This window comes from Podarcis melisellensis, assembly GCF_964234715.1.
Source record: "Podarcis melisellensis genome assembly, chromosome: 10".
NCBI classification, from domain to species: Eukaryota; Metazoa; Chordata; class Lepidosauria; order Squamata; family Lacertidae; genus Podarcis; species Podarcis melisellensis.
Window position 1 is genome coordinate 76,401,216 of NC_138542.1, and position 121,811 is coordinate 76,523,026.

The 121,811-nt window shown below is 52.5% G+C and overlaps 5 protein-coding genes across 16 annotated transcripts; 3 read left to right on the plus strand and 2 right to left on the minus strand.

Moving 5' to 3' along the window:
* Positions 1–2,216: 2,216 nt before the first annotated feature.
* SBF1 (SET binding factor 1) lies at positions 2,217–57,002 on the minus strand. 10 transcript variants are annotated; one of them, XM_081928778.1, is made up of 43 exons: positions 56,849–57,002; positions 23,419–23,504; positions 20,329–20,466; positions 20,041–20,166; positions 19,589–19,699; positions 18,965–18,988; positions 18,248–18,353; positions 17,982–18,114; positions 17,737–17,845; positions 17,255–17,368; positions 16,576–16,656; positions 15,990–16,103; positions 15,429–15,557; positions 15,212–15,310; positions 14,714–14,918; positions 14,160–14,272; positions 13,627–13,776; positions 13,461–13,529; positions 13,102–13,269; positions 12,751–13,013; positions 12,474–12,646; positions 12,289–12,362; positions 11,952–12,147; positions 11,653–11,789; positions 11,352–11,527; positions 10,432–10,574; positions 10,145–10,352; positions 8,888–9,084; positions 8,666–8,803; positions 8,096–8,182; positions 7,737–7,814; positions 7,202–7,386; positions 6,933–7,109; positions 6,156–6,257; positions 5,896–6,081; positions 5,314–5,440; positions 5,097–5,227; positions 4,711–4,944; positions 4,298–4,411; positions 3,987–4,204; positions 3,802–3,889; positions 3,587–3,718; positions 2,217–3,454 (listed from the first exon to the last, which is right to left on the minus strand). In XM_081928778.1, exons 1-43 carry the CDS (start codon positions 56,949–56,951, stop codon positions 3,356–3,358), a joined length of 5,841 nt encoding a protein of 1,946 aa, XP_081784904.1. In that variant the 5' UTR covers positions 56,952–57,002; the 3' UTR covers positions 2,217–3,355. The 10 variants fall into 10 exon arrangements, with proteins under 10 accessions (XP_081784904.1, XP_081784898.1, XP_081784905.1 ...); XM_081928772.1 differs by having other exon boundaries at positions 2,217–3,507; positions 3,543–3,718; XM_081928776.1 differs by having other exon boundaries at positions 3,416–3,511; positions 3,546–3,718.
* A 7,880-nt stretch (positions 57,003–64,882) lies between these two features.
* On the plus strand, positions 64,883–73,286 carry ADM2 (adrenomedullin 2; the record flags this gene model as incomplete). The annotated part of the gene is made up of 2 exons (XM_081929306.1): positions 64,883–65,397; positions 72,547–73,286. The coding sequence occupies 2 exons, from the start codon at positions 64,883–64,885 to the stop codon at positions 72,938–72,940; spliced, it is 909 nt and encodes a 302-aa protein (XP_081785432.1). The 3' UTR covers positions 72,941–73,286.
* Positions 73,287–74,901: 1,615 nt separating this feature from the next.
* Positions 74,902–86,078, plus strand: GCNA (germ cell nuclear acidic peptidase). Its single transcript, XM_081928785.1, has 10 exons — positions 74,902–74,979; positions 76,354–76,391; positions 77,525–77,585; positions 78,018–78,082; positions 78,721–79,158; positions 81,097–81,265; positions 81,988–82,129; positions 82,665–82,803; positions 83,684–83,888; positions 85,573–86,078. Exons 1-10 carry the CDS (start codon positions 74,924–74,926, stop codon positions 85,835–85,837), a joined length of 1,578 nt encoding a protein of 525 aa, XP_081784911.1. The 5' UTR covers positions 74,902–74,923; the 3' UTR covers positions 85,838–86,078.
* Positions 86,079–88,852: 2,774 nt separating this feature from the next.
* Positions 88,853–102,022, minus strand: LOC309379542 (coiled-coil domain-containing protein 166-like). The gene is made up of 2 exons (XM_081928786.1): positions 101,457–102,022; positions 88,853–90,113 (listed from the first exon to the last, which is right to left on the minus strand). The coding sequence occupies exon 2, from the start codon at positions 90,083–90,085 to the stop codon at positions 89,045–89,047; it is 1,041 nt and encodes a 346-aa protein (XP_081784912.1). The 5' UTR covers positions 90,086–90,113; positions 101,457–102,022; the 3' UTR covers positions 88,853–89,044.
* Positions 102,023–105,601: 3,579 nt separating this feature from the next.
* Positions 105,602–121,141, plus strand: LOC309379415 (uncharacterized protein). Of its 3 annotated transcripts, none has more exons than XM_081928523.1 (3): positions 105,602–105,692; positions 116,627–116,753; positions 117,766–121,141. In XM_081928523.1, the coding sequence occupies exons 2-3, from the start codon at positions 116,720–116,722 to the stop codon at positions 119,409–119,411; spliced, it is 1,680 nt and encodes a 559-aa protein (XP_081784649.1). In that variant the 5' UTR covers positions 105,602–105,692; positions 116,627–116,719; the 3' UTR covers positions 119,412–121,141. The 3 variants fall into 3 exon arrangements, with proteins under 3 accessions (XP_081784649.1, XP_081784651.1, XP_081784650.1); XM_081928525.1 differs by having other exon boundaries at positions 117,769–121,141; XM_081928524.1 differs by lacking the exon at positions 105,602–105,692 and adding an exon at positions 106,417–106,699.
* Positions 121,142–121,811: the final 670 nt, after the last annotated feature.

A 121,811-nucleotide genomic window follows, 5' to 3' on the forward strand; every position in this document is an offset into this window, starting at 1 on the left:
AATAAAGCATTCAAAAACCATTTTATAGAGTATTTAATTTATAAATACACAATTTTCTTGAGAAAGCAGTGTTAATTTATCACTTCTGGGCATAAGAGGAAGTCTCCATACGTGTAAGTTGCTACATTTTGACCCTTGACAGCTTCATTCAGAAACACGTGCATTTCCCTGCTTTGCTCTCTGGCCACTGGAGGGACTGTGGCACAATTGCTTTGTCAGCAGAGCTTTTGACAGCTTGACTGGCATTTGCAGAATGCGAGTCTCTACTGAAAGGGTCCTTTGCAGAGAGCTATGGATGCCTTTATGATAGCACACTTGTGAAACATGCGCAGCAGCCTCCCCTCCTCCTTGGCCATGTCTGCCTCCAGACCCAGAATGGGCCATGGCTGGAGGCACCAAGGGAAATGAGGGGCACCTGCCCAGCCGGGCTTGAGCCAGGCGTCTCTCCCAACCCCCAAAAAACTTCCTTTAGGAACTTGCTTCTTTTTCGGCCTTCCTTTTGCTGCTGCATCTGTGAATGGAGCTGTTTGAGAGACGCAGGAACTGTGATTCGACGTTTGTGTTCAAATGTGAGTCACGTCCACTCCAGCATCTCACAAATCCCACCCAGGACACCCACCTTCTCTCACAGGAAGGCTCAGTGCCTGAGCACCCACATCACCAGATGCTGCTGAATCGGGCTCAGTTCCAGGTGTAGGGGCACCATAAGCTGGTACCCCTCCTTTGCACACAGAGGCTTCCCCCAGCTCAGTCCCCAGGAGCCTCTTCGGCTGAAAGGGGAGGGTGGGAAGGCAGCAATGGAAAGACCCCCCTCCCCCAGCCACTACCAGGCAGAGTGGACAATACTGAGTCACATGTTTAGCCTGGAGAGACCAAGAGATGAGAGCAATCTCCATCTTCATGGGAAGATGGGAGGAAGCGCCAGAGGGAAGATCAGAAACCAAGGATTCAGGTGACAAGAAAGGAGATTCTGGCTAAAACAACAGGAAGAACTTATTTATACCCTATGTTTTTATCCTGACAAGGACTCAGTGGCTGCGTTAACAAAAGTGCAAACATCTGTTTGTGTATTAAATTTTGTTTAATACATATTTTAAATCTATTCATTGTATATTTACTTGTATAGATTCAATTAAATATATTATTTGTGCTGTTTAACTATATTGCAAACACTTTTATGAGATGGAAATTTAATTCCATCATGTGGCCCATGGGGTCAGTGTCCAGGTACCCTTGCAGTCCACTTGGTCTGAGAAGTTGGACCACCCTGGTCTATGTTATTCAGGGCTTTGGACACCAAGAGTGCAATAACTTGACCCGCTAGCAGATAGGAAGCCAGTGCCGGTCTCAGGTTGGTGGCGTTCTCATCACTGAGCAGCCACAGCATTCTGCCCCAGCTGAAGCATCTGGGTCAGGGCCAAGGGCAGCCCCATGCAGAGCAGGCAGCAGTAATCCAGTCCTGAGGTTAACAGCGCATGAACTATAGTGGTCAACTGTTATTAAGGAATGGCTGATAAAAAGCACGCCTTGCCACAGAGGCCACCTAAGCCATGACAATGAGTCAAGGACATAGCTGTTCCTTCAGGGCAGCCAAATGGCCTGTCTCCTGCATCCAAGCACCCCCCCAACCACAGTCCCACAAGCCTCTGTCCGCCAAGGCTTCAGTCTCAGCTGACCGGCTCTCATCCGGTCCAACTGTGTATCCAGGAACTGGTCCTGGTCTTTCCCAGCCTTTACTAAATCAGATGTAATGGGGAAACAGAGCTGGGCAGCACCAGCACACTGAGGACCCCTTCCCCCCCACACACACGCCTTACAGCTTCATCTAGGTGAGATGTTCCCTTTGAAAGCCTCTGAGAGAGAAAGCAGGTGAGGCAGGGTGGCCCTGGCACCTCTTTCCTGCTAAAGGTCCTCCATCCGGCAGTGCTGGCCAACTCAGTCCCCAAACCAGCCCTGACACCAGATGGAAATGAATCAAGATAATCCGTCTGCTCCAGAAACGCCTGAAGTTGCTCCACCACCTTAATCTAAACATGGAGTGTTGGCAACTGCGTCAGGCTTGGCAGCTTAAGGAGAAGCTCCAGCTTCTTTCAAGATAAGCAGGCAGCCCCCCGCCCTGCCACCCTGAACGCAACCAGTCCCCCCACTTGGCTGGCTTTCCTCTGCCAGGACAAGCCTCCTGCTCAAGTGCTGCATGAGACGCGCAACAATCAACATGTTGTGTATTTCTTTTTTATTATTAAATTCCATTAGTTTTTTTTCTCTCCATATATTTTTTTCCTCTAGGCACAATACAATACAAGAACTCTGCAGGTTTGACACAATGTACAGAAACTTCAGTAATCTACAACTGCTCAAGGAACTTACAAAACCCTCCGATGCACACCAGCCACAGCCTTTATTGTACAAATAAAAAAGGGGGGGAAGGCAAAGGGGCAGCTGGGGCTCCAGACTATGTACAACGCTTCGGGGACAGGATAGGGCGCCCCTTTGCCTTTGAAAATGTGGGGGACGGGGGCTGCCAGGCCAAACTGGAGCTCCAGGGGAAGGAGGCCCTGCCTGCTCTGGCAGGAAAGCAGGCTGCATGATCTGCTTTGGGGGGGGTCAGTGCAGGACACACAATTGGAGGGGCAGTTGCAGGTGCTGAGCTGCCCCCAGCAGCCAGACTCACAACCCTCTGCAAGGATGCCACAGAGGGAACCAAGAGCTGGGAGTGCAGCAAGACACTCGCCCCCCCGGTGGGGGGGGGGGAGCCTGGCCAACCCCCTTCTTCGCTTGGCGCTTCTCCCCAGGACAGAGTCCCTTTCTAACTGCAGCCTCAGCAGTACCAGGGGAGCTTGTGGTTTGCAAGGGGAGGCAAGGAGGGTCAGAATCCCTACCCCACCCCTCTGCCCCAAAGTCCCAGGGGCTCCAAGCCGGGACAGGGGCGCTGGAGGCCCTAACACTGTTTCTGCTCCTTCCCGCTGCTCCGACAGGTCACCAATCTCCCCACCGCTGCCTTCCCTGGCAGGGGGCACCCCTGGGCAGCCGGTGTGGGGCTAGGGGGGTGGAAGCAAGGCGGTTTGGCACATCTGCCACGCCTGTGGATGCTAATGGGGGAAAACTGACAGTGGCCAGACCCATCTGCTTGGGGGGCCCTGCTGACCACGTCACTCCCCCCAACCTGACCTGCCAGTGCATCTCTTAGGCAGAGGGAGCAGGCGGACCCCAACTCCCCTGCCAAGCAGTTGGATGGGGGTCCCAAGGGGGCCTCTACTCCGCGCCCCACAGCACCTCTTCCAGCCCTGCCCCATCCTGGTCCAGCCCTGGTGCCGGCTTCACTTGCGGAGGCTAGAAGGGCAGCCTCAGGGCAGCCTCAGGCGTCAGACAAGCAGCTCTGGATGCGGTCGATCCACTGCTGGGCCAGCTGCACATCCTGGGCGCAGAAATAGTAAACACGCTTCGTGGTCTTCACCTGCGAGGAGAGAAGGGTGAGCGCAAAGGTCTGCCTCTGGAACACCAGCCAGCCTTCCTCCCTCCCTGTGGGAGGAAGGGGCCAAAACGACTCCCCCCCCCCCTTGGGCAGCCATGGGGAGAAGCCACTCACGTCAAAGAAAGCCTTCTCCTCCACCATCTTGGGGGCCCCCATGGTGGGGGTGCCTGGTGTGATGGACTCCACCTCCGCCAGGTCAATGACGCCTTTGCACTCCAAGTCCAGGCGGCTGTCGTAATAGCGCAGCTGCAAGGAAGGAGAGCCGAAGGTCAGAGCCCCCCAGGAGAAGGCCCCCTCCCCATTCCCCTCGCCCGCCTGCAGCCACCCACCTGGTGCTTGGTTTTATCCAGCACAAACCAGCGAGGCTTCCAGGGCTTCATGAAGGCTCCTTTCTTGTACAGTGTCCCCTCGTAGGACCTGCGGAGGGCAGAGGGGTCAGCGGGGGAAGAGGGGCAAGCAGAGACCAAGACCCCCTGCCTCCCTCCGCCAGCCCCCCAACAGCCGGGTCCCGCACCGATTCTCGCTCTCCGCCGTCTGGAACTGGCTGTAGAGGGTGCTGGTGCTCCTGCGGCCCCCCTGCTTCCCGCTGGAGGGGGTGGAGGCGCTGCTGCTGTCGCTGTCCAGGCTCAGGTTGATGGTGGAGCTGCCGCGGCCGCTCTCCTGCAGGTAGACCCCGAAGGAGCGTCGCTGGTGTGACAGGCTGGAGGCCATCAGCAAGGAGCCAGCCGCCACCTGGGGGCAAAGGAAGCTCCTTCCGTCAGAGGAGGGCTCTGCGCAGGGTGGGCAAAGATCCCCAGCCCCAGCCCCCCAGCCCAGAGCCCTTACTCGGCCGCTGGGGTCCGCCTGCACCTCCGACCGCTGAGAGGCCTTTGCTTTGTCCCAGAGGTCCTTCCAGCGCTCAGGGACCTGCCCCAGCTCCATCTCCAGGTTCTGCAGCTCCTGCAAGAGACAGAGAAGGGGCAGTTGGGGGGGAAAGGTAAAAGGGGTTCCTACAGCCTCAAGAGCAGCAGGGAAAAATGGACGACAGCTGCATGTTCTCAAGTTCACCTCTACAGCCATAAAGACAGAAGACAAGATTCCCAGGGACTCCCAGCTTTGAGTCCAGGTGGCCAAGAAACGGCGCTGGCCGTGAAGGACCAAGAAGGGGAAGAGTCCAGAACCAAAGCAGCCCCAGTTGCCTAACTGCACCCCCCGCCCACGGCCCCCGCCTCTGCTTCTTGCCCAAGGCCCCCACTGACCTCCAGCAGCCGGGAGATGGCATCTGGCTCGGTGCGGCTGCGGTTGTCATAGCAGGGCCAGACGATCTTGCGCCGGCTCTGCGGGGTGCTGGTGTCTGGCTGGGCGGCCTCCTCCACGGGGTCCGCCTGGCTCTGCACCAGCTCCCAGTCGTAGGAGGGTCCTTCCGACAGGGTCTCCTGCGTGTAGTAGTCCCACACCTTCAGGTTTGAGACGTTGCTGTACGGGCGCAAAACCTAACGGAAGGAAAGAGCCGAGGAGTCACTGCCCCAAAGGCCACGCTTGGCACCCGCCAGTGGCACCCAAGGCAGGACCCCCAGCAGGGGCGGCTGGTGGGCCCCAGCACCCCCCAGCCAGGCCCCGCTGCCCCCGACCCACAGCTGCTCACCTCTCCGTCCTCCGGGGCATACATGTAGTTGAAGAAGGCCGGTGTCTTCTTGTTCAGCCGATCCAGGTAGTCCCAAATGGAGCGAAAGAGCTGGGGCCCCTTGCGCTCCCCTTTCTCTTCGTACAGCAGCCCTGCCAAGGAAGCACAGCCTTTGGTTCCTGCCACTGTCCCAGGGGCCACAAGGGTCCCCCCTCCCCGGGCCCCGGGGGCTCCTTACCCAGCTCCAGCCGCTCATAGTCGGAGTCCAGCAGGAAAGTGCGGAAGCGGCTGGAGACCGAGTGGTAGCTGAGGAACTTCAGGTAGTACTGGCTGAACTCAAACTCCATGGGGAACTGCAGGTGGATCTGTGGGGAGAGAGGCAGCAGGAGAGTGGGGAGGGGGCAGGAAGAGGCCACAGGGCCCCTCCTCCCAGGGGTTGCCCACTTGGAAGCATTTTGGGGCTGGGGCGGCCCTCCTCCCCCAGGGACAAGGAGGGCTGGGGCGGCCCTTCTCCCCCAGGGACAAGGAGGGCTGGGGCAGCCCTTCTCCCCCAGGGACAAGGAGGGCTGGGGCAGCCCTTCTCCCCCAGGGACAAGGAGGGCTGGGGCAGCCCTCCTCCCCCAGGGACAAGGAGGCCTGGGGCAGCCCTTCTCCCCCAGGGACAAGGAGGGCTGGGGCAGCCCTTCTCCCCCAGGGACAAGGAGGGCTGGGGCGGCCCTTCTCCCCCAGGGACAAGGAGGGCTGGGGCAGCCCTTCTCCCCCAGGGACAAGGAGGCCTGGGGCGGCCCTTCTCCCCCAGGGGCTTGGCTGCTCTCCTCACCTGATGCACACAGTCCAGGAACTGCAGGAAGATGGGCGTGAAGCCGCTGCTCTGGCTGGCCAAGGTCTGTGCCCCTCGGTGGCTGAAGCGGTGCCCAAAGGAGAGCCACTCCTTCTCCACCAGCAGCCGGAAGCCCTCCATGGTGCGGTAATAGGGGTCGGACAGGAGCTGCACCAGAGACACCACCTGGGGGGCAGAGGGGGGGTCAGGGCCGGCCTCCAGGGCAAGTGCTGGGGGCGGGGAGAGGGAAGGAGGCTGACCTGGGTGGTGATGTCCCAGCCGTCCTCCAGGCTGACCAGCACAGAGGAGCCCGTGTCCAGCAGCTCCACCACCAGCACAGAGATCTGCAGGATCTTGTGAATCTGTGGAGAAAAGCAGGATCCCAGAATGTGGCAGAGGCAGCACACCTGGAGCAAATGTTCAAAGGTGCACAGCAAGTGCCAACCTCCCCCTGACCTTCAATGGGACAAATCTCTCGCAAAAGCTCCTGCAGACCCACCTCAGAAACCCCAGAGCCTTCCTGGCAGCTGCAGGCTGAAACGCCACACTCCGCTTGTGGAACACCCGCTGGGAAATGTATACCTTCCACATACCTTTCTCTTGACCTTTTTTTGGGGGGGGGGTCCTTTTAATTTGCTGCTCTTTTAACAATTTTACTAAACTCCTGAACTTGCTAAGCCACTCCAGTTCTGACTCACAGGAAACCTGGAACCTGCCCCCTGCCTGCCCGGCCAAGGCGAGGGGCTTCTGGGCTGCGGACGGACAACGTGGTTCCTGTGACGGAAACGAGACTGGGCAGCCAGGGCCTTCTTGCAGCTCCAGGGCCTGGTGACCGGAACGCGGAGTTTCTACCTGCCAAATCTTTGCTGACCTCAGAAACGGATGGACGAGCAGCGAGGACTTTGTTCCTTATCTGGCGAATCTCAAAGGCCTCCCCCCCCCCAAGTCCTCCTCTGCCTTGACCTCTCTGGAGTCTTTGGGACCAGGAGGCCGGAGGGAAGAGCCTCCCTCCCTCGAGCGTCTGCCTGGCCACTGACCTGGATCAGCCACTCAGACTCCTCCAGGGAGCGCAAGTAGGTCTGGCCGGGCTCGGCGGAGGGGCTGCCTGGCACACAGGCCTTCATCAGCTTCTTGAAGCTGGTCTTGACTTGCCGGGCATCAAAGACCTCGATGGGCACCACCTCCCAGTGCTGCAAAGGGTCCGGCTTCACGCCCTGGATGGGAGCAAGAGACGCCATCAGGAAGGGGCCCCACAGCCCCCCTTCCCAGCCGCTGCCCCTCTGATGGGCGCCCAAGAGAACCGTACCCGGAGCTGGGACTTGTCTCCGATGATGTAGAGGGAGGCGCGATGCTGGCGCAGGAAGCTGGCCTCGGAGGGGGACCCGTTGGCTTGCGTGCTCAGCAGCTCCTTGCCGGCCAGGCGGGAGCCGACCTCCATGTTGAGAGCATAGCTGCTCATGCGCCCGCTGGCGCGGATGCTGCCCCACTTGCCTGCAAGGGAGGGGGTGTCAGGTGGCGCCCGAGACTTCGCTCTCTCTTGCAGGCTGACCCTAGAGCCTGCTGCCCCTCCCAGCCGGAGCTCTAGGCCAGGGGAAGACGGCCCCAGCCACACCCACCCAGGGTGGGCTGCACTGGAGACGGGCGCAGCGCCCCGGCCGGCCCGTCCTTACCTAGGAGGGGCCGAGAGGCAGGCCAAGCCAGGCGGAAGAGCATGCTGTGAGGCTGCGGAAGGGTTAGCACAGAGGGTGGGTTAGACTGCCTGCCTGCCTATGGAGTGGGCATCAGTGGGGCGAGTTAGCAGTGTGAATGCCACGTCCCTGAGGTTAGTGCCCGTACAGTACCTCGGGGGGAGAGGTGTCCCTTTGATGCCAGGCTCTTGGGGCTGGAGAGGGTAATGAGCCTACCTCTGTGACCTAGGGCTGAGAGAGGACAGGACGGAGAGGCATCTCAGCGAGGCGGGGGAGGAAGAGAGGCAGCAGCGATGGATGGCAGACGGATGTTTGTCCCCCACGGAGAGGGCAAGACAGATGGGCAGGCAAAATGGAGGGAGGCAGCCAGAGGCGGCGGCTGTGAGCAACAGCCCTGGGGTGACCAGGCCCCCTTCCGTCCGCTGGCTGCCTGGAGAAGGCCCAGCCCAGCCCCCCCGGAGCCAGACGGCCCTTCTGTGGCTACTCTACGGGGGCCGCACGCAGCATCTCACCTCCGCGGCTAAGCGGCCCTTCGTCCTTCCCTCCCATCACCTGCTTCATAAGAGATCCCAGCTTGGGCTGCCGCTTCTCAGAAGAATCTGTAGCACCAACAGAAGGTGGACGTTCCACACCCAGGGAAAGCAAGCCAGCCCCGGAGCTGCAAGGCCTCTTCTCTCCCTGGGGAGTCCCCACCCAAAATCCGACGGGACGGGGGGCACTGGCCCCTCCCACAACGTGCCCAATGGCCTCTCCCAGCTCAGCCGGAATTCAGCTCTGGCCTGTCCTGAGGCTGATGCTCCCAGCAGAGCCAAGGGCTGCTTGGCTCCAGAGGGCCGGTTGGGGCTCTTCTCTCCAGGATGGCTCAGACAGACGACAAATGAAGATGGCAAGGGCCCTTGCTGTTCCACCAGCAAGGATGGTGTGGAGGCGACACAACAGCTGCACATGGACAAGACTCACCTGGGCCTGTGGCCCCATGGCCTGGTGGTCGAGGGGAAGCGCTCTCCCGCCCTGCACGCCCAGGACCCCACCTGCCGCGGCTGCCTCTGAGCCCAGGGCAGCCCCCTCCCCCAGGCCCTCACCTGCGCTGCTCATGTGGGCCGAGGTGAAGCCACTGAGCGTGTTGCGGCCGCCGCTGTCGGCGTAGTGAGGCATGGAGTTGATGACGGCCTGCAGGTACTTCTCTTGCTCCAGGCTGGTGGAGTCGGCCTGAGAGGGGCCTGCAAGGAGCAGCAGGGAAGGGTCACCCTCAGGGCCTCCTCGGGAGGAGGGAGGCCAGGCGGGGAGGGGGGAGGCAGCTGTACCTGTGGCAGGAGCGTTCTGGGACTTGAAGAGGCCCGCCACGCCCTTCCCATGCAGCCCGCCGGAGCGCAGGAGGACCGCCTTGGTGCGCGAGTTCCGCCAGCAGACCACCGGGAAGCGGTTCTGGCGGTAGCAGCGCGAGATCCGCTGGATGGCGTTGTCTTGGATGCTCTGTGGGACAATGAGCAGCCCAGGGTAGCTGCAGGGAGGAGAGAGAGGGACGGACGGACGGAAGGAAGGAAGGAAGGAAGGACGTTATTATTATTAAGTATTATTTTAGAGAGGAAGAGGGGCTGCTGCAGTCCACCGAAACACTTCTGTGCCACCTCCTGGGTGGTGATCTCCCAATGGAGACGCTTTGGGTCAGGACCCCCTGTCCCAGAAGGCGCCGTGCTGCCATTTCAAGAGGCAAAACGGCATCTGCAGCCCCACTTCCCCCCACAGTTGAGAGAAGGCCAGGAAATGGTGGTGCAGAGGAAGAGGAAACAGGGCCTGGGCAGAGAAGGCCTGTTCCCTGGTCACCATCACGTAGCCTCTGGATTGGGGCCTCAGAGTGCAGTCAGAGGGATCAGGCAGGTGGCCAGAGAGCCTTTCATTCCAGGCAAGGGAGGCCCAGCAGAGCCCAGCCCCCAAGGCAGGACCAGAGCCAACCTTTTCCAGACCCACCCACCCCTTTTTATGATTGTGCACTGCAAAAACCCCAGCTAGAGACCCAGAGAGCCTGGGCTGCGCTCAAGTCCCCCTGCCCAAGAAGGGGGGGAAGGGAGGGGGCAGAGCAGCCCCAGCTGGAGGAAGAACAGACATGGACAGACACACCCCTTGGCATCCAGTCTGTGAATCCCCCTTGCCAGAACTTGCCCAACTTGTTCCTTGAGCTGACAGATGGACGGACTGTGGGCGACTGAGTAGCGCAAGGAGCCCTGTCCGTCAGTCCGTCCATCGCCCACCATCTTGGCTGCAGGACCTTGACAGGGAGGCTGAAGGAGGAGTGTGCAGGCCCCTCTTCTAGCCAAGTGGCCCACTGCCCTCCTCCGGCCTGCCAACGCCAGGCTACCAAGGGGGGTGGGGGTGGCCCAGAGACGCTGCTCCTCAACTCCTCCTGATCCCGTGGCCAGACTCTGAATCCCAGGTCTCCCCCCAGCTGCCTTCTGGGGAGCCTTGCCTGCCGTGTCCGGCAAGGACCCCCCATGGAGACCCCCCTGTGCCCTGCCTACGTTCTGGGTGTCCCCCTCCCCCCCCCGCCAGGTGTCCTGGCTCACCTGCGGCAGATGGCGTACATGCGGTTGACGGTGGAGATGCGGAAGGGCTCGTTCTTGGAGCGGGTCAGGCTGTTGCTCAGCGTCCCCAGGCCCAGGCGCTGGTAGTCCCGGCAACAGGCGCGCTCCACCAGGTGGCTCATGGTCATCTTGTCCGAGGGCCGGATGGTGGTGGACGGGGTCAAGGTGCTGCGGTCCACGTCTTCGGACACTGCAGGCAGCCAGGCAGGGTTGGGCAAAGCTCAGGAAGAGGACCCCCCTCCCCACCCCCAGGCAAGGGCCGTCCGTACCTGAGATCTCGTCCTCGTTGTCCTCCAGGAAGTGCTGCTGGTTTCCCCGGGCCTCCCAGGGAGGCGGCGTGTACTTCTTGCGTGTCACATACTGGCGGCCGATCGTCCTCTTGGCATTCTTCACCAGGTTCCTGGAGATGGTCCTAAGGCAGGAAGAGGGTGAGAGCAGCCAGTGAGCTCAAGTGCAGGCTTGGCGGGGGTGCAAGAGAAACCCCTTCAGAGCCTCCCCCCACCCCTGGCCCAGCCGGCAGCACCAGCAGCAGGAGAAGAGCAAAGCGGAAGGTGGGGCAGCTGTGGGTGAGGGGCAAGGAGACAGGAGAGGGTGAAGAGGCCAGGAGAAAGGGCAGTGCAGCCCCAGCAGGCAAGGTGGGTAGCTGGGTGTGGCAGACGGAAGCTGCTCCTTTCAGTCCTAAGCAGGCCCTGGAACAGCAGCCAGCCAGCGCAGGCTGGGGAGAGCCACATGGGGGCAATGTCCACCGGACCCTCTACCACCTTCGGAGAAGCAGAAGCCAAAAAGGTTCCCCCAAGAGTTGGAGAGGACGGGGGTTGGCTGTGTGGTGGTGGCAGCAGCAACAGCAGGGAGGGAGGGAGGGGCCTCTGGGGGGCCAGCTGCAGCCCCTGCTCAGTGCCCTGCTGCCTCCTCCTGCGGCTCAGGGGCCCCACATGCCCCTAGGAAACAACAGCCACCAGCAGAGCTTGCAGTATTTCTGCCCCCAGCTGAGCGCTGGTCACTAAAAAGGAGGCAGTGTTCATCCCAGAGACCAGCAAGACCCTCGCATGGACTGCAGGCAGGAGCTGGGACTGGCCAGCTCTCACCAGACACAGCCTGAAGCCAAGAGGCCCTATAGGGAGTGCCATCCAGCCCCACCAAGTCTCCCTCCCCCAACCCTGAGCCGTGCTCCTTGGGCTTCTGCTCGCACCTGAGTGACGGGTTCTTCTCCTTGACTTTGGGCTGCAGGGCTGCCTTGCTCAGGTGGCCCATGGTGAAGGCAAAGGTGTCGGAGGCCTGCTGGGGGTAGCGCAGCTTATTGAGATGCTTCCGGAAGGTCTCTGCGCTCTCAGACGCCACCTCCTCATCAAAGGCAATGCGCAGCAACTGTGGGGCAAGGCAAGGCGGGGTCAGGGCTGGCGGAACTGGGCCAATCTGACCCCGGCTCAGAGCACGGCTGCCCTCCTCTGGGGAGGGGTCCCAGGTGCCTCCCCCCACCCCCAAGGGCTCACCTGGAATGTGCAGGAGCGCAGCTGGAGCTGAGCGCAGCCCTCCGTGATGAACTGGTCCGCCTGGGCCTGGACCGTGATCTTCTCCTCTTTGGTCAGGGAAGCGACGGGGAAGGAGCGGACCACCACCTGCTCCCCGACTGGGGAGGAGCCGAGAAAGAGGCAACGTCAGCCCAGGGGGCTCCAACACAGCTGGGCGGCTCTGCTGCCAGAAGGGAGCCCAGCAAGGCCCCCAAGGAGGAGGAGGAGCAGAGAGAGCTCCCGCCCTCCCCAGAATAATATCCCGCCTGTCCGGCTCTCACCTAGTGGATCTGTCGGGGTGCCCTTGAAGATGACGCGGTAGGTGGTGAGGAAAATGGCCCCTTCGGCTGGAAGCAGGGGGGGTCCCCCCACAGCCCCCCCAGATGCCTCTTCCCTGCCGTCCGGCATGAGGTAGACGCGCAGCCCCTCCATCACGCTCTCTTCGCCCATCAGCAGGCTGGGCCGGAGCAGCTTGGGCTGCAAGAAGCCAAGGGGAAGCGGGGATGGAGTCAGGGCTGGGCAGACGGACTGGGAAGGGGTCCCCCTGCTCCTGAGTGGAACAGCCCCATCCCACACTTCCTTCTCGCTCTGGACCCCCACGGGGGGGACAACCCTCACCTTCTGTATTGGGGGGAGCCGCTTGCTTTCCCTCTGCACGGCCTCCAGGGTCTCAATGTGCATCTGGACAATGTCTGGGGAGAGGGAGGAGGGAGGTCACAGGCGGAAGAGAGAGGAGACCCCGCGATGCCGCCTCCCCCCGCTGGCCACCCTCAGCTCCCGAGGGTGGGGGGCAGAGCACCTACCGGGGATCATGACATGCAGCCCCTTGAGGTGCTCGTTGGTGACGCCACTCTCAGTGCAGACCTTGTCCACAAAGCGGTTGATGAAGCGCACCACGTAGTTGGCCACGTCGGAGCTCTCTGCGTCCTCAAAGCCGCTCTCCGTGTCGTAGCTGTCGGCCACGCTTCCTGCGATGCTGGCGAGGCAGAAGGGAGGCTGAGCTCCTCCGGGGCCAGGACCGCTCTCCCCACGGCCGGGACGCCCCCTTTCCCCCTCCTGCTGCCCCCCTCGGCAGGCTACCTGTTGGTGATGAAGCTGTTGCTGACGCTCTCGGCATCGCCCAGGCCGGAGCCGCGCAGGAGCCGGTTCTTGCTGGTGTCGAGGGGCAGGAGCAGGTAGCTCATGCGGTTGGCGTAGTGAATGGCCTGGCTGAAGACCGTGCTCTCCTCCTTCTGGATCAGCTCCTGCTGCTTCTCCCGGCTCACGGTGGGCCACAGGCGACATTGCTCGGCCGCAATCTCCAGGGCCGACTTCTGCTCTTGCGGCGGCCCTTCCGCACTTGCCTAGGACCAGGAAAAGCATTGTCCACAGCATGCGGGCACATCCCCCCCCCCCGCCCCAAGCCCCCTCGCCCCCGGCTTCTTTCCTAACCTTCTCCACGTGGTTCTCCCCCTCGTCCTCAATCCCCTCCAGGTACAGAGCCCGGATGTGGTTCTGCACGTCAGAGTAGAACATGGCCTCCCAGAACTGGATGTTGGTCCACACCAGGTGCTCCTGCACACAGCTGTAGGCAAACTGGGTGATCCCTGGGCTCAGTTTCTGGGGTGGGAAGAAGAGGAGGCACCCTGCGTAAAGGCCACAAGCTCTCCGCCATGCCCAGGGGGGAACCAATGCCGGCCTCACCAGCCCAGCCACCTCCATGTTGGGCCAGCCTGCCCCCCCCCCCGATGCCATCTGGACCCGAGGGAGCCCTCTCCCCACCAGGCCCTGCGCACCCCAGGGCTACTCACGCGGCAGAAGGCAGTCACCAAGGGCAAGAGGGCAGCCGCCACCCCGTGTTCGTCTGAAGCGCTGCAGTCCTGAGGCAGACAGGAGGGGAAGTCAGCATGGGACCCCAGAGAGTCCAGAGCCTGAGCCCCCCAGACACGGCCGCTCCCTTCCTGGGCCCCAGCCCACCTGCAAGCAGCAGTTCATCATGCGGACGATGAAGTCAAACTGCTGGTGGTCCAGCACAGCCCGGTTCTGCTGCACGTGGAGGTTCAGCTCTTGGGTCAGGCAGTGGCGGGCAGCCCGGCTCTTCATGGCACGGAGGACGGCCGGGAGGAGCTGCAAGGCGGCAAGAGCAGCGCTGAGGTGGGGGCCCAAAGGGGCAAAGCCAGCCCACCCTGCGCTGCCCGGGGAGCTTCTGAACACACACAGTACCAATCCCCCCAGAGCAAGGCTCCAAATCATCCATACAAGAAAGCCGAGAGACGGAGAGGGAGGGGCTGGCTTTTCATTTCCCAACAACTGCAAGGGGAGGCCTGGCAGCACACAGAGGCGCCCAAGGGAAACCTGCCAGTCAGTGGAGAAGCAGCAGCGGCAACTTCTTTGCCTCCAAACAATCTCCAATGTAAGTGGGCAGAAGAAGACGGCCAGAAGAGCTGGATTCTGCCTCCTCGGCAGTCCCCTCTTGGGGGACAGGGGCTGAAAGGCTCCCAGGAGCTCACCTTCTTGGCCTCCAGCATCTTGCTCTCAAAGACGTAGGAGATGCAGTTCCTGACCACCTCCAGCCGGCGGGCGCTGTTGGCCAAGATGATGCCATTGCGGTCCATGATGGCCCCTGGGGGGAGAAGGAAGATGCTCATCAGGCCAAGAGGAGACGCTGGACCCTTCCCTGCTGCATCTTGGACACACCCTGCACGGGGGGGCAGGAAGAGGAGCCTCCGCAGGACAACAGACAGCACCACAGTGCTCTGCAAGGCTCAGGGAGGGAAGAAGAGGGCAGCAGGGTGGGGCCCAGAGCGCAGGCCTATTAGGCTGCCATGTCCTCCTCCGGGGATCACAAGCACGGGTCCTTTGGGAGCCCTGGCCGAAGATGCTCCAAGTCAGAGACACAGGGAGAACCCCCAGGGCGCCCAGAGAGAGGGTCCGCTGGCACTGCTGCTCCTGACCGCTCTCCAAGGAGCAGACAAGCGTGTCCAGGGACCCACGCGACCCACAAGACTTCCCTGCCCACAGCACCACCTAGAGGCAGGGGCCAGACTCTGCGCGCTCCACATACCCAGGGGGGGCCCAGACGGCACCATGCACTTCTTCTCTGCCTTGACTAAGGGGGGAGCCGTTTGCAGCTTGGCTGTTGCCTGGTCAACGATCCACTGGATGGTGCCCTCATCCAGGCGAGGAAAAGGCCGCTGGTGCAGGCGCAGGTGGCAGCCTTCCGTGGGCTTCTGCACTTTGTGCATCGTCACGGCAGGATACGGGTTCTCCTGGGCAAGCCAAGCCAGGGAGGGGGGTAAGCAAGGAGGCTCGGAAGGAGGCCCTGCCTCCCGGGCTCAACCGCAGAGCCTCCATCCAGCCCGGCTGGAGGGCAGGGAGCAGCAGCAGAGCCCTGCTCAGCTGCCGTGGGGGAGAAGAGGGGCTGCTGGATGGGGCAGGAAGGGATTTCCACAAAGTCTGTGGTGCCAGCTGACCCCCGCCCCCTGCTCCGCCGTGTGCCAGGATGAAGGAACAGAATTACCCCAAGCTGGGGGCATCATCCGCACCCACAAGACCCACGTACGTTTTTGTACAGGTGCTCTGCCAGTTCCTTGATGTGGCGCAGCACCCTGGCCCGGCTCCCTTCGTCTGCCTGCATCCGCTTCGCCTCATTGGCCACCAGCTAAGAGAGAGGAAGGGCGGGGGGAGAGGGGGACGGGGTGACTGGACCACCCCGCAGGCCCAGGCCTTGTGGCCCCGGAGGGCCTGGGGGGAGATCTCCTCCAGCTGCCACTCCTCACCTCGTCAAACAGGTCAATGTCTCGGTAGGGGGGCCCCCTCTCCGTCACAAAGCCAGCGAAGGCCATGCCCTCCAGTACCTTGGGGAGGAAGTCGTCTTCCACCAGCCCCCTCTGTCCCAGGAAGGCTGCCTAGACCGAGGGAGAGGAAGAGGCACTTGTGGGTCTTGCGGAGGAATCGCTTGCTAGGAAGCATCTCAAAGCTGCTTCACAATGCAATCAAAACACAGGCAGAACAGCTGCACATCTCAAAAGCCATTTCAAATCCAGGAGAGACACTGACTGAAAGAGGATCTTCCAAAAGGCAACAGGGATGGTCTGCAGAGCAGGCCGGCGCTGGTCCACACTCCGGAAAGACAAGGTTTGCCAGCCTGGCGTGCAGAGCGGGGGGAGCAGCGGCGTCCTGAAGGCGGCTCCTGCTCTCTGTGGGCCCTCGCAAAGAGACCCCTGCGCCACTGGGCTTCTGTGACTCGTCTTTGGTTTTAAGCTGTTCTTCATGTTGTGCAACCCGCCCCAGAAGCTGAACCCCCCATCACAACCCTCCTCCGCCCTCGCCTTGGCTACCTTGTGAAAGCGAATGACTGGCTCCGGGTGGATGCGGATGATGTGCAGGCACCAGCGGTAGCCCTGGAGCAGCTGTGCAAATAAGCGAAGGAAGACGGCCCGGATCTCCTTGTCCTGCAGCCCAAGACGGAGGAAGGGGAAAGGGTCAAGCGGGGAGAGATGGATGAGGAGGGTGGCTCCTGCCAGAGGACGGGGGGGTGGGCTCTGCAGCACCCACTGTTGCCCTCCAAAAAGGGTGCTCACGCCTTCCCCTGGCTGGCTGTGCCCTGTGGGGCAGTGAAGGGGCTCTGCAGGCCCCACCCATAAGAACACAAGAAGAGCCTGCTGCTGCTGCTGCTGCTGCTGCTGGATCCAGCCAAGGGCCCATCTAGTCCAGCCTCCTGTTTCAAAGTGGCTGACCAGAACCCTCAGAGGGAGTCTGCCTTTTTCACCGCTGCTGCACACACTCTCAATTGGCTATCATGGCTCTGTGGGCGCTGATTGCCAGCTCCAGTGCTCTCTGTGCCTTGAGGCCATTGGGAACTTCTCTGAGGAGGAGTCAGGCCAAGTCAGGTGCCCCCCCCCCCCAGCAGCCTGCACCACTTACCTGCATCTTGAGGGAGGATGCAGAGACGGTGGGCGATGGGGGGAAGGCCAGGTCTGCAATCTCCAACTCTGGGTCCAAGACCTGCACAGAGGAACAAGGGCAAGGATGCCCCGCTCAGCCTTCAGTCACACACCCCTCCTCCCCCTGGGCCCCACTTGCAAGCCCAAGAGCAGAATCACTCCTTCTCTCTCTCCCTATTACTTGGAGAATCAGTTTGCAGGCTTCATGACAGACGGTCATCTCTCATGGATGCTTGACCCTCGGGGTCCTTTACAACTCTATGATTCTGCGTAAATCATACAGACACACCCCGTTTTTACAAATAATGTGGGGGGAGCTTCTCTCCTCCAAAACACCCCTCCATGGAGAAAACCAGAAGGGTTCCACTTTACCTTCCCCCCCCCCCCAGCAACCAGAGTCTCACTTTTCCATTCCATTATTTATCATTAATAATATTCACTGCATGAGCCTCCACTCAGATGGCGAGTTCATTCCCTGATGAGTCCTTGGCCTCTTGGCCTGTTGGGGTCAGGATGCAGCCCCCCTGCAGCACCAAACGCCACTTGGCAGTGCCAGATTCCCACATGACCACCCCCCCGCCTGCCTCCTGGCCATGGAACCCAAGGCGGAGGGTCTTGAGGCCTCTTGTGAGGCGCAGGAGCCAAGGGGCGGCCCTCACCATGGACAGGGCTTCGCGCGTCTGATGGAGAAGCGGCTCAGGCAGCAGAGAGATATGGATGCACTCGGGGACAGTCACCGTTCCACCATCCAGGTCAGCGATGATCACATCCAGCTGGGAAAAGTTAGAGAGCAATGGCAGAGTTCACAAGGGGCAAAGAGGGAAAGGCTGCCGAGAGACCCCTTTGGCCCCAGCCCAGCTCCCTCCCCCCCCCCCGGGGGGAACCGGGAGGGAGGAGCTGGGGGTCTGAGGGGGCTCCTTCGGGAGGAGAATCCGTTTCCGACACGCAAGACAAACCCACCTGTCACCCCAGGAGAGGAAACTCTCTATGAGCGAGGGGGGAGAGAGAAGGGGAAGTTCCCAAGAGAAGAACGGGGAGTGGGATGACACCCCTGCTCCTGAAAATGCCCCCTGGCAAGCCTGGCCTCCACTTCCCCCCAGTCCTCCTTCCCCCCTTCCCTCTGCTGAGCTCAGGGACTCACCAGCTCCTGTGTCTCTGCCTGGAAGATGGAGCTCACGCCAATTATGAAAGGGGTTGGCGTGGTGAGGACCTCCAAGAGCTGGGCGGGCAGGATGGGCACGTACGTGAAGCTGGAACCAAGAAAGCACCAATGCAGGCCGGCAGACATGGCAACGAAAGGCACCCCTCTCCAGGGAGCGCCCTCCCCCACCCTCCTTGCAGGTGAGCCAGCACCTGCTCCTGGCGCCCGCAGCTCCCTTCACTCACCTGTACTTGAGGGGGAAGAGGAGGGCCAGCAGGGCCCGGCAGGCGTCCGTCAGCCTCTGGTAACTGCTGGAGAGAAAGAGGATCTTGTGCTCTGTGAGGGCCGCGCAGAAGAGGCACAGCACGTTGGTGATCCCTGGAAGGGAGGGAAGGAAGGAGTTGGAGAGGCCCCTCCCAGCTGGGCCAGCCCTGCGCCCAAGGCCCAGCCAGAGCCCCACCACTCTCCAGAGACATGGATGCCCTCCCAAGTGGCCGGAGGAGGGTCTCACCGAGCTGTCGGAAGAGCAGGGCCACGCTGCAGTTGCTGATGGGAAGGGAATCGTTGATGGGCGTCTGAATCACCTGCCTGTCGCCTGCGCCCAGAGAGATTGTCCTCTGGAAGAGACAAACACAATCCCCCGCGGTCAGTCAGGGATGGCCCAGCAGAAGACCTGGGCTCCAGAAGGCAGACTGGCAGGAAGCCCCCCCAAAACACCCCTTCCCCAAGGGGGGCACATGGGGAAGGGAGCTGCCTGCCTCCAGGGCCAACTGCAGGCCCGCTGCCAGGAAGGGGCTCTCAAAGCCTGGGCTGAAGAGCACTTGCACCAAGGAGACAGTGAGAAAGAGAGACGGACAGAGAGACACAGAGAAGATGACAGGCAGATGGTGGCACATATGTCCAGGCACTGCAGAAGGACCTTGTCAGCCTACATGTGACGCAGGTGCTGGGCTGTGGACTCAGCATTCAAGGCTGGCCTATGAAGCCTCCCCCCCCCGAGGCAGGACCCTTGCTCTTCTCCCCTCCTTTTCTGTTCTCTCTCAGTTCCTGCCCCCCCCCCACTCGTAGGCACTGCCCCACACCAAGGGCCACAGAGAGCTGTGCGCTGATCTTTCCAGAGAGGGACACACTGAAGCAGCACCACCTCAGCCCCTAAAACGCCGCCTCCTCCTCCTCCTCCTCCTCCCACAGAAGGAGGCAGCCCCGAGGAGAGAAAAGTTGTGCATACCGCTCCTTCGTCCTCCGTGTCAGGCTGAGATAGAGACAGACAGAAACAGCACAGAAAATTAGAAACACGGTGCAGCAGACGGACAGGCGGGCAGCGGGCGGGCAGACAGGCAGACAGGCAGACGAGAGGGAGAGGCAGCACGCCAAGCGGGACACAGAAGCCAAGAGCACAAGGGGGCACCCCACAAGAGAGCCAGCTTGGAGCAGGATCCACAAAGCCAGAACCAGCCTCCCAGCATGCTGCCAGCTGTGCAAGCTCTCCCTGCCCACAGGGCGCCTGGCAAGCTGTGATCAGAAGAGGTCTCAGCCCCCCTGCCAGGGAGAGGGCTGAGGGCCTGGGAAGAGCTCAGCCAGCCAGCCCCATGGAGCTGCTTGAAAGGCACTGCCCCTCTCCAGCCAGGTCTCTTTCGCCTGATCACTCCCTGCGATGCAGAAGCAGCAGGACGGAGCACCAAGCAGAGAGGAGGCTCCACCATCCTGGGCAGCCCAAGCAAGCGAGGGAGCGCTACCTAACCTCCCCTTGGAGCTCAGCAGTGCTGGAGGGGCCTGGCGGGACCAGCTCCCAGGCACTCACAGGGCTCCATCTTGCCTAGAGGAAATGCCAGGGGGGGCATCAGGAACCCACCTGGGCACCTCCTGTGATGGGGATGGTGCAGGTCAGGAGGCTCCCGATGACAGTCTCCAGGGAGGTGTTCAGTCCGTCCACAAAGATGGTGTAAACCAGCCCCAGGCAGTTCTGCAGGTGAAACAGGATAAGTTGGCATTCTGGTGGGTCATTGGCCAGGGACAAAAGCAAGAAGAGACCTGCTCAAAATAGGGAACCCCCCCCCTCCCATCAGAGCTTCAGCCCCAAGGCAGAAGAAGGGCCAGGAGGCAGCTTCACCTTCTGTGCCGTTTAGGAGCAGAGCTATAAAGACAGCAAAGAAATGGCGGCTCCACATGGAAGGACTCCGAATGGCCGGCCCTTCTCATCAGTTGCTCCTGGCCGGCCATTGGGGGAGCAGAGGGCTTGGCCCATGGTGGAGTCCCCCAGGCAGAGGCTTCCCTGCCCTCCAATGCTCCCCCCCCCAACCTTACCCGGAAGACTTCTGCGTGGTCCAAGCGGGAGACGAGCACCAAACTCTTAGGGGCGAAGAGCTGGGCTGGCTGGATGAGGGCGGCCACCTCCCCCTCCTCCTCCTCATTCCTAAGGTGGTTCTGCAGCTGGCAGGAGAGAAAGGGGTCAGGCAGTCCGGCTGGCTGAGGGCAGCCGCCTGCACGAGGCTGGTGCCACTGCCCATCACGCTTTGTGGGGCTCGTCCTCGGAGGCAGGTCTGCCCTATGAGCGCTACAAAGACCCAAGGAAGCCCGCGGCCCGCCTCTTACCTGGCTGCTCTCAACCGCCTCCCAGAAGGTGAAGCAGGCACAGTAATGCCGCTCCGAGTTGATGTCGGTCAGGACAGCAATGAAGAAGGTCGGGGGGTTTCTCTCACTGAAGAGCTGCCACCCGCTGGGCTGGCAAAACTGCAAGAGCAAAGGCAAGGAGGCAGCTGAGCAGGCCTCTCTTCCCAGCGCAGGGGGGGTGGTTTCAGGATGCCCCATCCCTGCTGGAGCCCCAGACCCCTGGTCCCCAACCAAGCAGAGCCCCCTGGAGCCAAGAGGCAGAGGAGAAGCCAGCCTGCGCCCTTTGTTCACCTTCAGAGGCAGGATGCAAACTCCGTGGCCCCTGGCCAGAGGTTCTCCATTTCCCGTACAGGCCTTGCAGAGGGTGGGGCAGGGGTGTCCCCTAAACACGGTACTTACTCACAAGGAAGCTCCCGAAGCAACTCTGAAAAAGGCTCTGAGGGGTTTGCCCACAGACAGGCAAGCCCAGATTCCCAGGAGGACTTCCACCCCAGAAAGCTCTTTCTGTCTGCCCCACTCCTGGGTTAGGCCAACGCCAGGCGTCCTCAGCTGGCTGTGACACCCGACCGGCCGGCCCCACCCTCTGGGGCACATTGCAGGTGCAACAGGCACCAGCCCATATCTGCCCATCCCCTTCCAAGCCTGGCCCAAGACGGCAAATCCACCCCCCCCCCACCGTGCTGCCTCCAGCAACCCCTCCCTCCTCCCTGTCTTCCCTCCATCAGGGCAGCAACAGAAATAAACGGTACCCAGCAGAGTATTGTGGAAGGCAAACGGTCCCAGGCCCCTTGGCACAGAGCATTCAGGGCTGGAGATGCAGCCACAAAGGCTTCCTGAGTTCAGCCAAGCCGCAGAGAGTGTTTCCCGTGTCCCCTCTTGCCAATGCCCACAGCCAGCAGGGAGGGGCAGCCAGAGAAAGGAAGGGCTTGAGGCGAACGGCCTCGGGGTGGAAGACTGGCAAACGTGGAAGAGCACGGTGGCCATGGGAGCTCAGAGGAGCCAGCCTACAAGTTGGCATCCAAGAAATAAGACTCAGGAAGAGCTGCCCTAGTTCAGCAGCTGGGACAGAATCCTTATGATTTAACTGTCACTAAAATGCAAACATTGTGGACACAAATACTGTGGTAGCTTGAGTTACAAACTTAATTTGTAATTCGTAACCCGAAACCGTCACCACGCCACCAGCGCGTGATTTCCCTTCTCATCCTGGTGCAAAGTTCGCAACCCGAGGTACTACTTCTGGGTTAGTGGAGTTTGTAACCTGAAGTGTTTGTGACCCGAAGCGTTTGTAACCCGAGGTACCACCATACAGAGAGCTGCTACATGTCACGGGTGGTGGAGAAAAATGTGAAAGCCTTCTGTTGGTGTTTAAAGTACAGAAAATGTTGTTGGTAAGGAAGAGAAGGAATAATCCACAAAGAGGCCTAACCAAATCCAGCTGGCAAGACAACAGGTGGTGACAAAGAGCTCCCTGCTCTGAAAGTGAATGAAGTGATAATGGGGCTTTTTGGTTTGTTATGGTTAGCACAAAGCCAAAAGGTGTGGAGGAAGCCTGCCTGTCTCTCTGAGGGAGAACTCCGCTTCCGTTCCCTCATATATGTGAATCAACTGGAGCAAGAAAAGATTTCAGCTTAAAGGAAGAGGGAAGCGTAATCTCCTTCTGATCTGTAACCTTTCCGCAGCCACTCAGTCCTAGCATTGCTTCCCATCTCCTTAATTTTCAAAACTTTATTTCAAAACTCAGTTCTAACATTTCAAACTATTAGCTTGAACTGCAAGAGACTAAATATAAAGATGAAGTAATGGGCTAACGTCAACCATTTATGAAATGTCACTCCATTTTCTGCACCCTGAAGGAGGTGGCTTGAAATCTGCCAGCAAAACTGACGTCCCCAGGCAGGGATGGCCACCAACTTGGAAAGCTTTAAAGGAGGATTAGACAAATTCATTGAAGAGGAGAGGGCTACCAAAAGCTACTCGCCTCAATGGCTATGCTGTGCCCTCCAGTCAGAGGAAGGAATGGTTCTGAACACCAGTTGCTAGAAACTGAGGGGGGGGGAATGCTCTTGGGCTCAGCTCCCGGCCTACCTGCCGTCACAGGTGACACCAGGTGTGGGTCAGGAACTGATGTGGCTAAAAAGGCTTAAGGTATGCTGGAGCCAAGTGCACTCCCACTGCCAGTCACCCAGTGGGCAGAGGGAACTGCAGTATGAAGTGATTCGCATTGGAACTGCTGTTAAAACAGAGCTTTGCCATTCCAGTTCAAGACAAAACACTTTCTGCTCCAGAAGGAGTGGTGCAGTGGTCAAATAAACCTTCAGGTAGGACTAGATATGTGAGCAGCAGAAACAACAACTAGGTTATAAACTGAAAGTGGTTGATGTAAGAAGATATGCAGCATAACTAGGAACAACTAGGAAACCACAGAGGGATGGAACGGGGAGTTTTGAGATAAGAGATACCGTACTTTTCCGAGTATAAGATTAGGTTTTTTATTGAAATATTATGTCTAAATTTGGGGGTCGTCTTATACATGGGTCCTGTCCAGGGGGGACATGTGATTGTTTGATGGCGCGAGCCAGAGATGGTCTGGAGCGTGTTATTGGTGTCTGACGCAAGGGTTGCTGTTGACTGGATGTTGCTGCAGCAATTGGGCGAGGAATAGGCTGCTTCTGCTGGCGAGGGGACAGACGTTAGGAGGCGGTTGTGACGCGTGCGAGTGCTAGCGTCAGGCAGGAGGTTGAGTGATTATTGGCATCCCCCCCCTTAAAAAAAGCTCCACAACCCCTTTTTCTTCATTTTTAATCCCCCAAAACAGTCTTATACATGAGGGCATGTTATACACAGCAAAGTACGGTAGAATATCTGTAAGTTGTGAATATCAAATTCTGGAAAATGCATAAATAATAATAAAAATAAATAAAAAGGAAGCTGCAGCCCACCAACCCCGGTGCCGACCGCTTCTCCTGTTTCCCTTAAACCCACTGTATGCCGTGAGATGGGGAGGACAGAGCTGAGATCTGGGAATGCCAGACTCTGGGGTCTGCAGCCGCCCTCAGCCCCCCTACTCACCAGTTCAATGCCCTGGGGGAAAGGGTTGTCCTCCCAGTCCTTCTCTGGAAAGCGCTGCAGGATCTGCCCCTGGCCATCTCCACTCCCTGCAAACGAGGAGGCAAACAAGAAGCTTCAGACATGAGCGGGACCAGAGCACGCAAGAAGCTGTTGGGTCCAAGAGGGGCTCCTGGCCCTAGAACCAGAGAGCACAGCAGACACGGCTCTGACCAATAGGTTTTCCCTGGCCTCTCCCTTCTTCACTCCTGGTGCAACCACCCTCAACATGAAAGAAGACAAGGAAGGAGGGAGACAAGGCCCTAACTGATGGGCAAGAAACCAAATTCCACCACTGATGCTGCCTCCCCCTTACTCTTAAGTAGGCAGACCATAAAAAGCCTGTAAACTCAGTCAGGAGTCTGGATCAGCAGAGGGCAGCTCAGGAGCCCCCTCTGCCCTGACGTCACCTGGCTCCCTTGAACACGGCAAGGCTGGTGAGACAAGACCTCGGGAAGAGCTTCCCAAACTTTTCATGTCGGTGACACACTTTTTAGACATGCGTCATTTCATGACACAACAATTCAGTTTTACTATCAAATCAGAGGTTAATCTAACCCCTTTTCAGCCCCAGGAGCAGCCCCAGGGAGCGTTCGCACAACACACCTACACACTGCAACCGACACACTAACGTGTCACACGACACACAGCTTGTAAAACTCTGGCCTAGGGAAAACACTGCCACCCCCAAAGACAAATTCAGTTGCTTGCCACACACACTTCCTCCACAGAGGTGGAAAAAGACACACCGGGGTAAAGTTCAAAAAACACAGGAAAATCACCATGAATACTGCGTTTGTCTCTCTGGACTCAGCTTTACAGCTGCAAATAAAACGGTTTAAGTGTGTTGTAAAGTGCAATAAACAAATGTGACACTAGATAGTGATGGTGAGCTATAGCTAGTTCAATATATTTTTCAAAACATTATTTAAAAAAGCATTTTCACAGTTTTTTATAAGTGTGTACATTCCACCTCTGTCACCCTCAAACCTCCTTCTACTGCTCACTCCCGCTCTCTAGATTTCCATAATTTAGAAACGCCAGCTTCTTCATTATTTTATACTATAATGACTTGAGAACCCCACAGACATGGGTTGTAAAATCTACACCAGCCTCCTGAATACCCAAACCTATTTCCCATTTCTGTCCCCTTTCAGATCCTGCCTTTCCCGGTTCTCAGGCTGTTGCCACCCAGGCAACCTTTAAAGAAATAGTTGTCTTCATGCTCAACAGTGCCAGTTCCTTGGAATATGATCCCTCTTTAATTAGCTGCTTTAGCTCTCAAACCGACCCTTTGAAATTGAAATTCTGGCCTTGCTTTCCATGCTTCATCCCTCCTAACAGCTCATCACTAACCAGCACCAACTGGGACATCGCTGGCAGAAGGCAGTGCAGGGGGAGGGGCACGGCTGGAGGGTCTTGCACAAGTCACAACTCAGAGGAAGCACATCCCAGGATTAGCCGGGCCATCCCACCAGCTGTGGCACTCAAGGCCCAGATTTTGTCAGGGAAACTTCCTGTCCCCTCTAATTACACACCAGACTCGGGGACAGGAACCTGCACAGCAGCAAATCCAGCTGCGTTCTCAAATATCCACTGAAGATAACTTCAGTTGTTGCTTGGGTTTGGGATGCCAAGGCCAAGGGCTGCCTGATGCCAAGGCCAGCAACAGATGGGCAGCTGGGCTTGGGACCTGCAGGGTGTCTCCCTCTGCAGGACTATTTTGGGCCCTCCTCTTCCCACCAGCCGCCCACAGCTCTATTTCAAGGACTAAGCAAGCCAAGAGATGCTACTTATAGGCTCTCCTGGTCCAAAGGGGAAAGACACCGCAAGCAGGAATAAACAGAGACCTCTCCAACCACTGGCTGGCGAGGACTCACAGCCTGGAGGCTCCCAGTTTCCAGTGTGGTCCTGTGTGTCTGCTGAGCAGAGTCAGGCCTGGCAACGATGGCCAGCAATGCCTACTTGTAGAAAAGGCTGCACATACTTCACACTTTCTTCAGATACCTGCATTGTGCTCAAATTCCAGAAGAGGCAGCCCAGTTCTGTGGCAGCAAACACACCAGGTTTTTGGTTTGTTTTGTTTTGCTTTGCTTTATTAAATTTCTATACCACCCTTCATCACAGGGCAGTGACACAAAAATACATGCCCTAGCAACAAACAAAAACAATGCCCTCCCCTACAGTTTGAGGTATTAGGGACCTGAGCTTCATAGGTCAAAAACAGCACTAATTGGCAGCCAGTGCAGTCAGGCCAGGATCCATGTCATAGGCTCAACCCATCTTGTCCCCGTGAGCAACCTGGTCACCAAATTCTGCACCAGCTGAAGTTTCCAAACTGTATTCAGACACCGCAGCATCTATAACATGTTGCATTAATCTGGTCTAAAGGTTACCAGAGCATAGACAAAAGTTCAGCTAACCCTGTCCAGACAGGGATGCAGCTGGTCCACCAGCCAAAGGGAACAGAAAGATCCCCAAGCAACATGGCCGCTCCTTCAGAGGGAGCGTAACCCCATCAAGAGCAGGCAACCTCCCATCCAACTGGTCCAGGGAACCATCCACCAGCAGCCTCCATCGGATGTGGACTGAGCTTCCGTTCAGTGGCTCTCATCCAGTCCGGTCCCAAGGCAAGACAATGGTCCAGCATTTCCCCTGCCACGTCTGCAGTTGTAAAGGAGAAGCCAAGCTATGTTTATTGCTGACAACATACTCTAAAACTCCAGATGACCCCACTCAGCGGTTTCATGTAGATGTTAAACAGCACAGGAGATAAAATCGAATCAGGGGGGAACCCCACATTGAAGGCTCCATGGGGCTAAAGAATATTCCCCAAGCATCACCTTCTGGAAATGGCTGTTCAAGTAGGACTGGAACCACCATAAAGCAGTGCCACCCACTCCTAACTCGGAAAACTGCTCCAGAAGGATATCATGATCAAGGGACTCAAAAGCCACTGAGAGACTGAGAAGAATCAACACATTCCCCCCATCTCTCTCCCAACAGAGCTCATCACACAGGGTGAGCAAAGCAGTTTCTGTGCCAAAACCCCAACTGAAAAGGATCGGCAACCACCTGCTCAATAACTTGCCCAAGAAAGGGAGATTAGCAACTGGCAGGTAAGTACTTTGGTTTTCCAAATCCAGGGAGGGATTCTTGAGAAGTGGTTTCACCGCCGCCTTCTTCAAGCAAGCAGGGACCACCCCCTCTCACAAGGGGCATCAATGACCTCCGCAGCCCAAACAGTTGCCCCCACCCTGCTAGTTTTTATTGGTCAAGAGGGGCAAGGGGTCGCCCTGACTGATCCAAGCAGCTAAGGAGACCCACAGAAATTGATGCTAGTAACAGAAACCTAACTTCAATAGGTTTACTATAAAAAGAACTAGAACACAATACATCCTACAGTGCCTTAAAGACCAGCTTAGTGTGGAAAGAGCCGACTTTCATTAGGCAGCTGGCATTCTTCATGATCAATGATGTCACAACAAGCTGACTGAAAAGGCAGTAAAATGTCAAATGTGGCTCAGCTAAGGAGGCAAGTGTAAAGTGATGTACATTGGAGCAAAATAATGCCTACCTCACATACAGTGGTGCCTCGCAAGACGAAATTAATTCGTTCCGCAAGTCTCTTCGTCTTGCGAGTTTTTCGTCTTGCGATGCACGGTTTTCCATAGGAATGCATTGAAAATCAATTAATGCGTTCCTATGGAAACCGCCTTCCCCCGACCTCTTCTGGCGGGCGGCATTTTAAAATCGCCCAGGACAGCGGAGGATTTAAAAGCCCCTGGGGGACTTCCGGAGGCGGCGCAAAACGGCAATGGCGGTCCTCTTTACTCAGTGAAGAGGGGCTCCGCGAAAAAGGGTCGTCCGCTACGGCGAAGCGGAGACCCATTTAGATAAACCGCAGGCAGAGCGAGCCTGTGGCCGTGGGACTCGGCGGGTGCCAGAAGCCCCCCCAGAAGCGAGGAAGGGACCTCGTAAGAGGCTCCGGATCGTGAACGGGGGAGCGGCGCTGTGAGTTCATCGCTCTTTTCGCGGAAGTGAAGCCGCGCTGCTGTTGTTGATGAGCGCCGACCTTTCTTCTTGAAAAACATCGAAATTGGCTGCAATCTACCCGTGAGTAAGGGGTACCAAAGAACTGATTAAGGATTAATTTAAATTTGTCTATTTCGGCTGAAAACGGGAGGCGAGTAACAGGAAGTCCGCCTTCCGGTCCTGCTAATCAGAGCAAAGCAAAAGAACCCGATGCGGGCCGAAGCGCTAAAAAGAGACTTTGAAAGAAGTAAGAAGGGGCATTAATAGACTGTGTGTTTCTAGAAATTGAAAAGAGTGAAGAAGTAAATTTTTTGGTTCATTGTGTTAGAGAATCCTCCTCCTACTGTGAAGAGATGTGGAATTGAAGGGGATAACCGAGTTATTGGACTGCCAGTGTTGTAAAGGAGTACTGTCAGGCTGCTGAAACTTTTTTCTTAACATAAACTGTTGCATTGATGGATACACTATCGCTTTAATACTGTCATTGAAACCTCTCCGTTACCTCGTGGCACTAATTTGAAACAGAACTTTCTGAAAGCCTCCTTTCTGAACTTGGGGACTTCAGTTGAAATAGGAGCTTTGATGGTGGAAAAGAAACTTTCTTTCCTATGAAAACCCCCCCTAGTGGATTTGCGGAGGCATTGAGGTCTGGGAACTGTATCCTATTGGGATTTTTTGTGGTTTAATTGTTTATACTCTGGGCTTGCCTTTCTCATGGATTGAAAGACTATTTGACCTTGAACAGCAGCTGGGGAATGAGTGGCCCAGCGAAAACAAGAGCAGCTAAAGCTAAGGAAGCTTTAGCTGAGGAAGCTAAAGAAAAGAAAAAAGATAAGAGAGCTGGGCAGCTTGTCCAAACAACCTTGATTCATCATCGTAGATCCTCGGTGCCAACTGTGCTGACGGCGCAGGAGGAAGAAGTTGAAACGCCTGCTACAGAAGAAATGGCAGCTGGAGGAACTGATCCAGTCTTGAAACAAATTTTGGAACAACTGGCACTTCTGAATAAGAAGGTGGACGATCAGTCATCTAAAATTGATAGAGCTACATCTACTATCAGCAAGTTAACAGATCAGGTTTCGCAGCACACTCAGGCTATTGAGAAACTGCAAGGAGCTACGGCGGAGAACTACAAACTAGCTGCGGAAGCCAATCAAAAAGCTGAGCAAGCGTGCAAGAAGGTGGAAGAGATCAAAGGGGAAGTAAGACCTTTGAAAAGACAGGTAGGAGAACAGCAAGCCTACCTGTCAATGGTGGAACTGAAAAGTAAGGAATGTAATCTTAGGCTGAGGGCTGTCCCAGAGTTGGAACAGGGCAACCTAGAGAAATTCTTGACGGAGTTGTTTTCTAAATTTTGGGGGGTTGAAGAAGATAAAGATTTCAGGATTGTGACGGCCTTCAGACTGGGAAGATCGGTTAAGAAAGATAAGTCCAGAGACTGTTTGGTTTGTTTGAGAACAAGAGAGGAAAGAGACAAGATATTAGGCCAACATTTTAAAAAATCCCTGGAAGTTGAAGGCAAAAGGGCAGAAATTTATAGAGACATTCCTAAATATTTGTTGGACCTTAGAGCCACATACACAGACTTGGCCAAATTGTTAAGATACAACGCAATCCCTTATAGGTGGGAATTTCCTCAAGGTCTGTCATTCACCTATAGAGGAAAGAAGGTAAGAATTAAAACACCAGAAGACCACCAGAAGTTCCTACACGACAACGAGGAGGACCTCCAAAAGAGAGCTGCAGATTCCTGGCCTCCACCACCGGGATTACCACCAGGATCCATACCATCTGGAGGCGGCCCGGCACCACAGCTTCCGGAAAAGGATGACAAATTAGATACCCAACTGTGATACCCAAGAAGTAGGCCGGGATGTCTCTACAGCTTCTTAGTTGGAATATAAATGGCGGGAATTCTCCAGAAAAACGCAGAAAAGTATTTCATATTTTGAAAAAAGAACAATTGGACATTATTTGCCTGCAAGAAACGCATGTGACAAGACTCCACAGAAAAGTGTTAATCAATAAAAGGTTAGGCCAAGAATTTATTTCATCGGATAAAGTTAAGAAAAGAGGAGTGGTGATTTATGCAAAGGAGAACTTGTCCCCAAAATTTGTATTTAAAGATGAACAGGGCAGAATTTTGGCAATTGAAATCCAGACACAAGGAGAAAAGTTTTTAATTCTAGGAATCTACGCCCCAAATGATGGAAAATCGGAATTTTTTAAGAAGCTGCACGAGATTATGCTGGACTATATGGACTATAACAACATTATCATGTTGGGAGATATGAACGGTGTCGCCTCAGTGAATATGGATAAGTCACAAAGTGCTAATATAACGAAAGATGGCAGACTACCAAAAACCTTTTTTGAAATGACTGACAATTTGGATTTGATTGACATATGGAGGATCAAGAACCCTCTAGGGAAAGAAGGAACTTTTTTTTCTGAGGCTCATATGACATGGACGCGAATCGACCAAATATGGATAACTAGAGGGCTGGCACCTAAGACCAGAAAAGTGGAAATCTGCCCAAAAGCCTGCTCCGACCACAACGCCTTGAGAATGGAATTGAGACTAAATACAACCGGATCGTTCAGATGGAGAATGAATGACGCTTTGTTAAGAGATCAGGAGATTGTTAAGAAGGCCCAAAAAGTTTTAAAGGACTATTTTGAAATAAACTTAAAGACAAATGTGGAAAAAAGAATAATCTGGGACGCAAGCAAAGCAGTTATAAGAGGGTTTCTAATACAACAGAACACGATTAAAAAAAGACTCTGGAATGAAAAGAAGGAGAAGATCTTGGAGAAAATAAGAGAAGGAGAGAGAAAACTGAGATCCAGGCCTAAATCAAAGGAAGTATTGAGAGAAGTGAAGTTTTTCCAGGCACAATATTCGAAACTGATAAATCAAGAGGTGGAATGGAAAATTAAACAAATGAAACAAAGATCCTTTGAATCTGCTAACAAATGTGGAAAATTGTTGGCTTGGCAGTTGAAAAAGAGACAAAAACTTAACACAGTTACAAATCTAGAGATTGAAGGGAGAATGGTTCAGAAACCCGACGAAATTAGAAAGTCCTTCCAGAGATATTTCAAAGAACTTTATTCTCAAAGGCCACAAAAAAGCTCAGAGGTGGACCAATTTGTTATAACTAATGGATTACAAAAAATACCCCAGGAAATGAGAGCAATCCTGAACTGTAATATTACAACTCAAGAAATTGAATGCGCCATTCAGAACCTTCAACTGGGCAAATCTCCGGGACCTGATGGGCTTACTTCCAAATATTATAAGGTACTGAAGGATTCATTGATACAACCATTGCTGGAAGTTTGCAACCAGATTATGGAGGGGAGGAAGGCACCGGAAACGTGGAAAGAAGCTTTCATCACGTTGATCCCAAAACTAGAATCTGAAAAAACTCAACTTAAAAACTACCGTCCTATCTCACTCCTAAATGTGGATTACAAAATTTTTGCGGACATTTTGGCAAGTAGGTTTAAGAAAGTCTTAAATGAAGTGATTCATAAGGACCAAGCAGGCTTTCTCCCTGGTAGGCATTTATTTGACAACACAAGAAACATCATTGACATTTTGGAGTTTTTACAGATTAATTCAAACACAAGAGCGGTGTTGATTTTTATTGATGCGGAGAAGGCCTTTGACAACATTTCTTGGCTGTTTATGAAGAAAAATTTGGAAAGGATGGGAGTAGGGCGGGGGTTTGAAAATGGAATAGAAGCAATTTATTCAGAACAAAAAGCTAAATTGATAGTAAACAACGTGGTGACAGAGGAGTTCAAAATTGAAAAAGGGACACGACAGGGGTGCCCTCTATCTCCTCTGTTGTTTATTTCAGTCCTGGAGGTGCTATTGAACATGATTAGAAATGACCGGTTGACACAGGGAATTGTGGTCGGAGAGAAACAATATAAACTGAAAGCTTTTGCAGATGACTTGGTATTAACATTACAGGAGCCAGCCTCTAGTACTAAAAGAGCGTTAGAATTAATTTCTGACTTTGGTCGGGTGGCGGGATTCAAGCTGAATAAACAAAAAACTAAAGTTTTAGCAAAAAACTTGACAACTACTGAAATAGAGGAGTTCAGAAAAGAAACAGAACTAAATGTGGTCAAAAAAGTAAAGTACCTAGGGGTCCATTTGACCTCCAAAAATTTGAATTTATTTAAGGACAACTATGAGAAATGTTGGTCAGAGATCAAAAGAGATCTGGAAATATGGTCAAGATTAAAACTTTCCTTGCTGGGCAGAATAGCTGCTATAAAGATGAATGTATTGCCGAAAATGCTATTTTTGTTTCAGGCCCTCCAGATCGTGGATAAGGTGGAATGTTTTGGAAAATGGCAGAGGGATTTATCTAAATTTGTCTGGCAGGGCAAAAAGCCCCGAATAAAGTTTAAAATACTAACAGATGCGAAAGAAAGAGGGGGGTTTGCCCTGCCGGACTTGAGGTTATATTATGAAGCTGCAGCCCTCTGCTGGTTGAAGGATTGGATTTTATTGGAGAACACCGATGTCCTTGACCTGGAGGGATTTGATAATGCTTTTGGGTGGCATGCATATTTGTGGTATGACAAGGTTAAAGTTCATAAATTGTTCAAAAACCATATTGTCAGAAGGGCAATTTTCATGGTCTGGTCAAAATATAAAGACTTATTGGAGAGTAAAACTCCGAGGTGGCTCTCACCGATGGAGGCCAAAGCACGTAAAAGACTCAATATGGAGGCCCACTGGCCTAAATATTGGGAAATAATTGAAAAAATTGGAGATAAATGGAGGTTACAGAGTATGGAAAAGTTAAAAAACAAGGTGCGAGATTGGTTGCATTATGCTCAAATCCAGGAAGTTTTTAAAGCAGACAAAAAAGTGGGTTTTCAGGAGGAAAAATCGAAACTAGAAACAGAGTTGCTTGAGCCAAAATCTAAGCTAATTTCGAGAATGTATAACTTGCTGCTTAAATGGAACACACAGGATGAGATTGTCAAATCCTCTATGATAAAGTGGGCACAGGACTTGGGGCATAACATTATGTTTGAAGACTGGGAAAGGTTATGGAATACCGGAATGAAATTCACGGCATGTACTGCCTTGAAGGAAAACATTATGAAAATGATATACCGGTGGTACATGACCCCAGTCAAGCTTGCAAAGATATATCACCTGTCCGATAATAAATGTTGGAAATGTAAGGAAGAGGAAGGGACATTTTTACACCTCTGGTGGACCTGCCCGAAAGTGAAGGCCTTCTGGGAAATGATACATAATGAACTAAAAAAGGTGCTGAGATTCACCTTACCTAAGAAACCGGAGGCCTTCCTTCTGGGCATGGTAGACCAGAGGATGGTCAAGAAAGATAGAACTTTCTTTATGTACGCTACTACAGCAGCGAGGATTTTGTTGGCAAAGCACTGGAAGACACAAAATCTACCCACATTGGAAGAATGGCAGACGCAGCTGATGGACTATATGGAGTTGGCTGAAATGACTGGCAGAATTCGAGACTCGGGAGAAGAAGAAACGGAGGAAGTTTGGGAAAATTTTAAGGACTATTTGAAAAAGCATTATAAGTTGTATGAATGTTAAAAAATGCTCCTTGCTAGGAAGGTATAGCTTCAGTATCGGCAAATTTCTGAATTGATAAATAAGACACTATAAGACAGAAGTGAGATAATGAAATATTTTTATTGTGTGGAAATTAAAAATTAATGCAATTGTACTGAAATGTTTACATCAGATAACACGATAAAATGGAAGATATATTGCTATGTATAAAATAAGTTAACAAATTGCTGAGGTTTTGGTTACACAGGGAATGCAGTGCTCGGGAGATGGGGGGAGTCCATTGGATCTATGGAAGTATGTATTTGAAAGTGGAAATTTGTTTATTAAAAACCTAATAAAATATTAAAAAAAAAATAAATAAATAAAAGCCCCTGGGAAGGCAGGCAGGGGGGACAAAGACTTTTGCCCCCCCCCCGCCTGCCTTCAGAAAAGGTCCAGGACAGGCGCGGACCTCTCCGCAAGGAGCGCGCTCCTTGCGGAGAGTTGCAAGCGCGCCCAGGCTTTCCCGCCCCGCCGCCGGGCTTCGGGACATCGTTCCGATGCCGGGCGGCGGGGGGGAGGCTTTCCCGCCCCGCCGCCGGGCTTCGGGACATGGTTCCGATGCCAGGCGGCGGGGGGAGGCTTTCTCGCCCCGTCGCCCGGCATCGGGACATGGTTCCGATGCCAGGCGGCGGGGGGAGGCTTTCTCGCCCCGTCGCCCGGCATCGGGACATGGTTCCGATGCCAGGCGGCGGGGGGAGGCTTTCTCGCCCCGTCGCCCGGCATCGGGACATGGTTCCGATGCCGGGCGGCGGGGGGAGGCTTTCTCGCCCCGTCGCCCGGCATCGGGACGATGCCCCGAAGCCGGGCGGCGGGGGGAGGCGGAGAGTTGCAAGCGCGCCCAGGCTTTCCCGCCCCGCCGCCGGGCTTCGGGACATCGTTCCGATGCCGGGCGGCGGGGGGGAGGCTTTCTCGCCCCGTCGCCCGGCATCGGGACATCGTTCCGATGCCAGGCGGCGGGGGGAGGCTTTCTCGCCCTGTCGCCCGGCATCGGGACATGGTTCCGATGCCAGGCGGCGGGGGGAGGCTTTCTCGCCCCGTCGCCCGGCATCGGGACATGGTTCCGATGCCAGGTGGCGGGGGGAGGCTTTCTCGCCCCGTCGCCCGGCATCGGGACGATGCCCCGAAGCCGGGCGGCGGGGGGAGGCGTTCCCGCCCGGCCGCCCGGCATCGGGACGATGCCCCGAAGCCGGGCGGCGGGGGGAGGCTTTCCCGCCCCGCCGCCCGGCTTCGGGACATGGTTCCGATGCCAGGCGGCGGGGGGAGGCTTTCTCGCCCCGTCGCCCGGCATCGGGACATGGTTCCGATGCCGGGCGGCGGGGGGAGGCTTTCTCGCCCCGTCGCCCGGCATCGGGACGATGCCCCGAAGCCGGGCGGCGGGGGGAGGCTTTCCCGCCCCGTCGCCCGGCATCGGGACATGGTTCCGATGCCAGGCGGCGGGGGGAGGCTTTCTCGCCCCGTCGCCCGGCATCGGGACGATGCCCCGAAGCCGGGCGGCGGGGGGAGGCGTTCCTGCCCGGCCGCCCGGCATCGGGACGATGCCCCGAAGCCGGGCGGTCGGGGGAGGCTTTCCCGCCCCGCCGCCCGGCTTCGGGACATGGTTCCGATGCCAGGCGGCGGGGGGAGGCTTTCTCGCCCCGTCGCCCGGCATCGGGACATGGTTCCGATGCCAGACGGCGGGGGGAGGCTTTCTCGCCCCGTCGCCCGGCATCGGGACGATGCCCCGAAGCCGGGCGGCGGGGGGAGGCTTTCCCGCCCCGTCGCCCGGCATCGGGACATGGTTCCGATGCCAGGCGGCGGGGGGAGGCTTTCTCGCCCCGTCGCCCGGCATCGGGACATGGTTCCGATGCCAGGCGGCGGGGGGAGGCTTTCTCGCCCCGTCGCCCGGCATCGGGACATGGTTCCGATGCCGGGCGGCGGGGGGAGGCTTTCTCGCCCCGTCGCCCGGCATCGGGACGATGCCCCGAAGCCGGGCGGCGGGGGGAGGCGTTCCTGCCCGGCCGCCCGGCATCGGGACGATGCCCCGAAGCCGGGCGGCGGGGGGAGGCTTTCCCGCCCCGCCGCCCGGCTTCGGGACATGGTTCCGATGCCAGGCGGCGGGGGGAGGCTTTCTCGCCCCGTCGCCCGGCATCGGGACATGGTTCCGATGCCAGGCGGCGGGGGGAGGCTTTCCCGCCCCGTCGCCCGGCATCGGGACATGGTTCCGATGCCAGGCGGCGGGGGGAGGCTTTCTCGCCCCGTCGCCCGGCATCGGGACATGGTTCCGATGCCAGGCGGCGGGGGGAGGCTTTCTCGCCCCGTCGCCCGGCATCGGGACGATGACCCCGAAGCCGGGCGGCGGGGGGAGGCGTTCCTGCCCGGCCGCCCGGCATCGGGACGATGCCCCGAAACCGGGCGGCGGGGGGAGGCTTTCCCGCCCCGCCGCCCGGCTTCGGGACATGCTTCCGATGCCAGGCGGCGGGGGGAGGCTTTCTCGCCCCGTCGCCCGGCATCGGGACATGGTTCCGATGCCGGGCGGCGGGGGGAGGCTTTCTTGCCCCGTCGCCCGGCATCGGGACGATGCCCCGAAGCCGGGCGGCGGGGGGAGGCTTTCCCGCCCCGTCGCCCGGCATCGGGACATGGTTCCGATGCCAGGCGGCGGGGGGAGGCTTTCTCGCCCCGTCGCCCGGCATCGGGACGATGCCCCGAAGCCGGGCGGCGGGGGGAGGCGTTCCTGCCCGGCCTCCCGGCATCGGGACGATGCCCCGAAGCCGGGCGGTGGGGGGAGGCTTTCCCGCCCCGCCGCCCGGCTTCGGGACATGGTTCCGATGCCAGGCGGCGGGGGGAGGCTTTCTCGCCCCGTCGCCCGGCATCGGGACATGGTTCCGATGCCAGACGGCGGGGGGAGGCTTTCTCGCCCCGTCGCCCGGCATCGGGACGATGCCCCGAAGCCGGGCGGCGGGGGGAGGCTTTCCCGCCCCGTCGCCCGGCATCGGGACATGGTTCCGATGCCAGGCGGCGGGGGGAGGCTTTCTCGCCCCGTCGCCCGGCATCGGGACGATGCCCCGAAGCCGGGCGGCGGGGGGAGGCTTTCTCGCCCCGTCGCCCGGCATCGGGACATGGTTCCGATGCCAGGCGGCGGGGGGAGGCGTTCCTGCCCCGCCGCCCGGCATCGGGACGATGCCCCGATGCCGGGCGGCGGGGGGAGCCTTCAAAAGCCGTCCGGGGGCTTTTAAATCGCCCCGGACAGTCCCGGGGCGATTTAAAAGCCCCCGGTTAGGCAGGCAGGGGGGGCAAAGACTTTTGCCCCCCGCCCGCCTTGGGAAGAGGTCCAGGACCTCTTCCCAAGGCGGGCGGGGGGGCAAAAGTCTTTGCCCCCCCTGCCTGCCTTCAAAAGCCGTCCGGGATAGCGGGAAGCGCTTCCCTGCTATCCCGGTCCGCTTTTAAAATGCTGGCGGTGGGGAGCAAAGCCTTTCGCCCCCGCCGGCCTTCCTGGACCTCTTCTGAAGTCCGGAGGGGGGAAAAAGGCTTTGCTCCCCACCGCCAGCATTTAAAAAAAGGTCCCCGAGATTTCCCTATGGGCTTTCGTCTTGCGATGCAAGCCCATAGGGAAAATCGTCTAGCGAAGCGTCGCAAAACCCGAAAAACCCTTTCGTCTTGCGGGTTTTTCGTCTTGCGAGGCATTCGTCTTGCGGGGCACCACTGTATTCTGATGGAGGCTGAGCTGACAAAATAAAACGTGGGGGTTTTGGTGGATAACTCAACAAATTGGATAGGAAGGTGTTTTTCTAGCTCTCATCATATGAGAACCCAGCGGGGCCACCCAGTGAAGCTGAACCTGGCAAGATGCAGGGCAAGGAAAAGGGAAGGAGTTCTTTACAGACCTAAACTATGGACTTGGTTACCACAAGATGTAGCAATGACCACCAACTCGGATGGCTTTCCAAGGGGTGAACCAATTCATGTGTCTGGATCAGGCCACCAAAGGCTTCCAATCGTGATGGCTCTGCATTTCTTCCAGCACCAGAGGCAGGAAGGAGGCCTCTGAACACAGTCGCGGGGGGCTGTGAGCAGGTCCTGCTTGGGGGCTTCCAGGGTCTCGGCCACTGTGAGAACTGGATGTTGGGCTGGGTGGGCCTTTGGTTTCAGCCAGCAGCCAGGCTTTGCCCATGCAGCAGAAAGGCCGAGGCACCAAGGGGGCCTTGGGGGGCTCAATGGATGTGTTGCCAGTAGCAACTGGCCTGGCCGACCCCAACCTGGCCCATAGAGGAGTGGGCCAGATCCAGTTCTCAGCCACTTGGCACACAGCACAGTTGTTGTTGTTCTTCATCTCCCATAGGCAGGCTATTATTTTGAAGGTCCGTTCCATCGCTCAGCAAGGAGGGAACAGGGTGCACATTGTCTCCGCTGCTGACACTGGTTGCGCTGGTTAGGAGGGGCACTGAAATGCTCTTACTACCAGGCCATTAGGCCTCAGATGTGCATTTGCATACTGGGATGTTGGGCTGGGCAGGGAAAGAGAGGAATTGTGTCTGAGGTTTCACTGCAGGCACCTCCTCCAGAAGCCCAGCGGAGAGGAAACAACACACTTGCGCCTGCCAGCCTCTTTGGGGAAGCCCTCCCTCCCCAGAGCCAGGATGTGGACTGTCCTGCATAGCTGTCCATCGTGCTTAAAGGAAATTTATTGGGAAGGATAATAACAATAAAATATTACTATCACTATGACTATTATTAATTACAGTAGAACCTCTACTTACAACTGCCTCCACTCGCGGATATTCCAAGTTGTGACCGTGGCAAACACAGAAGTAACCGACAGGTTTGCCATCATTCACGCATGCGCAGAAGCGGGCAATCACCGCCCGCGCCTGCGCAGAAGGGCGCCTCTCCCAGCAACCCGTTTCACCATAAGGACGGACCTCCGGAACAGATTGTGGTCATTTGTGTTTTTTTTTAAGATATTTATTAGAATTTTCAATATTAATACAATACAAATCAAAAAACAAAAAAGGAAAAAAACAAAAATACAAAAATAAAAATAATTAAAAACACACAAATTTTCCATAACTTATTTTCCTTTAACTTACTTCCCAGACCTCCTCATACCTCCCTTTTTTGTATTAAAATTCAAATTGTTAGTTCAGCAAACCCTTATCAATAAGCTTTAACCTACTTCTAAACCTTTTTTCCATATTTTCTTAAAACATTACAGCTGGAAACCACTTAATTTCTATCCGACATTGTTCTAACATTCATTGATTTTGCAATATTTCTGTAAATAGTCCTTGAATTTCTTCCAATCTTCTTCCGCCGACTCTTCTCCCTGGTCTCGGATTCTGCCAGTCATTTCTGCCAATCCCATATAGTCCATCACCTTCATCTGCCATTCTTCCAGAGTGGGTAGATCCTGTGTCTTCCAGTACTTTGCAATGAGTATTCTTGCTGCTGTTGTAGCATACATAAAGAAAGTTCTATCCTTCTTTAGCACCAATTGGCCAACCATGCCCAGGAGAAAGGCCTCTGGTTTCTTCAGGAAGGTATATTTAAATACCTTTTTCATTTCATTATATATCATTTCATGTGGTCGTTAGTAGAGGTTCCACTGTACTTGTACACTGCCCATCTGACTGGGTTGCCCCTGCCATGCTGGGTGATTTACAACAGAATATAAAACACGATACATCAGACATTAAGAGTCCCAATACAGATGTCTACAGAACGTAGTATAATTGGTTATCTCTTTGACATCTGGTGGGAGGGCATTCCACAGGGCGGGTGCCACCACCGAGAAGGCCCTTTGCCTGCTTCCCTGTAACCTCACTTCTCACAATGAGGGAACCGCTAGAAGACCCTCGGAGCTGGACCTCCGTGTCCGGGCAGAACGATGGGGGTGGAGACGCTCCTTCAAACATACAGGGCCAAAGCCATTTAGAGATTCAAAGGTCAGCAGAAACACTTTGAATTGTGCTAGGAAACGTACTGGAAGCCGATGTAGGATATCTTTTAGGGCCAGTGTTATTATGGTCCAGGCAGCCACTCCCAATGACTAGTCTGGCAGCTGCATTCTGGATTAATTGTAGTTGCCAAGTCACCTTCAAAGGATTCTACCGTTCTATTATTTGATGTTAAAGCATTAATTTGTATTTACTTACTTATAACAATAAGATAATATTGCAAAACTCAACAACAAATCTTTTCCATAAACATTTCCACACACAGATACAAAACATGAAACTACAAGCACATTATAAGCTTAATATACATATACATATGGATGCTTGAGTTGAGATTCCTGCATTGCAGGGGGGGCTGGACTAGATGACCTTCAGGGTCCCTTCCAACTCTACGATTCTGTGATTCTACATACATAGGTAAAGGTACCCCTGCCTGTACGGACCAGTCGTGACCGACTCTGGGGTTGCGCGCCCATCTCGCTTAAGAGGCCGGGGGCCAGCGCTGTCCGAAAACACTTCCGGGTCACATGGCCAGCGGGACGAAGCTGCTCTGGCAAGCCTGCACCAGCGCAGCACACGGAAACGCCGTTTACCTTCCCGCTATAAAGCGGTACCTATTTATCTACTTGCACTTAAGGGTGCTTTCAAACTGCGAGGTGGGCAGGAGCTGGGACCGAAAGACGGGAGCTCACCCCGCTGCGGGGATTCGAGCCGCTGACCATACGATCGGCAAGTCCTAGGCACTGAGGTTTTACCCACACCGCCACCCGCGTCCCATCTACATACATATGCCAATATAAAAACTATCCTACTAACTAACTCTCACAGTCCAGAGTTTAAACTCTTATACCCTTAATGACACCCTTCTACATATGGAACTTGTGCGCTTTGAGGAGCATGAAGATGCAGTTACACATGTGTACAGTTTGACTATGGTTGGGCCCACACCTACACGTCATGGGCATCTTGAAATGGCTGCAGAGTGTTTATTCCACTGACCAGATCTGCTGTGAAGGCAGCACATGCTATTTGTGGGCACAACTGTGGCTCCTGCGATGTGAGGCATCCCTGTGGCTCCTGCGATGGAGTGTGGCTTCTGGGGAAAGCCTTGCACCACTTTGGCAGATGCACAGGGGAAGACGGTAAGTCAGATGTCGTGAGGGCCTGGCTTGCTGTGGGGTTGATTCTGCTGTGCAGTGTGTGCCCACTTAGGAGAAGTTAAAATTTGCAAGTCAAACTGGCACTAAAGGTCATTTATCTCAATACTATCTCAATACTCCAAACACTCACTTAAAAATCACTTCAAACAGATCACTTTGCGCACACAGAAAACTATCTTACACAAATATGACACTTATTGGGTTATTTATTGTTCATTTGATTTCCTACCCACCTTTCACCCCAAGATCCCAGCTAGGTTATAACATTATTATTATTATTATTATTATTATTATTATTACAGTAGAACTTCAGTTTTCAAATGTAATCCATTCTGGAAGTCTGTTCGACTTCCGGAACGTTCGGAAACTGAGGATCAAAGGGCTGTCAGCAAGTTCAATGGGGGAAATTGAGAAGTGCGCCTCAGAAGCCATTCGACTTCCAAAGTATGTTCGAAAATGGAAGCATTCACTTCCGGGTTTTCAGCATTCAGCTTCTGAAACGTTTGGCAGCCGAGATGTTAAAAAAACAAGGTTTGACTGTATTTAAGTTCTCAGGGTGGTGCACAGAACAAAATCAAAATATAAAACCACAAGATACAGTGGTGCCCCGCAAGACGAATGCCTCGCAAGACGAAAAACCCGCAAGACGAAAGGGTTTTTCGGGTTTTGCGACGTTTCGCTAGACGATTTTCCCTATGGGCTTGCATCGCAAGACGAAAGCCCATAGGGAAATCTCGGGGACCTTTTTTTAAATGCTGGCGGTGGGGAGCAAAGCCTTTTTCCCCCCTCCGGACTTCAGAAGAGGTCCAGGAAGGCCGGCGGGGGCGAAAGGCTTTGCTCCCCACCGCCAGCATTTTAAAAGCGGTCCGGGATAGCAGGGAAGCGCTTCCCGCTATCCCGGACGGCTTTTGAAGGCAGGCAGGGGGGGCAAAGACTTTTGCCCCCCCGCCCGCCTTGGGAAGAGGTCCTGGACCTCTTCCCAAGGCGGGCGGGGGGCAAAAGTCTTTGCCCCCCCTGCCTGCCTAACCGGGGGCTTTTAAATCGCCCCGGGACTGTCCGGGGCGATTTAAAAGCCCCCGGACGGCTTTTGAAGCCTCCCCCCGCCGCCCGGCATCGGAACGATGTCCCGAAGCCCGGCGGCGGGGCGGGAAAGCCTGGGCGCGCTTGCAACTCTCCGCAAGGAGCGCGCTCCTTGCGGAGAGGTCCGCGCCTGTCCTGGACCTTTTCTGAAGGCAGGCGGGGGGGGGGCAAAAGTCTTTGTCCCCCCTGCCTGCCTTCCCAGGGGCTTTTAAATCGCCCCGGACAGCGGAGAAGTCCTCCGCTGTCCCGGGCGATTTTAAAATGCCGCCCGCCAGAAGAGGTCGGGGGAAGGCGGTTTCCATAGGAACGCATTAATTGATTTTCAATGCATTCCTATGGAAAACCGTGCATCGCAAGACGAAAAACTCGCAAGACGAAGAGACTTGCGGAACGAATTAATTTCGTCTTGCGAGGCACCACTGTATTTGAAAATCATATTCCATGATTCTCTGATTTGGCATTTTTCGAGAATTGTGTCTGGGAAGTTGTGCAGAAGTGACACAGATTTCCTGTTCTTTCCACCACCTGGGTATGTTCCTCATACTGGATCAGGCTGGCTGCCAGGGCCAGGAGGAGGGTAGGTGGGAATTCTGAGCTGAATAAAGCTCACATCACTGGCTGGGTCTACTGCCAAGCAGCTGCCACAAACAGCCCCCCCACCCCATATATTGTCCAGTCACTTTGCCAAAGGCTGATAAGGGCTCGGTGCCACATGCCCCAGCAGGAAAGCATGCTGTGATCTGAGCACAAGCCTCCCCTCTCTGGCACACTCTTCCCACAGGAGAAGCATGCCCCAAAAGTGCTATGTTCAAATGTTTCTCCCCAGCCTTTCAAAAATGAGTCCATTTTATTTCTACAGTCTTATTCTTGTAGGTTTTTTGCTTTAATATCCTGTTCTGTGTTATTTATATGTTCAGTTTCTGTACTCTGCTAGTGTATTTTCTGAACGCGAAACGTTTTCTAAAATGAAGATAGCAGATCTTGGTGCCAGATGTTTTATGGTGGCAGATGTTTGACAGGTGGGTGTGGTTTGCCAAAAAGGGTCAGAGGTTTCCCACTGCTCTTCTAGAGAACTTCCTGCAGGGCCCGGGCACTGGTGCAACTCAGCTTCCTCTCTGAAGACACACATGCAAAAGGCTGCAACGTCCACGGAGAAATCTCACCAGCCAAACAGCTTCAGCCTGCACAGTTCAAGCGAAGGCTGAGCAGAGCTCTCAGCCTAGGAAGGGGGAGACTCAAGAGGGAACCCAGTCGTACTCATAACCCACCATGACAAGAGAGCTGGTTGCAAAACGCTCTGAAGCACACGGCCTGCTTCAGTCTCTCTGGGTGCTGGAAATCTAAACAGGCCCTGACACAAACAGAGGCTGAAATGACACCAACCGCCTCCACTCACAGCTCCCAAGGAGGCCAGATGATGCAAAGCAAGCCACAGCCTCTGCCAATCCAGGGTAGGCAAGGAGTCCATTTCTCTCCATCTGCCCAACTTTGGACAGCTTTGAGAGAGGAAATGTGGCTCACGCAGCTCCCACCACCCTGACAGCCTCCTACCACCGACTCAACAGCGCAGGGGAGGTAAAAGGCAACACAAGAAGCTGCCTTATGCCAAGTCAGACCACTGGTCCATCTAGCTCAGTCGTGTCTACACGGACTGGCAGCAGCTCTTTGGGATTTCAGACAGGCATTATCTTCCAGTCCTGCTGTGAGATGCTGGAGACTGAACCTGGGACATTCTGCAAGCAAAGCAGATGCTCTGTCCCTGAGCTGCAGCCCTTCCTCACTCTAGCATGACCCTCTTGGTGCAGGACCAACACAAAACACACGAGGAGGGCCTTCGCTGTGTAGCAACAAGGAGTGGCCCTGATTTCACAGTTCATAGGCTAACTAACACCAAGGCCACATCTAAGCAACACATCTAGCATAGCATTGTGTGAATGAGCCACACGGAGTGTCAGGCCCCCTCCTTCCCTCATGTGCCTCTACTCCTGCGTCTTGCTAACCATGGTCTGTTGTATCATCCAGCCTGATAAACTGTGGTTAACATTAACTATGGTTAGTTTAACCAGGCATGACCAAACTTGGCCCTCCAGCTGTTTTGGGGCTACAATTCCCATCATCCCTGACCACTGGTCCTGTTAGCTAGGGATGATGGGACCTCGGACCTCGGCATTCTTGACCCCCGGATTGTCTGACCATGTGAATTGAAACAATGGTTCTGCAATTCTCCTTGAGGCATCCTTGCCTGGAGACAGGAGCTCATAGCCTAAAGTAAGTCTATGAGTCTATGGTAAGTCTAGTAATTTGGTTACTAATCTGGCCAACTCCCAAGAGACTGCGATCTACTCAGAGTTAAAAACTGGCAGAGATCTACCCTCTTTTTTGGGGTTCAGGTCAAAGTTTTAGGGAGGAGGAAAGCCCTATTTTTGGTGGGTGCAGGGCTAAAATGTTGAGCTTTTTTTTTAGGGGAGCCAAAGTTGTTGAGCTTCTTTGGGGGCAGCCAGTGATCTACTGGTGATCTACCTGTTGGACGTGCCTGCTATATACTATGCAACCCAGTTACCTCCCTCCTTTGAGTTACTCCTCTCTTATTTATTCTCTTGTAAGACGCAGCACGCACACACACACAATCTTTAAATAAGTGACTTAAGGACCAGGAAACATAGCAGACACCCATCACGTGGGCTAGCAGTCAACTTTGCCACCAGCTCAGCCCAACAAGACAACAAGAAGAATCCACTGGCAGAATACGAATCAATCTGGCTTACCTGACCCAACAAGCGCTCCCACCCCCTCACAAATGCAACAAACCCCACTGCAGACAACCACAGACAACCTGCCCCTAAATACCTCTCACTACCAATGAAATGTGATAAACAAAAAGAGAACCTACCCAGTTGTTGCTGACACAAAACCCCACAAGGACACTATGCAAAAGAATGTAAGCCTCCCCACCCCCTCCTCTCCCCCCTTCTTCCCCAACCTTATATGTACCCAACAATAAAGTCTCACAACAAATGAAACTGATTTGTAAGACAGACTATACAACCTGAAAAAAGAGAGAAGGCATGTACTTTTGTAAACCAAGAAAATCTTTAATAAAAATAATTTTTAAAGAAACACAAACTTTGCCACTGGTCCTTCTGCCAGCTCAATATGCAACTGACCCTGGAGCCCTCCCATCCCAGCAGCACCGCCCTCCCCAGCTGTGATCTTCGGGCCCCCAAGTGATGCAGCTGGGCTGAACGTGCTGCAACTCTCCAAGATGCTAAACAGATCAGAGGGGGAGCTCCTGCCAGAGAAAGCGCTGGAGACTCAGGCCTTCCAGGCTCTCCGAAGCTCACGTAACACAATAGAAAGATGGAACAACCCTGCAGCTGGGGACCATGAACTGCTTTCCTTCCACCCCCACAGCATCCATTCAGGTCTCACAGAGCCTGCAGGATCAGTTTTCTAAGCAGAGTATAGAGCAGGGCCCTGTATATATGGCCCTCCAGGCCTCTCCATCTGGCCCTCAGGGCTGTCCACAAGTCATTCTCCCTCCCACAAGCTCTACCCTTCTGGAGTGATTTTGCCTGGCGGGAAAAGGTCTAACTCTCATTGCCTGGAAAGAGGTTGGAGATACAAATGGTGTGTTCGGCAGTGTGGAAACCTCCACCTTTTGCACGGCCAGAATGCAACCTCCTGTTCCAAGGTCAGAGTCACACATCCACTGCTCTGCTCCCTTCTGGCCCCACCCACGGCAGCACTCCGAAGATGGCCCAGAATGGCCTGTGGATTTTGTGAACCTAAAAAGGGTTCCCCATCCCAGTATGGACAAGCCCCTTTCTCTCATGTGCACATTACTGTGAAGACCCTTGTCAAAATCACTGTGCAAGTGAGGAAGTGGGCCACAATTTCACCTCTTCAAACTTCCCTGAATGCAGACACGGGGAGGGGGTATTCTGTTGGCACACAGGTTTGCCAGGAAGCTCACCACAACATCCTCCTAAAGCGCCGGCCTTCACCTCATGGATCCCCTTACTGTGACATGGGAACCTCCCTTATACCAAGTGAGGCTCCTGGTCCAATGAGACTGACTGGCAGGAAGGAAGCCTTTCCCAGCCTGAGCTGACTGAGACTGTACCTGGGGCCTTTTGCATGCAACGCAAGTGCTCTCCCACTAAGATCCTTCCCTTCACTGGGGTGGTGCAGATATTTTCTAGTATTTTTTCCCAAGAGCAGATGCACGGGCAGAGGGAGAAAGAATAAAAACAGGCACCTGTGGTCAAGAGGGGGTCCTGCCTTACCAGTTGAGGTTAAAGGCGGGCGCCAAGTCTGAAAAAGTTGACAACTAATTCCTGAACCTGCAACCAAACCCCTTTTTGCATCCAGACCTTCCAAAATGCAGCACTTGAGATCCCAAGTGAGTCACAATTACCGCAGCCCAGGGAGGTACGAAATGTTGCTTCTATATAAGGAAGAAACTGATGCGCCAAGCCTGCCTCAAAAACCATTCAGCTTCCTGATCGTCCTGCTCCCCGCTAGACGGCAAGGCAGCGCCAGGCAAGCAGCACAGCAAGACTGACACCAGCTCAGCCCCCAGCTGCTCTCGAGGCAAAGGAATGAGGGGCCGCCCAGAGCAGCACCACTCCTGAGGCTGCAGGTCGACCAGGAAGCACAAGAGAAAACAAGGTCCTGAAAGAAGCTCCCTTCACCAGGTTTAGGCTTCACAGATTGAAAACAGCTTGGCGGGAGGGGGGGGGGCAAAGAGACTCCATAGGTAACCTAAGCCCAGTGGCAGAACAGAAGGTCCTGGTTCAATCCCTGACAGCAGCTCCAAGCAGGCTGGGAAAGAAAGAAAACCAGGAGCCTGGAACCCTGGAGAGCCAGTCCAGTCAGTGCAGCAAATACTAGACCAGTGGTTTCGTATCAGGCTGCCTCCTAAGCTCAGCCCAAGAGAGAGGCCTCCAGGAGGAAGGAGCTGCCCACTGCTCATTGCTGGCTTTCTGCACCAAATCACGGAGGAGATGGTGGTGGTGGTGATGATGCAGGAGCAGTGTTGAAAATTCCCCAATTGCGACCACAGGGAGATCTCTGGGTGCCGGGCTGGCAACTGGCACCTCCATCTGGTTGGCCCCTCCGGATTTCTTAAGCAGGGAAGCATTTATATCCCGCCTTTTTCTCCAAGGAAGACATGGTTCCCTCGCTCCTGGGTGAACCTACCTCACAGGGTTGCTGTAAGGATGAAGAGGCCGTGACTGGCCCAGAGTCACCCAGTCAGCTTCATGGCTGGATGTGGATTTGAACTCTGATCTCCCAGGTCCTAATCAAACACTTTAACCACCACACTGGCTTCCTGGAGTACTTCTGCTCAGTGTCAGAAACTCAGCTACATAAGCTAGATGCCTAATGGCTCCTTAGGCCAAGGTTTCAGGCACCAAAATGGGTGGCTCTAATGCCTTATTTTTCATATGATGGACTGACTGATTGGTTATTAGTTAAAGATCTAGCTACTTCAGAGGACAACCTTGAGCTAGCTTAAGAGCTTTGAGAACTGAAAGAAGAAAAGTCACACAATCCAGGGACAATCTGCACATATACTGGCCTATTCTGGCTTCTTTTTCTTAATGGTGACTGCTCCTGCTCAGGCTGCACAGACGAAAAAAGCATTTTGGTTCCAGAAATTCATTCAGATTGTGCAGATAAAATATAGCTGATAGAATTCTGCAGGATAGGATATTAGCATGTGAAAACAGTCTAGAATCCAATGATCCACAGACAGGCACCTCTAGATGGTGGAGATGTCAGGCACCACAAGTGGTTGAAAGCCAGTGCAAAACGTGCCTGGAGCCTGGCTGATTCCAAACACTGCTTCTGCTATGGGGCAGCTACTGTATATAAATTAAGTAGATAAATACAAGCAAAAGTCAGAGGAGGATCTGAAATATTTTCCTTGAAGCTTGAATTTGTTTAATTCTGGATTGTATTGTTTGGGGTTTTAATGTGTTGTAAACCGCTTTGAGATTTTCTTATAGAAACGGAATGAAAACTACTACTATTACTACTACTAAATCCCACTTGGGGGAGAGAATGGCGCCTAGGCCTTCGATTGCGGTGACGGCAACCGAGGTTCAAGGTGCCATTTGGCAACTAGCTTATAGATCTGAGTTTCTAACACAGGGTATAAGGAAGCCAAATCCCCGTCCAGCTGGAAGCACCACACCTCCCTTAGGGAGGGGCTGCTACTAGGAAATGGTGTTGCGACCACAAGGAGCAACCAGGTTGCTGATGCAGATGAGCCAGCCTCAGGGACAGAGGCAGCCAGGACTTCCAAGTTGTCATCTACGTCATGACCCAATCCTGTTCTGTCTACACTTTTGTGTGTGTGTGTGTGTTACTCAGATGGCAAACCAACCATCAGAGCTAGAGTACAGCCATCACAAAATCACATTGCACACAGTGGCCGCCTGCAATGTGAGCGGCTGCTTCTTTCCGCACTAGCAGAGGGCCTAGCATGAAAAGCAACCATTACACCAGTGGCTGCAAAAATAGAAGGATCAAGATCAGAATTGCTGTATTTGGATTATATAGGAGATTATGTGCAGGATTTAGGAATAATTATCTCTGAACGATCAGAACACGGGAAGTCACCCAATTTGTTTAATTTGGAATGTATAATTGGCTTTATAAATTGTATTATGATTTGGCATGATTTGATACTGTAATAATGTGGCCCATATTTGAGTGTTATTAATGAAAAATTAATAAAAATCAAATTTAAAAAGAAAAGAAAAGCAACTTAACCCAGACAAGAGCATTCCAAAGAAGAGACTCTGCCAGCTGTAAACCTCAGGACTCAGAGGGAGACAGACCACTTTCCCAGTCCAAGATCACCTGCCCCCCCCATCCTCAGCTAACAGCATTCCCCCCTAATCTGGACTGGATTCCTGTTTCTCACCCATGCCCCGCCTCCCACGGCTCCCAGATCATTCAGGGTTTCCACTACTCCTCAGGAAGATACAGTACAATACAATACGATATCTTTATTGTCATTGTCCCATACAGAACAATGAAAGTGAAAAATCTACATAAGGCATTCAGAAACCCCTAAAATCTCTGAAACCCCATTTTATAATACAGTACAATATACTATAGAGACTCCTTATACTGCGTTTAGAACCAGAATTGCATTTGGGTAGAAACTGTTTCTCAGGCAGCTAGTCCTGGTCTTTTTAACCCTATACCTTCATCCCGAAGGCATAAGCTGAAAGAGATCATTTCCGGGGTGCGTACTATCCTGCGCTATCTCTGCAGCTTAGTTATGGCACCTGACACCAATCAGCAAGTGCAGAAGGAGGTGGAAATGTGCAGCATGCCATAAGCAAATGCCCATCACCACCTTCTGGGACCTGCCCTCCAAGAACAGCTGAAGCCACCACAACACAGCGCCTCCTGGACCCATCCTTGCAAGGCATCCCAGCAAGGTATCTATGGTGAGCCCCAGGACATCCCGCAGGGCCATATTCAGGAGCATCAGAAGAGATGGAGTCAGAGGACTCTTGATGCCCAGGGAAAGGGCACACAGAGGTCCAGGGTCAGGGAGGCTAACCCGGCCTCTGTTTACCAAAGGGCCAAGTGCATGAGTGCTGAGCAGAGCAGCACTGTCCACTGGGCAAGGATTCCTGCTAATACAACCCAAAATGACATTGAACTTGTGTATTATCCTAGAATCCTAGAATAGCAGAGTTGGAAGGGTCCCTGAGGGTCATCTAGTCCAACCCCTGCAATGCAGGAATCTCAGCTCAAGCATCCGTGACAGAAGGCCATCCACAGAACCGTAGAGTCAGCAGGGCACCCAAGAATTGGCAGAGAGCAGGACACTGGGAGGAGGGAAGCCCAGGCCACCTCCTGACTGTGTGGCACAGGGAGAATTGCCCATAAAGGCTGCTTGTGATTCAGGCCATGGAGGCTGCAGCTGCAAGCGCCGAGGCAGCAGGCAGGCAGGCAGGCAGGCAGGCAGAGAGCACTGGCCTGTGGTCCACCAGCTTATGAAAGCCATTTTGGAATGTTTAAGTGCTTCCCCCAAGGGTCTGCTGGCAACCCCACACTGGATCCACCTCATCCCAGAACTTGGGAAATGTCGCACTTCATGGGAACCACTGATCAGCACCAGATCTCAGACTAACTCTCTGTGGAGCCCTCCAGACCCTTCTCTGCCTGCTGCAAGCCGATCCTTCTGCTCCGCTCTTCCAGAACACTCAGACCAGGCACCTGGCCAGACAACCCCTCCCCTGCCCTTCCCCATGGACACACCCTGGGCTTATGAGCCATGCCCAGTCCCTCCACTGTGAATGGCCAGCAAGCTCTTGCTGCGGAATGGGCAACTGGCTGCACATCTGGCGACCAAGCGGGTTCCAGAGAGCTGAGGCTCCCAGGCAGTCAGGCTAGCGTGGTCTCTAGCCCTGTAAGGAACACACAGGCAGGACATTTTTCTCCAAATGCTCATATTGAACACATTTGACTAAGAAACTCCCACACAGTGGAGGCCAAACCTCAACCACAAGGCAGCTCTTCCAAAGAGAGACGTGGCTGCTTTGGCCCAGCTCCATTCAATGTACAAAAGCCCGCTCTGAGTCAGAGCAACACTGAGGCCTCCCCCACCCCACCCCTTGGAGGTCTACTGCCCGGATGCCCCCAGGGGAAGCTTCCCTGTGCCCCTTTGCCTGGTGCAGAACAGCCACACATCCAGGCATCTGCACAAGAGGTGGCCTGATGCCCAATGCTCCGGCCCCTGGGACAAGTGGGGGCCGCCAATTCATTGGGGCGGGAAGCAAGCTCTGTCTGCCAGGGCCCCATCAAGAAGTTGCTTGATTAGCCAACAAGGAGGAAAAACGGGAAGTGTGTGTCCCCTATCAACATCCCCTATTATCTTGCCTGGGCCGGATCAGTCCCACGGGGATCCCTCCATGGGCCGGATTGTGAGTGCGCGCACCTGTGATTTCCAGCACTGCAGAAGCGAGTCCCCGTGCCATGCTGTGCCAGTTTAGCGCAGCGCATGAGCAGGCAGCTCAGTTCGGGGCGGCTCAGGGGCCGGTCAAATGACCTCTGCAGGCCGCTTCTGGCCCATGGGCCTTAGGTTGCTGACCCTTGATCTAGTTACTATCAGAAACACATACCATAGAACAGTTGCCATCTTAAAGGCTGCCCTGCCCCATGAAATAAAGCCCTCCTACGTACCAGGCTGTGGATTACAAGCGTAATGTGATGTGATGCGAAGTGTACTTGGAAAAAGCACTGGACGAAAGCCTTGGGAAAAGCTGCAGGAGTCGAAATTGCCAGAGCTGGCAAGCTCATGGATGCTACAGTAAAGGGCAGGGTGGCCAAGGAGGAAGAACCAAAGGGACAGGAGGCAGGTGGCTTCCAGGAGCTACTCTTGTTATTTTCCCTCAGACCAGGAAAGTGGGGGAGTTTGGATAAATGCCGCGGGAACATTATGGGCAGAGAACAGAACATGCTGCAGAAAGCAATTTGGTGGAAGAGGGGATCAGAAGGCAGGGATGAAGGGGTGGCTGCGGGCAGGAATAATGCCAGCAAGCCCACCACCACACGAGGGAGAGAGTCTGGGCGGAAGACTTGGCCTGGCGCTCCATAGGCTGGTTTCACCAAAGCCTCTGGCTAAGGCAGCTGCTAATTCCTTGAGGCTCACACCCCCAAACACAGGCAAAGGGCATGAGCCCTCCACAGCAAAAGGCTCACTGATGTCAACTGCAAGAGTCATTCACATATTTTAAAAGGGTAGCATCAGGGCAGTTATGAATAAACAAGTACAGTTTTGTAAAAAGAAAAAAAACCTAACAATTTTATTTAAATTGTATACTTCCAATAATAGGGACGCGGGTGGCGTTGTGGGTTAAACCACAGAGCCTGGGACTTGCAGATCAGAAGGTCGGCGGTTGAAATCCCGCAACGGGGTGAGCTCCCGTTGCTCAGTCCCTGCTCCTGCCCACCTAGCAGTTCGAAAGCACATCAAAAGTGCAAGTAGATAAACAGGTACCACTCCAGCAGGAAGGTAAACAGCGTTTCCGTGCGCTGCTCTGGTTCGCCAGAAGCGGCTTAGTCCTGCTGGCCACATGACCTGGAAGCTGTACGCCGGCTCCCTCAGCCAATAAAGCGAGATGAGCGCCGCAACCCCAGAGTCGGTCACGACTGAACCTAATGGTCAGGGGCCCCTTTACCTTTTACTTCCAATGATATTAAGCGTCTCTAAAAATAACTAGTTTTGAAATTAACTCTGAACACAAGTATGTACGGTAAATGTCTACAATCACAGAACCGTCGAGTTGGATGGGATCCCAAGGCTCATCTAGTCCAACCCCTTGCAGTGCAGGAATCTCAGCTAAAGCACCCATGACAGACGGCCACCCAACTTCTGCTTAAAAACCTCCAAGGAAGAGGAGTCCCCCACCTCCTAAGGGAGACCATGCCACGGCCAAACAGCTCCTACTGTCCCAGTGCTTTCTGGTGTTCACTTGGAATCGCCTTTCTTGCAACTTGAATCCATTGGTTTTGGTCCTCCCCTCCAGAATATTCAAAAACAAGCTTGTTCCACCTTCCATATGACAGCCCTCGAGATATTTGAAAATGGCTATCATATCTCCTCTCACGTCTCCCCTTTTCCAGGCTAAACATACCCAACTCCATCAACTGTTCCTCCTAAGGCAGCTTCCAGACCCTCCACTGCACACATTCCAGATTGTCAATATGCTTCTTAAATTGTGGTGCCCAGAACTGGACACAGTAGTACTCCAGGTGTGGTCTGACTAAGGCAGAATAGAGAGGTACTATTACTTCCCTTGATCTGTCCACTAGACTTCTGTTGATGCAGCCTAGAATTGTTTTAGCTTTTTTTCGCTGCTGCATCACACACTGTTGACTCGTGTTAAGCTGGTGGTCCACTAAGATCCCTAGGTCCTTTTCACACATACTACTGGCAAGCCACGTGTCCCCCATGTTACATTTGTGCAGTTGGTTCTTCCTGTCTAAGTACAGCAGCCTACTGAAATTCAAGTTTTCCAATCTGTTACGGTCATCGTGAATCCTGATTCTGTCTTCTGCCCCTCCCTGTTTGGTGTCATCTGCAAATATGAGTATCACCTCAATTCCTTCATCCAAAACCTTTGCAATCACTGGGATAGAAAAGTTAGGAGGCAAATGGCTTCCGGGACCTGGTTTATGGGCACCAAAACAGAATGTCTAGTCACCTCTGCGGGGGTCAGCAACACTTTTTATTTATTATTTTGATAAGTATGAATTAATATGCAATTCACATAAGTAACACATTGTTAATATCACATTTTCAGCAGAAATTGTTAAAACATGCTTAAGTTGGTGTTGAAAAATATTGGCACCATACTTTCCGTTTTCAAAACACTCTACGCTTTATTTTAAAACTCCATAACATATAGTCTATCCTTAACATATACTTCGAGCCTTCAAAGCACATACATTTCACTAATCTTTGAGTGTCAACCAGGTGCAAAAAAACGGCACCTGGACTTTTGGAGGTGCTCTTAAATGGAGAACCTTTAGATGCAAAATGCACCTGGCGCCCTGCTAATTCCGAACTCTGCTTACCACAACAGGCCCAGGAAAGAAGCCTTTGGCACCCAACTTGTCACTTTTCCCAGGATGAGGAGGAATCATTAGTGACCACTCTTTGGCTTTGGGCAGGCAACCAGCAACAGTTACTTCATCCAGCCCAGATTTTACCAGCTTCGCCACAAGAATATCATAGGGGATTTTGTCAAAAGCCTTACTGAAATCGAGATACACTACACCCATTTCCCTGATCCACCAAGCTTGCAACTCCATCAAAAAATAATGAGACTGGTTTGGCATAACTGGTTTTTTGAGAGACCCATGTTGAGTAATCACAGCATCCTTTTCTAGGTGCTCACAGACCATCTTCTTAATAATCTGTTCCAGAAACTTTCTCAATATCAATGTCAAGCTCACCAGTCAGTAGTTACCTGGATCTTCTCCCCCCCCCCTTTTTGAAGATGAGGACATCTGCCTGCCTCCAGTCTACAGGACCTCACCTGTTTTCCAAGAATTCTCAAAGATTATAGACCAGGGGTCAGCAACCTTTTTCAGCCGTGGGCCGGTCCACCATCCCTCAGACCATGTGGTGGGCTGGACTATATTGGGGGGAGGCAACAAATTCCTATGCCCCACAAATAACCCAGAGGTGCATTTTAAATAAAAGCACACGCTCTACTCATGTAAAAACACCAGTCAGGCCCCACAAATAACCCAGAGATGCATTTTAAATAAAAGGGCACATTCTACTCATGTAGAATCATAGAATCATAGAGTTGGAAGAGACCACAAGGGCCATCGAGTCCAACCCCCTGCCAAGCAGGAAACACCATGTAAAAACACGCTGATTCCCGGACCGTCCGCAGGCCAGATTGAGAAGGCGATTGGGCCACATCCAGCCCATGGGCCTTAGGTTGCCTACCCCTGTTATAGACAGATGCTCTAAGATTACATCCACAAGATCACATCTACTCTAGGGCTGGGCGATATCTGGTTTTCAATAACATGATATATTGCCAGCTAAACATTGTGATATCTCGATATACCATGATGTCTGAAATAAGGCTAGAGCTTATAATAATCTGGAAAAATATTGGGGGGGGGATCTAAATTTGATGTGTATAATTAAATGAAAATTTACTCAAGTGATAGCATGCTTAACTAAACCATTAAAGATTTCTGGAGAATATATTGCTGTTCTGTTAAGGGCTTTATATACTCATAAAGGTAAAGGTAAAGGTACCCCTGCCCGTACGGGCCAGTCTTGCCAGACTCTGGGGTTGTGCGCCCATCTCACTCAAGAGGCCAGGGGCCAGTGCTGTCCGAAGACACTTCCGGGTCACGTGGCCAGCGTGATATCGCTGCTCTGGCAAGCCAGAGCTGCACACGGAAACGCCGTTTACCTTCCCACTAGAAAGCGGTCCCTATTTATCTACTTGCACCCAGGGGTGCTTTCGAACTGCTAGGTTGGCAGGCGCTGGGACCGAGCAACGGGAGCGCACCCCGCCGCGAGGATTCGAACCGCCGACCTTTCGATCAGCAAGCCCTAGGCGCTGAGGCTTTTACCCACAGCGCCACTATACTCATAGTAACACCTTTAACTTGGCCCCGTAACAAATTAGAAACTGGTGTAGATTAGTGTTAGAAAGCCAGGCAGACAATTTAGGTGCCACATGGCGCCTGAAAACTGGGTTACTGATGGTCATCCAACCTCTTCTTAAAAACCTCCAAGGAAGGAGAGTTTACCATCTACCAAGGGAATCCTTACCACTGTCAAATAGCTCTTACTGTCAGAAAGTTCTTCCTGTTGTTTAGTCAGAATCTCCTTTCCTGTCACTTGAAGCCATTCACTTGGATCCTGCCACCTCCAGAGGAGGAGAAAATCTGCTGCCTCCATCTTCCATGTACGTCCCATCAGATACTGGAAGGTGGCTACTCTATCTCCTCTCAGTCTCCTCTTTTCCATACCCAGCTCCCTCAACCGTTCCTCGTAAGGGAGGGGATCGGCCATACGGCCAGGGTCAAGGAGCCCCATCATCAAGGTGCAGCCACTGAGCAGCAGGCCCCCTCCCAGGCGGGACCCAGAGATGGGCTCCCTCCTGATCTCACGGAGAAGGCAGGCCCCCAATTGTTCCCAAACCTCAGCCGCACAATTCTTTAAAAGTAATGGCCAATGTGCTGAATTGTGACTAAAAGCAGATCGGCAAACGCTTGAACTGTCCGTCTCCTACAAATGAATCCATTTCCATAGAATCTGTTTATCTAAGTAAAAAAAAATGGAGGCAAAAAGAGGAAACTTTCTGAAGTCAAGCATCACAAACATGCCATGCCATGTGCAAACTGGCAGCCAAACAGCACACACATCTACCGCATCCCTCTCTTTCCTGCCAGTGAGTACCAGCTCTTATTTCTGGACAGCCTTCAGTGAGTGATCTTGCAGCAAGTCCTTGCGTGGGTACCAAGAGACAAACAGAAATCCTTGATTTCACAATTGCTCCCCTTTCTTAACACATATCTATAGAGCAAAACACACGTGGGCTGCATGAGTAATTTTTGTCCCATCTGCTGGATTGAGGCTGGAGTGGCTTATGCTATGGAGAATTTGAATGGGTTTTATTTACGTGGGCTTTTTTGTAATACTGATTTCAAAATAAATGGCCAACTTTATAGAAGTGACTCTGGATAATACTCCTAGATGTTATAAAGGCTCCACAGAATTATAGACTTGGAAGGGACCCCCAGTGATCATCTACAATCCCCTCCAAAGCAGGAATCACAGCTGAATAATGTACTTAATAACTACTATTTAATTGTCATAGCAACTGTCTAAGAAACATATGAACTGCAATTGATTGCAACAGATTGACTTAAATATTTCCTTGGAAGCTTCCAGAGGAAGCTGGGAGAAGACTGAAACATCAAGTTTTAGCTAGAATATAGCCTGCTAAAGAAATGTGCTGCAATGAATGGCCCCCTCCAAGGCCCTTCTCTCTGAATTCCAGACTCTTTACCTGAAGCATCCCTGAAAGATGTCGATTCAGTCTTTCCTTGAATACCTCCAAAAAGAAGCTGTCAAACATCACTGTGCCACAGAAAGACGGAAGAGCACGGAAACCCGTTTCCTTCGGTATGAAACAGGCCGTGGGAGGAGACTGTTGCCCAAAATAACCCAACAAAACCCCCCCTCCGTCTAACTCTCAAGGCAATTTCAGCAACAGAACCCTAAATGCGAAAAGCCCGCAATGTATTCTAGAGGCGGAAATAGGCCAAGAGACCCTGAAAGACAGGGCGAGAGGCCCAGAAAGACAGGGCGAGAGGCCAGGAAGACAGGGCGAGAGGCCCAGGGCCACCAAGAGGAGGGGAGCCCGAGAGAGAGAAGCAGCAGGTTCCCCTGCTCGACATGCAGAGACCTGCCTTTCTCGGGCCAGCATCTACCTGATGACTCAGGTACCAGGAAGCAGAAGAAGAGATGCAGCCCCTTTGCCAGAAGGGCTCCACCATCCCTGCCCCAGCATCTCCCCCCCGGCGCTCAGCCCCTTCCCATCCAAACCCGCAGCCCCACCTCCCGCCCCAAACCCGCCAGACATCCGCGCAGCGCACCGGGAGCTGCTCGGGGGGACCTCTCACGTGATCTGCATCCGGCGCAGCCTCCCACGTGGGCGATGCACCTGCCAAGCTCGGGTTCTCACGTGCACCTGCGGGCAGCTGCCGCCCCGGGGGGGCCCCGTCCGGCGGGCCGAGCAACCCAACCCCCCGGCCCGAGGCGGGCAGCCGGCTTGCCTTCACTGGCAGGAGAGGGCGGCGAGGAGGTGCCGGGCCTGCCGCTTCCGTGCCCCGGCCCTTCCGCCCCCGCCCGGCGGCCCCCGCCCGGCCTCTCCAGGTCCCGCCCGGGCCTCCCCGCCGGTCTTGGGGGGCGCCTGGCGGGCCGGGCCCGGTCTGCTCCGCGGGGCCTGGCTCCCTCCCCCCCCCCGACTCACCGCGCTTCCCGTGCGCGAAGGCCACCACCACGAAGTAGTCGGCCAGGCGGGCCATGGCGAGGCGCGCGAGGGCGGCGTGGGGCGCGAGGGCGCCGGGGCTCATCCCCGCCCGGCCGCGCCGCCTCCCGCTGCCGCCGCCGCCTCCTCAGACGCCGCCGCCGCCATCTTGCCTGGGCGGCGGGATGCGACCCAGCCCGGGCCGCCCCAGCAGGCGCCGGCGCCCGACAGCCAATGCGCGGGGCCCGGCGGCCGGGGAGGCTGCCCATTGGCCCTCCGCGGGGCCGGAGCCCGCCCCTTCCTTCCTCCGCCCGCCAGGGGCGGGGCCTCGCCGCCCGCCCTCCCGTCCGCCCCCGGGTCCCTCCGCCGCCGGCTCTCTGGAGACGGGGCCTCCGACGGAAGGTCCGCGGGGTCTCTCTGCCCGCCCCCTTCCCTCCCGGAGCCTGCGCCCTCTCGCTCGAGCAGGGCCGGATTGAGGTTGGATGCGGCCCTCAGCTCCTGAAGGGAATGGGGCCCTTTCTATGTCCAGCTGTCCTTTGTCAACAAGAAATTGCCGCTGTTTTTTGGGTTCAATATATGCTAGATGGTCACTGATGGACCTCATAGGTATCTCAAGCCATTTGCACCTTACAAAATATGTACATCACAGCAGCCTACACAACATGGAGGTTTGATTTTATTTGTTTTTTATCTTCTATTTTGGAAATGTATGTCCAGTTTTATTTTTTCCTTTACATTTTTTGGGGGGCCCCAAGAGAGTGGGGCCCTAACAAGAGCTTGATTAGCTTATACGTAAATCCGGCACTGGCTGTGGCCAAAGCAGCTTACAGCAAACACCCAAACGTAGAAATACACAGCATTGGAAAATGCAAAATACAGAACGCGCCAATAAATTAAAAAATGACAAAAGACTACAATTTGGCTATCAAGGAATTACGTATATAAACAACCTAGGCTTAAGTGCAGGAATACTTTGCTTCATGAACACAGCTGGGCACATTCCTAAGTCCTCACCGTGGCACTTTAAAATGGGCCTTTTCACGAAGTTGTCAGGAACATGAGAAGAGCCTGGCTGCTGGATCAGGCCCAACGGAGCCCATCTAGTCCAGCATCCCATTCTCACAAGGCCAACCAGATGCCCAATGGGGAATCCAGCAGCAGCAGCAGCAGCAGCAACTCTCCCCTCCTGCCGTTTCCAGCTCCTTGTGACCAGAAGCCCGGCTGCCTCTGACTGGGGAGGCAGAGTGTGGCCCTCGGGACCAGTAGCCATTTGAGAGCCAGGATTAGGACAGATGTTTCAGACTTCCCAAGGACCCACCAATTCAGAGGCCCCCAAGAGGGCTTGGCGGTTGGGCTTGAAGTGACCTATTCAGCTGCACAAGTTCTGTAGCCTCGCAGGCCCCCCCCCCGGCCCTCTGGCCTTTCTGCTGGTCTGTCTCCTGTTGGGCACCTGGATGGGCACATCCCCCAGGGCCCCCCCTCCCCAGAAAGTTAGCCTTCAACCTTGTACATAATGAAATTAAATGAGATCAGAAGTGCCTGGGGAAGCCCAGTGTTGGCCTGGGCGAGGGGCATAAAGCTCAACTTACCTTTCCTTCCGAGTGTTACTCTAGAACGCTTTGTCCTAAAATCCTCTCTGATTTGCAAAAGAGACTTAACCTTTGCATGCAGTAGGGCAAGAAGTCCAGGATCAATACAAAGGACCACATGCAAAAGTGTTAGCAGAGGGTGAGGAATACTAAATGTGTGTTGACACTACGAGGCTTTCACTGTGTCTCTTTTCCACAGTGCAACATATGCAAGGTGAAAGGCTAAAACCATGTGTTTCTACGGAACTTGGCCTTTGCTTCGAGCTGAGGGTCTCCGTTTTTGCCAGCCGCCTTCTGGAGCCTGGATCACTTTCAGATCCCTTCCTGGAGGGTGACCTGCCAGATTTAGAAGAAGGAAGGGCAGGCGAGATCGAGCTCCCAGCCTCTCCGCTTCTGCCAACACTGAGTCAGCCACTGTTCCTTGATGCCTCCCAGTGCTGTCGGCTGAAGGGTTAGGAGGCAGGTGACCTGGCTGCAAATCCTCCTTGCATTCTGCACACAATCCAACTGGAAGAGAACCAGCTGCCAGACAAAAGAAAGTCTTGAGAGATTGGCGACGCCTGCTCATTTCTACGAGATTCCCCTGGGAGACGGAGAGGCTTAGACTAGTCAGGGGGAGGGGAGGGCAGGTGCTCTGGGGGGCGGCTGTCAGTCTGGAGTCCTGGACGCATCTGCTTCACAGAAAACCTCACAGACTTCAGGATGCTGACTCCCAGGTGAGGCACCTTCAACTCTTGGACTCAGTGTCAGCCTAGGTTAGGAGAAGCTTACTAAAATGGGTCGCCGCTTATATACTCAAACAAACAAACAAACAAACCATAACAGCCGCAGGCAGTTTTGGCAGCACGCCAACAGCAAAAAGATCATCATCAGCCTGGGGGGAAATGTAAGTTTTTACCTGACACCAAAAAGATGTCAGTGTCAGTGCCAGGTGGCCCTCCTGGGGGGGGGAGAGCATCAAACAGGCAGGAGGCGTGGCCAAGAAGGCCCTTCTCCTTCAATAATAATAATAATAATAATAATAATAATAATAATAATAATAATAATAATAATAGTTTGTTATTTATACCCCACCCATCTGGCTGGGTTTCCCCAACCACTCTGGGCAGCTTCCAACAAAATATTAAAAATGCAAGGAGTGGGGCGTCAGCTGAAGATTTAGGCACCCAGATACATTCATCTCTGGAGAGGCATTCCAGAAGGTATCGGGTCCTGAGCCATAAGAGCACTTTGGGCTGGGCTTGGAAGGGCCAGGCAGCCAGTGCAGCTTTAACCGAATGTGGGCACTAGCGGATCTGATCCAGTAAGGCAGTTCCAATGCAGCTTGTCAGATGCTACCAATCCCAGAATCTGGATGGTACAAATATGAGTCAGCCTCTTCCAAACATGAAAGCTGGCAACTGGGGTGCCCTGTCTGGTATTAAGAGGAAGATTATCCTTTGGCAACAGCTGCAAGATGATTAAGACACGGAGCGAGTGCCAGGATAATTACATTTGGGGGCCGCGGTGTCAACAACAGTTAAGAAACACAGTGAAACACAAGGTATACATGTTGCTTCCTCTCCACATCCTATGGACACGGCCACATCTAGTCCCACCAGATGCCAGGAAAACGTTCTCCTTCTGCAGACCACTTGCCAGAACAGGGCCTGGGCTGAGGGTGACCATACTTGCATCTGGGCCTGGAGGGTGCAGAGAAGCTGGACGGGAAAGCAAGCCCTACTTGGTTGGCCAGATGAGGGCCAAAGGACAGGGACCTCCCAGCATTTATTCATCCCAGGCCTGTCCAGTCCAGACTAGGCTTCACGCTGCCTCCCAGACACGGGAGCCGGCAGTGGGTTTTCTGCAGGGAAAGGCCTCATAAGCTGGACTCAGCACCACACAGCCCCAGAGAGCTCACATGCTTCTCTCCCAGCTCAAACCATGGGAATTGCTGCTGGCGTGTTGCCAAAGAAGGTTCAAGCCCCCCTTGACTTGGAGAAACAAAGCCTCTCTCTGCTTTGGGTCAGAATTAGTGAGCGAGATGGCTAGGGGAAAGGCCTGAAGCATCACTCTCTGGTCATGGGCTGGCCCCGTCCTCCTGGCACCCCTGCATCCCCTTCTGCCCAAGGAGTTCTGCCTTCCCCCCACCTGCCCCCTGGGACCCACGGCAGACCTTTCCTGGCTAACCTTCCCACCCCATAGGCAGATGGATGTCTCCTGCATTGCATGAGGGAGATGGGCTGCACCTTCTGGTGGCTTCTCCCATCTGGAGTCTTGTGCAAGGGAAACTGATGTTTCATCTTCCTTGCAAAAGGACACCTATCACTCGGCCTTCATCCTCTTCCTCCTGCACCGCAAGCATCCACCTTCAAGGAACTGAAAGCCAAGGTGGAGGTGTGTTTGGCTGGCTTGTTGTCAGCAAACTTGCTTGCAGTCTGCTCCAGTGTGGCCCATGGTCTGTCTAGCCTGTGACCCCAGTTCAGCCACAAGCCTGGACCTCACAAGTCCATTCATTTAGAAAAAGCAAACACATTATTTGGCGATTCAGAAGAAGTGAAACTTGTGGAGTAGAGCCTGCCTTCCTGCAATTTTGCTGCTTGCATGAAACAATACAGAAACTTGGGGGGGGGTCCTTTTATTGGCCCCTGAGTCTGTGAGTCATGGAATTGGCCCAGGTTTCCTATATCAGCAGGGGAAATTGTGGGTTATTGTTTCTAAAGATTTCCAGGCTTTGGGGCAGCACTGTGCATAAGCCTTGCTGTCTAAAAGGTTCAGGCTGCATTCCTCATCACACCTCTTGCTCCTGCTCTGGGTGAGGGCAGCTGCAATGCCCTCTCTTGACTGGAGAGTACTATACACTTGAACAGGGGCAGGTGCTGGGGGTGGGGCCCCTCTGCCAATGAGACGCTTCCTTGGCAAATCCTCCCTCCCTCAGGTATTCAGAGTCCCTCCAATCCAGAGCAGAGTCTGAGAAAGCAATTTGGCTGACCAGGACAGCTTTCAGGAGCCCAGACTGAACTCCTGCCACCTGCTCGTTCAGAAGGCTCACGATGCCAGCCAGGCTCAGGTCCCTGGTCTGTGGGTGCCAGGCAGCCTCCGCCTCTAGAAATGGGCCTCAGGGCCAGAGACCTCCTGGGCTTTGCTTGCTGCCTGTCTGACCCTGGCATTACCTGCATGGACCCCCCAAACACACACACACTGGAAGCCAGCTCTAGCCGCACTTTCAAGTCGAGACACTGACACACACCCCGCTTCACCAGTGGGGGCTCTGGGTGTCCAGGTGGTGGAAGAAGCACCCACCCACGGATGCCCACAGCACCAGCTCTCCCTTCTCTTGGAGACTGTGACTGCCCTTGCTGCCATGGGCACAGCTGGGGGGCAGGGAGGGGCAGCTGGCCCCCTAAATCAAGTAAATACTATAGTAATACTATGTTGTTGTTTAGTCGTTTAGTCGTGTCCGACTCTTCGTGACCCCCTGGACCAGAGAACGTCAGGCACCTCTGTCCTCCACTGCCTCCCGCAGTTTGGTCCAACTCATGCTGGTAGCTTTGAGAACACTGTCCCACCATCTCATCCTCTGCCGTCCCCTTCTCCTTGTGCCCTCCATCTTTCCCAACATCAGGGTCATTTCCAGGGAGTCTTCTCTTCTCATGAGGTGGCCAAAGTACTGGAGCCTCAGCTTCACAATCTGTCCTTCCAGTGAGCACTTAGGGTTGATTTCCTTCAGTATGGAGAGGTTTGATCTTCTTGCAGTCCATGGGACTCTCAAGAGTCTCCTCCAGCACCAGAATTCAAAAGCATCCATTCTTCGGCGATCAGCCTTCTTTATGGTCCAGCTCTCACTTCCATACATCACTACTGGGAAAACCATAGCTTTAACTATACAAACCTTTGTTGGCAAGGTGATGTCTCTACTTCTCAAGATGCTGTCTAGGCCTGTCATAATACTATACTATACAATAAAAATACTAACCAATCAATTATGTCACAGATGCCTCAGTTCTGCTCCCCCCCCCAACATAAAGCCTGCCACCCCAATCTACATCCTGGCTCTGCCCCTGCTTGGTCCTTCTGCTTTTAACTCTAAAGCACCAACCGTGTCCTATAGAAGGACAACACACAGCGAGGTCCCTGCCCCAGGAGCCTTACAGTTCAAAGACATTCTGCATTGCAGGGGATTGGACTGCATGACCCTTGAGGTCCCTTCCAACTCTACAGTTCTATGATTCTACGATCCAGTCTTGCTCCGGGATCATCTCCTGCACGTCTGGGTGTCAGGAGCCCTCCCCAGCCTAAGGAATGCACACGGGAGACAGGTGACTATTGTCAAAGCTGACACAGCAGTTTCCACTGCCCTGAATCCCCACACAAACCAGCCTTGTGTCCAGGCAGCTATACCTCACTCTGTGGAGCAGATGATGATGATGAGGAGGATGCCAACCATCTGACTGGGTTATCCCCGCCACTCTTGTCGGCTTCCCACAAATTTCCTTGACATCTTTCATTGGCGGCAGCAGGAAGCCATTCCCCCTCCACCTCCTTATTTATCTTCCCCCACTTCTGCCTGCCTGGAAGCTGCAGAGGCAAAGGGGGAAACTGTCTTCTTAAGGGTGGTTTAAATAACAGAAGCCACAAGATGCCCCTCCACTAGATTCTCCCCACAAAGGCAGGATTATTACCTTCTTGACCACAGAGTGTCAAAATGTCCTCCTTTTTCCTTCTGTTGGTTTCTGGTTCTCCTTGATTTCTCTTTCCCACAGAAAGGAAGAGAGAAAAGAGTCTGAACCTGGACAAAAAGGCAGAAGAAATGAGATGGTTTAGCCCAGTGGTTCCCAGAGTGGTTGGTACCACCCCCTGGGATTCCCCAAGGGGGTGCCAGGGGGTGATGGGGGGCTGGAGGTATAAATGACCATCAGGCTTTGAGAAGCATCTATCACTGGATCAAGTTCATCAATTTTGTCAAATTAATTAAACTACGTAACTTTAATTGGATTTTGAATAAATGTGCAATTAACTGCTACTGTTTTGAGTTCTGTTGTGCTGTTCTCTTCCTTAGTGGGTCATGGAAACCGCTATTCTGAATATTGCTTTTTGTAGGACAGGGTAGGGGGCACCAGGAATAGGTTTATGGAACCAGGGGCCGGGTGGCTGGAAAATGTCTAGGAACTGCTGGTTCCAGCCTTCCGATGGTGAGTCTGCTGAGTCTTGCGGACAGTTGCTTCCCTCCCACCCCCACCTCCTGGCTTCTCATCCTAATTCCTCGGGGGGGGGGATTTAACATCCTGGGACTCAGCAACCCCATCCCAGTCCTTGGCCCTGAGTGTGGCCAGACAGGGAGTGAGGGCAGTATTGTTGTTGTTGTTAATGCTGCCCCATTCTGTGTATGGCACCTGCTCACCTCTCCCCAATGGAGGAGGGGATGGAGTTGACCTCCTTGGCAAGAATCCTGCCCTGGCTCTGCCAGTTCCCAGGGGTCATTCTGCGCACAAGCAGAGCTCCTGTTAACCTAATTTTGGAGATCCTCTTAAAGATAACTCTGGATCCCTGGATTGAGCTGCTGAGAGGACACTTAGCTGAGAAGCCTCCCAAGTGGTATTAAAATGGAGAGGTCACGAATTGCAAAGAAATCATTTTTTAAAATGCTGATGTGACCAGAAGAACGAAGCTAGTTTTCATTTGCAAAGTAGAAAATACACAGAACCAAGCCAGAAGGCGGGGCGGGGGGGGGGACTGGATTTGACCGGGCCCGGGGCTGGATCTTCAGCCCCCGCATCCTCGGCAGCCCCTCAGACAGGAGGGCCAGGACCCATTTCATCTTTGCCAGCTGCTTCACCGTGACGCAAGCCCTGCTTTGGGAGGGGGGGTCAGCTGCGCCCCCTTTCCCTTGCGCGATCTCCCCACCAGTTAGCTAATCCAAAGCGCCAGCAAGACTCCCAACCCGCCCCACCCGGACATCCCTTGGAAACAGGGCCTCAGGTGTGGGGCAGGCGGGCAGGCAGGCAGGCAGGCAGGCAGGTGTGCTTTGCGGAGACGGGGACCAGTCCAAAGGGCAGGCCTGGCCACTAAGTGGGGTGGGGAGCGGGCGCCTCCCTGCCTGCGCAGAGGGGCTACCAGCGAGGATGGGGGGGGGGCTCTTGGGGAAGAAATGAGCCGCGCAGACCCCCCCCCCCCCGGCCAGGAGTCCCTCGGCTGCGGCTTGTCTCTTCGGACGAGGCGACCAAATCCCTGGCCAGCCCTGGAGTCCAGGCGCCCTCTAGTGGGCGGCGCGGGCCCTGCAGGCAGGAACCCGAAGGCGCCCTCGACGGGGGATTCTCCCCGGTTTCTCCGACTCCCCTCGTCCCGCGGCGGGGAGGGGGTCGTCAGCGCAGAGAGAGCAAGGGCGGCCCGTGGGAGCTTGGGGGAGGTGTGACCCCGGACGGCCATCCCGTTCTCCCGGGCCGCCCCAGCCAGTCAGTGGCGGTCTTGGATGCCCCGCCCCGTCGCGGAAGGAGCCTCCAGAGGCTTGGCCAGCCCGGGCAGCGCCCAGGGGCCGGGAGGCTGGTATTTAAGCCGCGTCGGACGGCGCGGGGAGGCAGTTTACTGCTGGAGCTGCTGCGAGTCATATATCCTGGAGGCGCCCGGAGCCGGAGCCGTCCAGGAGAGCCAGCGCGCCGTCCAGCTCACCGTCGAGGATTCCCGGGAAACTCTCGCGGCTCCGAAGGACCGGGCAGCCCGAGCTCCACCAGCCAGAATTGCACCCGACGACGGCACCGGAGCCAAGTGGCTCCCGTGCGAGGTAGCGCCCCCCACCGGGTCCTCGCGCCCTGAAGCCCTCTCCGCCGCCCCCCGCGCCGCCATGAAGCGCCAGCTGCGCCGGGAGCCCGCTTGCATCAGCCGCTGTCGCCTCCTCCTCCTCCCGCTCCTCCCGCTGCTCCTTCACCTGCCGGGCGCCGAGTCCGCCTCGCCCGCCCCATCGGGGCGCATCTCGCCGCTGTCGCCCAGGTGAGTCCCCGTCCGCCCGTCGGAGAACTCTCCTCCTGCTCCGTCTCCTCCAGGGAGGGCGAAGGTCGGCAGCCGTGGGGTGGGGGTGGGGTGGGTGCCTGAAATGGGGCCGGAGGTGACCAGGAGCCCTGCCTCGACAGAGGCCCGCCTGCTCACCCCCATTTCATGTCCCCTTGCAGAGAGTGGGGTGGGGCGTGTGGGGAGCCGCTGAGCTGTCAACGTTTCCCTTTTCTTGCGAGGAATCCTATTCAGAATAAGGGAAATTCCCTTAAGAAAAGGGAAACGTTGACAGCTACGCCCCTCCCTCGCCCCTGCCAGCTGGGGCGGAATCCCTCTTTGCCCTTCTGGAGGGGCGTGCAGTCCAGTGGAAGGGAGTTCCAGGGACCGGCCCCAGAACCCGGCTCCTTTCTCAAGCAGAGGCGCGACCCCCGCCATGGCCGAACGTGTCCGGGAGCCGCGCGGTGGAGCGCCTTGCACGGGGCAGGGAGTTGGGGGGGGCTCCAGGAGTCACTCTTGGGAGAATTGGATCGCGCCGGTTGGGACCACCTAAAGAAAGACCCTTTGCTCGCCCCCCCCACCCCTTGCATTCCGCACAGCAGCCCGGAGCTCTCGCCTAAAATGGGGGTGGTGGTCGGGATACCCCCAAATATGCTCAGATGGGAAGGAAATAATCCCCTTCCCCTGGATTTTGGGGGCTGCGCTTCTGCCCTGGGCTGAAATGGGGGTGCCAGCCTGCCACCCACTTCAGCCCTGCGAGGATCTCCTTTCAAGCTCTGCGACAGCAGAGGGAGGCAAACCTCCGCTAGGCGGTTGTAACAGCCCTGAGACCATACAAATTTAATAAATCACCATCTCCAGAAAACACTCAAGGAGCAGATGAGATAGAAGCCTTGATAAAGCAGCAGTAACCATCCTCGAACCCTGGAACTGGGGAGTTGGAAGGGTCCCGAGGGTCAACCCCTCGCAATGCAGGAATCCTGCCCACAGCCATCCCTAGGTGGGCTTGAACCACTAACCTTCTGGTTAAAACAAAAAAAATTCCTTCCTGTAGCACCTTAAAGACCAACTAAGTTAGTTCTTGGTATGAGCTTTCGTGTGCATGCACACTTCTTCAGATACACAGAATTTTTTTTGTTTTGACTATGGCAGACCAACACGGCTACCTATCCGTAACCTTCTGGTTAACACCCAGACGCACTGGCCCATTGCGCCATGATGAAGACGTCCTCTCTGTCACCCAAGCAGGAGGATGTGTCCCCTTTAGCAAGGAGTTGAACCAGTGCAGAGCTCCCATTCGTGAAAAGGTTTGGCAAAGGAAGTTCTCTAATAGCCACACAAACGCAGAGCGCACATACAAGCAGGGACATGCACACACTTGCCAAGGGGTTCAGTTGACCATGAAGCAGTATATAAATGTTGTTAAATAAATTCTATATACAGTTGAATATGTTGCCTGGGAAAATGCCTGCCTGCTAGGAGAGAGGGCAGCTCAAGGAAGCAAGCCAAGCTAGATACTGATTGGGATACCTCTCTGTGAAAAGGGGGTGGGTGCGCAAACCAGACTTATGCAGGGAGGGGGCACATGACAGAGAAAATGGGTTTGGGTGAGCTGGGCCTTAACACAAGTACAGGAGAGAGAGAGAGAAAGAGAGAAAGAGAGAATATTGATCTCTGCTGTGAGGAAATCGATCCCTGCTGTGAGTGTCTGGGTCCTCAGAAGTTGCTGACTGCACAGCTGGCAACTGTGTGGGGGCATGTGAGTGTGGCATGACTTGGCACCCTTGGGTGCTTCAATTGCAAGCACCTGGGCAGTTAAAGAGCATTTCTGTCAGCCAGGCCGGGAGCAGCTGAGTGGGTGAGGGTTCAGGCCGAAGGGGTGGATGTCTGGCTCGTCACCTGACCATTGGATGGCTGGGGGGAAGTGAACCTGAACCAGAGTTGCCCCTGAGCCAAGGCAGCGGAAGGGCAGGCAGGGGTTCAACGGGCATCACTTGGGCTCAGCAGAGCTTGGAGCAGGAGGGCTGGGCATGCTCCTGGCTGCGCTGTGGACTAGAGCTGTTGGCTCTCCCGCTGGCCAGTGGGCAGGCTGCCAGTCCCTGCGGAGAAAGATGGAGGGTTTTCGGCCAAGGACTGGTGAGTCTCCCCAAGGCTCTTCTGCTGCTGTTGAAAATACAGCTCCAGGCAGTGTGTTGACACAGTGGGGGGTGGGGAGACCCTGCAGACCTTTGACCACTGCAGCCCACGAGTTCTGCTCAGAGGATGGGGGTAGGGGGCAAGGCATTGGGGGGGCTGGCTTCTGTGTCTTGCTCCCTCATCTGTCTGTGGGCATCCAGCTGTTTGCTTGGGACCAGCGCTGGGCAGTATGCCAGCATCTTCTCTGGTCCCTCTAGCCCCTGCTCCAGTGCTAAAGGGGGTGAGCAGCAGATGGGAGCCCAGCTGAACCATTCCTCCCCTCAGCCATGCAGCACCTGGGAGCCTGGAGATGGAAAAGCAAGCAAGGCTTCCATGAAGGCGGGTGGAACAGCTCCCTAAGCAAGAGAAGACCGTGGTCCCCACAAGCACCTCCTGCCTCCTGCTGTGTTTACCCAGCATTCAGCTGTGATGCAACTGTTGTCTTTGGTTTCGGCCCTCAATGGCAGAGCAGAGGGTGCTTCCCGTGCAAAGGATGGGGAATGAATTACAGTCCCACCTGCCCTTCCTCCAGGGAGACCCACATCATCCCAACAGTCCTGTGAAACAGAACAGCCTAAGGGAGAGAGACTGGTTCAGGGTCAGCACAGCCAAGCAGAGATTGGAGTCTTCCCAGCTGAAAGACAAACTTTTATTGAGGCACCCACTGTGAAGTGCAAATTATGATTTTTGGCTTAGGTTTGTGGCTCCCCTACAGGCTTCCGGCTGCTGCATCAGCTCCTGCGGCATTTTTCCTATTCAAGCTAATGGCAAGAGATGCTGCTTTGCCTGCACCCCATCCAGGGATGGCAGGAAATGCTCATTTGTGGCAGATGGAATCTGCCCAGAGTACCAGGGCATTTCCATCAAGGCTGATTCAAGGCTAAGCAACAAGGAAGTACTGGGCAGAGGGCAGATGAGAGAGTAGGAACTGCAATGAGCAAAGCAGGGGGACATCTCAGGCAGCGGAGACATTTCACACCTGGGAGGATGGTGTCAGGAGGGTTAACGCCCAGGATGAGTGGAAGGGCTGCAGAGGACGGGTAGTTGGCAGACAGGCTTGTTTGAGCAGAGTATTTATATCACCCCACTTTGCCACACAGGATGGCTTACAGTATAGGTGTTTTTTTAAAATCCAAAACAATTACCAAAGTCATGGTCAGCAGTTTAAAAATCATATTTGGTTGTGACTAAAACAAGGAATGAATCACCCCTCTCTCCGTGTGTGTGCGTATGTGTGGGGGGGGGGGTAAGGAAGGTATGGATGTTTATGTCTGGAGGTGGGCAAATGTTGTCTGTCTTCAAAAGGGAAGAGGGGAGTGTCTCCAAAAACTACTGAATGGTCAATACAAGATAAGTAAGAGGTCAGTCTGTGGCCATCTAGAAAATCTTTCTTCTTCTTCGGTGATCACTCGTAGCCGTGTAAGATGGTCTTCCTTAAACACGGTTTTAACAATGAGTCTGAAAGTGACTGTGGAGACTAATTCTGGATCCACATGTCCCCTGTTCCAGTGGGGACATTGGTTTCCGGGCGGGATGACTAGGAGCCAGAATGGGTTGATCAACTGTATGGCTTGCAAGACCAACCTTCCCTCCTGTCATTTAGTCTAGAGTGACTAGTCTAGTTGCTTTTCTTGTTGACAAGTAGGTAAAATAGAGGCTGGACAACACTCCTTTGTGGTGGATCTAAAACTGGCTGAGCAGCTGTGTCCACTGAGTGTCTACTGAGTGCCCACGATGAGTGTCTCTGTGTCGGCCGGCTGGGAGGTCTTGAGCTGAGTGCCGAGGGACACTGCCCTGCTCAGCATTCCTTTAGATTACTTGGAGTCTGGAGGATGCTGATGCCAAGCTGGGAAAGGGATGAGGACCTCAGAAAACAAGAGTGCAGGTTCAAAAGATCTTGACAGGCTGGAAGACTGGGCTGAAACCAAGAGAATGAAAACCTACAGTGATAAATGTAGAGTCCTGCATGTAGGTGCAAAGTAGGGACGGCTCTTGGGCTCTCAAATTTCAGTGGTGCAACAATAAAATTTGGTGCCCCCGTCTCTCCCTCTCCATTCTACATCATTGTTGCGGTGCCCCCTGTGGCACCAACACCCAGTGGGGCAGAACCAGTTGCGCTACCCTAAAACCGCCTCTGTGCAAAGAATCAGAGTCACAAGTATAGGATGGGGAAACCAAGGGTGCAGAAACGATCTCGGGGTCTTAGTGGCTCCCAAAGCGAAGAGAAGCCGGTTGTGTGATGTGCAGGCTCAAAAAGCTGATGCAATCCTAGGCTGCATTTGCAGAAGCAAACATCTCTCTCTCTCTCTCTCACACACACACACACGCCCCACAGGCCAGAGGACCAAGGCCTCTGCAGAGCCAGGCAGTCATCACACCCAGCTGCAGCTGGGCCAGGCGCCCTCACTTGCGAAGGGGAGAGGCAGCTCCTCCTGTCCTGTTACCTGAAACTGTGGTGACGGTTTGGAGAGAGGCTGTTGAACCTGGCCTGTGTGTGGGCTACGGGCCTTTGATGCAGCTGGCCTCCGCTCCCTCCTTGCGCCTGCCTGCCAAGCGTACGTGTCCTGTGGCAGGTACAGCTCCCTTGCCTTGCCTGCGCTCCTCCCCGCCTCCCGCCCTGCTCCTTCCCTCTGGCCATCTCCCAGTCTCTCCCGCCTCCTCCCCTCCTCCAGACCAGTTCCTCTTCCCTGGTGGAAGGAAGCTGGCATCCTTCTCCATGCCCCAACCTGACACATGCTCTCTCCTCATTCATTCTCTCCCCCCGCCCCGTCCCGCTTCTCAAATGGAAAAGGTGGCTCAGCAGGTTGCGTCAGGGCTAGGCCTCACATAGTTTCTCTTGTGGTCTGGAAGAGACGGTTGCCGCCACCCAGAGAGACGTGCTGGCCGTGATGCCTCTCCAGGCAGCCAAGGCAGAGGGGCCTGGCCTCACGGGTGACCAAACAGAGGCCTTCCAAGGTCCTCAAGGAGGGACTGCTGGGGTTAGAGGGAGCTTCTGGGCTCGGCTCGCGAGTCTCTTCACGGCTGGTGCAGAGCATGGCCCTCAAGAGATGACCCCCCCTTGCTGTGTCCTGCCACAGAGGTGGGGGGCTGCCCTTCCTGGAACCACCGTACAGGAAGCAGCTTCTTCCTATGAGGATGGCCAGGCAGGCAGGTCTGCCTCTGCTCAGTTACAAAGGCCAAGAGCAGAGCTTTTAACAAGCATCTGACAAAAGCCAAAGCCAAGGTTGAAGTCTACCAGTTTCAAGCAATTAAATGTTGCTTCATTTAAATGTGTAAAATATTCCTTCTGCCCCAGCTGACGTCTTGCCACATTGATCTGAGCAGGGCCATAGTTCAGGGACAGAGCACCCGCTCCACATGCAATCCGCAAAGGCACAAGGGCTGCGCATGGACCTTGCCTGAAACCCTGGTGAGCTGCTGCCAGTCAGTGCGGACAGTACTGAACCAGATGGAGCAGAGCTCTGACTTGGAATTCGGTAGCTTCCAAGGTTCCCAACAGGACGTGGGCAGGGGGACCTGTCCCTGGATTGGGTGGGAGCTCATCTCCCCACCCAAAAGGGGGCTCTGCCCCTGCTTCTCCTCTCCCACGATCTCATTCAGGATCTGGGACCCCCACAGAGAGGATTGGGGGGGGAGCCCTTTAAAAAGCGGCTTCCTATTACAGCAATTAATTCTGAGAGAAAACCCAAATACAGAAGTTTTTAAATGGGAGTGAGTGGAAGAGCCACAGTTGTCTCCGAGAATGGCAACCATCTCCAATGGCCTGGGAGGCTGACATGTCTATTGGCCATAAAAGGACACAGCAGGGAGAAGGGGACACAAGTCACAGCTATACAAGTATACACACACACACACACACGTGCCCATAGTCCCACACTCTGCACAAGCTCCACATACAAAGACCAAGTCATATTTTCTGACTCCCAGGACCAGACCTCACAGGTGTTTCTCCAAGAAGGATCCCCAAGACTGGGGTCCTGTGCCTGAATCCTTGAGAGCGAGTCACACTGAGCAAAGTGGACTTTAGGAGGGAATAGTCTGGTTTTCTTGTCTATGACACTGGAGGCAAAAGGGTCTTTCTCAGGCAGCCCACTCTCAAAAAGTGCATGTCCCAAACTACCTTATTCCTGCTGCTGTTAGGCTGGGGGGGGGGGGAATCCCCAGGCAGAGCCCTGAAACTCAGGGGCGTTGTGGAGATGGAGATTCCTTTGGGCTATAGGAAAGTTCACCTGGGGTGCGAGGCTTGCCCTTCTTTGACCCTGTCTCACATGTCCAGTGCCAACCTGATGCACCTGACGGGAGGCTCTGGCAGTGGGGTCTTCCTTGCTGACTTTCAGGGCTAGCCAGGTCCTGGAGATGCCCATGTGCGCCTCCAGGTGAGCATCTGACAAGCGGTTTAGGGGTTGGAAGGCAGCCAGGAGTACTGTGAATTGGGCCTGGCACCACAGTGGCAACCCACAGGTTTCTCTCCCCGAGAGGCTGCGCTGTACACCCACCCAAATATGCTGACCCAGATCTGCAGCCTCCCCCACAGAGCCCTCTTCTTGAGTCAGGCTGGGCCTTTGTCTGTGCTTTTTCTGCTCTGACAGGCCTCACTCTCACCCTGCCTGGACCATCCCATGGAGAGGCAGACTCACCTGTGACGAGTGCACCTCCTCCATGAGAAAGAATTGTGAGCGCAGTTTCTGGGCAAGGGCAGCCAAGCTGTTTCAAGCAACATTCCATGAGCCAACCTTGTGAGGGCACATGCCGGCTCTGGGCCTGGGCAGTGCAGAAGTAGGTGTGGCCCCTGCACCCCCAGGGACCACACAGGCAGGTGGGAGGAAGGCGGCTTTGATCCCCCTATAAACAGGCTGTGGCTGCTCCGTGAGCCCGGCTCCTGCAAGTATTTGTGCTCCTGCTCCAACATGCCTCTTTCCCTTCTGCTGCCAGCGGAGGGCGAGGGCTCATGGCACCTCTTCCATCCTCTCGTTGCAGGAAGCCCTGGGCCAGAAGCCACCCACCAGCCTGGCTGCAGAAGAGGCCGAGGACAGAAGAGCTTTTGGACAAGACGGTCAGAATGTGGCCGGCCTGGAAGCCTCCCGTGGCGACGCCAAGAAGCCGGCTCCACCTCTCCGTCCTCCCCAGGCGCAGACTGGATCCCCAGCAGCCTGGCAGCCCCCCCCAGCACCGGCTCCCGTGGACTCCAGCCCCCCGTCCAAAGCGCCAGGCAGCCCCCCGCCTGCACCGTGCGCAGCTGATGCGTGTCGGCTGTGCCCTGGGCACCTGCCAAGTGCAGAACCTGAGCCATCGGCTCTGGCTTCTGAAGGGCCAGTTGGGACTTCAGGAGTCAGCCCCCATGAACCCCAGCAGCCCCCACAGCTATGGGTGAGGGAAGCAACGGACTCCAGGACCTCCTGGAGGGTCTCCTGCCTTCCCCTGGCACATGTCTGAGCAGCTGCCCTGGCCTCTCTGGCAGTCTGGACGGGGGTGTCTGCACTGAAGGGAATCCCCCCTGCTGGAGGGGGCCGTGAAGAAGCAACCAGGGCCCAAGCCCTGACCAGAGCTGGCCGAGGGGTGTCTTAGCCATCTGATGGAAAGGAGCAAAGCAGCCGTCCCAGACCCCCTTGCAGGAGAGGCGGGTGCATAGGAGGGCTGGAAGGACTGTGCACAATACACCAAACACAAATCCCACACTTGCACTTGTTATGGAAAATAATAAACATCTAAGTGATGGTCTTTCTTTTGCCAAGAGTTTTCCTATGCATTTGGGGGGGGGGCTGAGGCCATGCCCATTTCTACGAAGAAGTACCCCTCACAGTAAAAAGAAATGCCAGACTCCCCTCCCCTCCGGGTGTCCCTTGAGACTCGAGAAAGGCTTCTTGCGGCTCGGCAGGGACAAGCAGTCAGACCAAGAGCCAAACACCCATCGAAGCAAACTGAAGGATGTGAGAGCAAGACAGCCTAGACCACCTTCCCTTTCCTTTATTTATTTATGCAATGTATTTCTATGTTGCTCTGCCATAAAACAAGGTGGTGTGCAGCAAAAAAATGCAAACCATTTTAAAATGTGGGAGTTCCCGTGGGGGGGGGGCACAGACAGGGCCGGATTGATGCTGCCCTCAGCTCCTGAAGGGAATGGGGCCCTTTCTATGTCCAGCTGTTCTTTGTCAACAACAAATTGCCGCTGTTTTTTGTGTTGAATATATGCTATATGGTCATTGATGGCTCTAACAGGCATCTCAGGCCATTTGCACGTTACCAGGCTACCAGTCCATGCAGAATGGAGGCACCCTATATATAGGTAAAGGTAAAGGGACCCCTGACCGTTAGGTCCAGTTGTGGATGACTGCAGCGCTCATCTCGCTTTACTGGCCGAGGGAGCCAGTGTTTGTCCCCAGCTTCCAGGTCACGTGGCCAGCAGCACTAAGCCGCTTCTGGCGAACCAGAGCAGCGCACGGAAATGCCATTTACCTTCTTGCCACAGTGGTACCTATTTATCTACTTGCACTTTGTGCTTTCAAACTGCTAGGTTCTCAGGAGGTGAGCTCACTCCGTTGCAGGGATTTGAACCGCCGACCTTCTGATTGGCATGCCTTAGGCTCAGTTGTTTAGACCCAAGTGCCACCTGCGTTCCTACCCTGTATCTAGAAAGGAGCAAAGCAGTGATATTTGAGGGAGCAGGCTAGCAGGCGGGACCCATGACTTGCATCATAGGAGCCGACACAACACAAAACACTGTTGCTGGATGTAGCTTTTATTTTATTGGTTTTTTTATCTTGTATTTTGGAAATGTACACCCGGTTTCCTCCCCGTTTTGGGGGGGGGGTCCCCAGGAGAGTGGGGCCTAAGCTAGAGCCTGTTGAGCTTAGACGTAACCCCCCCCCCCGGGGAGCAGGCTCTGGGCGGGGGTCCCGCCTGTCCGTCCGCGGGGGAAGGGGAGAACTTTCTCTGGAGATCTCCTCCCGGAAGGGCCCCCCTTTCCGACCCCCCTCGCCCCTTCTCAGGAGCGGCGAGGGAGAAGCCCCGCCCCGAGGGCCCCCCGAGGGCATCTAGCCAGAGCTCCCAGGGCCCGGCGGGCCACGAGCTGCAGCGCTGCCTCCCAGGACGACGCGCGGCCTCTCCGCCCGGTCCCCGGAGCGCCTCCTTCGGCTCGGCCTGGGGGGGACCGGAAGGAGCCCGGGGGCGACGGGACCGAGACTCCGGAAGTGCGTCATCCCCGCGCGCCCAGGCGGGAAATTCAAAGCGGAGGCGGCGAGAGCGGCGCGCACGAGGCTCCCTCCCCCCCCCCCCGGAGCCGGGCGCGGAGAGCCGGCGCTGCCTTCCCTGGAAGACCCTCCCGCCTTGCTCGCCTCCGTCTCTCTCGCCCGGCGCGATGGCGCGGCGAGGGGTCTCCGCCGAAGAAGCCCGGCGGCCGGGGAGGAGCGCGGCGTAAGTAGCCCCGGAGCGCGAGGCCCCTTTCAAGCGGGGCGGCTTCCTCCGCTTGCCGCCTTTGCCGGGTGGACAGCCAGAGAGGTCGGCCCCTTCGGCAGAATGGAAATATGGGGGGCGGGGGGGGGGGGAGACAGGCCTCTGCGTGGCTCAGGAGAAATGCCAAAGTAATCAAGAAAAGTCCTTAGAAGCAAGTAATCAACAGCACTGAAAGGGTTAAGCACATTTATAGCACAGATTAACTAAAAAAAAATAATCACATTTATTATGTTATTTGAATGTTCTTTTGGAGATATTGCCCAAATTCCATTGCCTGCGTTAGCCTGGGGTGTCTTATTTTATGTTGCAACAACCCAATAAAAAGTAGAAAAAGAAATTGAAACATAATGACGTCTATGTGTTTTAACGCCTTTTTCTGCCTTTAAATCTTTTAAGTAAATAGTGCTCAGTGGTATGAAGACATCTATAGATGCTCTTCTGAAGGGAACTGGAATTGTGGATAAAACATGGTTGCCAACCCTGGAAACAACCCTGAAGTAATTTCACTCTCATTCTTGCCTTTCCGTGTTGAAGATGAACACCTGGAACGCGAGAAGAGCTGCTACTCCAGGCCAAAGGGCCCACCTGGTTTAGCAACCCTCTTCTCCCAGTGGCCCCCCAGATGCCCCAATGGTGAAAGCCCCAGGGCAGAACCCAGGAGCCCTCTCCCCATTGGTGATTCCCAGCAACTGGTATTCGGAAGCATCACTGCTCCCACATTGGAGGCAGAGCATCATCATTGTGGCTCATAGCCATCAATAGCCCTCCCCTGCTCCATGAATTTGTCTAATCCTCTTTTAAAGCCATCTAGGCTGGTGGCCATCACTGCTCCTGTGGCAAGGAGTTCCAGAGTTTAACTCTGTGCTGCATGAAGAAGTGCTTTCCTGAATCTTCCAATATTCAGCTTCCTCGGAGGGCCCAGAGTCCTGGGGTTGTGAGAGAGGGAGAAGAACCTTCCTTTGCCCCCTTTCTCCAGGCCATGCATGATGCTGTATACTTCCGTTTCCACGCTTGGTGTTTCCTTCATCTGGCTGTAAATTCAAACAGAGCCTTTTGACTTCCAGCACAGACGGGCAGCAGCACTGAGTTCTGAGGCCGCACCGAACATGCAGGCTCTGTGAGACTCGCTCTCAGTGCTGTGGAGAGAGTCATCCACCAGAGCACTTCATAGTGAACCAATTGAAAACCATCCTAAATTGGAAATGTCAGAATATTGTGTGCTCCCAGCCATACGCCACCGCAGTGAAGACTTTTGATCAAAGCTGCTTTCTGTGCATTTAGAATATGGCTGTTCAATGGGTAGCCACTTTCCTTTTACTGTTGTCTGCTTTTCAGCTCATCGAGTTCAGGCAGCGATGACGAGTTTGAAAACTGTAAGTAAAAGCTAATTTTCTCAGTGGGTCTAAAGATAAGTTATAACACAAAAAACCTCAGAAAAAGTTACTTGTGCAGAAAAGAGAAGAAGAGGAGTTTGGATTTGATATCCCGCTTTATCACTACCCTAAGGAGTCTCAAAGCGGCTCACAATCTCCTTTCCCTTTCTCCCCCACAACAAACACTCTGTGAGGTGAGTGGGGCTGAGAGACTTCAGAGAAGTGAAGCCTGGAGAAGGAGTTACCCTCTTTCTCCAGGTTGCACCAACCCAGAAACTTTTTCCTATGTACTGATAGATTCCCTTTCCATTACGCTTTTGCTCTCAACTAAAATTGGTTCTTCTGTTGCCTTTGGGGTTAACCTGGTCCCCAGCTTTATTGGGGTGCAGGGAGCCTTGTGTTTTCTTCAGACTGCTGCACTGTCAGCATCTCTTCTCACCCACCGAAAAGCATTTCTTCCCTCGACAGTCGGTCCTGTTTCTGCCATGGACCAGAGTCTCTTGGCCAAAGGTTTCTTCTGTTCTGTTCCGCAGCTTCTGGGGTGAAGCCCTTTGCCAGGCAGGCAGATTCCCTTTCCCTTGAGCTCCGCAACAGATGCCACCCGCATATAGATGCCACCTAACATTGAAACGCAGCGCAACCTCTGAGTAGGACTTGGTGGGATGCCACCCCAGCACCTCAGGAGGGCAGGCTCTGTGTGTAGCATCAGGTTGGGGGGGGGCTCAGCAGCAACCTGCCCCCTGCTTCTGACTAATTGTGGGTCAATGGATGGGAGGAGGAGCCTCTCTGTAAAGGCGAGTGAGCCTGACAGTTTACCCTGTGACTCGTCTCTGGTGGGTCTTCCTGGGTGCCCCAGAGCCCTGCTTAAAAACACCGTACATAAACAGCCAGAAGAATGCCAAAATCAGATTTCTTCAGCGGACCGTTCAGCCTCTCCCTTGAGGTCTTTCTGCTGGGAGCAGCTTCAGGCTGGCATCTGAGCCCCTTGAATGTGGACCCAGTTTGGCCCTTCATCCCTGGTTTCATTTCAACGCTGGCTAGTTTTGGAAGCTGCCACCTTTGTGGGCTTTAGAAGAAGAGATTGCAGGAAACAAAAAAGTGACATTTCTCCCCCTTTCATGGTTTTGACTTAGTTTTATCTCGAATGAAGACCCCCAGACCTGCAACATGCTGCGTTCCAAGGACACAGAGCAGGTGGGTTCTGCCAAAGGGGGGAGGGCTGGGTTGGGTTTTTTCAAACGGTGAATTGGAAATTGTTTCAGCTGCCTTAAAGTGAGTAGAGCTCTGACTTGGCATGTTTATTTGAATTACATAAGCCCACAACTTATACATCTTTAACTTGTGTGTGTCCAGATTCATGCCCTTGGCATAAATAAATAAATAAATAAGGTAGGTAGGTAGGTAGAGAGGAGGTGGGCATCCGGGAAAAAAGACTTTGGCAACCCCACCCACCACTGAGCCCACCATGTGTTTGGACTACACAAGATTTTGTCTTCAGGCATGATCCTGGAATGCAACCCTTTTGTAAGTTGTGGGCTTACTGTCTATTTCACAAGCAAGAGCAAAGACTTGTTCTGCATCCTTGTTTGCCTTCTGACGCTGCTGCCTTTGTCTCTTGTGTCCCAGATTGGACGATTCCAAAGATGATTTCTTCAGTTACCTCACAAGCAAATATGGATCTGGCAAAAAAGGCGAGTGATAATGGAAAGACCCAGCTGCCAGTTGGAGGAGGCTGGGTGAGCTGTCCTGGTCCAAGGCAGGTCAAAATGGCCTGTCCCCCCCCCCAGGCTGCGTTTTGCCATCTCAGCTGGGCTGATGCAGCCCACGCAAGAAACCTGCTCCCTCCCTGGGGACCCTGCGGAGCTCTGAACCTGGGGAGCAGTTGGTGGTCTCCTTTCACCCCACAGGAGTGCAGGAATTTGGGCCTCATGTCGGGGCGATACGAGATGGTTGGGGCACTCACCTTGCTGTGATTTTATTTGCATGCCACCCTTCCACAGTTCAAACCACGCTCAAGGCAGCTTACAACATAAAAAAGTATGTGACTCCAACACAACCAAAGTAGTCATAAACGATACATAGAACTTTAGAAAATACAAAACCAAACTGACCAGTTTCCACATAAATCACAACAAGATCTGAAATAAGGATCCCCCCCCCCCAAAAGCAGCCACAACCTCCTGCCCAAACTAAAAGACCCAAGCAACACCCCAGCCCAAGAGCCTTCAGAGCTGAGTTGGTGCACTCTCAGGTTCTCTAAATGCAATGATTGATCTGCCCAGTTTGACTCCCAAGAAGGGCCTGTGAAATGTTTTTTGCTGCCTTGCAGGGCCGCGGTCTGCTGAGGCGCAAGAGGTGCCTGGGACGCCTGGAAAGGGGGCTGCTCCCTCTGCCTCGTTTCTGCCTCCCCTTGTGTTCAGTGAGACCGACAGCGACGATGACGACGACGACTCCGTCTTTGCCAAAGGCACCCCAGGGAACCCCCAGCAGCCCAGACGAGCGTGCCAGGCCCCAGAGTGGACCTGGAGGAGCTTGCAACGCCCTGTCGCTCGCAGGGGCAGCCCCGACTCTCCCTTGCGCGAGGGGGAAAGGAGTTGCTGCACGGATCAGTCTGGAGGCACCGCCCAGAGCCAGGAGCCGAGAGCAAGTGCTGTGCTGGGATCCGACACCTCCGACGACGAGATGGACAGCCTCCTGGTGCGCCTGAAGCAGAAGATGGTCCTTTCTGCAAGGAAGGCAGCAGCAGCAGACCCCAGGGGCACCGCCGGTAAGAGGCAGCTCTGCTCCCCCTGGGAGAGCCTTGGGCCAGGAGGGGTAGGAGGAGGGGGCTTCCAGGGTCCTCCCACCCCCAAACCCCGTGGCCACAATTCAGAGATCACTGTAGATTTGGCCCTCAGTTTGGTTGGGGGAAAGAAAGTGGGGAAGTGTTTTGTTCAGTCGTAATGTTATTTTTCAAAAGAGATTTCCTGGACTGTTGGGGAAAGGCTGGGCCCCCTCGGTCTTGGGCAGGAGAGTGAAGCCAGGCCGGGTCCTCAGCACCCACTTAACACCTTTTGGGGGTGCAGGGCAAAGGGGGAGATTTCCTGAAACTGCAGCCGTAGGACCTTATTTGCCTTGTAGAAAGTGGGAGCTTGAGGGGAAAGGGAGGCAGCCAAGAAGCTTCATTTCTGTACGAGGGAGAAGAGCGAGAGCCTGCTAGACTGGACTCCCCTCCCTCAAAGGTACCGGCTGCATCCCCTGCTGCTTGGGGCAGGTGTCCACAGGTGGCGGGTTGCACATCTCTTTGCCTGCAAGGCTCTCCGTACTGGAGCCGTGAATAAGTGTCCTCCATGAGTACATTCTCCCTGAGCTTGAAAACAATCTGCAGGACTATTCCCCTCACCCCAGTCCTCTTCACACTGTCTTATCATTAGAAATATCCTCATTTTAAGTAATGTTAGCACAGTCCTGGTCCTGAGGACTGTTGGCTTCAGAAGTGTGTGGAAACGGGGAACTGGCTGATGTTCATTGGACTGGTGAATTGGGTCAGAAGAGGTTGGGTTTGCCAGAGGGCCCTGATAAAGCGCCGTATGGTGTGGGGGATGTGGGAATGTTCAGAGAGACAGGAGAGGATATATTGTTTAATTATATCCTTCCCAACATGTGTTAACAAATTCTATAATTTAGCAGAGTAAGATTCCCCTTTTAAACTTACACAGCGGATAGGTTTGCCAGGCTTGTATAAGCCTCTAAAATAAGTTTCCTGGTAAGTCCCCTTTTATCCCCTCTTAAAAGAATAGACACAACATAGTCTTATATAAAAGTTTACTCACACATCCTGTTCGCAGATGGATCTCAGAAGGCAGACTTAAGTTACAAAATATATACACTTGGAATCTATCCCATGAGGAGATAGTTCCCTTGTCCTCTCTTGGCTGGAAGAGAGCATCTCAGGAAGGAGATGTTGCTTCTTTGAGGAATGGAGTCAGAGAGAGAGATGGCTGCCTCCCCTGTGCTATGTTGTTACCTGCACAGGTGAGGTCATAGAATCATAGAGTTGGAAGAGACCACCTCTAGCCACATGTAGAGGAAGTTTGTCCCAGCCCAGGAGGAAACAGGCTGGTCCAGAACCCCCTTTTTATTTCCACTCTAGGAATGTTGTATTTAACATCTCTGTGTTTCACACCCCACAGGGGACGTGGCTGGGCTGAGTGTCCAGGAGAGTTGTCTTCCTCCGCCTCCCGCAAGGGTGCAAGTCCTCTGGCTCACCTGAAGGGGTCAGGGCAGGCAGAAGTGCTGCTTCTGCTTTGCACAAGGTCTTCGCTGACCCTCTTGCGGGATATGGGGGTGGCCATGGGCTCAGCTAGCGCTAGAGGGGGCTAAGACAAGCTTAGGGAGCCCAGTCAGGCCTGTCGAAGCAGGTCTTGCTCACGAGGGCTGAGCAGAACCTGCCAGAGGAGAAGCCAGCCCGGCTGGATCGCGGGTGTCAGGAGTGAGCAGCAGAGAAGGGCTAGGAAGTGTTTTGGTTCTGCACGAGGGGCAGGCACTTGAGACGGGGTAGCTGGGCCAGGTGGGCCTTTGCTTGGACCCTGCAGATGTTTTACGCTGCCAGACACTTGATTGGTGAGCAGAAAGGGCTTGTGAAGCTGTTTGGCCATGTGCTTTGCCCTGGCTTCCACTTGGCGCCTTGTCTGCCTGTGCTGAACCTTTGGCTTGTGATTGGTAGAGAGAAGAAATGTCCCGCCTCCCCTTGGAAGCGCCCGCCCAGCTGTGAAGAGCGAGAGCGCCCTTCCCACGCGGCCCAGATCGCCTCTTCCGGCCACGCCGATCTCTGTGCGAGCTCCGAGGAGCAAGGTGCTCGGTGACATCACCCCGTCCCACCAGACACAGATGAGGTGAGCTTGTCTTCTGCTCGTGCCTCTGCTCCCAGCTTTGAACTCTGGCAAAGCAGCTGGCCCAGGCCTGAAGTGGCAAGCCTGGAAGAACCAGCAAGCCCAGCCCCTCCTTCCTGAGAGCATGCCCTCTGCCTTCCATTCCTCTTGGCAGCCTGCAGACTGGGGTGCACGTTCTGGATCCGGACCCCAGTGTCAGTGGCTTCCACACAGGAGCTGCAGAAAAATGTGGTTGCTCGAGGCAGCTATGGACTCAGAAAGGTTGGCAACCTCTGGACTAGTCCCTGGTGAGTCTAGTCCATGGACGGAACCTGGGCTGCCCTTTCCTTCCTGAAGGAGCGTCTCCACCCCCATCGTTCAGCCCGGACACTGAGATCCAGCGCCGAGGGCCTTCTGGTGGTTCCCTCACTGCGAGAAGCCAAGTTACAGGGAACCAGGCAGAAGGCCTTCTCGGTAGTGGCGCCCACCCTGTGGAACGCCCTCCCACCAGATGTCAAAGAGAACAATAACTACCAAACTTTTAGAAGACATCTCAAGGCGGCCCTGTTCAGGGAAGTTTTTAATATGTAACGCTGTATTGTTTTTAACACTTGATTGGGAGCCGCCCAGAGTGGCTGGGGAAACTCAGCCAGATGGGCGGGGTATAAATAATTTATTATTATTATTATTATTATTATTATTATTATTATTATTATTATTCCTCTCATGGGTCTTTGCCTCCTCAGGAGTTCCTGCCAGGTGCAGGGCTGCTTCTTGCAAGAGCTGTCGGACCCAGAATCCCAGCACTCTAAGCATTTCCGGAGAAGGAAGGGGGAGCTGGCCCAGAGCCTCTATGATTTCTACAACCGTTCCGTGTTTGAGAAAAAGGTACAGAGCTGGAATGGGGTTGTATCTGCTCCTAGCGGGTGGGCTGCGGGGTCTGGCTTCTGCTCGTGGCTGCTGACCCCTCGTCTCTCCTCCTATGGATCCTGTGGCCTCTTGAGAGGGTTTGGGAAAGGAGGCAGAAGGGCAGCAGCAGCAGCAGCGAGAGGTTCCTTGCCTGCTGTATGAGCTGCCTCTGGACTCTTGCCTGGATTCCTGCATCAGCAAAGCTGAAGCAAAGAGTCACGCGGTTGTGTGGGGGCTGTGCTAAAGTAATGCTGGACCTCTCTGCAGGCTCCCCACTTTGAAAGCAAAGAGAAGACCGAGAGGAAGATTGTCTGGTCTCTGCTCCTCCGCAGAGCCAAGCTGCACAAAGAGGGCTTTGCCCTGGGGAGTCAGTGACACAGGGAGTGTTGTGAAAGGCTGGCCAGCCGGCCGGGCTCCCCTTGTCTCTGGCCAGCCTGGCCCTCAGCTCAGAAGTCAGGAGTGCAGCTCCAGGACCGGGTAGGAGCTAAGCTGCTTATCCCCCCTGTCCTTTCAGTTGCCAGAGAATATGGAGATTGTCTGGAACAAAAAGATGCGGAAAACTGCCGGGTGCTGCGTGAGTGGCCAGCTGAAGGGCCCCGAGGGGCAGCGCTATGCCCGGATAATGCTGTCGGAGAAAGTCTGTGACTCTGCAGGCAAGTGGGGGGAGGGGGTCTTCCTGGGGTCCTGAGGCTCTGCACAGATTCAGAAAGGAGCTTTGAGGTTGAAGAAGTAGAGGGGAGACTGGTGGTATTATTTTTATTTCCTTGCATCCAAATCCCACCTTTCTTCCACCCTGGAGCCCGTGTGTGTGTGTGTGTGTGTGTGTGTGTGTCTATGTGGCTCCCCGGCTGTCACCCATCCAGGCACTGATCAGGCTCAGATGTGCTTGATTTCAGTAAGGGTGGGGCCTTATCCCAGGCCACATCCTGCTCCTCACCACAGTAGAAGACGTGTCTGGATTCCTGGCTTGGGGCATTATCCCAAGCATTCCTCTTTGTAAACTCTAGTTTAGCGTTAATGCCATGCTGTAAATCAAGACACCAGGGGTCACAATGTATTAACAGACCTTGACCAAGCGTGGCAGATGCAGCCTGTCTTCCCTTGCCCTTCTGGTTCTCTGGTCTCCTGGATAGGCCTGTTCAAGGAAGGGCAGGGCAAGGGAAGAAGAGTCACTCAAGGTGTGGGAAGGTGGTGAGTGGGGCTAGGCGATATATTGATATATCATCCAAAACCGGTTTGAAGTCCATTTTGTGATATTGGTTTCATAATTCTTGATCTGACTATATATCGCAAATCATGTGTTATGCAAAAATTATGATGCGGGGAAAACTGTGAAGCCAGCCAATGCCTCTCCATAGCTCCATCCTTATTTCAGGCGTTGTGATACGTCACTATATTGTGGTTTAGCTGGTGATATATTGTGATGCTGAAAGCCAGCGATGGCCCAGACCTGCCGGTGAGCCTGGTGCATGTGCGCCAGCGCATCAACTGGAATCACGTCTCCTTGCTCCATGACTCTCCTGTCTTGCGCAGATCGACTTCGGGACACTCTGATCCACGAACTATGCCACGCAGCTGCCTGGCTGATCCACGGGGTCCGAGACGGCCACGGCCGGTTTTGGCGCTTGTATGCGAAGAAGTCGGCTGTGGTCCACCCAGAGCTCCCAGTGGTGTCACGATGCCACAACTATGAGATCAAGTACAAGTTCACCTACGAGTGCTGCCGGTGCAAAAACACGTGAGTGAGGATCGGGGCCTGTTCCTGGTGAGGCATTTGAGCCCCGGTGTGCGTTGGGTGACTAACCCCGATTCCGGCTCAGCTATTGCAGCTAGTCCTGAGCGAGACCCATATCCTGTTCTAAGAGAGTCTCTGCATCTGCCAGTGACTCTAAGAATCTCCAGTCTTCCAGGGCCCTGATCCTGTAAGCCCTAATGGTCTTGTGGGCTAACCCCACAGAAGGTGTCAGACCCAACCCATTCTGCCCCCTGCACTTCAGCTTTTGGAATGAAGTATGGAAGATATCCAGATATATTGGATTTTGCAGTCAGTGCTTGTGAGGGAAGTGGGAGTGTGGGGCTGCCGTCTGGCCCCCAGGAAGAGCCTTCTTCCCTCTTGAGCTCTGCCCTGCTCAGCCCTTGAGTTCCACATCAGCTTGGTCAAGGGGAGCGAGGGCTTGAGAGCTGAAGGAGAGCCCTGTGGCTGCTGGCTCAGGCCAAGGGGCCCTTCTAGTCCACCCTCCTCATCCTGCAGAAGCCAGCCCAGATGCCCCCCAGGGAAGCCCCCACGCAGCAGAAAGTGGAGGGGGAAAGCTCTTCTCCCTCTCGTAACTCTAGAACCCGTGGACATCCAAGGACATGGGAAGATTCAGGACAGGCACATAGTTTGTGGAATTCATTCCCACAAGAAGTAATGGCAGCCACTACCCTGAGTGGGTGGCTTCCAAGGAGGATAAGTCAAATACATGGAGACTAAAAGCTCTGTTCTCCCTCCCCTGTCGGAGGCAGTAAATTCTTCGTTGGGAATCACAAGTGGGGAGATTAGCTGCTGCTGCTGCTGCTGTGCTCAGGTCCTGCTTCTGGGACCTGGTGGGCCCCTGGTTGGCCACTGAGGAGAACAGGATGCGCCCCTTTGGCCAGATCCCGCAGGCTCATCTGACATTCAGTACAAGGTGAACCAAAGCCCATCCTCACCAGATGCCTAACTTAAAGACTCTGCCTCAAGTGCCAGGCTAAAGTGCCCAGTGAGGAGGGCATGGGCACCTCATAGAATCATAGACCTCCCAGGACGGGAGTCATTGTAGCAAAATAAAAGGGGGGCCAGAACCCCAAAAGTCCTTCTCCCTCGCTCATCTAAACCCAAGGCCAGAGCTTGGCCCGGATGACGGTCTCCCTAATACTCTGCAGGAGGAGTAACATCATCTGGGGATCCTGCAGGAGGACAGGAGATAAGCACATATCATGGTGGCTGCAGAATTTGTCTTCCTGGGAATCATCGGGGAGATTCTCGGCCTCAAGGTTGAAAGCAGCCTGCTGAGTCCTGCTGTCTTGGACACAACTGGGTGGCAACTGGTCCAGGGACCAGTTTGGAATTGGCTCCCTCTTTGGGGCCTCCCTACCCAGAGAAACTAGCCAGGCCTCCTCACAGCTCCAGGGGAATAGTTGGCCTTGCTCTTTCAAGAAGGGCTTCTGTTGCCCAACCACTGAATGTGTCCAGACGGGCTTATGTGTGCCTGCCTTGGGCTCTGATCTGCAGGATCTTTCCATGTGTGTGGGGGGCTTCCAGCTGGGCATCAGGAGTGCTGGCCATGCGGCCTCTTGCTGAATCCAGCTGCCAGTTAGTGGGTGTTGCTTGCGGCCGCCTCCTGCGCCCGCCCGGCCGCCTGCTGCTCCCTCAGGCCGCCTCCTGTGTTTTTGCTTTCCAGGATCGGGCGCCACTCCAAGTCTCTGGACACCCAGCGCTATGTCTGTGCCCTTTGCAAGGGGCAGTTTGTGCTGTGCCAGCCCACGCGCAAGGACGGCACACCAGCGAAAGCACCGCTCACACCGTTTGCAAAGTTTGTGAAAGAAAACTACGGCTCTGCTAAGCACTCGCAGAAGGGGCTGAGCCACGGAGACGTCATGAAGAAGCTCAGTGCAGATTTTGCTGCGCAAGTTTCTCTCGCCCCACAAGCGACTCTCCCACACTAGCAAAGGCTTGGGCAGCCGCTCCAGATTCCTTGCTGTACGTTGGGGATGCTTTCCTTCCCAAGAAGCAGCCAGGTGGTGCTGGGGCCACCTCCCCAGGAACTGCCGAGTCTTTTCTTCCCTTCTCCCCCCACTCCAAATGTTTTTTACAATCCTTGCGTGTCTGGTCTCATTTGCCCAGGCGATTAAATCAGTTTGGTAACACATTGAGTTATGAATAAAGTAAACTATGTGTGTTTCCTGAGTATTGTTTTCTTCCTAATTGCGCTTTTGAGCGCAGATGAATCCCTAGAATTCTATGAATGATCTCACACCTGCTGCAGCTGGCCTTCTGCCGCCTGTTGCATCTCACGGGGTGGGGGCGTGTCTGGAGGGCCTGACCACTCCTGTGATAGGTGCCAGGGGCACACCTGTGGTGCAAAAGCCATTTCATGATCAGGGAGGTAAGCTCTAGCCAGTAGGTCATCATATGCCCCTCCCCACATGAGCACGATGTCCCTGTCACCCACCCCATCTGAGAAATACTTTCTTACTTGGTCATGCTGCTTTGAGAACGAGCCTGGAGCAGGCCAGTGCTACCTAAATCAGCCAAGAAACAAACGCTGCCACCTGAGATTGGGCTGGGAAGTGGGGCTCTGTGCTTTGTGCTATGGTGGCTTTGAGGTTGAATCCTGACAAGACAGAAGTACTGTTTTTGGGGGACAGGAGGCGGGCGGATGTGGAGGACTCCCTGGTCCTGAATGGCGTAACTGCCCCTGAAGGGCCAGGTGCGCAGCCTGGGAGTCATTTTGGACTCACAGCTGTCCATGGAGGCACAGGTCAATTCTGTGTCCAGGGCAGCTGTTTACCAGCTCCACCTGGTACGCAGGCTGAGACCCTCCCTGCCCGCAGACTGCCTTGCCAGAGTAGTGCATGCTCTGGTTATCTCCCGCTTGGGCCACTGCAATGCGCTCTACGTGGGGATACCTTTGAAGGTGACCCGGAAACTACAACTAATCCAGAATGCGGCAGCTAGACTGGTGACTGGGAGCAGCCGCCAAGCCCACATAACACCGGTTTTGAAATACCTACATTGGCTTTTAGTAGGTTTCCAAGCACAATTCAAAGTGTTGGTGCTGACCTTTAAAGCCCTAAATGGCCTCCACCCAGTATACCTGAAGGAGCGTCTTCACCCCCATCGTTCTGCCCGGACACTGAGATGCAGCGTCGAGGGCCTTCTGGTGGTTCCCTCACTGCAAGAAGCCAAGTTACAGGGAAGCAGGCAGAAGGCCTCGGTAGTGGCACCCATCCTGCGGAACGCCCTCCCACCAGATGTCAAAGAACAATAACTACCAAACTTTTAGAAGACATCTGAAGGCAGCCCTCTTTAGGGAAGCTTTTAATGTTTGATGTATTATGGTATTTTAATATTTGGTTAGAAGCTGCCCAGAGTGGCAGGGGAAGCCCAGCCAGATGGGCAGGGTATAAATAATAAATTATTATTATTATAGTGGCTTCGGGGTGGGATGTGGGATGTGGGGATCCTGGCTCCCAATGCAGTAGAGATGCAGTGCCAGAATCTCACCACTCTGCTTGTAGCTCCTTGTTTGGGCAATCTATGTAGGAAGATAATCACATACTTGCAGCTAAGGTGTCTTTGATTCAGAAAGAATAAGGAGCTGAGGGGAAGGCCTTTCAGACTGGGAACCGGGTGTGGGATGGGCCAAGAGCTCTGCTGTGCCCAAAGGTAGCCTCAGGAGGGAACTTTTCTTCAGGACAGCAGCAGGGGGAGGAAGGATTTAAATGTGAATGGACAGCTGCACAAACAGCCTTCCCAGAATGCTCACCCTGCCTTGTTTAACCACCAGCTTCTCTGAAACTGATTTCGCTGGATGAATTGGCCAAATTGTCTGGCACCAAGGAGAACAATGGCACGGATCCTGGCCCTTCATGTCTGGTGTGAGTGGTGCCCACTGGTGTGTGTTCTGGGTGACAACTTCCTTCTGGAGTCCCTTTGGCTGCTGCTTCCCAGTGAACCTTTGGAGCCCACAAACCAGGGGAAGCGGAGCTGTGGTGTCAGATCCACCAGCCTGTGGGATGTAAACACTGGGAGCAGTCAAGTACAACATTCCTTGTTTTGCTAGAGTGGACATGCAAGGGGATGTTTGGTCCAGCTAGTCAAACTTCCTGTTCCTCCTGGCCTGGAGCATCCTTCCTTGCATGGGACTAGTGGGTGGGCGTGACCTTTCCAGACCTGGTCAAAGGCCAAGGCATGCTGCCTCTCTCTCTCTTTTCCATCTTCCTTTCGTCCTGCGAACTTCCTGACTCACCTGGACTGGACTGCTGCCAGCCGGAAGTCTCCCAGGTCATCTCCCATATGGGGTAAAACTCTACATGTTTGTAACTTTAAGCCTAAAGCCTGCCTTCAGGGATCATACTCTGCCTGATCATGCGTAAAACTACTTTATGTTACTTATGAATAAGACTGTTGTGTCTTTATTCTTTTAGGAGGGATCAAAGGGATCTTACCAGGAGTGATAGAACATATCTCAATCTGGGCAAGCCAGATTGAATTGTTTATTGTCTTAAGAGGCTCACATGGGTCTGCAACCAGCTTTCTGCTGCGTAAGAAGGAGAATGCACTCTGCTGTGTAAAGAGACTTGCCAGTGCTAGCCAATGCTCAGGGGTGAAGGGACCAACCATACCTGCAGCATCACAGGTTCCCCACCCCTTCCACTAATGTAAGTTTGTGCTACTAATGCACTTAACCACAAAGACTCCCTGGCCATTGCCCAGAGAAGGCAGCAGCCTGTGTTGTCCAATGCTTTGCAGTTTCTGCCTCCTGAAGTGGGCAAGGACTATTGCCCGAGGGCTGGTGGGTGGCAGCAGGCTGCCACGAGAGCCTATGAGAGGATGCAGGTGTTGCTACTGGCTGTGATGCCGATGGGCTTGCCTGGGAGTAAGCAGAGGCGCAGCAGCCTCTTCCTCCCGCTTGACCAGAGACCCCATAAGAGGACAGGAAGCTGTCCAGCACTGACGCACATCCACACACATCCTTTTAATTAGGGGGGCGGGGTTGGTCCATGTTTCCTGCCACCTCTGATACGAAGCGAAGAGCAGAGTGCATGAGCTGCTGCAGTCTCCAATCCCCAAACAGCTTGTTGCTGTCTCTGGGTCAGGATTTCTGCCTCCGCATTTAGAAGTCTACTCTCAGGCCTCCTCACCTTTGCTCACACGCCTGGAAACCACTTGCTCTCGTAAGACTGCTGGCTGCTTGTGGGCATCGCTTGCTGCTTGCTGCTGCTCTTGGGGCTCCAGAGTGGTGGCAAACCTTCGGCAGCTGCTGCCTGAGCATCCCTCTTTGCGGGCCCTTGAGCGCTCGCGCCCCGAGAGGATTTTTGTGGGCTCTTGGGAGGCTGGCTACTGGGAGTGGGGCCAATCTTCTGAGCCGCCTGTTGCTGGAGCCAGCGGCGCATGTGTGCCAGGCCCTGCCCATAGTGGAGCTCCCGCAGGAGCTGCTCCTTCTGCTCTCTCAGCTGCTGCCGGAAGGCTTTCAGGCCTTTAGCTCGCTGGATGAGGCCGAGGAGCTCCTTGCGCAGCCGCCTGTTCTCCTCCTTCACTCGGTTGGTGTGCTGGATGAGGCTGCGCACGGCTTCCTTCTCGGCCTTCTTGGCCAGGGCCTGGACCTTCTGCTCCGCTTGCACCTCGTACTCCGCCTTCTGGTGCAGGTACTTGCTCTTGAGCAAGCGCATTTCCTCCGAGTGCCGGATCTTCATGGCCAGCAGCTCCTTCTCCAGCTCCCGGATGCGGATGAGCTGCTCGGACTGCAGCTCCTTGAAGGGCTTGAGCTCCTCAACCTCCTTGGTCATGAGGGAGAACTTGGTCTCCATCTCAATCAGCTGGCTCCTCATCTCTGTCTCCTTGTCTGTGTACTGGGAGGTCAGCTCCTCCTTCTGCTTCAGGACACTGGTGAGGTCAAAGAGGTTCTGCTCATTGAGGGTGGTGATGGCGTCCTGGCACCGGGCAGCGCGCCTGTTCAGGTAGCTCAGGTAGGCCTTGCTGTTCTGCCGGATCTCCTGCGCTTCCTTGTCCAGGAACTCGTTCCTGCTCTGGAACTGGTCCACCCACTGCGTGTAGGTGTGGATGTGCTCTGCCAGGATGAGGGACTCCTTCTTCAGGGACTGCTCTTGCTCCGTCAAGAGCGGCCCAGTCGTGCTCTGGCTCTTGGCGATGCTCTTCCGAGCTTTGGACTTGGTCTTCTTTGTCGCCATGCTGGGGCAGGGGCTGCCCTCTCAGGCACTGGCAAAAGAGAAATGCAGTGGGATTTTATTTTAAATGTTTTGGTACCACGTTCTGAGGTCCTGAAGTCCTCAGTCAATTTTCTAAAAGCAGCAACATACAAACAGTCAGTTTCAATACAAATGGAACTTTTATGAGCCATCATTTGAACTGTGGATGATATTTTGGATCTGCACTGAACCAGCACCATTACCCATGTGTCACGGACTGGTTGGACACAAAGGAATAGTGGGAGGAACCAGTTGGGGAACCACCAAGGGAGGAAGGCTCAGAGTCGGCGGCTTGGTGGTGAGATGCCAATGAGTGGTCGGAGGGTGAAGAGGGAGCAGACTGGGAGGAGGAGGAGGTGGCAGAAGCAGAAGAGGTGCCGGGGTTTAGTGAGCAGGGGGGAGGGGTCTGTGGCAGAGGGAAGTCTAGAATCAGAATCAGAAGCGTAAGCAGGAGAGTGGGCTGAGGGAGGCCAAGAGGCAGAGATGAGTCAGGCTGGTGAAGAAACACAAGTGTCTTCCACGCACACACACCCTGCTGTGACAAGATTTCCTCCTCCCTAGTCTCCCAGGATCAGGAGAGGCATGAAGCAAGAGGAGTATAGGCAGAAACGCAGGTGCCGTCTCAGATTGCTTGGGAAGGACCTGGCAGAGGAAGGCCCTTAGCTGTGGGAAGGTGGGGACCTTCAGGCTCCACAACTGCCTCATAAGGATCAGACCTACCAAGGAAGACTTGCTGTGCTCTTTAGGCTTGGCCCTCCTGTGCAGATCCTTTTTTTTTTCTAATCAAGAGTTAACTTCACCTGCTCTGCTCTGTGTGATTTACTGCTTGCTGGCTCCCTCCTGACATCACATGAGAACGGACAGAAGCATTTGAGGCATGTATAAAAAGAGTTGAAGAGAGAGGGAACTGGGTGCCCCCCCCCCGAAGCTTTCCATGAGCAAGGGGCTGTTGGCCAGATACGGGGCTGGAGGGGGAGCTGCTCCATAGCACTCAGTCCATAAGGATGTAGTCAGCATATCTCTTTCTTGAGTTGAGAACTTGAAAAATGCAGCTATGCCAGAATGCATGATCTGAGAGATTTTGTTCTGGGCATCTCAGAAGCTAGCTCAGAACCTGATTAGGGCTTTGTGCTGAAGCTTCTTCAATTAATTGGGTTTTCACTGTGCATTATGTTAACTTAAAATTTATTAAAATACAATGAAAAAGGGATGGGGCAAAAGGTAAATGCCGTCTATTGAGTCTTTGGGACAGAGAAGCTAAGGGATTTCCCTGTTGTTTCTCAGGCTGCGACATCCTTAATTATATCAAAAGACACTTTCACCAGTGGTCATTGTGAGGATCTTGGTTCTTGGCTTTTGTGAGTATAAGAAACTGCTAATCCACCTAAGACAATTTCCCAGATGTTTCCTTTCAATACACAAACACCCGAAGACTCCCATTTATGCTGGACTCCCTTTTCAGACAGAAATCTTTCAAAGTTATTAGAGGTAAATTCATCTCCTCTTTTTGATTGCACTCCAGCTATCTTTGCATCATATTTTGCTTTCACCCAGTTTACAAAATTCTCAAACCTCTATTTAGCTTCTCCTTTAACAAATAAACGAACCCAAAATGCAAGAAATTGTCAACAGTTGTAAGATTAAATTTAGCTCCTTACAGAGTTTCCTGGAATGGATTTGCTCAATCTATATGCAGACGTTCTAGAACTCGCTTAGGATTTCTTTCACATTTTGTGTTAATTGGAGCTGTTGTTGATTTACACTTCCTCAGCAATTACAGAGTCTACCTTTACAATGTCGGCAGAGAAACACCATTTTTTCCTCTGTAATTTTCTTTCTCTATCTGTAGATTTGTAATCCAAATGTTTCCCGAGGCAATTTCTTTTAAGGTGATTTTCTGATCCACAGTTGTAGCACCTACAAATTCCATAAACTTTTTCAACGTGTTGTCACTCTTTCTTTCTTCTACATTCACTTCTTTATCTTGGCTTGTTGAAACAGCTCTCTGCCATCTTTCCTTGCTCCTGTCTTCTTTCTCACTTTGAAATTCTTTAAAGTAGTCCTACTTTTGCAGTTCTTTGAAATTCTTTAAAGTAGTCCTTCTTTTGCAGTTAACAGCCCTCTAACAGTCAGTAATTGGCTGTCTTCCAGATCAGTAATTATTGTGACTCTTGCTCTCTCCTCTCTGTGAAGCCATTCAGGAGAAGGTAAAGGAAAAATGGTAAAGGACCCCAGACGGTTAAGTCCAGTCAAAGGCGATAATGGGTTTGCGGTGCTCATCTCGCTTTCAAACTGAGGAAGCTGGCGTTTGTCCACAGACAGCTTTCCAGGACTAAATGCTTCTGGAGCAACGATACACCGTGACAGAAACCAGAGCGCATGGAAACACTGTTTACCTTTCCACTGGAGTGGTACCTATTTATCTACTTGCACTTTTTTTGGGGTGTACTTTTGAACTGCTAGGTTGGCAGAAGCATGGGGAGAGCAACAGGAGCTCACCCCGTTAAGTGAATTTGAACCGCCAACCTTTTGATCAGCAAGCCCAAGAGGTTTAGATCGCAGCACCACCCACTCCCTTCTCAGGAGAAGAAGGGTCTGAAGGTGGGTCATTAATACAGGGTCCAATAAACCTTCTCTCCAGAGCAGTATCTCCATCTTGACACACCAACTGGCATAATTATTTTCTGTTAGTTTCTCCATACTCAGAGACACAGACATTGTGAAACTTGCTTGCTCCCTTCCTGCAGTTAAACGTTCTGCAGCTTCCACAACCACTTAGCCACATAGGATTCACAGACCCCCGTTTGCCTTGGGTTATCTGCAAAATCTTCCTTGACTGTGATGACTTCAGATTGCTGGTTTCCAAAGTGTGGGATTGACTTCAAGAATTCGCTTGTTGCTCTCTAGCGCCATCTGCTGGCCATAACCTTTGTTGGTTGTGCTGAAGTAACCACTTCTCACAGAAGCTGAGGAAGATGAGTTCTTAATTCAGATGTTACGGAAGGGGGGGGGCATGTCTTCTTCACCTTCTTCTTCGCTACAATATATCAATTTATTTCCAATTGTCAATGTCAAAAGGGACTAAAATCTATAAAATTCATAGAAAATCAGCGTGCCAGTTTGCTCAATTACCCTAGGACTCCATCACATTTCCCCTGTCCAGCATAATCCCTCAAGCAAGGTGTCAAGACCCTAATCCTTTCAAATTGCTCTGATCAGCCTTTCCTCCAGACAATGTCAGGTGGCAGACTATGCATATTTGGGACTATTGTTTTCTCATCCCCAGGAAGTGTTTATCTGTGCATATCTCCAGCTCTGCATATTCCCCCCCTCCCTCCTCCTCATGTTAATCCGGTGTAGCTCTGCATATTCCCCCCTCCCTCCTCCATATGTTAATCTGTGTAACCCAACCTCCCTTTAATATATTCATGATGTAATCTGTGTAACCAAACCTCTCTTTAATGTATTCATGACGTGTTTTGCACTGTATTCTGGGACATGGAGTTTCAAAAACTCATGTCACCCCTTTCTCACTGTTCAATCTCGTCTTGAACCTGTTGGCCAATAAACTTGGATCTTCTGCAGTTTGCTCCTGTCTCCGGCTGAGCTCATTTTCCTCCGCGGGGACCCACGGACTGAGTCCGATGAGCTGGGTGGCAGAGCAGCCTCGCACCCAGATTTTTGCCGTAACAGTTGGCTGCCCAATGTGGGGCATGCGGTTCTCCCGCGTTGCTGACCGGGGGCCCCGAAATCTTCAGCCGGCACCAGGCCATTTTGCCTGGGAAGATCCTTTGGACCCCCGGCCATCTTCCGGGCGGTAATCGAAAGCCCCAGGAGTTCAGCCGGGGAGCAAAGAGGGATCCAGCCGGCTTACTCATCAATCCCGGGATCATCATGGAAAACACGTGAGTATAAGGAAAAGGAAAAACCCAGTGCACTGGTGGGAAAGGGGTGGAAATCTCCTGGCAACTGAATTCTCTGCCCTCCTCTCTATCGCTCCTTCTCACCTGTCTCTTGGTCCAATTGGTGAGAGAGACCGTGGACTGCTGTTCGACCCGAAAGGGGGGTTCTGAGCTCTATCTCTTTCTCTAAAACCTCTCCAGCCAGCTGCACCAATTGGGAGTCCGAAAGTAAGACGGAGAGACCCGACTTGAAAAACAGCCGACTCTCCGCAACGGACGTCCCAGTTGAAAGCAAGGGGTTGGAATTCTTCTTCCGAACTTCCCGAGCGTCCTCACCGAGGGGGCAGGAAGGGGTCTGGCTTTCTATCCAATCCCAGCCGCACTGGTCGGTGCCACGTAACACGTGTATTGTGCGTGAGCCCGCTTCCAAAAGCAAGGGGGATTTTCGGTTCGAAACTCTATCCAGGGATCACCCGATCTGGCACCGCACGGCGCGGGCGTTCAGTAGGGCCCCTTTTCCTGAGATTGACGATAGGTAGGAGGTTGCCAGGAGGGATAGCCCATGAGGAATTGGGCGGGATCGGCAGAGTGGAAAAGGACCCCAGGTTATTGACTAAGGAAATAGGAAGGAATACCGGATAGCTAGAGCTCTTTAAAAACCCTCTAAGGAAGTTGCCAAGCGACTAAAGACCCCTCTTTACTATAAATCCCGTATTAAGTATATCAATCTCCTAGATATACCAATCCTTACCGCCCTTTCTCTTCCCTCTTTCTGTCTAGACACGCGTAAAACATAAAATGGGTACCCAGGCTTCCAAACGCGAGTGGGCTCACTCTGGGAGGAAGGCTTCTAGAAAGCCATCTCAGTCTCAGAAGGACCCTGACTCTCCTCTCCAATTTGTCATCACGTATTGGAAGACGATTCCTGGCCACAAATTATTATCGAAGCAAAATTAGAGAACCTCTGTTCTGAAATCTGGCCCGCCAGCACCGCCTCCGCCAAGCCCGAATTGCGTTGGCCGGCTGGTTAACTGGTGGTGTTTGAAGAGGCAAGGAGGCTCTTAAAACCATGTGGGACCTTCCTACTAATTTCACTTAATGAAGCTATAGGAAGCAGCCCAACTCCTTGCAATAACCAACTAAAGGATGAGAGTATATATGTTTACATGTTGTCTGTTATGTGTGTTGTGTGTTAATACATATATGAGAATATGTGTGTTTACATGTTGTCTGTTATGTGTGTTGTCTGTTCCTTCTGTCTCTGACAGACTGCCTTTCTTAAGCGCGCATAGTTTAAACTGCAAGCTTGCTTCAAAATTTTAAATTTAAGGAAGCTATGCTGGACCTTATCAGTCCTAAATAAGACAAAATGAGAATGAAGGGTGCAAATGTTTACCCCACCTCTTGGTTTGCCGCAACTTTTCAGATCGTTAGTCTACAGTCTATTTTGGAATGTGAATGTTTCTAATGTGAATTAGATGTTTCTGCTGCAAAAGCGTAGGTGAGCACAACTGCTCTCTCAAGCTAAAATGCAGTGTATTTATTTCATGAAGCACATGCCTATGAAAGTATGGTCTTCCTTCTAAGAAAATATCTGAGTCCAGTTTTAACTTTGATTTGGTTGGACAGAAGAGTTATTGTAAGGCTCCTGATATCAGGCCTCTTTTCTTAGAAAATGCCCCCCCCTTGTTTCATTCTGTCTCTTTCAGGGGTTTTTTTCCTCTTCTTCTGTGCCAGGTAAATTTACTTCCGAGTAAGCTTCCTTTAAAGGAAACTGCAAAGGGGGGGGGCATAGATTAGGTTTACTATTCCTCTGCAAATTCAGATTAGGCTTACTATTCCTCTGCAAATTCAGATTAGGCTTACTATTCCTCTGCAAATTCAGGAAAAATTGTCACTTTTGTATTCCCTTTAAATCAAATCTATGGCTGTTTTAACTATGCTTTATAAGAGATCCTCTCCCTATCTTAAGAAAATGTTCACTTCAATCTTTCTCTAAAGATCATTTGTCTAGGAACTTGCACTCTAAGGAACTTGCACGTCTAAGGAAGTAAACTCAAACTAATCTCAAGATCTGCTAAAGGGTTCTGTATAAGTTGGGAATTTTTTATTTTCCTCTTCCTTAGTACATGATAGGAGCACTGATTGTGCTCTCTTCCCCAGTAGTGCCTGTGTACATAAGTATGTGTGTGTAGTACAAATCTTGCTGTGAAATCTTGCTGTGAACCCTTTATTTTGGAGGGTTGGACTAGATGACCCCAGGGTCCCTTTCAACTCTCCCAATTTGTGGCTGTGTGGAAGGACATGTGTCCGCAAGCATTGCAGGGTAATTCTTAAATTCTGGTGTGGTGATGGAGTTGAAATTCAGCCTAGCTTTGCTCTTTAGTTTTAAAAAGGTGAGAGGTGAAGCTGTGATGTTTTGAAGCACAACTGGTAATATCAAGCATTTGAGTGATTACAGTGTTTATCATTTTGTTTATCATTTTGCCTACTATTTGAAAATCAGACCAATACATATGGGCCTTGACCAATCCTGTAAATAAAGGGGCAGGAAAATTTTTGTCTGCAAATGGTAAGGCCGAAAAACTTAGAATGTTAAAAATAAATAAATTAAAAATCCTATGAATTCTGACTCTCTGCCCATTTCCCCCCATATATAAGGGCGCGGCATTGTTCCACGAATGGCCATGGCCAGAGGGATATTAGCCCTTTCCTGTACATAAAGGAAGCAGTCCCTTTGCTTGGGCTGAAATTGCTAGCTTTTATTGGTGAATACTTCAATTGCTGAGTTTCTCTCTTTTGTTTTAAATCTAACCCTCTTTTAAAATCTACTCCTTACCCTTCCCTTATTCAAATTCTAATTTTGCCAAAAGATGCAACATTTCAATAGTATAAAAGGTTTGCTGAGACATGAACTCCACACATGCACAGAGACTAGATCAGCAAAAAAAAAAAGGATAGGAAAAGAAATGAGAGAGAGAGAGAGGAAGGAGGTTTATGTAAAACTTGGAACCATTGAGAGAAATCACCCTTAAAGGTAAAGGTAAAGGTACCCCTGCCCGTACGGGCCAGTCTTGACAGACTCTGGGGTTGTGCGCCCATCTCACTTAAGAGGCCAGGGGCCAGCGCTGTCCGGAGACACTTCCGGGTCACATGGTCAGTGTGACATCGCTGCTCTGGCGAGCCAGAGCTGCACACGGAAACGCCGTTTACCTTCCCGCTGGTAAGCGGTCCCTATTTATCTACTTGCACCCGGAGGTGCTTTCGAACTGCTAGGTTGGCAGGTGCTGGGACCGAGCAGCGGGAGCGCACCCCGCAGCAAGGGATTCGAACCGCCGACCTTTCGATCAGCAAGTCCTAGGCGCTGAGGCTTTAACCCACAGCGCCACCTGTGTCCCTGAATGTGTCCCAAGTTTGAAATCTTAACATGCCAAATTCTTTTCACAGGTAAATATCAAAGAATTCCACCCCTCAATGGGATTTAAATCACAGACTTTGTCTGTGTGCATTTTAGGAACAGCATTTCCTGACAGGCTTCTCACATGAAATAATTTTCCCTTTTAACAGGATATGTGAACCCCGATAACAAAGTGTTTGTCCCTTTTTTTTCTCCCACAACAACTTTCTTTCTGTTCTGTGAAATCCCTGCTGTATTAGTGACTTCCATCTCTTCGTGGCTTCGACACTTTTAAAGTTACAAATAATCTGTTTCCATTTATTTAATCCGTTTTCCATGATGTCTATGAAATTAATCGAAGCATAACCAAACATTGTTTGTGGAATGGTATTTGTTTACCTTTTGCCTGAGCATTCCCTATTAATTCTGTCATTTTGGCTAATTCAAGGTACTTGCACAACTTTAAATTGCCATTAAGTCATTTTCCAGTATTTTGCTATTAACATTCTAGCCGATGTTGTCACATCAAGAAACACTCTTTTATTTTCATTGTTACTTCAGATTTCTTAAAATTCTGTGTCTTAGCATTTATTTACTTTGGTTCCTCATAGGTCATTGTGTGTGTGTGTGTGTGTGTGTGTGTGTGTTTTATTATTATTTTAACTGTGTCTTTTAAGTCCACCCTGCCCTTACAGGATATCACTTCTACAAGTGTGTTAGTACAGATCCAATGAAAAGCTTCGCCACCACAACAGAAGAAACCAAAGTTTCAAAGTGGCCACAGCTATCTCTTTCAAAGGATATAGACTGCCGGGGGAGTGGGGCTGACAAGGGGGGGTGGAGTTGAATTGCAAGGACATTTTCTGACTTTTGAACCTCAAGATACATATATAAAATATCCCAATTGTCTCAAGATATGCAACTGATATTTAATTAGTTTGTTTTGTATTATGTGTTATTGCGTAGGAATGTTGAAATGTGTCTGACAGTGTGTCATTTCCACAAATGGGGGGGCTATTTTGTGGCTATTTTTGTGTGTAAGTGTTTTATGTCTAATGTCTTATTCCTTACACCCCAGTGGAGGATCCTCATACATTCTATACCTTTAACAGATCAGGCTATTATGTAGTCCAATGTTTAGACTTAGATAAATTTATTACCATATTTCGTTGTTTCACCTGGCACTACTGCCAACTTCCCTACCCATTTTAAAAAATGTGCTAAAACTCACTTTACCAAGGAGAAGCTTCTAAGATACATGAAGGTGGATATGCTTTGGTTTAGCAGGAATGATCCCTTATACAGTTAAATTGACTTATTTCGACAAGTGCCCTTTTAAGAATGGTTTTCTTTTAACAGATTGGTTTGAAGAGTTGAGAACCATGGGGCAAGATAAATTCAAATTGGACTCAGTTTGAATTGGGCAAGTGTATCCAGGCTGTAATTAGCTTTTGGTCCTTAAAGTGCAAGTGAGCAACTTCCCATGACTGCGAGAGCAATAATAAAACCGCATAGAAAGGCCAAGGTAAAGACATTTCCCTCAGGACGTGTCCAAACCTGTGCCAGCTGTGATGGGTGCCAGGCAACATGGCTAATATGAAAGCCCTAAGTGGATTCACCAGGGATTGCCACTACTGTGACACGTGAGACCACAGAAGAGCTACCTTGACACCTGAGAACACAAATGGCGGAGGGCAAAGCAAACTGCATTTTTTTCCAGTCAATAGTGGACCTTCCTGCTAAATGTAAAGCATAGACCACTACTGAACAAAATACAACAGGTGTTCCTTTATGCGATATCCTATATCCAGCTATCTGCACTACTATACTTGCAAATGGCCTTAAGAGGCATGATTTGCAAGTCCCCTTCAGGTTTGCACAAACCCACACATCTAGTACGGTAGATACAAAGTTATTATTTAGTGCATATCTATATAACATAAACATACATTGTATTGGTCCGTGTTGCTCCCTCCTTTGTTGCCCTGCTCAACCAACCTCCTTTTCCATTAGGGCCTATTCCCACTCACACGGCACCCCTACCTTCACCGAGATTTAGGGTGCGGAGAAAAGATTTGCAAGTTCTTACAGAACTTTAATGCAAATCTATCTCCGAATGGGGGACTGTTACGGAAGGGGGGGGCATGTCTTCTTCACCTTCTTCTTCGCTACAATATATCAATTTATTTCCAATTGTCAATGTCAAAAGGGACTAAAATCTATAAAATTCATAGAAAATCAGCGTGCCAGTTTGCTCAATTACCCTAGGACTCCATCACATTTCCCCTGTCCAGCATAATCCCTCAAGCAAGGTGTCAAGACCCTAATCCTTTCAAATTGCTCTGATCAGCCTTTCCTCCAGACAATGTCAGGTGGCAGACTATGCATATTTGGGACTATTGTTTTCTCATCCCCAGGAAGTGTTTATCTGTGCATATCTCCAGCTCTGCATATTCCCCCCCTCCCTCCTCCTCATGTTAATCCGGTGTAGCTCTGCATATTCCCCCCTCCCTCCTCCATATGTTAATCTGTGTAACCCAACCTCCCTTTAATATATTCATGATGTAATCTGTGTAACCAAACCTCTCTTTAATGTATTCATGACGTGTTTTGCACTGTATTCTGGGACATGGAGGGAGTTTCAAAAACTCATGTCACCCCTTTCTCACTGTTCAATCTCGCCTTGAACCTGTTGCGCAATAAACTTGGATCTTCTGCAGTTTGCTCCTGTCTCCGGCTGAGCTCATTTTCCTCCGCAGGGACCCACGGACTTAGTCCGATGAGCTGGGTGGCAGAGCAGCCTCGCACCCAGATTTTTGCCGTAACACAGAGGTAGCATTTAGATGAGCAAACAGGCAACCAGTCTAATGTAAGGATTCAATACAAAGTCTCTCTCTCTCACACACAAGAGGGTGCAGTCTTTTAAGTACAAGAAAATGGTGCAGTTGTTGCAGGAGTCCAAGGTTGCCTTTCTGTCACTTTGCTCTCCTGGTAGCAGAGGATGCTTCCTAGCAGAAAGTTCTCCAGCTGTAATCCTCCTGCTGCAGGTCCTTGACAAAATGCTTGACATCCACACTATCTCCTCAACCTCCGACAAACTCTGCATTCTCCTCTCAGACCCAACTCTACACCTCTGCTAGCTTGCACACACAGTTCCCTTTTAAGGAGACTGTTCACAAGACACACAAAACTCAAGACAGTGACTCAGAAGCTGGACTTTAGTTCTAGTCACCTGTTTCACAGCTGTCACAGTTAACTCCTTCATGTAATTTATCCTTTGTAAAACACACAATTGTAACACATATATCAACAACGACTTTTTGAGCAACCTTTTTGGAGACGCACCATAGCTCAGTGGTAGACTGCGTGCTTTGCATGTGGAAAAAGAAAGAAAGAAAGAAAGAAAGAAAGAAAGAAAGAAAGAAAGAAAGAAAGAAAGAAAGAAAGAAAGAGAGAAAGAGAGAGAGAAAGAAGAGACCCAGGTCTCATCCCTGACATCTCACCTAGCAGTTGGTGAGAAAGACCCTTCTCTGCCTGAGGTTTGGGAGAGCTGGTCCTAGGCTCAAAAACAGGCTATTCTGGGCTGGATGAACCTGACCTGGTCCAAAGCCTTGGTCCAAAGCCTTGGACAAGTCACCAAACAGGTGCCAAACAATGCTGGCACTTGTCACACAAATCCAAGCAGACTTTAGGCTTGTTCTGAGGCAGCAGGTTCCCCCCCCCCCCCGCGGACTGAGAAATACAGGTAGCAATTTGACAGAGTCACCCAAATCCAATTTGACAGAGTCACCCAAATCCCTCGCATCTTTAGTGCCTGGCCACTATGTCTTATCTTAACACTGCAAGGACTAACAATGAAATTGTGATCTGAAGATAAGTAAGAATATACCTATCCTGCCCTGTGCTGTGCTGAGGTGCAAAGGAGCTCTGCTTCAATGCATTTCTGTTTGTACCATTTCTGAAGCTGGGACAGGGGTGGGCAGCCACCAAGCAGCTGTGAGAGACTCTGAGGCTGAGAGGGTGGCAGGGGCTGAAGGAGTGGGTCTTTCCTCACCTTTCCTCCAAGCAATGGGTGCTGGTGGTGCTGGCAGTGGGGACACGTACGGAGAACGGAGGTTTCTGTTAATATGGGCCCTGCTAGCCCTGAGGAACCATCATCATCAGCTATCCTGAGCAAAGAGCAGAGCAGCCACCATGAATGGCAAGCTCAATTCTGGGCCACTTTGTAGAAATGTCTTGGACATTTTTGCCCCATCAGAGTGTCAGTCATGCGAGACTTTGGCCTCTTGGATGATGAACCCTCCTGAAAAGCTTAAAGGCAAAAAAGACACTGGTATCACAATGGAGGTAGAACTCTTGTATCACAATGGAGGTAGAATCACCACATTGTTGAAAATGGAAGGTGTCCAAAGAACAGAAGACCATCAGAATCATGTGCTCAAGAGAAGAGCAACTGCGTCACAATGGAGGTGGAATCACCACAGTGTTGAAAACGGAAGGTATCCAAGGAGGAATAGAGGAGACCTGCTGTTCTAGGCCAAAGCCCCCCCCCCCCCCAGCCCTGACCACTTTGTCCACACAGGCATGATTTGGAACGCTTCTACAAAGCTGCATAATTCTTCAAGATGAAAATAAGGTTGGATTTGCTGAAAAAAACGATTGGAACTAGAATACAAAATTGGGAGGTATGAGGAGGTCAAGGAAACAAGTAAAGGAAGAAAATTTGTAAAGGTTTAATCTGTTCTTTTTCTATTTTAAGTGAATGTATTTTTATACCTTTTTCTTTTTTTCTTTTTCTGTTATTGTTGTATTCTTTTTCTTTGTATTTTGTATTGCTTTTTTCTTTTTTGTAACTTTAAACTTTGAATAAATATTATTAAAAAGAAAAAGATGGGAGACCATCTTCCTGCGAGTCCCAGATGACCTGCTCCCTGCCCAGGGGTGTCCTTAAGGCTTTGCTAATTTGGCCCCCACCAAGGGTGCTGGCCTGGGGGAAGCAAAAATCACATTGCTGCTTGGCCTCCCTGGGTTGCTGGTGGGCCAAGGGCAGTGGGAGAGCGGAGGTGATCTTACTGGAACTTGAAAACTGGGCAGGTGAGGGGCTTACTTCTGAGTAAATGGGCCAAGGAGTAGGTGTGCAAGAGAAGCTGCAGGAGATAGTGGTGGAGGAGAGGAAAACTGAGACAGACAAATAAAGCTGTTTTGTTGATGAAAGAAATAAATGCCTTATGGTTGGAGAAGATGGGGCACGATCATAAATGGTGGGCTTCAAAGGGAGAGAAATGAATGCATAGCAAGAAACTTCAGGGTCACTAATAACTGATGTGAGGAAGAATTGGAAAAAGTGCAGAGTTGAGGGCTATAATATTAAGATCTGATAGAATCCTGGGAAAGAATTGAACTTGACGAGAAATGGACAGTTCTGGACTTCTAAGGAGAATAAAAAATTAAGAACTACTTTTGGACAGAAAAAGATGAATCTGTGGTGTCTGAGAAGAATTGTGTTTGGCAGACTGCTTAGCAACTCTTTAATGTAATACAGCTAGGTGTTTTCCTGTAGTGTATGCTTCAAATAATTTGAATCATTATAATATATATAATTGGCAGATGGAGAATTAGAAGCCCCTCTTTCTTCTTCTTCTTGGGGGGCCCAAGTGGGAGGGAGAGATAGAAAGGATCTTGGGGGACGGAAGAAGAAACAGAAGCTTCCAGGTGAAAGCAGGGAGGGTCTACCTTTCTGTGTATGGATAAAGACAGGATGTAATTGTGACAGGTGGCTTTTGCATTCCCTTTCTTGCCTTTCTATCTCTTGATTTTTTTCCTCTTATCATTTTAGTTCTTTTCATTTCTTTTCTTCAGATTAGTTTGACTTTTACTGTATTGTTCCAAAAGTCCAGTGCCTGCCCCTCTCCCTGCCAAGTGGTGGCAAGAACCCATGGGCGTCTCAGGCACCCACACAGGATCTGTGCCCCTTTGGAGAATAGAAGATACGGTGGAGACTGTCGTGCTTGAAGAAATATGGTTTATTCACCTATTTACACCTTCAGTCTGCATGGAGGGAGTCCAGAACTTACAGCATGGCCCACAGCATGGCAGCAGGCAATCTTTCATCTCCCCTGCCAAGATGGATCTCAGCCCCTCTTCCTCCTCCTCCTCCTCCTCCCAAGGAATCCCTGCTTCAAAGCTCACTTTTCCTGTCCCCTCAAACACACCATTACCCCTTTGTGACATCAGACTCCCCAGGCCAAAGGATCCTTTTTTGACGGCTCATTCACACCTTTTTGGCATGCTAACTGGTTTGCCCACTAAAGAGCAGCAACAAACAGCTTTGTTCTTCCCACAGCCAGCCAGGCTGGTTTGCATACCCAGCCCAGGAATTCCTTCGCAGCCTGCATTCTCCCTTCATACCACAAATAATCAAAATCCTACCATTTATTAATATCTTGGGTTTGTTGTTGTTGTTGTTTAGTCGTTTAGTCGTGTCCGACTCTTCGTGACCCCCTGGACCAGAGCACGCCAGGCCCTCCTGTCTTCCACTGCCTCCGCAGTTTGGTCAAACTCATGCTGGTAGCTTTGAGAACACTGTCCCACCATCTCGTCCTCTGTCTTCCCCTTCTCCTTGTGCCCTCCATCTTTCCCAACATCAGGGTCTTTCCCAGGGAGTCTTCTCTTCTCATGAGGTGGCCAAAGTCTTGGAGCCTCAGCTTCAGGATTTGTCCTTCCAGTGAGCACTCAGGGCTGATTTCCTTCAGAATGGAGAGGTTTGATCTTCTTGCAGTCCATGGGACTCTCAAAAGTCTCCTCCAGCACCAGAATTCAAAAGCATCAATTCTTTGGTGATCAGCCTTCTTTATGGTCCAGCTTTCACTTCCATACATCACTACTGGGGAAACCATGGCTTTAACTATACGGACCTTTGTTGGCAAGGTGATGTCTCTATGCATGTCTCTATGTCTCTGATGTTTACCCACATCTATAACGGTATTCTCTGTCAATCCCCCCCCCCTCTAACAAATGAGTACAGCTGCAAAGCAGCAGAGGTTTAGGCTGAGAGTTCTCCTTTATGGGCTCCCTTTCCAGGCTGACAAGCTGGACAGCAAAGGCAGAAGCCGCCTTCTTGATTGTTGGACTGGCTATTGGCAGAGATGGACAATGTGGGGGCTGCGGCCCCGGGTGCATTTTTTGAGGGACCCCACGACAGGCTGCGGAGACAACTTGGTCGCGGGACGGCCCGACGCCGAGGCAGCTCTCTCTTGCCCGGCCAGGCGCGACCCAGGCCGCAGTGGGCTCCCCCCCCCCCGTGCCCCTCTCCCCTGGGGTCTCGCCTGCTCCAGCCGCAGAGCCCGTCTTGGCATGCAGGGAAGAGATAGATAGACAAGTCCCCAAGTCCAAGCAGTCCAAGCAGTCCCCGGATTGTGGTCGCCTGCGGGAGTGTAGGGCGCGCCTCCCCAGAGACTCCGTCCAGTTCTTCTTCCCATGCGAGCCTTTTCCTCTGCGAGATGCGGCTCCTCTTTCTGGCCAAGGGAGGGAAGAGCTCGGAACCCACTTATTGGTTCTTGTTTTGTTCTTGTTATTTTTTTAAATAGTGCTTTATTGAAATTAACACAAAAAGCATGCAGAAGAATTGTCCAAAAAGGCAAAAAAGAGAGAGAAGATAAAACTTATTACATTACATCACGATATGTTCTTCTTTAATTTCTATTGACTTCCCGTCACCCCACCATGAATCCACCACTTGGATCTATCTAGAGCACTGTATATTTCTGTTTTATTTGGTTAAATGATGAAATCTAATTATCCATCATACCGTGAAAGCCATTCAAAGGCTGCCACAGACATCACATTATGACAATAATCCTTTAAATATTTTTATATATTTTTATATATTTTTATATTATATTTACATATCCCATTTCCTAATGAACGTTTGATCGGAGTGACTCCTCATTTTTTGTGTGGTTCTTGTTAAGTCTGCTGTGTTATTTTGCCTTTCTTTCATTTTTCAATTCACCTTTATTGGTTTTTAAAAATAGAAATCACTTTCTTAACATAAAATCAAAGTTTCCGTTTCTTGTTGCCGTGCCTCTGTTTCTAGATCATAAGAAAGGATCCTTCGCCTCGTTCACCTTCGACTTCCCTCCTCGTCGGACTTTCCGGGGCGGAGCTCGGCGCGCCCGGCTTGGCAAGGGTTACAGTGAACGGGGCGGGATTCCTAGAGAGGACGGGAAAGGCAGGCGGAGCCGGAAGCCCCGCCCTCCGCGTCTCTTCCGGCCTGGCCGGCGACCCTCCGGTGAGTCTCTCTCTCTGCTCCCGGGAAGGGGGCGAGGGGGGCGGGGGGAGCCTGGCGGCGGGGAGGCGCCTGCCCAGGAAAGACGGAGCCGGACTAGGAGGACTTCCCCCCGCAGGGCTGCCCTCAGGTGTCTCCTGAAAGTCAGAGAGTTCTTTCTTTCCTTGGCCTCTGGCGGGAGGCGGGGGGTCCACAAAAATCGCCCTTCTTCCCTTTTGGGGGACCCAGGAGCCCATATAGAGTCCTTAGGAGGGTTCCCTGCGGGTAGGAGAGAAGAACAGGCCAAGCAGAGACTATGGAGGCGCAAAGCGGCTAGGAAGCCGGATCTTGATTGATCTGCTGCAACTGGGTCCTCGCTGCCAGGAAAGGAGAAGGACCCCAGAACAATGGCGCGCAAGCCACCCTGTGGATCAAGACCACCCCCAGAAACATCACCTGCGCTCTAAAACAGAAATTTGAATGTTGTTTTTCCTGTTTGCCAGGTTATCTGATTGCCTTTCCTGATAGTCTGCCACCCATTAAAATGCTGATTACTCAATTCCTGACACAATGGGAAGGCGCCCTGACCCCCCCCCGCCCTCCTTGCAGGGAAAACATTGGGTCAGTTTGGGGATCAAAATGGTTCCAGGTTGGTCTTCCTGCGCTGATCTATGTAGGTGCTTGGTTGGTACACTTATGAACATTACCATATATCTAAGACCTCAAAATTCCTATCACAGGTGTTCCATAGGGCGGGCGCCACCGCCGAGAAGTCCAGCCACTGCCTTAGCAGCCCTGTTTCCTCCGGAGCCTTTTCTTCTGACAAGGTCCTGCAAGGCAGTGGCGGTGTAGAAGGAGAGTTCTCCCCCTTTCCTCCACAGCACTTGCAGAAACCACCTTCTGGGCTGTCGGACCCGCTGTTGGTCTTGTCTGCTGAATCTGCTGGAGCCTCTCTTCGTCCACTCGGGAAGTCCCAAATTCACGGAGGGTTCAAGACCCACTGGTTTCCCTCACCTGCCTTAGCTGGCCAGGTGAAGCCATTCCCAGGATTGTGGCCGCTGTCGCATGCTGGCAGCTGCTAGAAGGCATGGGCGAGAGTTGGTTGCAGGGTAGGGACCAAAGGTGGACCAGGTACCCCAGAAGGAGCATGACGGGTCCCCTGCCAGAGGTCCTGCCCCTCCCCTGCCCCTCCCCTAATACCCCATACATCCTAGAACAAGGATCATAGGAATAACCAAGGATACAAATAAGTCTTTGATTCTTCTGAGTCCTCATGTTATTTGTATATAACAAAAATAGCACAATAAATGTGCAAGAATATCTTCAGCATGTGGTTTATTACTAGTGGTCAATATATGAGTTCTTGGTTCGTGAATTGGTTTAAACAGAAACAAAACGACATGTTGTGGAGGCTTTAGGTGAGATTCCTTCATTGCACGGGGTTGGACTAAATGACCATCAGGGTCCCTTGCAGCTCTGATTCTAGCAAATGGGAGATAGGATAGAACAGAGTTAACAGATAATGTTCTAGGGCTGGGTGATGTCTAGATTTCAACATTGTAATATATCATACCGATATATCACAGTGTCTGAAATAAGCCTGGAACTGTGGAGAAGCAAATTAAAACTAGCAACTGCTACTACTTAGGGGTCTAAAATGGATACATTTTTAATTACCTTTAGCATATTGTTGCAGCAGTTATTTAATAGGACATATAATTTTAAAATTAGCACATTTTCTCTAAAGCTGTAGAAGTAATAAGCAGCATAGATATCAAAGGTAAGGTAAGAGAATGTTCCCGCCAAAATTAATTACATTACTAAACAAGAAAAAAAACAAATTCTCTGTTGCACTTTAGATGTTAAAATATTATTCACTATTGAGTCTTAATTGAATTTGTATATACATTCCACAACACCAGTTATTTGATTGTTTGCTAATTTTCCTTTATAAACCAGTTCAAACTAGAAAGAATGGACAAAATTTCACCAAACAAAAATGTATTAAATAAAATGCATATATTTTGCCAGGCCAGGAAAATTTGCATTTTGGTGTTCTCTGGCAACTGAGGGACACACAGAAGGGGAGAGGGGAGGAAAGAGGCTTGAACAACAGGACAAAGTTTATTTTATTTTATTAACGCAAGTAATAGCCTGAGAGGAGGGATGTGGGTGGTGCTGTGGGTTAAACCACAGAGCCTAGGAGTTGCCTATCAGAAGGTTGGCGGTTCGAATCCCTGTGATGGAGTGAGCTCCCGTTGCTCGGTCCCTGCTCCTGCCAACCTAGCAGTTCAAAAGCACGTCAAAGTACAAGTAGATAAATAGGTACTGCTCCAGCGGGAAGGTAAACAGCATTTCCATGCACTGCTCTGGTTCACCAGAAGCGGCTTAGTCATGCTGGTCACATGACCCGGAAGCTGTACGCCTGCTCCCTCGGCCAATAAAGCGAGATGAGCGCCGCAACCCCAGAGTCAGTCACAACTGGACCTAATGGTGAGGGGTCCCTTTACCTTTAATAGCCTGAGAAGTAATAACCCCAGTTTCTTTTTCCATTGGACTAGTTGCTGCTTCCAAGAGAGCTCCGACTGAGGGCAGCAGCCCTTCAAAGGACAGGGCTGGGCAGCAACCAGGAAAGGGCTTTGGGGGAGGCAAGGAGGAAAGGGCTTCTTGCTCTGGCGAGGCCTCTGGCATTGAAAACAAGAAGCTCATGGTGTCTCTGTTCCTGAGGAAAGTTCCTGGATGGCTGCTTTCTTCAGCACCTGCTCTTCTGGTTTGCTTCCCCTTGCAGGAGGCAGGGAAGCGCTGAGGTGGCAGAGCAACAGGGGCGGCAGGAATCACGAAAAGCAATGACCAGCTTCACAGTTTTCCCCACAGGGTTACTTTTTACATAGGGCCAGCTCGCATTGTGATTTATGATATATTGCCACATTGTTGTTGTTTTTTAAAGTAATATTTATTAAGAGTTTAAAGATTACAAAAAGAAGAAAAAGAGTTAAACAAAGCAAAACAATACAATTGTCAGGGTTTCAGGGAGAGAAGAGCAGATGGGGGAGGAGACAGAGAGCGAGGGGGAAGAATCCCAGAGAGATGAGGAGGAGGATGACGATGCCCAAAGGTCGTCCATGAGTCTGACCAGTGAGTCAGAGGACTCCCAAAAGGGGGCCCCCCGGTCAGACCAAAGGGGGGACAAGGGGGAAGCAGTGAGGAGCAGGGGAGCGAAGGGAGAAGCCCCAGTGGGAGTTGGAGACAGGAGCCGGCTTCTCAGCCGGAACGGAGTGAAGGGGGTGGAGTTACCAGTGTGTCAGAGGGAGCAGAGCAAGAAAGAGACAGGGGAAGGAGATCGGAGCAGGGCGCTCAGCCGGAAGGGGTGGAGAGCAGCACCGGGAGCAGTGTAGCGGTCGAGAGAAAGGTCAGAAGCAACGTACGCGCGCCAAGTTCAAATGTAGAGGCGCGCGGAAGTGAGGAGAGCCCTGGGGAGGAGCCCGGCCCCAAAGCGAGAAGGAGGGGGGCAGAGGCGTCAGAGGGTTCAGCCTCGGGCGAGTCCCGGCGAGGGGGAACCCAGGGGGGCAGAAAGACCCTGCGGAAAAGGAAGGAGAGGAAGAGGTGGTCCAGGACTGGCCTCTTAAATTGGTGCCTCGGCGGGACAGATTCAGAGGGGACTTCAGCGGTCTAACGTTACAGACGTAGAGTCACAAAGATGGAATGTAAATGCAACCATGATCTTCAATAAAGACTTTCTGTAAATAAACCGGATCGGAGTTGGGTCTCTTGTGAGCTGGGACCAAACGGGTGGCTCTGACAGTAAGTCCCCTCTCCTGAACGCAAAAATTTTTTTTTGCAAAGCTCACCAACGGGAGCAGCCATGAGCGCGGAGGAACAGCTGCTTACGCTGAGGAATCAAGTTACCGAACTCACAGCTGCAGTCATTGCATCGCAGAAGAAGAATGACGAACTGGACAAGGCTTGCCAGGACCTGCGAACAAGGTGGGAGCAGGCGGGCAGGGCAGGGGTCCCGGGTTCCAGATCGGAGGGCGTTGCACTTGGACGGCGGGGGGGGCGCCCTAGTTACGCACTTTAATGGCAACCTGCAAGACTACCCTAACTTCAGGGCAGACGTCGTGTATGCACTGCATTTACTCCGTCATGATTTTAAAGATGAGGAGAGAGTGGGGTTCATAATTTCGCATCTGCATGGGGAGGCCAGAGCTTGGCTGCGCAATTTGTGGCGCGAAGATGGCCCTGCCCGCCGCAATTCTGATGAATTTATTAAAGCGATGGATGCTTGTTTCCAGTCCTCTGTGGATGTGGATATTGCGCGTAGACAGATGCACGGACTGCGGCAAGGCAAAGCCACTGTACGTCAATATCATTCCAAGTTCTTTGCATTACTAACTGCGTTGGGCTGGGAGAAGGATAGTAAACCAGTCAGAGATCTTTTCTGGGAAGGTCTTAGCCCCCCCGTCAAGGATGAGATCGCCAGGGGGGATAGACCCCAGACCCTAGAAGACGTAGTGCAACGGGCTTTGGCTATAGGAATCCGACATGAGGGACGCCCGTGGCACGAGGGGGAGGGACCCCAGGCGCGTGCACCAGCGAGAACCCCCCCTTTTGTCCCCAGGGACTTCAGCCAGACGCACCCCTCGCCCTTGGGGAGGCAAGGAGAAGAGCCGATGGAAATCGGTGGTGCTAGGGCTCAGACACCATCCAGAGCCCCTGTTTCCGGTGCAGTGAAGGCGAAGCCTCCTAGAGGGACCAGGAAATGTTACATCTGTGACAGTGCACACCATATGGCGAAAGAGTGCCCCCAGAGGCTCCAAAAACACACTGCAGCTCTAGCAACAGTGGCAGCGGAAGTGGTGCAAAGAGAGCAGCCTCAGGGAAACGACAGTGCCTGGCTGGAAGCGGAGCTACTGGGGCTCAGCCAGGCGGATCTGTAGAACAGTCCCCAACACTCTTACAACGCACAGACCCTTTACCACCCAAACCAGCAGTGCAACTCACTGCGACCCTTCAGCTGCCAAATGGACAATCCCTGGAAGTTCCCATCACGATTGATTCAGGAAGCAATGCGGATTTTGTGGGAATACAATTTGTCAAGCAGCATAGCATAGCGCTCCTGCCTGCAACGACGCCTCTGAACGTGGTCACAGTGGACGGCAGGAAATTGCTGGGAGGGCAAGTTGTGCAGCAGACGCCTCCCATGGTGATGCAGATTGGAAATCATCGAGAACTCATTAGCTTCAATGTCACCCACCTGTCAGACACGCCCATTGTGTTAGGCATGAGTTGGCTGGAGAGGCATAGTCCCGCTGTAGCGTGGTACCAGCGGCAGATTACCTTCTGCTCATCGTATTGTGCTCAGCATTGCATCCAAACCGATCAGGAGGAAGGAGCTGAGCAGCAACTGCACCTGGGCATGGTGCAGGCAGTGCCTCACAAGTACGAGGGATTCTTGGAGGTTTTCTGCGAGAAAGAAGCTGACAAGTTGCCGCCTCACAGGCCTTACGACTGTGCGATCGACCTGGTGCCAGGGGCGCAGCTGCCAACTGCAAAGCTGTATTCCATGTCTGAGGACGAGATGCAAGAGCTCAGAGAGTTCATAGAGCATAATCTGAAGCGCGGGTTCATCCAGGAATCCAAAGCAGTGGGAGGGAGTCCTGTTTTCTTTGTGAAGAAGAAGGACACGCCCCAAAAAAGACTCATTGTGGACTATAGATTCATAAACAGACTGACTAAGCCCAAGGCCTTTCCCATGCCCAAGATTGACGACCTCCTAGCGACCGTTAGGAAGGGGAAGATCTTCACCAAGTTGGATTTGCGTGGAGCGTACAACCTCATCCGCATCCGGAAGGGCGATGAGTGGAAGACTGCCATGTTCACGCCTCTAGGCACGTATGAATACAGAGTTATGCCGTTTGGTCTCCAAAATGGCAGCCACGTTTTCCAAGCATTTATGCATCACGTGCTGGCGGGACTCCTCTACAAGAAGTGTGTATGTTTTCTCGACGACATCCTGATTTTCTCGGAATCGCCGGAAGCTCACAAGAAGGATGTAAAGGAGGTCCTACAGAGGTTGCAGGAGCACAGGCTGTACGCCAAGTTGGAGAAGTGCCAGTTTGATGTGACGGAGGTGGATTTCCTTGGCTACAAGCTGTCCGACGAGGGGCTGGCCATGGACAGGGTCAAGGTTCAAGCGGTGTTGGACTGGAAGAGCCCTCGCAATCGGAAGGAGGTCCAGAGATTCATCGGATTTGCCAATTTTTATCGCAAATTCATCAAAGGTTTTGCAAATGAGACGGCAGCAATCACGGACACCCTCAGTTCCAAGAAGAAGAAGTTCGTTTGGACGGAACAGGCAGAGCGCTCTTTTCGGAAGCTTAAAAGCCTCTTCGCCTCCGAGGAGCAGCTGCTGCACGTGAATCCCGGCAGGCCCATGCGGGTGGAAACCGACGCGTCAGACAGAGCGGTTGGAGCCGTCCTTCTGCAGGAGGATCCGCAAGGCAATTGGAGGCCGGGCGCCTTCTACTCCCGAAAGCTCAGCAAGACGGAGCGGAACTACACCATATGGGACAGGGAGCTGTTGGCCATTCATGCAGCTTTCAAAGCGTGGCGACACTTCCTCATAGGAGCCAAGCACACAGTGCAGGTCCGCACGGATCACAAGAACTTAGAGTATTGGCGAACGGCAAGGCTGCAGACCCAAAGACACATGCGCTGGGCAGAATTCTTTGCGGATTTCGACTTCAAAATAGAATACATCCCGGGAGACTCCAATGTTATAGCAGACGCGCTCTCCAGGAAACCGCAATACCTGGAGGAGACGACACCAATTGCAGCGAAGCACATTTTCGCACCACAGGCGTGGGCGTGCGCTGCCATCGCAGTCGACCTGGACGCGGTGCGACGCGCGTTGCAAGCGGATCAATTTGCACAGTCCAAGATGGAGGAGCTCCGCAGCGGGTCGCAAAGAGACGATGAGTTCCAGTTGCGGGACGGACTCTTAACTCGCAAGGGTGCCCTCTACGTGCCTAACGACGAACTTCGCGCAAAGGTTCTGCAGCAATTGCACGACGCCCCCAGTGCGGGCCACTTCGGCAAGGAGAAGACAATAGAATTAGTGGCCAGGGACTTTTGGTGGCCCCAGATGCGGGGAGAGGTGGCGGATTACGTCGCCAGGTGTGACACCTGTCAGAGGTCCAAACCAGTACACCAGAAGCCGGCGGGATTGATGGAACCGCTGGAAACGCCGCAGCAACCGTGGGAGAGGGTAGCACTGGACTTTGTTACTGACCTGCCCAGCTCCAGGGGCAAGACGGCGGTGCTGGTGGTTGTGGACTTGTTCACCAAGATGGCGCACTTCATTCCTTGTGCCAAGGTGGCGACGGCAGAACAGACCGCCAAACTCTTCATCGACCACGTGTTCAGAGTGCATGGACTACCGCAGTCCGTCCTGTCCGACAGGGGGCGCCAATTTGTTTCCAACTTCTGGCAGAAGCTTCTGGGTATCCTGCACGTCAAGATCGACCTAGCGTCGGCGAGACATCCACAGACCAACGGCCAAGCAGAGAGGGTCAACGCGATCATGCAGCAGTACCTGAGGTGTTACGCCAATCAGCGACCAGCAGCGTGGGTGGACTACCTGCCGATGGCTGAGTTTGCCTACAACAACACGAAGCACGCATCGACCGGGGTGACGCCTTTCTTCGCGAACAATGGCCGTCATCCCAGAACCTTTCCGAGACTTATAGCGCCAGGAGAGGGGGTGCCTCAAGAGGCCGACCAGTTCGCAGCAGAGTTGCAAGAGGTGCACGAGGAGCTGCGGAGACATTTGGAGCTGGCCAAGCAGGCCTATAAGGTGCAGGCGGACAAGCACAGAAGGGCGGGAGAGGACATCCAGGTGGGGGACTGGGTATGGTTAGCGGCCCCAGCGATGCCAGCCAGATCGTTAGCCAAGAAGAAGCTAGGACACAGGCAGCTAGGACCATACCAAGTTGAGGCTAGGATCAATCCGGTAGCATTTCGCCTGGCCCTTCCAGAAGGCTCCAGAGTGCACCCGGTCTTTCATAGGTCGGTGCTCACTCCCTACAAGGCCCCGCACAGGTTTCAAGAGTCAGAAACAGTACCAGACCCACGCAAAGGGGCACCCAAGAGGGGGGGGTCGCCTAGGGCCGAACCTCTCAACGAGGTCACAGAGATACTGGACTCGAGATGGGGGGAGGAGGGGGTTGAATACTTTCTCGCCAGGGAGGGCACCCCAGCCACTGCCAATAGTTGGGTGCCGGGCTACGCGTTAGACGAACCCCTTTTGAAAGAAGAGTTCCATGCACTTTTCCCACATAGACCCATGCCAGCTGAGTACTTTGATGACTGGCTTTTCACACCCACATTGTCAGATAGCACGTTCAGGGGTTTCTCTTCCCCCGAGGAAAGAACACCAGAATCAAGCCCGCCCAGGGGATCGTGCTCGGGGGTGGACACGGAAACCCCTTATTGGTGGGAGGAGCAACCAGAGGAGGAATGGCGTAAGAGGTGGATGATGGGTCCTTGGCGGGCAGCACCAGAGGAAGTAGCAATGGAAGAAGAGACTGAGAAGCCTTTGGGTGAAGAACCCGAGTTCGAACACACATACACAGAACTGCCAGCAGAGAACATTGACGTAGACGACCTGTATCCTGAGCCTACCCCCGAAGAGCCGCAGTTTCCACAACCGGCCCCCGGCGAGCGGGAGGGGGGAAGGGGGGGCTTCGAGGGGGGGATGGATGTCAGGGTTTCAGGGAGAGAAGAGCAGATAGGGGAGGAGACAGAGAGCGAGGGGGAAGAATCCCAGAGAGATGAGGAGGAGGATGACGATGCCCAAAGGTCGTCCATGAGTCTGACCAGTGAGTCAGAGGACTCCCAAAAGGGGGCCCCCCTGGTCAGACCAAAGGGGGGACAAGGGGGAAGCAGTGAGGAGCAGGGGAGCGAAGGGAGAAGCCCCAGTGGGAGTTGGAGACAGGAGCCGGCTTCTCAGCCGGAACGGAGTGAAGGGGGTGGAGTTACCAGTGTGTCAGAGGGAGCAGAGCAAGAAAGAGACAGGGGAAGGAGATCGGAGCAGGGCGCTCAGCCGGAAGGGGTGGAGAGCAGCACCGGGAGCAGTGTAGCGGTCGAGAGAAAGGTCAGAAGCAACGTACGCGCGCCAAGTTCAAATGTAGAGGCGCGCGGAAGTGAGGAGAGCCCTGGGGAGGAGCCCGGCCCCAAAGCGAGAAGGAGGGGGGCAGAGGCGTCAGAGGGTTCAGCCTCGGGCGAGTCCCGGCGAGGGGGAACCCAGGGGGGCAGAAAGACCCTGCGGAAAAGGAAGGAGAGGAAGAGGTGGTCCAGGACTGGCCTCTTAAATTGGTGCCTCGGCGGGACAGATTCAGAGGGGACTTCAGCGGTCTAACGTTACAGACGTAGAGTCACAAAGATGGAATGTAAATGCAACCATGATCTTCAATAAAGACTTTCTGTAAATAAACCGGATCGGAGTTGGGTCTCTTGTGAGCTGGGACCAAACGGGTGGCTCTGACAACAATACAATATAATACAATACATAAAAACAAAAAACACTACTTATCTTAACAAAACAAAAACAAAAACAGAAACAATTAAAAACACATCCAATATTTCCATATCTTATCTTTCATTTACTTGTTTCAACGACCTCCTCACACCTCCCTTTTTGTATACTAGTTCAGTTAGCTATTTCAGCAAATCCTTTCCATCTTTCTCAGTTTTTGTCCTATAATTTATCTTAACACAATCTAACCTTATTTTTTCCCTTTTGGCCCATTAACAATCTATTTTAACTTAATTCTTTATAACATTTCTGCTAAAGCCATATAACTTCATTCCAGCATCCTTCTAACATTCATTAATTTTACAGTGTTTCTGTAAATAGTCTTTAAATTTTTTCCAATCTTCTTCCACCGACTCTTCTCCCTGGTCTCGGATTCTGCCAGTCATTTCCGCCAGTTCCGTGTAGTCCATCAACTTCATCTGCCATTCTTCCCTGGTGGGTAAATCTTGTGTCTTCCAATGCTTTGCAATAAGTATTCTTGCTGCTGTTGTAGCATACATAAAGAAAGTTCTATCCTTCTTTGGCACCAATTGACCGGCCATGCCCAGGAGAAAGGCCTCTGGTTTCTTCAGGAAGGTATATTTAAATACCTTTTTCATTTCATTATAGATCATCTCCCAGAAAGCCTTAATCCTTGGGCATGTCCACCAAAGGTGAAAGAATGTACCTTCAGTCTCATTACATATATTGCCACGTTGAATGCTATGAAACTGTTACCATGATGTGGACTTCAGGCTGGTTTTGGATGATGTGCCGATATATCACCCAGCCCTAGTCTGGAGCCCTTGTGGTTGTGCTTAGATTAAGTAAGAGTAATGGTGGAAGGGATTCCCTCAAGAGGTGCTGGGCCCCTTCCTGGGAAGCTTTGAAGCAGAGGTTGGAGTGCCATGGATGCTTTAATTGAGATTCCTGCATTGCAGAGGGTTGGACAATAATCCCCAGGGTCTCTTCCAAGTCTGTGATTGTATGTCACTAGTATTATTTATCAGTTGTTGTAGTTTTATTTCAGTATTGATTGTTGAATGCTAAATTGGCTTCTAAGCAGTTGACAAACAAAAGTAAACATTGGTCAGGGCGCACCTGATCAGCTCCATCAATTGCATAATGAGGGTTCCCCCCTAAAACAGCGCACAGGGAGAAAAGAACACAACATGGAGCTCTAGCCAGTTACACAAAGATTTCCATCATTAAAATACACAATAAAATTATTCCATTAAAATGTTAAATAAGCATTTTAAATAATTAAAATGTGCAGCAAAACAATCCCATTAAAACAACGCAGCAAAGAATAGGCAGAAGACAGCAGAGCAAAGTATAGTAGATAATTTTTATGCTATCTAAGACGAAGACCTTTTTCTTTTAGGGTGCAGTGTGTTTTGAAGATGTAGCTACTTGTTTCACAGATGAGGAGTGAGCGTTGCTGGATCCTGACCAGAGAGCTCTGCCTAAGGAAGTCATGGAGGAGAATCAGGGGATCATCGACTCTCTTGGTAAGGCTCCGTTGGATCATAATATCTGTTTTTAAATTTAAGACATTTATCTATGTGATGAACTTCCCACCTACAGAATCTGGGATTCTAACACCCCACCAGCTTAGCTTGAATGGAAGGCTACCTACCGCTTTTCTGTGAATATTCTTCCTCCGGTTATGCCTTTTTAATCATGATCAGGCTGAACTTCCTAGGCCTTTTAAAATATAGACTGCAGAGTTGATGGGGAAGTGGAAGTAGCTTTTGTCAGGTTTTTTCTTTTTGCTTCCATCAGTTTTTGGTTGACCAAGGAGACAATTGACATTGGAGATGGAGTGGGTTTCATGAGCCAAACAAAATCCATCCCAGGAACGAGACAGACTTTTCAAATCTCAGGTCCCTATAAATAGGTCAGTGAATGCCAGTCAAAAAAGGCAGTGAACCCTGCCTTTCCAAACTTTTCATGTTGGTGACACATTTTTTAGACATGCATCATTTTGCAACACAGTATATTGGTACATCAGGTTAAGTACTTAATTCGTCCTGGAGGTCCGTTCTTAACCTGAAACTGTACTTAACCTGAAGCACCAATTTAGCTAATGGGGCCTCCTGCTGCTGCCGTGCCGCCAGAGCACGATTTCTGTTCTCATCCTGAAGCAAAGTACTTACCTGAAGCATTATTTCTGCGTTAGCAGAGTCTGTAACCTGAAGTGTATGTAACCTGAAGCGTATGTAACCTGAGGTACCACTGTAATTCAGTTTTGCATCATTTCACGACACAGTAATTCAGTTTTACAAGCAACTAACCCCTTTCCAGCCCCAGAAGGAGCGTGGGGTGAGTTTGTGTGAAAGAGCTACATACTGTAGTTGACACGCTAATGTGTCGCAAAACACAGTTTGGAAAGCTCTGTAGTAAGACCTCACGACTAATGCCCTCAGTTCTTCCTCTATCAAAAGTGTTCATTAGCATTGCTCAATAATTTGGGGCTCCATTTCTTCCTGAGGCTCTAATCGGTTTCTCTCCTCGTTGCAGAAGGTGATGAATTGGAAATAAAGAAGGGAGGCCACCACAAAATCTGCACAGTGGAGAGGCCGTGTGGAGCAAACTTCCGCCAGAGCGCCCATATCACTTCCCATCAAATAAATCCTACTGGGGAGAAGCCCTTTCAGTGCTTGGAATGTGGAAAGAGCTTAAGTAGTAAAGCAAGGCTCTTTTCCCATCAAAGAATTCATACAGGGGAGAAGCCCTATCAGTGCTTGGAGTGTGGAAAGAGCTTTCGTGTGAGGACCCATCTCATGACCCATCAAAGAATTCATACAGGGGAGGAACCATACCAGTGCTTGGAATGTGGAAAGAGCTTTAAAACAAGTGCAAATCTCCATCGACACCAGAAAGTTCACATTGGGGGAAAACCTCACCAGTGCTTGGAATGTGGAAAGAGCTTCCGTGAGAGGGCCCATCTTACAACCCATCAGATAATTCATACAGGGGAGAAGCCCTATCAGTGCTTAGAATGTGGAAAGAGCTTAAGTAGTAAAGAAAGGCTCTTTTCCCATCAAAGAATTCATACAGGGGAGAAGCCCTATCAGTGCTTGGAGTGTGGAAAGAGCTTTCGTGAGATTACCAATCTCACGACCCATCAAAGAATTCATACAGGGGAGGAACCATACCAGTGCTTGGAATGTGGAAAGAGCTTTAAAATTAGCGGAAACCTCCGTGAACACCAGAAAGTTCACACTGGGGAAAAACCATATCAGTGCTTGGAATGTGGAAAGAGCTTCAGTAACAGCAGCTACTTCACTTCCCACCTAAGAATTCATACTGGGGAGAAACCATATCAGTGCTCAGAATGTGGAAAGAGCTTCCGACAGCGGTCCAATCTTACAGCCCACCAGATAATTCACACAGGGGGGAAACCATATCATTGCTTGGAATGTGGGAAGGGCTTCCGTGTGAGGTCCTCTCTCACAGCACATCAAGTAATTCATACAGGGGAGAAACCATATCAGTGCTCAGAATGTGGGAAGAGCTTTAGCAATAGCGCAAACTTATATCGGCATCAGAAAATTCACCGTGGGGAGAAACCACATCGGTGCTTGGAATGTGGGAAGGGCTTCTGTGAGAGGTCCACTCTCAAGGCCCATCAAGTAATTCATACAGGGGAGAAACCATATCAGTGCTTGGAATGTGGAAAGAGCTTCAGTGTGAAGGCCAATCTCTCAGCCCATCAAAGAATTCATACTGGAGATAAACCATATCAGTGCTTTGAATGCGGAAAGAGCTTTAATACAAGCACAAACCTCCATAGTCATCAAAGTATTCACCGTGGGGAGAAACCATTTCAGTGCCAAGAGTGTGGAAAGAGCTTTCTGCGGAAGCACGGTTTCACTTCTCATCAAACAATTCATACAGGGGAGAGACTATTTCAGTGTTTGGAATGTGGAAAGAGCTTTAAGACAAACGCAAACCTCCATAGTCATCAAAGTATTCACCGTGGGGAGAAACCATTTCAGTGCCAAGAGTGTGGAAAGAGCTTTCTGTGGAAGCAGAATTTCACTTCTCATCAAAGAATTCATACAGGGGAGAAACCATTTCAGTGTTTGGAATGTGGAAAGAGTTTCAGTCAGAAGGGCAATCTCTTGACCCATCAAAGAATTCATAAAGGGGGGAAACTATAGGTTAAGGGTTGTTGTTTTACATCTTTATTGGTTTTTCTGTTGATTTACAACCACCCTTTTCATACACGTCAACATACACTGTAAATAATTGAAATCTCTCAACATTCCACCATTGAACATGTATGCATAAACAAAAAATAAAATAAATATGTTACTTATCTACTGAACGTTGTTACTTTGTTTGCATTGGACGTCCTTCCACGTCTTACTAGGGTCCATAGAATTCTTTGTTGTATGCCTTTCCAGTTGTATCTAATCTTCTATTTACCGTTTCTACTGGTTATCTTTACAAGAGTCAATCTAGCCCAGTCAAAAAATTCAAATCGCCGCAGTAATCTTTCAGATATTTTTAAAAATTACTCAAAATTGCTGTTAACTTTTTGGTACTCTTGGTCTCTTAACTGCCCTGTTACCTTATCCATCTCCACATATTCCTTCAGTTTCGCTTGCTAGTCCCTCTTTGTTGGTATTATTATTATTATTATTATTATTATTATTATTATTATTATTTGGTCTTCTTTCCAGTTTTGTGCTGTCAATACTCTTGCTGCCGTGATGGTGTACATAAATAACTTCTTCAGCTCTTTGGGGATCTCATCCCCAATGATTCCTAGAAGGAAAGCTTCTGGCTTTTTGGGAAATGATAATTTAAACATCTTTTTTTAACTCATTGTAGATTGTATCTCAGAATTCTCCTATTTTTTTACATCACCATACATGATCCATTGCTCCTACTGCTTCGTTACATTTCCAACATAACCACTTCATAATGTGATTATGGAACATTCAGAAAATATAAAATACCTAAGGTCAATAGATTCATCAACTTAAAAGGCAAATATAGAATTCTTCATACTATCAGAAAGATGCTTCCTGAAGATTAGTTGACATATCAGCTTCTGTGAATTGCGTCATCAGACAAGCATTTCCACATTACCCAACAATTTTTTCACAAACCGCAGGCAGGCTTAATAATCCACCCCCACCTATTGTATGTGGTCTTGTCTGTTAAGCAATGAGTTCAGTCACTTTGTAAGATACAATCTGCATCTTATCTGAGACTTTTACTTGTTTATTGAAATATGATTGTTGGTATTCCTGCTTTTCCAAAAGCCTTTCAAAATTTTGAACATATTTGTTTGCCACATTTTCATGTTTTGACAGCAGATGTCTTTATATTGCTCGGGGCTGTCATGAAGATGTAGTATGAATGTTAGGCCCAAAAGAAAATGGAGAATTCGCAAAGCATGATATGCTGGCAAGTGAAGTGAGAAATTAGTTTGATCAAAGAGGAATGTATGACTGTGGTGTTGTTTACTGAAAGCAAAAAGCCCCAGACAAAAACAGGGAGGAACTGGCAATGGGCCACGGACATGAGATAAAGGCCTAGGACACACTGTATGTTCTGAGGTGCAGCTGCAGAGGCAACTTGGTGGTGGTCCAGGAGGAGAGCAGAAGAGAGCGGGGAGATTCAATCCTTCTCCAAGCCAGCCCACAGACGGCAATGGGGGAAGAAGGCTATAAAAAGGACTCTCTGCATGCCCTCAGTGTGCCGGGACTAGCGCCACAGCTCGACACCCACAGCTCTTGCGTGAGGCATGATCAACCCACGTGAAGGGCCTTGTGAGTATGGGTGAATGAACTGTGGGTGTCTGAAAATCCTGGTACCAATGTATTAAAGTATACCTGACTATGTGAAATAAATGTTGCATGAAAGGTGTGTAAACCCAGATCTGGTCTCCGACATGTCTTATTGAAAGTCCTATAGCATATGGGATATCACTTGTCTCTCCGGATTTCAAAAGAACCAAGTTACCACGGTTTGGTGACAGGGCCATATTGGAAAGCTCACAATGTCTCGAACACATAGACTGAGGAGCGCTTTCATCTGCAGTCCATGTGAAACCAGTTCCTCATAAGGCTTAGCTTCCAAACCCTTGATCATCTTGGTTGCCCTCCTGTGCAGCTACAAATGGTGGGAAATAATTTAGAGGAAAAAGAAGAGGCGATTGCAGGAAAGGGCGATTGCAGGAAAAATATTAGGGTCTGTAGAATACTGGAGAGCAAGGGTGAGGGAGGACTCACCCAATTTATCATCAGTTTCATTCTGTGGATTTTGATTTCTTCCCTGAAGTGTTCAGTACTGAGAACACTATCAGATTTTTAAAATACAGAATTATGGATCTACCTCACCATGCATGTAAGGGAACTGAAGTTTGATTCGAGTGTGATTGAAATTTACCAGGGTACTTGTATGGAAACTTGAGAAAGTGCAGATATTCTTAGGCATTTACTCTGGCCTCAAATAAAGTCATAGAATCATAGAGTTGGAAGAGACCACACCATGCATGTCCATCGAGTTCAACCCCCTGCCAAGCAGGAAACCCCATCAGAGCACTC

Excerpts from the sequence above, each read along its gene's own strand:
- SBF1 (XM_081928772.1), bottom strand. The coding sequence starts at position 56,951 with ATGAGCCCCGGCGCCCTCGCGCCCCACGCCGCCCTCGCGCGCCTCGCC. Across the intron at positions 20,167-20,328 it reads AGGCGGTTGAGAGCAGCCAG|CTGCAGAACCACCTTAGGAA; the intron begins GTAAGAGGCGGG and ends CTCTCCTGCCAG. Across the intron at positions 12,647-12,750 it reads AACAGCTTCATCACCAACAG|CATCGCAGGAAGCGTGGCCG; the intron begins GTAGCCTGCCGA and ends CTGCCTCGCCAG.
- GCNA (XM_081928785.1), top strand. The coding sequence starts at position 74,924 with ATGGCGCGGCGAGGGGTCTCCGCCGAAGAAGCCCGGCGGCCGGGGAGG. Across the intron at positions 77,586-78,017 it reads GTTCCAAGGACACAGAGCAG|ATTGGACGATTCCAAAGATG; the intron begins GTGGGTTCTGCC and ends CTTGTGTCCCAG. Across the intron at positions 82,804-83,683 it reads GAAAGTCTGTGACTCTGCAG|ATCGACTTCGGGACACTCTG; the intron begins GCAAGTGGGGGG and ends TGTCTTGCGCAG.
- LOC309379542 (XM_081928786.1), bottom strand. The coding sequence starts at position 90,085 with ATGGCGACAAAGAAGACCAAGTCCAAAGCTCGGAAGAGCATCGCCAAG.
- LOC309379415 (XM_081928523.1), top strand. The coding sequence starts at position 116,720 with ATGGAGGAGAATCAGGGGATCATCGACTCTCTTG. Across the intron at positions 116,754-117,765 it reads GGGGATCATCGACTCTCTTG|AAGGTGATGAATTGGAAATA; the intron begins GTAAGGCTCCGT and ends TCCTCGTTGCAG.